Below are 139,950 nucleotides of genomic sequence, written 5' to 3' on the forward strand. Positions count from 1 at the left end.
CGTCGCGGCTGCGGCGCCCGGCGGGGTCGCCCGCGCGCGCCGCCTGCTGGCCGCACCTCCACGAGCCGGGCCAAACCTTCCACGTCCCTGGTGGCCCCGCAGCGGCAACCCACCCCGGGATACCACTGGGCCGCCAGGCGGAGCTGCTGTCAAACCACTGCAGGCCCGCCCTCCCGCTCCCATGGGCCAGCTGGGCAGAAACTCCTGAGGACAGGCGGAAATAACACCCTGGGGACGGCTGCCCTCAGGGGGCAGCCTGAGGTCCGCCGCCCACCCCCACCCGCCACCGAAACCTGCAGCTCCCAAGCGCGGTGTGAAGCAGGGGAATTTGGATTTTCTAACCCAGTGGTTGCATTTATCAAAACCGAGGATCTGTGATCAAATTCAAGAATTCTGTGGGGACAGCGGAAAGGATGACTTGAAATTGAGTCCTGCTTCAGAAACTCTCTGAGAGGTTGCCCTATCCTGAAGTAGACTTGGGAGGGCATGCAGTCATTTTGCAGATTAGAAAACAGGCCCAAAGACGTTAGGTGATGAGCGCATATCTCCTCACTGCCATCTCACTCCATAGGAGACTCACGTGGGCACAGGTGGCTCAACCCTTCCACTGCTCAGAGAAGAGCTGGGAGTAACAGGTCTTGGAGCAAGTCAGGTGACCTCTGGCTCCCTGCAGATTCCTGCAGTGTCCTGCTACACTGCTTACCACTTTGTGCCCAGCCCACCTTCTCTAGAAGCCCCCACGCCTCCCCCTGTCTCTCCTGACCAGGCTCAGAAGCCCCACACCACCTGGCCCTGAGAGGCCTTCTGTCAGGAAAGGTGCCGCTGAGCAGGGAAAGGGATCTCTAGCTGCGGCAGGTGGCCTTGTAGGGGTTCCTTTATTCAATGGGTGCTGGCAAGCTCAGAGACAATGTCTGGACCAGCCATGGTGAACTAGCCGCATGAGTGGCTCTTCTGCCAGTACCTACCCCATCCTGGAGCAGAATAAAGAAACCCTTATGGCAGAAAAGTGGTTTATTTATAAAAGAGACTATTAGAGCAGGAAGAGGGGAGGAGAGCGGAGGAGCACCCAGACATGTTGGGCCAGGTTCTGACGACAGTACATGTTTAAAAACTTGGGGAAAAGATCAATTGTACTGTTGGAATGGGGTCCTCAGGGGGGCATTCCTGTAAATTGCTCTCTGTGGCTCTACCCTCTCTAAGGCATTTGCTATCCCTTTGACAGTGGAGAGCTCAGAGGAGAGGAAGTTTTGGGGTGGTGGTGAGGGGTTTTAGGATGCCAGAATCTATCTGTGCTCCCACTTCATCCCTAAGCTCACAGCCCCCTACACACACACACACACACACACAATTTGTCTGCTCAAGCCTTTTGATTTTGTTCCTTATTTTGGAAGAAGAGGTGTCACTTTGCCGCAAAACAATAATAGATCTCCTAGCTCCCAACTTTTAGTCCCTACACAGTGCCTTGCATTTCTCTGGGCTGAGACATTCTGGACCTGGGAGTCCCTGAACCCACATGGGGTGACTGACCATGGCCACCTGGACCAAGGTTGGGAGGTAGAAATGGGGAGATGGCTGAGGAAGCCAGAAACAGGAAGTCTGGAGGTGAGGTATTAGGCCGAACCTCTGCTCAGCTAGACAGTGGCCAGAGCCCCTGGGCAGGAAGCCTAGAAGTTCTCATAATGGTGGGAGAAATGAGTCCTATCCTGCCTGTTGATAAGCTGACAAGCCTTTTCTACATTCTTGGTCATGCCAGGGGGGCCGCAGCTGAACACCCCAATCTTCCGGACCTGTTGGAGAAAGAAGTGAAGGCCAGCTCAGCATTTAGAGGGAGTGTCTAGCTCAGTGTCACTGTCCAGCTCAGTGTCTAACTCCATGCTCATGTGAAAGACCAGCAGGAGTCCTTGGTGAGGACTCATTCCATGATCCTGTGAAGGTTTACTCCATACTGTGCATGGTGAGGGCTGGCTCAGGGTTTATAAATCTCGCTGAGTTTTGGAAGGCTTATTCTCTGTGGGGCCAGCCTTGATTCTTTTCCAAGGCATTTGCTAGCTTCAAGTGTAAGCCCAGTGTTTGTCTGGATAGTATTAATGGTAAGGGTAGCTCTGAGTTTATGGTGAGGACCAGCTCCACCACTGAGCCTTTCCTTCGGGACAAGGCATCATGGCTTCAGAAGTAGCAAGTCCCTGCTGCCTGTTTCCTCCCTTGGCCCTTGAGTGACCCTCACCTCTCCTTTTCCATTCCATCACCCCACCAGACTCCTCAGGGATGGGTCCTCCTCCCTTTACGGAGCAGGTTTGGGAGCTTTGCTCAGGCCTCAAATGATAAAGGTGAAGAAAGCCTGAACGTGGGGTGGGCACTGACCTGTGGATGGACCTTCTGCAGAGAGTTGAAGAATGCCTCGAAGGGGGGGCGGCCAAAGTGGGTGATGGAGCGCAAGCCCGTGAACAGACTCCGGTTCAGCACCTTCTGGAAGTGCCGCTCGCAGATGTACTGGGGGAGGGAGCGGAGGAGGAAGGTCACGGCCAGCAGACTCAGGGTCAGCTCCTCATCCAGAGGCTGGTCCGCCCACCCTCCTTGGCCATCCTGGTTTGCCCTGCCCACCCACAGAGTCGCCCCCTGGCCGGCCCTGACGCACCAGCATGGTGGTCCTGAGGTCGAACTTCTCAGCCAGCTGGGTGATGTAGATGTGCACGGACACGAGGTCCTGGCGGTCATTCTCCTCCACCTCCCGGATGATGTCAGCCAGCCACTCAAACTGCCGCTGGGTCCGCGTCACCCAGATGAAGTAGATCTGGGGACACAGCTGGAGCTTGGGACCCAGCTTGTCTCAGGGTCCCTACCTCCCAGGAATCACCACTCCTTCTGGTCTCAGAGCAGCTTGTGCGGTCTCCCCAGACAGCCAGGGGAGGTGAGTGTATGGGGCCATGCTCTGAGGCCCCAGAGCCTGAAGTGGAAGTGAGCAATAGCCTGGGGCCGTGAGAAAGGACCCCTGTCAAGTGAGCTGAAGGTCTGGTGGGGTGGGAGGCAGCCTGCCCTTCCACTCAGTCCAGTGGGCCCTGTTCAAGCTACTAGGCTCCCAACTTACAGGCTGCCCGAGGGGAGCGGGACCAGATAAAGGGTGTGTCACACAATGGCCTCTGGAAAGACTGAGTTGGCTGCCTGGAGTGGATGGGTATGGGCTGGAAGAGAGACCAGGGAGGACTTCCTGGTGGTCCGATGGCTAAGACTCCATGCTCCTAATACAGGGGGCCTGGCTTGATCGCTGATCAGGGAACTGGCTCTCACATGCTGCAACTGAGTTCTCAAGCTGCAACTAAGACCTGGTGTAGCCAAATAAATAAATGGGTCCATGGGGGACCCATCTCCAGCTTCTGATGGGGAGAAATGGAGCTGTATGAGTTAAGGAGCAGAGACAGAGCTGGCACAAACAGGGGAGCCAGGTAGCTGTCTGTCACCCTCCGAGTCCTGACAGCATACGGGCTGGGCCTCTGCCCGTTGCATTCTTGCACCCCTGACTCACCTGCTGGGCTGAGAGAGACAAGCAGGGGCCCGCCACCAGTGCTAGGCTCAGGTGAAGGGGCCTGGTGTGGAGGGGCCTGAGGGCCTGGGCTGTGTTCCTGGAGCCGACCAGGCCCACCAGCCCTGCCTTGCAGCATCTCCTCCTCTTCCTCTTGAGAGCAGGGCCGGTTTTACCGGTGCCCCACCCCAAGTGCTCCCTTCCCTCTCCCCACCCAACAGTGTTTGAGGGGCGGGCCCCCTCTCCAACCCTGGTTGGAGGGACTCTCAGAAGCAGATTCTATGTGGGGCACCCCATAACTGAGGGAAGAGCCCGCAGGCATCAGCAAAACCACCCTGTCCTTTAGGGTCCAGGAATAGTCTGACTGTGCTGTGTGCTGTGGTCCATGGGGTCACAAAGAGTCGGACACGACTGAGCTACTGAACAACAAAAATATTCTGACTCCCTTGGTTCTGGCCAGCTCAGCCTTGCGTAGTACAGGGAGGCCAAGAACAGAGACAGGGGACAGGCGCAGATGGACACAGTGACAGGGGGCAGGGGACCACAGCTGGTGAGAGGAGGGGACACTCACCTTCTTACAGAACACTTGGCAGCTGACTGATGACTTGAAGACCAGGTCTTTGAGGATGGAGGCAAAGGGGGTGACCCCAATGCCCCCTCCCACCAGCACTGACACCTCAAACTTATGCCACTCTTGGTGGCCCTCTCCAAATGGCCCATCGAGGTACAGCTGCAGGAAAGGGAGTAGGTTAGGGTTGAGTTCAGCTACCACCACAGTTCTGAAGCCAGAAATGGGAGGCAAGGAAATGCAGGCAGGTTTATGGAGTGAGGGAGCAGTGGGAGCCTTGAAGCATCATCTGGGAGAATCAGTCTCTCAAGGAGGAACACAGTGGGGAGTCTGGAGCCACAGGACCAATGCCTGCTAAGGGGATGCAGGAGCGTGTGGTACGCCTAGCCTGGGTCTGGGCACCTTTGGATATTTGGCACAGCTGTCACCCGTTGGAGGTGAGTAGATCTCCCTGAGGCGGGTCGTCCAGGGCCCCGCTGCCCGGATATGCAGGCTAAGCGTCTCCTCGTGGGGTGCTGATGTCAGCGTGAAGGGGTGGTACTCGGTGGTCCCCAGAGCCAGGCAGGCGATCCGCACCCACTGTCCTGACTTGTACTCAAAGCCTTGGGGCCGCTGGAACTCCAGGTGGGTCACTCCTGAGGAGGGGAGGTGGGCAGTAGCCCACTGTTCTGAATCCGGCAACAGTGGGGCCCCCCGAGAGTTTCCCCACCTGCAACCTCAGCTCTGCTTTTAGAATATGACAAAGGAGGCATCCCCTCATCAGAAGTAACAACACCCCCAGGCCATGTCTACCCTGAGCAGGGTTTGGGCAGCACTGGGGCTGGTGGGCAGCAGGACAAGGAGTGGCCTGGCCCAGGCTCCTCCTCTCTCTGGTGTGAGAGCAGCTTAGGTCCCCTGGCAAAGAGCCTTTTGTACTCACTCCCTCATCCCTACCACCTCAAGGGCCCTGCTAACTCCACTGGGCCGGGCTTTGTTCTGCCCTGTCAGCATCCACAGAACCACCAGCCTGCTCCCCCGACAGCCTCTAGGCTGGTACCTGAAGGCAGCAGCTCCGCCTTCACCACGCTGATCTCCACCTTCTTCCGGCTCAAGCTCACCAGCTTGTCCCCCACATAGATAAGTGCTGGGACCAGGAAGAAGATGTGGAAACGGGGTAGCTGGATCAGGGCGAAGCTGCCATGGATGATGAGCTGGAGAGAGCAAAGAGTACAGCTGAGATCAAAGCCACACCCACAACAGGGTCTGACCCCGGCATCCTTCCTCAACTGGCCTATCCAATCCCCCCACCTCATCAAATGCAATGCTCCTTCCAGGCTCCAAAACCTAACCACTCCCAACCCATCCTCCATAGCATCCATCTGCATCTCCCTGATACCATCCTAGACTAAGCCACCTGCACTCATGCGGTAGCCTCCTAACTGTCTGCAGGCTGCCCTACTGTGATGTGTTCTTTCCAAGACAGTCAGTATGACTTTTTAAAGTTCCTTTTATCATGTCATCCCAGCTCAGAAAACCTTAGAGGATTTCCCACTTCACCACAAGGGCTTGTGATGCTCTGTTTTCTGCCTGGCAGCATTCCCCGCTCCCTGTTTTTCAAACACAAGTCCTTTCTATTTCTGGACTTTCCACCTGTTGCTCCCTCTGGTGGGAAGGCCTTTCCCCTAGTTCCTCCCACCACCTCATTTTTCAGGTCTCAGCAGAAAGGCCACCTCCTCAGGCCTTCTCCCTTCCCCCAGCACACTCTCTATCCCGTCTTCTTGTTAACTCCATTCACTGTCATCATCTGCGATATTTGTGTTCCTTCATCCATGGATATGTTTACTGTTGTTCTCCTCACTGGACTGGAGAAGTAGGGACTACATCCATTTTCCACAACACTCTCAGCTCCCAGCAGTTTCTGCCTGGCACATGGTAGGTACTCAATAACTAGTGAGTCAGTGGAAGGGGTTTCCCCAATTTACCCAATTCCTTTGGAGACTAAGACACCTAATCAGTCCTCTTTTTCCATGAAGTAACTAACAGGTATTGTCCAACTCTGATTCTTTCCCCAACCAGCTGGTCTAACATGGTCAGACACGACTTGCCCCATTTTCTCCCCTTGCTTGTTTGAGTCTAGTCAGTCTGGCTCCCGCCTCCACCTCTTCTCAGGACCTGTTCACAGCAGACTCACAGTGGGCAGTCCCCGAGGTCTCCCTTTAGATGGCATTCACTCCCACCCTCCACAGCCTATGTATGGCTCTAGTGAGCATCCCTGCCTTGCCTCTTTAGCAACAATGCCCTGCTGGTTTTCCCTCTTTCCCTCTCTGTCTGTTCACTTTCTATCTCCTGCACTGGCTCTGCTCCTCCTAACTCCTAATCCCGTGTGTTGCCCAAGCCCGATTTCTTCACTCTCTGCTCTCCTACAATCTCCCACACAGTGGGGCCTCTCAGCTGAGCCACAGCCCTTCAGCCTCGAATATTCTATTGTCATTCGCACCTCTCCACCAGTGCTCCAGCCTTTCTTCTTCTTTTTCTTTTCTTGATCAGGGATTGAACCCAGACCTCAGACCCTTGGCAGTGAAAGTGCAGAGTCCTAAGCCCTGGACTGCTAGGGCATTCCCTCATAGGTGCCCTTCCTTCCACCTAGAATGCTCAGTTCCCACTCTGCCCTGTTAAACCTTAGCTTATCTCTCCTTCAGGCTTAGCCCAAGTTCCGTCTTCTCTGTGAAATCTTTCCTAACCAGTTTGGCCCAAATGAGGCTCCCTTCAATGGGCTCTTGTAACTGACTGACTGGAACATTCAGCTCAGCAATTAATCCCATATTATCTGGTCATTATGATCACCGCACGTGCATGGCACTAATCTCTGAAGCTAATCCTCAGTTTCTGAGGGCAGAGCTTAGAGTCTCCTCTTCCTCTGCTGGGCCTGTGTGTATGTTAGTCACTCAGTCGAGTCTGACTCTTTCGACCCCGTGGACTGTAGCCCGCCAGGCTCCTCTGTCCATGGAATTCTCAAGGCAAGAATAACGAAGTGGGTTGCCATTTCCTTTTCCAGGGGATCTTCCTGACTCAGGGATCGAACCCAGGTCTTCTGCATTTCAGGCAGACTGTTTACAGAGCAAATATATACTAGGCCCTCAACAGATAACTGTTCAAATGAACTCAGTCCCTCATTCAGCTCTCCACTCCTCCAGCTGAGTGTTCCCCAATTCTTCAACCTCTCCCCACAGAGCTATCTTGAACCTTTTTGGGCTGTGAATTGGCTCCAGTTTTCCCAAGATCCTCTTTCATTACAAAGCCCACGCCCAACCTTGAGGCTTTCTGAGCATCTACCGGCTGAGAACAATGTCTGGATGACTTCATACTCCTCTGTTTATACACCTTGCTTGGTGTTGGCTCTACCTTGAAACCGCAAAGCTGCTGCAGAGTCATGGTTGATCAGCCATGGGGAACAGCCTGCCAGCTCAGCTTCTGCTGCACTAGCTCCAGCCTCTACAGCCTGAATAGGGAGCCTAAACACCTTTGCCCAGGGTCTGCTCCACACTGGAATCATTTACTTGTAACTTTCTGTCTGAGGGCAAGTGGCCACATCTGAGATAAATGGAAAGGCAGCTGGTGTTTTGTGCCTGCATGCTAAGTTGCTTCAGTTGCGTCCAACTCTTTGGACCCCATGGACCATAGCCCACCAGGCTTCTCTGTCCGTGGGATTCTCCAGGCAAGAATACTGGAGTGAGTTGCCATGCCCTCCTCCAGGGGATCTTCCATGACCCAGGGATCAAACCCAGGTCTCTTATGTCTCCTGAGTTGGCAGGCAGATTCTTTACCACTAGTGCCACCTGGGGAACCCCTTCGATGCTCCCAGGCTGCCAGTGCTAGGACTTCCCAGCTGAGGGTCCTGCACCTTGCTTAGCTGCTGACTTCCCTGTTGGCATCCCCAGTGATCCCCAGAACCCAGGGATAAATCAGAAACCAGTCTTGCTCTCAGAGAACAAGGCTGGCCACTCTTCTGGATCTAGTTTTTTAAAAAAGCTGCTTTATCAGCAGGAACAAAACTATCATCTTCACCCCTAACAGTAACAGTAACCCAGATTCTAGGGCTCTACCCATTATCAAGAAATTGGTGAGGGAGGCATACATTAGCAACAGCTTCCAAAGAAACAAACTCATGAGTTCCCGGAAACATCTAAGCTGAGGCTGGGTAGTTATCTCCAGAACCATGAAGTGCTGAGCCTCAGGCAAGATGGAACCAGACATTCTTACCTCCCAGTGAAGACAGAGCTGCACCTGGGAGGGGGCAGGGCGGACAACCAGTGCCATCCGGACCCAGGCAATGAAGACCTTTCTCCCTTTGTCTTAGGACAAAGAAGACCCCTGTGTGCAGTTGTATCTGGAACCAGGTGACCTACAGGGCAGCCGTGTGTAAGCTCTGCATGTCTTGAATCCTGGCAGCCAGGCTGTCACCAGTGGGGACGTCAGAGCTTTAGGACTTGGTTTACCTTCTCAGCAAGGCCCTCAGGGTGCCCTTTGGGGAAGTGCCTGTGTCTGTGAGGAAGGCAGGCCAAGCAGACCCATGCCACAGCAGTACAGATCAGAGTCATCTCTGGAAACAGCCACTGAAGTAACAGAGAGCAAACCCAGGGGAAGAGGGAAAGGGAACAGGAAGGAGAGAGGCAGGGAATCTGAAGGAAGGGAGGCAGGAGCCCAGGATAAGAAGGAAAGGGGAGAGGTGGAGTCTCAAAATCCATTTTATCAATAATCCAAAGAAGACACTTTGAGCAAGTTCATTGACATTACAAGTGGCACTTAGCTACCCTGGATGGGGTAGCTAACACCAGAAACAAAATGGCAGAACCTACTTAAAGGTGAGTTTCTCTTTAAAAAGATAATGCTCCCTTGAGTGAGTTCACCCAAGAGCCCAAACCACCACCCAAAGAGGGGAAAGACTGGCTGGGCAGAAGTGATGTGGGGGTGTCTGGAAGGAATGTAGATCAGCCTGGTAAGGCTGCTACTGCAAAACACATGCCAGGGAGTCAGCCTTCTGAGTGCTGCATGTTGGGTCAGTCTACCTGAGTGCCCCATACTATAATCTCCATCTTTTAAGGTGGATGTCTCGGCCATCGCTGCCTCCCTGGGAACATCCACCCAGACTCTGCTGGCCTGGTTCATATCCAAAACCCCTCACCAGCACATAGAGCAGGATGTAGAGGTGATGGGTCAGCCAGAAGCCTCGGAAGCTGCAGCGCCGGAAGTGGCGGGAGGCGAAGACGTACATGATGGCGAGAATCAGGAGCAGCATGACTCCCGTGAGACCTGCAAAATTAACATGGGGTGAGGGCAGGGGAGCAGGGCCTCACAGAACCAGCTGTTCTGAGGCTCCCAGGGTCCCCTCTCCACTCCACAGCTCTAGGCGATAGAAATCCACCATCCTTCCCTGTTCCTCTGCCTGACACCACTGATAACAGGCGCCTTTCACTTCACCCGACCCTGCTTGTCCTTCATAGACCCTGTCACGATTGTTATGTCTCAAGCACCCGTGTCATTATTTGTTTCATATCTGTCACTTTCTCGACTCTCAGGTCCACAAGAACAGGGCTAGGCTAGTTCACCGCTGCACTCGGGTGCCTAGTGTAAGGCCTGGCACACCATGGGCCTTAGGAAAATGTGTGCTGAGTTTATGAATGGACAGGGCAGCTACTCTGAGTCCTCTGAGTAGAACTCCGGGTGTTGTAGGCCCTACCCTTGGGGAGTCGAGGCTTGGTCAGGGTCCAGGTAGTACTCTACCTGGCAGCCACATCACAGAGCATGAACACTGACACAGTGAATGAGTGGGACCACACCATCACTGCTCATCACCAGAGCCCCCCTGAGTTCCACCCACCCAGACCTGGTGGGAGACCCCTCCTCTCACAGAGAATCCTAGGCAACACTAGAGCCATCCCAGAGAATGGTCCCTCAAGTGATCAAGGAGGAGGAGGCAGAAGCGAGGAAGATTAGAGCCCTGTAGTGTGGAAAAGCAGAGATTAAGAAGGGATCTAGCCAAAGCCTAAAAGTCCTGAATGGAGAGGAGAGCGTAAACACGGCTTGATCCACTAAACCCCAGTGTGCAGGATCAGCAAGCACTCTCTGAAGTTCAAAGCAGATCGTTTTAGGGTTTAAAGAAAAATAAAAAAAACAACATGCTGTGCTTTACAGAAAGGAATGTAGAAGATGTGTTACCCCAAGGAGGGAACAGACTTAAAATAAAAATAGCTTCAAGAAGCATTTGAATAGATTCACAGCTAATAGCTCTAAAATGGGTGATTATGGGGAGTGGGGAATATGCCCTAAACGGCTCTTGTCAAGACTACAGAACGGAGGGGGAAGGGTATTTGCCAGGAGGGGGAAGGGGTATTTGCCAGGCTCCATGAAGAGCCCAGCCCCTCCCCCACGTTGCTGGGGGACAGCATTCCTCAAAGTCACTGTCATGGTAGGCATGTGTGTTTGGGTGGAGGGGATACACTGCTGTTCCTCAGAGGGAGTAACTAGCTCAGAACTGGGGAGGAGCCCAGCAAAGCTCTTGAGAGAAGGCCTGGAATGCAGTCCCCTACAGCCCAGGAAAGCGCTCTGGGCAAGGGCAGAGCCTGGCTCACAGTCAAGGCCAGGAGCACCAAGCCAGAGTGATTGGGCTGCCTGTGGCAGGCAGAACCCAGAGCCTGGCAATCAGAGCCAGGCCCAGAAACACACGCAGCAGAGAGGGCTCTCACCTGGCACAGTCTGGAAGAACCACCAGTAATACTTCTGGGGGAACTCAGATCTGTGGGGAAGGGAAAGCAAGTGAGGGGATGTCTAGGACTTCCAGAAAGGACCCTCTAGAGGAGGCACCCCAAACCAGCCACCAGTCTCCCTTTCTGCAACTTGGGATTCGGGGCTCAGGATGATCATTGTGCTCTATCCTGGAGGGGGACCCACTCCTGAGCCAAAGAAAATTTCTTTTTTTTGAGCCAAGAGAATTTCTGCAAAGAATTTCACCCTCTTCACCCCCAGGCCAGGCCACACACACACACACACACACACACACACACACACTCTCTCTCTCTCTCTCTCTCTCTCTCTCTCTCTCTCTCACCCATTGTCATGGAAGAGGCCGGGAAAGAGGCAGGAGAGGACGCTGAGCGGGCTGATGGAGAAGAGGTACACGTTCACCACATGGCCTGCACTGTGTAATACTGAGGAAGACCAGATAGGGTAGGGATGAGCCTGGGGCCACCCACTGCGGGTGCTCAATGCATTCAACCCCAGCAGGAGGACTCCAGCCAGCCAGAGTTGGGAGCCTGAAGAAGCAGTCTGGGGATCTAGATTTCTGTTTTCTAATCAGCCTCCTGTTCCTCCCCTGCCTCACGTACACATTATCCGTGAAAACCCCACAGGTCTGAAATTATACTATTAGAAATTCATTCCTTTGGTTTCTCTCGCAGAATTATCTTTAAAACATAAAAGCTGGGGGAGATCACACACTATTATGTGCACTCATTTTGGGGTGTGAGTAATTTGTCATTGGGAAGGGTGAAGTGGACTTGACAGCCTGGGGCAGTGAGGGGCTCCTGGGCTTACTTCACACCACCACGGGAGCCACCGTCATCCTAAGAGAAGGACTTCTAAGACGGTCACATTGCACGCGGGTGGAGAAGAGAGGGGCTCTCAGAGGAGGGGGAGGCTGCAAGGGGCGAAGGAGGTGGAGAGGATCCCTGAGACTCCCAGGCCCTGCCTGTGAGGACGATGGCAGTAGAGGCAATGAGGCGATGGAAGTCCACGGCGGCGTCGAAGGGCACGTAGCGGTTGAGGAAGGTCTCTCTCAGGAAGGTGATGAGGTTGCGGCACATGGTGAGCAGGATGTAGGAGAACATGAAGGAGATGCTGGCCGCCGTGCCGCGCGACAGGATGATGCCCACACGAGTGGTGTCCGTGATGCCCTTGTGATGAGCCGCAAAGGCGTAGTCTGCAGAGGGACCCGGCGGGTGAGCTCAGCGCGGGCCACAGCAAGCCTCCCGCAAGCTCTAGTCAAGCGGGCACTTCGCTCCCCCGAGGCCCCGCCCCCAGGGCTGTCACTCATTGCCGCCCCGCCCCGGGGCTGTCCGTCACTCGCTTAGGCCGCACTCCCAGGGCAGTGGCTTATTGAAAGCCCCGTCCCTCCACGGCTGTCACTCACAGTAGGCTCTCTCCAGGAAGAGGCCCCCCGCAATCGCGTAGAACACCGCCAGGCAGCCGATGTGGCGCCGGTAGTTCTCAACGAAGCGCTTGAACTGCTGCACCGTCTGGTGACGACGGCTGCGCTGAAACTTCTCTCGGTGAGCCTCGGTGAACAGCAGGGGCTGGAACGATGTCACCCTGGAAGACAGGAAGTCTTGGTTTTCGGTTAAGGACCCGATGCTAATATGGACCCGTTCTCCAGAGGGGAGAAAGAAGCATCAAGTTATTTAAGACAAAGTAGGGTGTAGACCTCAGTTCAGTTCAGTCGCTCAGTCGTGTCGGACTGTTTGCGACCCCATGAATCGCAGCACGCCAGGCCTTCCTGTCCATCACCAACTCCCGGAGTTCACTTAGACTCACGTCCATCGAGTCAGTGATGCCATCCAGCCATCTCATCCTCGGTCGTCCCCTTCTCCTCCTGCCCCCAATCCCTTCCAGCATCAGAGTCTTTTCCAATGAGTCAGCTCTTCCCATGAGGTGGCCAAAGTACTGGAGTTTCAGCTTTAGCATCATTCCTTCCAAAGAAATCCCATGGCTGATCTTCAGAATGGACTGGTTGGATCTGTGTAGACCTCAAAGGCTCCTTAATACCACCCTTCTTAAGCGGGCTGTCAGTGAGGGGACGCCCTTGCAAATGGTCACTCGGTCACTCTTTTTCCAGTTCGTAGCTTTCAATTCCCACCAGCTCCATTCTCATCCTTTACTGGAGGCCCAATGGACTCTTCCTCCAGGAAGCCTTCCCTACCTCCCAGGCATAGGTGACTACTTCCTTGAGCTCTGAAGCCTCCTGTTCTTACCACTATTATAGCATTCATCAGTGGGACACTGTAACTATCACTGTACCAGACTATCTCAGCAGACTGTGACATTCTTGGGCAAGGACTGTTCATCTTGCCCATACCCCCAATGCCAGCACAGTGCCTGGTGTTAAATAATCAATGTGTGCATGCCACAGGGATGGGTGAACTGCTTGGGCTAAAGGGAAGGAGCAAGCGTACTTCTTGCCAAACCTCCGGCGAATCTCCTGGGGAGGGTCTGTGTCGCTGGGGCACTGCAGTCTCCGTGGTGTCAGCTCCACCTCGATGTCAGCATGCTTTCGGGAACAGCGAGCACTCACTCTGAGAGAGGGACTAGGACAGGAATGCAGATTAAGATGGGACCTTGGCCACCTTAGCCACCAGATTCTCTGTTGCCCCTCCCACAGGGTTTTCTCTGCCCTTTTCTAATTTGCATGAAAGCACTACTTGGGCTAGTGAAGGTCCTGATCCCAGACATTCTGGAGAAATAAGAATGGGGTCAGCACCTCCCTGACCCCAGCTCTCCCTCCAACATCCCCAGATGAGGGCTTACCAGAGCTTCTCCTGGCTGATGTAGGAGGCTCGCCGGCAGAGGTCCTTGATGACTTCAGGTACCTCCACCCCTGCAATGCAGAGCCAGGCTAGCTAGAAGCTCAGGGTCCAGGGCCCAGGAGGACCTATCTCAAATGCACACCACTCACCCATGTCCGGACACTGTAGAGGGACCCTGGCCAGTACACTGCCTTTGGGTGAGCCAGCCTCAGTCTGTGATCCCAGTGGTAGCTGGACTCAGCCATGAGGGGTTAAGGGAGAGGGTTTGAAACCAAGGTGGCCAGGCAGGCTCCCTTGAGTATGTGTCCAGTTTCAGTCCCACACCTGAGACTGGTATCAGGCTTGTGGGCTAGGGTTCAGGAACTGTACACAACCTGCCTGCTAAGACTACTTAGCCACAAAACCCTGCTAAAGACCCTCTGGCTTAAAAACTCCCTAGAGTTAAGTGTAGACTCTAGGTAGTACATGTATGGGAGATGACTATAAAATTCTTTCCTCTTTTCTGTGTTTGAAAGTGCTTGTAATAAAATGTTAGGGGTTGGGAGGAACCCTCCCAGAAGCCGCCAGCGCTAAGGGGCAGGGCAGCACTGAGCTGCAAATCCAGGTTCTCACAGGAGGCCTGGGAACATCCAGGTCACTTTCAAGTGCAAAACCAGCCTTGAAGATTACCCTGGTCTACAGCCCAGAGGCCAAAGTGACTAAACTGAATTTAATGAAATGAGTGTTTTAAAACAAAGTATAGATGTCTGTCCTCTCAAATGGTTCAGCAAACAACAGATGTGGGAAAATGGTAACAAATGGGGAATGTAGGTGAAGGGCAAAGGGATGCTCCTTGTACCATTCTTACCCCTTTCCTGCAGGTTCACTATGTTTCCAAGTGAAATACAGAGGAAACAGCAAAGCACAACAACAATTAAAAACCAAGCAGAATAGTGCTCAATGCTAACACTCGACTTAATCCTCAAGCCTGGTCCTGGATGTCCCCAGGATTCTGGTCTAGGCTCACTTCTTGGCACCTGTCCCTGCTTTCCCCTCAGGCCCAGGTGCCTGTCTGGGAAAGGTGGGAAATTGAAGAATCAGGAGTTCTGGGTCTGTGCTCTACCAACCCCCCTCTCACCCTGGGGACCAGAAGCCCTGACCAGAGGCCCAGCTGTGTCTTATACAATTCACCCCTCACCCCATCTGGGCTGCTCAGACCCCAAATTCTCATAATACTGGGAGGGACTGGGTTTGGTCTCAACATGTCCCAGTGAGAATTCCAGGCTATGAAGACTCTGTAACAGCCCAGAGGAGGCCACAGGCAGTCCCTCTGCCTGCTACCTGGCCCCTCCTCACCCTGACTCTAGCCCCTACTCACCTGAGTCAGACATAGGTGGGGCAGGTAGTCAGGGGGAGGGAAAAAAAATAGAATGGGACTCCATATACTCAGCAAACATTTAACGAGCACTCCTCCAAGGGGTAAGGTGGGAAACAAAACCAGCAGCCCACTGCCACCATCAGACACCCCAGCTGAGATGGGTATGGCCAGATACAAGGAGACACGTCTTCCCTCCTGAAGTGTGCACCAGGCACTGGGGCCTTTGACAGGAAAGCAGAATTCCAGCTGCAATCCCCCACCCTATCCTGACCCTGCCCACCCCACCAGCAGGGCTGCACTATGACTTTTCTGGGCCATGGGCACTACTGCCTTTCTGCATTAAAAAAATATATTTTAATAATTATGTTGGTATAAAGAAGAATATAATCCAGGCTGGATACATAACATATTTATCACCATTATTATATTAACTCTTCTGACTGTAAAAAATATATAAACATTTCCATGGCACCTCAAAGCATGTGGACCCTAGGCAGGTAAATGCTGTGCCTACTAACTGAGTCAGCCGTGCCCAGCCGGCTGCCCCACCTTTGACACAGAGCTGCGTGAAGCGGAGCTCGCTGTCGTGGTCCCGCAGCATGAAGTGGAAGTCCTCCCACGTTAGCTCCTGCTTGTCCTGGAAGCCTGACTCCCGGAACATGGACTCCACCACCTCGGCCAGCTGGGTTTTGGTCAGGCAGTTGTTGGAGATCTCGATGAAGGACCTGGGGCCAGGGGGAGGGAAGCCTTCAGGCCCCAATAAGCAGCCTGCAGCTTAGATGCAAGGCTATGCCAACAGGCCTTCAGAGCTGAGCCAGCATGGAAGGGTCCTGACTGACTAAACCCCAAGCCCCCTCCTAGCTACAGCAGTCTCTGGCTATATGGACTCTATATCTGCTGTTTACCTCCTGCTCCCTCCTTCATGGCCCCCCTCTCTTCCCCACAGTTCCTGCTCTGGCCCACTCTCCCAGCTCTCCTACAGCACCAACCTCAGCATTCTGATGAACTCATCCTTGGAAATGAGGCCATTCCCATCAGAGTCATACATGCGGAACATAAGGCGAGACTTCTCCTCGGGGGAGCCTGGGAGAAGAAGGACCCTGTGAGAGCCTCGGCCCACCTGCCTACACCCAAGGCTGGCCAGGAGGAGTGTCACACTGGATCGACCCGCTGCTGGACGCAGCCAGGGTTTGCTCTGCTTCCTGACCCCTACCGGGGCATTCCCAGGTGTCTGCCACGACTGGAGACCCGGCCCCAGTACTTTCCTGTGTCTTAACAGGTCAGCTGTACTCCAGCCTCAGTCTCCAGCTCTTCTCATCTCTTCCTGTCTAGGTAATCACTCCCTCCTCCCTCACCTTTCATGAAGACCACCAGGATATCGAGGAACTCCCGGAAGGACAGGTAGCCATTGCCGTCTTTGTCGGCCAGAGAAAACATGGACTCCACAAACATGTCCTGGGGCTTGAGGCCCAGGGACTCGGCAAACTCGGCCCGGCTCAGCTCACACGTCAGGGCCTCCTGCACCTTCTGCGATGAGTCCAGGGGCAGGGCCCCTGCATCTGCCTGGTCGATGTCCAGCACCTGTACTTGGGCAGCAGCAGAGGGGGGAGAGAAAAAGACAAGGCTTCCTTGACTTGAAGGCCAGTGCAGGCTTTTGGTGCCACCTTTTAAGGTGACTGCTCAGCAGCCCCACCGCTAAGCACTAGCCCATCAGCCCTGTGGGTGGTCCCTGGGCCTCTGTATTAGCTGATTGGACCAGGGATGCACACTTGACCCAAGAAGAAGGTCTGAAATTGAGACTGGGAGGTCCCAGGACAGTCTTGACCTGAGTGTAAGAAAACAACCACACTGCTCCTTCATGTGCTCAGAGACACAGAGACAGGAGGAAGTGGGGGACAGGGGGTTGGACTTGCATGGTGGTTCAGTGGCTAAGACTCTGTGCAGGGGGCCTGGGTTCGATCCCGGGTCAGGGAATTAGATCCCATATGCCACAAGTAAAGTTCTAGCATGCCTCAACTAAGACCTGGCACAGCCAAATAAATAAATAAAAGGAAGCAGGGGCATGGAGAAAATGGAGGCAGACTGAGACAAAAGAGGCCTTGTTTGATGACAGCTTTCCCTTTCCTGGTGCCTTTCTGGCCAGATCACAGTCTTCCCTTTGGACTTCCTGAGACACCACTATGTCCTCAGAGTCACTGACCCTTTGTCAGTGCTAGCTTGAGCAGGTGTCTCTTATCTCCAAAGGAGTTTTGACTGAGAACATCCTCAGCTGGGCTGAGAACACGTTGGGCTGGGGCAAGGGGAATTCTCATGGCAGGTCATCTTCAGCCCACCCGCCCAGGGGCTGCCCGATCATAAAGACAGACAGTGAGGGAAGCAGGCTACTGCACCTGTCCTCCCTGCCTGTCAACTGGGGGCCTCCAGGTCCAGGGCCGGCTGTGATTTCATGAGCTAAACCTCATTGCTTCAAGCAAGGTGCTGTGGTAGAAAGAGCCTGGGGCTGGAGGCAAGAGATCGGGGTTCATGTCCCAACTCTGCCACCCACTCACACTGCATGACCTCAGGTAAGTCTATTCAGCTGTCTGGCATTCATTTCCTCACCTGTCTTTCTTATATCACAGGGTTATTGTGAGAATCAATGAGAGGTTGTGTGGAAAATGTTTTGAAAGCACTGAGCAGATAGAAAGGGTTGGCTGCTACCCACAGAATACAGTAACACACCTTTGACAGTTCCCAGCACAGGGAGTTCCCAGAGCACTTTGGGTCCTAAGCTGAGAGGAGGTGCCCAGGTCCTGGCAATGAGTCACCCCAGTGGGGGTACCTCCACTCTCCTGCACACTCAGGTTCAGCTTGTTGGAGGAGTGAATGACATGGCATGTGCCTGGCATGTAATGAATGACCATTTAATAGTACCTTCCTTCATAAATCCTTTCCCCAGTCAGCCAGCCCTGCTCCTTCACCTCAAACATTCTTTTTTTTCCCCTCTACTAGGCATCTCTGCTCAGCCCTTCATGCTGCTTTCTTCTGAGACAAAATTTTTCCAACTTTTTTTGAGTGCTTACCAAATCTCACCTCCACCAAGACTACCTTACATAGGCCTGAAGCCTTGCTACCTTTTCTAAACTCTTAGACCACTTACTTCCTGGATCTCTTTTGTAGCTGTCATTCTTCCCAGTTATCTTTCTTCCTGTGCTCACACCATCTTCCTGGTGGGATGATAAACTCCACTGGTGAGGGCCCATGCTCTATTTATCCTTCATCTCCCAAGCTTCTCCTCTCCACTATTCTGCTCCCAGGCTGCCTGCATTTCCGTACCAGATAGGGACTCAAGTCCTTGCAATTCTCTTCCTATCTTGTTTACCCACATCCTCCCAATAGACTCAAAAATCTGCAAGGTGGACACTAATGTCCCATCGAGGCCTCTGACAGCTGTGCTTCCCCAAGGACACGTGGCCAAGGGCCCCCATACTGCTCATCTCATCCTTAAGTTCCTGCAGCCGTAGGGGCAGGATGAGCTGCATGAGGGCAGCAAAGTGGTTAGCTGTGAGGAGTGAAATAAGAAGTGACACATTCAGATAACCCTCTTCCTGGGCATTGCCTCCCTGGAGTCTTACAGATGAGGGTGGGCGTGGGAAGGGGGCAGGAACATCTCCTAAAGCAAGGTCAGGTAACTTGCCCAAAATCACAGCAGAGTTGATTGTTAACTAAGAACTCGGGGCTTCTAACCTTCCCTGGTGTCAGCCCCTGACCTCACACAGGTATACCACTACAGGCAGACCCATGTGGACAGAACCGATCCCACATACACACCTGGGAGAAAAGGTGCCTGAAAAAGGTCTCCAGGAGGTGGCTCCGCTGTTCCCGTGTCACTGCGCCCCTCATCAACTCCTGCTCTCGCAGCTCCCACTCCTGGAAGCTCAGCCCACTCTCCTTCAGAGCGCCCCGCAGGCTCTCCACCATCACCTGCCGTTCTTCCTCCAGGTCAAATAGCAGCACCTATGGAGAAGCCATCAGGAGAACAACCACGTGTCAAGGCCTTGTAAGGCCAGAAGGTTCACGTGAATCTTGTTTTTTTTTTTTTTTTTTTTTTTGGCGGGGCGGCGGGGGGGAGCGGGCAGGGGGCACTGGAAAAAGCACCCCGGCCAAAGAGATATTGTTACTTCTGGGCTCCATGGAGTTAGGTGGCTTGCTTGTAGGTGCAGAGGTAGCACACAAAGGCACGTGTGCAAAGCTATTCTTCCTCTCTACTCCATACTGGAGAAGGGAGGGGAAGGCGGGAAGGTCAGAGGATGGAGAGGCCCTGGAGGTCGACGGAGTCAGAGTCAAAGACCAGCATCTGACTGAGCTCCCCTCCAAATCTCTAATTCACCAGATCCTGCAGCCAGGGACAGGAAAGAGGGCCCAACTTCTTCTAAGGACACTCAACTTGGGCCTGCCACGGCATTCGTAGAAAGGAAGGGGGCAGACTGAGTCTGCAGGAGCAAAAGGGACAGTTGAGACTGTGGTATCCAGCAGACTCAGCAGCACAGACACATTCCAGTTTATCTCACTATCCAGCACTCCACCCAGGGACTAGGAGCCATAAACCCTGCCTGGCCCGGGGTCCCTCCCCTCCACCTGGCTGCCCCCACGGCTGTGGCTGCAGACAAAGAGCCAGGAGCTGGCTGGGCCATACCAGGTCATACTCCTTGGGGATCTTGAGCAGCAGGGCACGGCGTCCGTGGTTGCTGGACAGGATGAGGTTGACCTGCTGGGGGGGTCGCAGCTGGATGGTGCGGAGCACGGAGAGCCTGCCGTCCACCACGTGGATCTGCCCGGGCTGCAGGTGCACCAGCACAGGCCGGCAGGGCTCCTTGTGGCCCTGCCATTCTATTGCTGGAGAGAGATGAGGCTGGGTCAACTGGGGGTTTCCTCCTCACCCCCCACCTCTCCGCCACCTCCGGGAGGAAGAGGGCTGGCTCGGGGCTGGAGTTAGATCAAGGCCTCTGAGCTCCATGTCCTGTCCTGGGTACTGGCAGTCATACCCCGCCGACAGTCGCGCCTCTAGTCCATGAGCAGCATAACTACCATGTCCCAAGTATTGACTATGTGTCCAACACTGTACTGAGTGCTTTGCGTGAACTACTTTATTTAATCTTCACAAATCTATGAGGTTAGTGCTATTGCTATTATCATGTTACAGATGAGAAAAAAATAGGTTGAGACAGATTAAAATTTGCCTGAAGTCCAATAGCCCATAGGGGTGGAACCAAGATTCCAATCCTCAGTGAATGTGACTCTAGACCTTCTTTAATGACTTCCTGTTGCCTGAAATTTCAGTGTGAGACACTGCAAAGCAGCAGTTCTTGGGAATTGGTGCATCACAATGAGCCTGTGAAATGTAGGCAGGGTCCCATGACTCCTCCTTGTGAGTCTATCACATTCTGTTTTTTGGGGGGACCATCGGGAGGAGCTAAGGAGGATGGAGGACTCCTGGTCTGACTCCTCCTGATGCCCCAGTGACTCTTCCCGCCTGACCCAGCCTGTCCAGAGGCCTAGAAAAGGAAAGCCTTTGCTCTAGGCTGTTGAGGGATGCAGGGGCTGTAGCCTGGAGTCATGATCTCCCCTCCCCGACCCTGGCCAGCCCTGGGCCTACCTTTTATGCCCCCCACGAGCTTCTCACACATGATGCTCTGGCGGTTTTGGCCCTGGAGTCTCTTTAAATTTCTCCTCCGGAGCTGGGCAACGATCCAGGCACTGAGCAGGCTCACTGAGAGGCAGAGGCAGTAGGATGCTCAGAGGAAGGTAGAGGTCTGGGGAGATCAGTGGCTTCTTTCCTTGGGAAGAACCTCTGCTGTCCTCACCTCCTATTCAGTTGTCTCAAATTATGAAGTGCCCTGGGAGGGAGGTGCTCTGCATCCCACAGGAAGCTTTGTGGAGCATCTAAGGTGCCTGCCTACGCTTGTCTGCTTCTACCACTCGGGTCCCTTCCCAGCTAGAAACTGGTCTTTGTGCCAGAGACTGGACCCACTCTACCAGGCTGCTGATCGATCCACACACTTAGTCAAAGATAAGTCCCAAGCCATTGCCCCAGCAGCTACATCCCAGACCTGCTCCTCAGGCAGGCATTTGCTTCTGACAGTTTCCCATGCCCAGGCTCCTGCAAATTGCTGTGGATTGTGGGTTGCCCATGGCTCCTGAACCAATCTAGGCCCTGCAATGGACCCCAGAAGAACAGGAAGACAATTCCCCCTGGAGCTGACTTATGTGTAGCTTTAATACTTCTCACGTCCCGCCTGCTCTGATGTTTTCATCTCCTCGGAGGAACAGTACTCTGCATTGGTTGGTTGTCATAGATGCAGCTGACCCCACCCCCAGCTGACACCTCTCACCCAGCCCCACCCTGCCCATCACTTTTACCCAAGGGGAAGCAGCACAGAGTCCCGATGGTGACCCCGAAGCCAAATCCACTGCCTTCAAAATAGTCCCGCATGATGGGGGGAGCACAGGCTGGCAGGTCTTCAGTGCTGAGCTGTCCTGGCTGTGGGCAGGGGTCTCCTGGGGAGACAGACGAATGTACAGGCCTGGGGGTGCTGGGCCACAAGCTCAGGACAGGATCACTGAGGAGGTTAGGGTGGCAGAAAGAGTTTTGGGGAGCAGAGGAGAGGGGGCTTCTTACCCCTGCCATTGTACCAAGAATGTGGCATCTGCCTACTTGGGTAACATGTGGGATAAAAAATGAACCTCAACCTGTCTCTCCCCAACATGCACATAATACACACCCACACATACATAGAGCCCTTCCCTCATCACTGCAGTGGGATTAGGATATCCTTGGCCACCTGATGCGAAGAGCCAACTCATTGGAAAAGACCCTGATGCTGGGAAAGATTGAAGGCAAAAAGAGAAAGGGGTGGCAGAGGATGAGATGCTTGGATGGCATCACTGACTCAATGGACATGAATTTGAGCAAACTCCAGCAGGTAATGAAGGACAGAGGAGCCTGGTATGTTGTAGTCTCCATGGGGTTGCAAAGAGTTGGACACAACTTAGCAATGCAACAACAACAACAACAACAAAGGATAGCTTGGCCCCTACTATGCTATAACCATCCTGGCCAAATGTGAGCCTCCTCATCAGGTCTCTCTGCATCTCAGTACTACCCTCGCTTGGGTACCTGCTGGGGTTTTGCAGAAGGGACCCTACATGGCTGTATGTGGCCACCTGGGGCCCCAGAACCCAAGTCTTTGGGGGCAGAATCAGGGTCAGTCCCACACGAAGCCTACTACCCAGCCACCCTGAACCAAGTCCCCAGCTCGGGAGGGCTGAGGCACCAGATCCCAAACCCCACCAAGTGCCCCGGGCCACTCACCAGCATGCCAGAAGAAGACACTGGGCTGCAGGGCACCAGGGTCCACCTTGGTGACAGCTACTAGGACATCCCGTAGGGAAGTGTTTCTGATCTCTGCAATCTCTCTTTCAGAGAACAGCCTGGGAGTGGGAGAGGTGGAGAGCTGTTGAGATGGGTGAGAGAGGCAGGCCCCTAGGCCCAGGAACCCAGATGAAGGAAAAGACAACAGAATGTTGTGGTGGGAGTGGTGGGTTAGCTGGGAGTCAAGGGCCCATGAGGGCATTCATGGGCAGAGGGTCTGGGACCCAGGCTGAGGTAGAGTCTGAGGCAGGATCCAGGCAGGCCTTACCCATTCCTGCTGTTCTCAAACCAGTAGCGGTCACCATCCCGCAGTCTCACAAACTGATCAAGGACGATGGTGCTGAAGAGGGGTCCAGGGTCTCCGTGGCTCTCCAGGAGCCCCCCGGGGAGTAGCTCCAGCCGGGACAGGTCCTGGTTGTACAGGGCCGCCGTGGCCTCCAGCACCTGGAGCCAAGAAGGGAGAGGTGCTAAGATCGAGTACCTGCCCTCCAGCCAAGAGCTGGCTCCCAGAGATCAGCCCCAGGGATCACCATAAAAAGGTGACAGTGACAATAACTCACTCATTATGCCCTGGGCACTGCTCTGAATGCTTTCTATAAGTTGACTCATTTATGAGAATTCTCTCACAGACTCAGCTGCTTATTTTATCAAGTTAAAACAGGCAGGCAGTCCCCTAGGTGACTTGTTCTTGAAAAGGTATGACAGTTGAAGGGTCAAAATCAGCACAAAAGTTGAATGGTTGAATGATGAGTCAGAAAAAGGTTCTAATCTTTACAGGTTAAAAAAAGTTTGGAAAATCGAATCCCTTCATATCCATTGCCTTTTAGAGACAGTATACGAACAATGTCGTGCCCCCGACTTTTACTGTAGTTCTTTTCTCCACAATGTAAATAAGCACTGTGTGCTGTGCTGTTCTTAGTCTCTCAGTCGGGTCTGACCCTTTGAGACCCCATGGACTGTGACCCGCCAGGCTTCTCTGTCCATGGGATTCTCCAGGCAAGAATACTAAAGTGGGCTGCCATGCTCTCTTACAGGGGGGTCTTCCCAACCCTGGGATTGAACCCAGGTATCCTGCATTGCAAACAGATTCTTTACCATCTGAGCACTGGACCAGCTTAATTCCAATGAGGCACAACTCAAGTTAAGGATTTGCTGCCTTTGGCATAGCTGGTGATTCCTATCTACATGTTGATTTTATAAAGGTTTCAAGCTTCATGGACATATCACTTCTTTATAACCTTTCAATTCTCTACTTTCCAATAATTTTATAAACTAGTGAGGGCAAAAGCAATAAAATAATTATTTATTGCTAGCTTCCCCAGTGGCTCAGAGGTAAAGAATCCACTTCCAATGCAGGAGAGGCAGGAGATGAGGATTCAATCTCTGGGTCAGGAAGATCCCCTGGAAGAGATATGGAAACCCACTCCAGTATTCTTATTGGAAAAACCTCATGGACAGAGGAGCCTGACTGGCTACGGTCCATGGGGTTGCAGAGTCAGACACGACTGAAGTGACTGAGCACAACTGTAGAAGCAATGCTGTGCCCAAAAGGTAAGGCAGCCAGAACTGGTCTGCTGGCTGGCAGGCCACACTGTTTGCCCAGGTGATAGCTCAGAGTGTGATAGCTGACTCTCCAAAAGCAGCTTGAATATTGGCGTATGAAAGTACAGTTTGTTTCTGAATTAAGGACCTGCTAGGCAATGGCACCCCACTCCAGTACTCTTCCTGGAAAATCCCATGGACGGAGGAGCCTGGTAGGCTGTAGTCCATGGGGTCGCTAAGAGTCAGACACGACTGAGCAACTTCACTTTCACTTTTCACTTTCATGCACTGGAGAAGGAAATGGCAACCCACTCCAGTGTTCTTGCCTTGACAATCCCAGGGATGGGGGAGCCTGGTGGGCTGCCGTCTTTGGGGTCGCACAGAGTCAGACATGACTGAAGTGACTTAGCAGCAGCAGCAGCAGCAAGCTCATTCAGGGAGTTGTTGGGAAGAGTAAATGAGATTAACCCTATCAAGTGCAATAGATGTTCTCTAAACATTTGCTGGATCTGCACAATCACAGAGTCTAAACCTGATCCTGCTGGTCTGGTAACTTCCATCCTGGTGTGTGATCCTGGGAAAAGCGACCTGGGTGAGCTCTGCCCCTCTCACCAGGTGCTTGTCTCTGGTGCCTGTGTCTTGCTGTCTGTCTTCTGTATCTCAACTCAGTGTGCCCTGGACCTCCCCCCTGGCCCCACCACCAGGGGCCCAACCCCTCCTCACAGTGCCATCACTCCCGGAGAGGGCTGGGTTGATGTCCTGCCATCTGGTAACTGGAGGCAGGCCCAAGGTTGCCCTGGCCTTGGTGTAAGAGGGCAGGCCCAGATCTCGGCCCCGGAGCAGGCAACTGGCCAGGTGGTCTGTGCGGGAAAACTTCAGGGGCCCAGGCCAGAAATCTGGGGATGAGATACCGAAGAGTCTGAAGGAGCTCCTGGACCTCATGTCCAGGTTCCCACCAGCCCTGGGACCCCAGCCATACCCACACAGAGGGTGCTGTGGTCTGCAGGTCAGAAGTTCCGTCAGCAATGAGAGACTGCAGGTTTCCCACTCCTCGTCCCCCCGACCCGGCATGCCTCCCTGCCAGGTTCTGGAGGTCCCACTGAACTTCTTCCCAGGGGCCAGGGCTGCACAGCCTGCAGGGACAGCCTCAGCCTCACCTCGCACGTCCTCCACCACCACATGGTCCTCTCGCTCAGCAATCTGGGAGGCCATGCCCAGCAGTAGTGCATCCACATCTTCAGCTCTCTGTAGGCTGGGGTGCTTTAGGGGTGGGGAGAGGGGAGAGGTGTGGCTAAAGGAGCCAGATGTTGGGCAGTCAGGCTCCCTCAACCCCACGCTTTGGGTCCTGGGCCCACCCAGTCCTGCTGTTTGCTCCCAAACTGGAGGGTCATTCCTCCTCTACAGCTTGATCCCCTACTCAGGATGAACAACGTCCCCATCCATCCAGAGTGCATGCTGCTAGGACACAGGTCTCCACAAGCACAAGGGACCTAAAACATTACTTCTGTCTTAGGAAACGTGATGGTATGGTTGCCAAAGGCACTAGGTCAAGGTCTTGGTCCTTGCTCTGTTAGCAACCAGTTGTGTGACAGGACCTCTCTGAACTCAGCGTCCTGCCCTTAAGAAAAGGGCCTTATTAATAAAATAAAATAAGTAAAAGAATACAAAGATATTAGCAGGACACTGACGTCTCTTTGAGCCCAGATCTATGACTCTGCTTTCCTCTTCCCTCTTTCCTCTTACCTGCCCTCTATGAACATACTACATGGAGTATCTGATGTTGCTTTAAACAAATGGTTAATGCTCCTCTACGCTAGTGGCCTGGACAGATGATTCCTGTTAATCTCTCAGAATTCCTCCCTCCACCTTGCCCTCCTCACACATGCACATTCACACGCTGCTGCCCGGGTGTGTCTAACTGGGAAGTTTCCTTGGGGGAAGGGATGGCTGGAGTACTCCAGTGCCTACAGGGGGGGAGGAAAACCTAGGAAGAAGTGACGCATATAAAGCCACATCTGCACAGCCCCTCACACTGCCCTGAGGTGGGGGAGGAGGACTGAAGTTTGAGGTGCACAGCTACCTGGCCATCTCAGACATTGGTAGGGGAGAAGGCTGAGGTGCCCTGGGCTGCCTCCTCCACCTCGGCCCATCCCAGCTGGCTGCCTCAGTCCACTGCCCACCTTTACCACACACCCTCAGAAACACACACACACACACCCTCAATCCTGACCTCTCGGCTCCAGTAGCTGTTGCAGACCCGGAGAGCTCTGGGGACACTTGAGTTCCTATTGATGACCCCCTGGAAGTGGCAGCTGGCATTTCTGAAATGAAAGGAGCAGGTTAGTGGTGACTGAGGCTATGAAGTCCTAATGTTAGGCACGCATCAGCTCTGGTCTCCACAGCTAGAGCCAAGGACCCAGGTCATTGCTTCCCTAAGGTGGTGTGTGGTCAGGTCCTGAAAATCTGATTTTTGGAAGGTCCCTCTCTCCACATTAGACCAAATTTCTAAAACTGTATCCCATATTTTGCCATGTTTCATTGTCTCTCACTCTCTCTTGACAGATAAAGATATGGATATGGATATAGATATAGATACAGTTATAGATAAACTGTCAACAGAAAAAAAATGCACAACATAAGAGTTGTGAGTTCCAGTTTTATTCAGGGAACTTAATGAGGACTATAGTCCAGGAAAGAGTCTCTGAGTAGCTCTGAGAGGACTGCTCCTAAAAGGTTGGGAGAGAAGCTAGTGTATCTGTATGATCTTGGCTAGAGAATGGGTGCAAACACTCATCTCTGTAGAAGGTTACTGCTAGTCATGAGGATCAGTTATCTTGGTTAATGGTTTTTGTGTTTTGCTATGTATGGGGAGATAAAAGAATATGGGTTCATTAAAAACTTTTTTCTGAGATATCTCTATCTATCTAATGAGTCTGTTTTTCCAAAGCACAGAGTGCCTTATTCTTTTTTTTTTCTCCCAAATTCTTTTTCAGGGTATACTGTTGGAAGATAGCTGCAGTGGTCAATTCCACAAGCGGTTCCTTGTGGAACTGGATGGTGGGCAACATTCTTTATATATATATATGTATATTTATGTATGTAAATTAAAACATATAAAAGGGATTATTAATAATTTTTTTGAAAGTACTTGTCTATGGATAACTCAAGTACTACAATTTCTTAGCCACCATCAGCCATATCCAGAAATTGTTTTAGAGTAAAAAAATCTAATCCATGAATTGTTTTCAATTATAATGCAGCTGGAAAAAAAATAGACTGCCATGCTTTGTTTCATATATTTTTAACTTAAAATGTATGTTTTTAAAGTTTCCCTCTCGTTATTTTGGAGCCAACACTTTTCTTCAGCTCTCATACATTTTTATTGTAATGCCCTCCAAAGGCTTATAAGTCCCATGCTCTGTTCTTATAGCTAAAAATGCCCCCAGGGTAGTGTCAACACCTGAGGTGCAGACCTGAGGGCTTTGTGATTCACCCTCTGAACCTCAATTAACTGGTCTTTAATTGGGGGGATTAATATCTACACCGGTTGCAAAAAAGTGGACATTAAGGTGCTTAAAAACCGCTGAAGGGGACTTCCCTGGTGGTCCAGTGGCTAAGACTCTGCTCATAATGCAGGGGACTCGGGTTTGAGCTCTGGTCTGGGAACTAGATCCCACGTGCTGCAACTGAAATATCCTGTATGCTGCAATTACGACTGAAGATCCCACCTGCGCAACTAAGACCTGGGTCGGCCAAATAAATAAATGAATATTAAACACACACACGCACAGTGATGTATTTTTTAAAACAATTGTTGTCCTTCTTTCCTTCCCTAGTCACTGTTCTCTGGGGAATGGGCATACTTCAGACTGATAAGCCTGTCCTGAGGGCAGATTTTTCTCAATATATACCCCCAGCCCTCCACACACAAACACCTGAGCCCCTCTCTCACCTCATGTAGACGCCAGGGGGCACCATGGTGGAGAAGAACTGCTCAGAGGCAGCCAGGAATTCCGGAGAGATGCTGGGGTCCAGGAAAGGGCGGTATCCTGGCCAGAGCGAAGAGGAGATAGCATTGGTAAGATTTAGCCCTTAAATCACCCAACTTCCCCCGCCCCCACCAAAAAAAGTTCCAGCAAGCTCTCCCTTCCTTCCTCCCCATCCCCTCACCTGCATATTCAGGGGGCATTTTTCGCAGGAAGCTGGGCAGCCACTCATACATGGCGATGTTCTGAGGGTCAAGAGAGGGGAAAGGGGAGGCCAGCGCTGGAGCAGCCAGGCCACGGGAGATCTGAGTTCAAGGAAGGCTTAGGAGGGAGATGAGGACCAGGCAGGGGCAGTCACGGGAGAGACTCTCAGACAGGAGAGGTGCCGAGGTTCCGGTTCCCCACAGGCAACCAGGGCAGGTGGGTGGGGAGCGGGCTGAGAAATAATCATCAGAAAACCTCCTGCGTGAGTAGCGCTTTGCCTGCTTATCACCCTCAGGGGCTTGTCCTAGATGGCGGCTCTCTGGGGAGGGAGGTGGTGGTTTCTGGCGGGGTCGTCCAGGACCGAGGGCTCTGGAGCCTCCCGGGGACCGGGCCGTGGGGGACCCACCTGGTAGGTGGCGATGACCCTCTTGCGCGCGTGCTGGAACAGCTCCTCGTCCCCCCAGAGCGGGTACCGGCTGGCCAGCTTCTGCGCCCACAGGTTGTGATAGCGGAACCAGAGCAGACCCAGCGCCTGCAGGAAGGGCTCGCGGTTCCCTCGCTCGGCCCCGAAGGCTGCACGCGCCGCGGGAACGCAGGGAGGAGATGAGCGCGGGCTGGACCGCGGGGCGCCCCTCGCCGTCCCTCGACCGCGCCCCGCCCGGTCCCCGCCGCCTCACCGTATAGCCCCCGCGGCCCGCGGCGGCCAGTGGTGGGATCTGGCGGCGTCCACATGAGCAGCGGGGCCTGCGCGGCCCGAGGGAAAGCGGGGTCGGGCCCCGACGCCAGTTCCCCCCCGGAGAAGCTCCGCAGCTCGTCGCTCCAGGAGTGCGAGGAGCCATAGATGGCGCTGCCGTCCAGCCAGCCGGTCACCTCGTTGGTCTGCGGGGACGGCGGGAGGCTGAGCCGGGGATCGAGCCGCCAGGTGGGTCTGGGAGGGGTGAGGGCCCACGGGTGCGGTGGGTGCGGCGGGATGGGGTCCTCTCCGCGGTTGCCTCGGGTCCCGCCAACCCCCCACCCCCGCCTGCCGCGCTCACCAGGTCCCGGGGGTTGCTGGGGCTCTGTCCGGTCTCGGGGTCCCAGCGGCTCCTCTGGAAAGGCAAGACCACATGCCCGCTGTGGTCGCGATCGAACACCGGGTCTCCGGGCGGGATGTGGATGTTGAGGAACTCGGCTGGGCAGCCAGACTTTTCCACGCTGACGAGGTCCGACAGCACGTGGTAGCCTGCCAGCAATTGGGGAGGGCTTGGTAGGGCCAGCAGAGGGCCCCTCGGGCCTTGTATGTAGACCCCCATCTCCTTTCCTTCAAGCTTTAAAACACTCAGAAGCCATTACGGGCAAGTCTAAGCCTTGACCTCCCCACCCCTTACAAACCCTTTGTCCAAACTGTTTTCATTGTCAAGTTTGGGCTTCTCCTTGGTAACTGGGAGGTGCCCATGACTGTGCCTAGGCAGCAGGGTTGGCAGCACTGGCTGTGACATGCAGCTGGGAGCAGCCTGCCCAGAGGGCCTGCCAGCCTCAGTGGGATGCTGCACACTGGAAAGCAAGTATGGGCACCAGGGATGGCCAACAGGAGCTGAGCACTCCTGCTCAGAGCCAACAACCCCCAGTCAGTGGGGTCAGGCCCACCTAGCACCCTCATCCTCAGCCGTGGTACCAGAATCAGCACCCTGCCCTGAAGCTGTCCTAGGAGCCACAGGGGCAGAGTGAAACAGAGTCCCATCATGAGCCCTTCAGGATTATGCCCATGGTCCTCTCTTCCCACTCCCATCAATAGCTTAAAGTGGTGCAGATTTATGCCTCTCTCTTCTCCCCCTGCTCCCACGCCTACCCCACCACCCCATTGACTCCTCTTCTATCTCTCACACCCCTCTCTCAGACCTTCCGTCACTTCTCTCTGTCACTCCCTGATGACACAGAGGTGTCCAGCTGACCCCGCAGACCTCCCTTCCCCAGAGGTTGAGGCCCTCACCGAAGAAGACCCCCAACACTGTGCGGTTTTGCAGCGAGGCCAGCCCTGCAGGGCCCCTCATGGCGGTGTTGCTCAGGGCCCGGGGGTTAGGCAGGTGAGGCTCTCCCAGGGGCTGGTACACACCATCTGCATAGCTAGCTGGGACCAGACGCTGTAGCCGAGAGCCTAGTGGAGGAGAGGGAAGCACAAGGATGAATTCTCAGGGGGCTCCCAGACCCCTCTCCCAGGCTCCTCTCCAAACCACAGATTCTAAAACCTTAGGAATGAAGCTTTTCCAGGTACCAGCCAGCCCTTGCCCTTTAGTGGTGACTACTATCCTGACCCTGCAGCTCTGGTCTCCACTTGGCTCTCACCTACCTTTGCTGCCCCATCTGTGCTCCATGAGGTTGTTGTACCACCCATCGAATCGCTGCACCTCCCATGAAATGGAGTTCTGAGATGCTGTGTGAGAACAGAGGGAAGGGGCAGCTGAGCAAGTCAGTGCATGAGAGGACAGGCTGGGTATGGGTCCAGGGAGCCTGGCACTTGGAGCAGCAGAAAGTGGACACCAGTACAGTGCAGGAGGAAGGGTACAGAGGGAAATCACCCAGAGCAAAGTGATGTCCAAATTCAAGCCCAATCTTTAAGCTGCTCAGTGGGAAAATATGGCAGGGAGCACTAAAGTTGTGTAACTGGTGTCTACTGATAAATGGCCTCAGAGAGGAAGAGGAGGGTGGAGGACAGCAGTGGCGATGGGGCAAGGGAGGCAGGAATCTTCTACTGCCCTCGCACCTCAGCTCCCTGGGGACAGAAACTCTTCCCAGCCCTAAAACATCACACAGTGCAAGAGTCAGCCACTCTTCCACCCAGGGAAGAACGTCATTCTGTGACTCACCTGTGGACAGGGGCAGAATGAAGAGGGGCTTGGCCCTGTCCCGTTGGGCAGAGCTCAAAGCAAGGGTGTGAGCCATGGGGCTGTGGCTTTGGGGCCTGTTGCTACTCAGGTCTTTTCTCCAGTTTCTTGGGTGGGATCAGGGACTGACTGGTCGTGTGGATAACCTTGTTGCCTCCTCTTCTGGGGCATTATGTTCCCCACATAATTCCTCCTACTGATTCTATTTTATTCTCCAAAAACTAGGATCTAGGAGGAAGCACTCAGCTGTTGAGGGAAGAACTCAGGCAATGGGGGCAGAAGGAAGAGTGTAGATGTGGAGCAAGGATGCTTCTGGTCAGTAGATCAGATGACCAGCCAGATTCCTTTCCTTAGACTAGGAGGTTACAGGGTTTAGGCTCCCTCTCTGCTCACCTCAGAGAACAGAGTAAAGAAAAGGACTCTCATCATCCAGAGAGAATGTCATTCCACTCAGACCAAGGACAGGATCTCAGGGCTACCTTCCTGCCCCATGACTGCAGACACATAAACTCAGCAGGGGATCTGAGATGGAAGATGACTCAGGCTGTGATGTTTGAGCAAAGAATTCAACTAAGGATCCAGGACTTGGGGCAGGAATTAGGGCGGCCACACATATGTGATTTCTAAAATATGATGAGCCAATGGCAGAACAAGGGTAGGGCATGGGGGAGAATGCCTCTGGGAATAAGAGGCAAGAGCTGGGGGGAAAAATGGAAAATGCAAGGCCCAGGGAAGGAGAGGACTGGGAGGAATGGGACTGTGAGCAGCTTTGGCAAGGGAGAAGCTGCAGGGGCTGTCTCACCATCCTATGGCCTCCAGCCAAGACCCATCATTCCACAGACTTTCTCTTCTTGCATCTCCTACCCCTGATGATCAGGGACTTGCTCTTTTACACCTAATTTGTGGCACCTTAAGGCCACTTTTCTCTATGCAGAAACATAGACTACAGAGAATGGCCTCAGATTCTAGTAAGAGGCTGTCCAAAGCTGAAGTAACAAGATGAAATTCTCATGGAACTTATTGGGCTGGTGTTTTTTTCTGTTTTGTTTTGTCTTTTTTTTTTTTTTTTTTGGCTGCACACCAAAATTTGCAGGATCTCAATTTCCTGACCAGGGACTGAACCCAGGCCATGGCAGTGAAAGCCAGGAATCCTGACCACTAGGCCACCAAGGAATTCCCAGATCTTAATGGGTTTTGTTTTTTCATATTGTTTCAAGACACTGGTGACTTCGCTTCAGCTTTGGGTCCAATCTGAATCCAAGATTCTTTTTTGTTTTGTGCGTCTAATCAGCCATTTCCTCTATGAGGTGACTTTATGAAGAACAAGAGAAGATAGAGGAGAGAGAAAGGGCCCCCAGACTGTAAGGAATACAATAGGAAGTACTGACACAATTGAAGGCTCTCTAGTTCTGTGTGTTTGGGGAAATTTTTCATTCCATTACCATTCATCTAATCAAGAGGTTTGAAATGAGCACTCACCGTGTGCAGGGTGCTGTGTTAGCTAGGGACTAGGGATACAAAGTGACACAGCTTGAAAATGACACAGCTTCTGTCCTTGGAGGATCCTGGAGAATCCTGGGTTCCTCTGCTCCTAGCCAGGCTTCTCTAGTCTGTACTCACCCACGGGCATCCATGGTCCAACCAGGAGTGTCCATACAAAGTGGAAGCTCATGATGAAAATGTTAATAGGGCTCAGGTGTTAGAACACCCTAAAACAGAGACCCTAGAAAAAAGAGAAAGGATGGAGAAAATGAGCTCTAGCAGTTCAGGACAGTCGGGGTCTCTGGAAGCCCTTTGAAATCAAGGCATGGGAGTGGGCCAAGGCCAGGGTATATAGCAAATGGCAGGAGACTCACTCTCTCCCAAGAATCTTTCATTCATTCAGTGAACATGTTATAAGCACCCACTACATGGTGGGCACTGACTTAGGCACTGGAGATTAAGTGATATAGCAGACAGAAACCTCTGCCTTCCAGGACTTTAAAGTAAAATTAATTGGAAACCTTGCTTTTTTTTTTTTTTTTTTTTTTTGTCCATGCCACACAGCACTCGGAATTCTAGCTTCCTGACCAGGGATTGAACTGATGCCCCTTGCAGTGAAAGTACAGAGTCTTAACCACTGGACCACCTGGGAAGTCCTGGGAAACCTTGCTTTGACTCATCTTCCCACAGTATGTGTTCCCTGGACACAGTTTTGCTTGTCGGCCAGAACACTGGGTTGAGGCCAGGATGCTGTGCAGCAGTCAGTCCAGTAGTGTGATCTTAGACAGGTCACTTGTCTGCTCTGGACCTTGGTTTCCTCTTCTGGCTATGAGAATATACCAGCCTAAACTGTCTACCTCCTAGCCTGGTCACCAAAATCAAATGGGAGAATGAGGTTGAATTCAAGGCAAGAAAATTGACAAGTGTTATGTAAATATGATATAGAGAGGGTAGGCTGGAGCTTGACTTCTCTTGGCAGACTCAGAAGGGATGTAGCCCCAGGTGCTTATGTGTTTGGTGCTGCTGTCTCTCTCTCTCAGGCCAGCACATCACCCAGGAATGATGGGGAAACTGAGGCAGCAGGGGGACTCAGGCTGCTGAGTCTCTTGAGAAGTGCAAGGCCAGTGAAGACCTCCTAAAGGCAATCTGGAGATTAAACAAACAAACAAACAAAACCTAGGCCCAGTCATAATTCAAAAGCTCAGCATGCCACTCTCTCCACCCCCAGTGAAGGGCTTTGAATAGTTAAAGCTAAAAGGCTGGACCCGCTGAAGTGGCCGCAGTGCCCCTTCCCTGATCTAGGATGCCTTGTCCCTTTCCCTCAGTCACCAGTGTGCCACTCAACCAGTGAAAAAAAGCATGCAGTGAGCTTTCAGGCCAGGCGAGGGAAACACCTGAAGGGCAAAGTGGACATGCTTCATACCCACTCCTTCTGGGTGGGTAGCCGCAACCACTTACTTCCCAACAACCTTGAAAGGAAAGCAGAGCCTCATGACAGGGCAGTGAAGCCCCAGGCAGTGGTAGAGCCTGGAAAGAACGCAGGTGCCTAGTTCTTTCCCCACATGGCTGCTTTTCAGACCCAAAGTACCAGAGCGGTGAGTTCCCTGGGGTAGCGGAAAGATGAGTCAAAGCCATAGGTATTCCATCTTGGTCCCAAGGGTGAGCCAAAGGGGAAAGCCTGGCCTCTAAAAGCCCAAAGTTCCCTCCCTGACACGATGCAGTGGCAGCAAGGGGCGCTCCAAAGACAGCCCCTAAGTCCAAGCGAACTAGGCCACCCAACATTCCCATTTCCCGAAAAACCCGATCTTCCCAAGCCGTGGAGTATAGGTCTTCACAGGCTAATTTTAGCCTCGGGTTAAGAATGGAGGCGCAGCGGCCCCAAAGCTGGAATTCCCCTTCCCTCAGAAAAGCGTGGCGGTGTCACCGCAGTCACCTTCCCCTGAGCGCCCGTGCACGCGCGAGCCCTCCTGGGTCTGACCTGCGGCCGCGGCGTCTCTCGAGCGCTGAACTGCTGCCTGGCTCCCGCCGGGCTCGCTGCTGGGCTGGCGACGCCCGCTGAGTCCGGCGCCTTCTCCCTCTCTGCGCGGGGACGAGCAGGCTGGGGGGTGAAGAGGGGACTGCGCGTCCCAGTTCTAAGGCGGGGCGGGGCGGGGTGGAGTGCCAGGACCCGCCGAGGTGCTCCGCGGAGACCCGGGCGCGCAAGGTGAGACTGCAGGGGCTCGCCCAGCTCAGATGGAGTAGACGTCCGGTCAGTGGCGAAGCCACGTGAGCGGAGAAAAGAGCGAGTCGGCTTCTAAAAGGTCTGCTAGGGATGGGAGAGGGTCGAAGAGGGGACAGGGCGCAAAGGGACAGGGGAGACGCTGCCCAGTCCTCTCCACGCGGGCGGATATGTGCTCTAAGACCGAGAGGACCGGTGAACGCCCGCAGAACCAGGCTAGGCGTTCGAGCAAGGCATCCGTCCTAAGACCTTTTAAGAGTCCGTGGTAACATCCACCACCCGGACTTCGTCGTGAGATCTCGGGGGTCTCACTGCCGTCGAGCCCCGTCCGCGCCCCTCTGGACCCCGGATTGCGTCGCTAGGTTTGTGCTAGAACTGCCCGGGGTTGTGCGCCAGGGGCGAGGGGAAGGAGTCGTCGGAGGGCTGGCTGCGGAATGGACCGTTCTCGCGCACCCGTCCCTTTTCCGTCCCAGGCTGGGTGGGGGCGGGCGCAGCGCCGCAGAGACTTGGGTGCGGTCTGAGAAGATTGAGAGCTACTTGGAGCGGGGCGGCGGAGGGGCGGGAGGGCGGGACAGCATCCCAGACCTGGTTTGTCCGGTCATAGTCTACTTAAGTGCAGTAGGAGAAGAGTAGGGGTTGCAAGAGAGCCCCGCCAAGAGAAAGGGCGTGCGCTTTTGGTGACAGGGCGTCCGGACCTGATTTCTTCTTTATCCCATCCCTGGGAGCGCTTCGTGTGAGGTTCCATCACGAAGAGGCGAGCGGCGCCGGCTGCCAGGCACGCACTGTTTGGAAGAGGCAAAGGTAGGAAACAGCAGTCCGTGTTTAAGCGGCGGGTATACTGCTGCGGTCTGCGCAGTCCGGGTGGGTGTCAGAGGGCCTTGAAGTGCTGTCCCCGCCCCGGCCCCTAGAGGCGCACTTCCCACATCCGCCCAGGTTCAGATCAAGTGGGAGTTCAAAGTATTGTGAGAAACTGATAAGAGGCAAAGAACAAACAAAACAACAAAAACTTACTAAGGCCACGAGGTATACAGATGTAGAATCCTTACCTCGGCTTAACTGGAGTCTAGGTAATTCGGCTGGCAAGATTCAGCACCCCGAGGCTCCTTAACCACCTCAGCCCTTGTTAAGGATTCCTGCCCCAATCCACTTTTCAGATCTTGTTCTATTTCTCCACTTAATGGCCTTCTTTGGTGCAAAAGCACACGTACACGTGACCACACACCTTCTTGAAGAAAAGAGACCGGGACAGGAATTCTGGACAGGGTCCTTTTAGCCATCCAGAGCAGTGAACTTTGAGTGGGGTCCACCCCAAACAGAGAAATAAACCATCACATTCTAGCAACTAGTATCACTAGTCAGAGTTCTTGACAACTCCAGGCAAGTCACCCACACTCCCTTTGTAGAGAATTGGTCATCTTTGCCGGTTCCAGAAGAAGCAGGAGGCAATCAAAGACTTCAGGAAAAAATCCCTGAGAGGCCACGGAACATTAAGAATGTACAGAAGAATGCTGAATGCAGAAGTCTGGAGCTTGTGCTAGGCTGTATTTCCTTGAAGACTGCAGCTTTATTTCTTGGCCAACCCTAATACACACAAAAAGGAACCCCACTGTATCCTGTGGTAGGTAAGGAATGGGGGTAATCTGTATCTGAATTGCAACTGAGCATGAGAAATACTTTAGTATTTTAAGAGGAAAGGTGTCCCTTACCTCTCAGGCCATGTGGCAAAGGAGAAAAGGACGACCCCAGAATGTGGAAATTGGCCCACCCAGTGAGAAAACACCTCAGCTTTGTCACAGGGGCCTCTGATGCAGGATTTTTGTGTCTAGATGTTTGTGGTACTGAGAACTCCTTCCTTGTTTTGTCTATATTTCTATTTATATGAACCTGTACGTGTGTATATCTGACCATGCATGCATGCATGCTCAGTTGCTCAGTCAAGTCCGACTCTTTGTGACCCAGTGGACTGTAGCCCGCTAGGCTCCTCTGTCCATGAAATTTTCCAGGCAAGAATACTAGAGTGGGTTGTCATTTTCTCCTCCAGGGGATCTTCCCGATCCAGAGATGGAAACTGAGTCTCCCGTGTCTCTTGAGTTGGCAGGCAGATTCTTTACCACTGAGCCACGTGGAAAGCCTATATTTGACTGTATCTTTCTTGTGCTTGTTTATATTAATATATATTTATATCTGTATCTTTCTTATGCTTATTTATATTAATGTATATTTATATCAGTATAACAATCTGGTAGTCGGCTAAGGGAGAAGTGGTGGATTAAAGATTGACATGAGATTTTTCTAGAAAAAGTTCTACTGTCAGATCCTCCTTGGCAAGCCAGGAAGGAAGATGTCCCCAAAGGAAGCCACAAACTTCGTGGAAAAAGCAGGATTGTTGGGTGTGAGGACTTTTCATTTTCAGTCCAACTTTTTCATGCAGGAGGCCTATTAAGTTAATGATTAAAGCCAAATTAGGATCAGGGTTATCAAAAATTAACTTTAAATTGGGTGATGTAGATTAAAGAAGACCTATTCACTAAATTGAACTAGAAGGAACTAAACAAGGCAAGTTTTATTCACCAACTGTCTTTTTGTTTTAGTCATCTTTAATAAATATTTTGGAGAATTGGATATAAATTAGTGTTGTTCTTCTATACTTGACCCAGAAACCCTTTTGTTAGTGTTTTTTTGAAGCACAATGTTAATAGGGATGAGCCATTCTTATAAAATATTTTATAACCTCCCTTTGAAATAAATTGGAGAAGGAAATGGCAACCCACTCCAGGACTCTTGCCTGGAAAATCCCATGGATGGAGAAGCCTGTCTGGCTACAATCCATGGGGTCGCAAAGAGTCAGACACGACTGAGCAACTTCACTTTCACTTCACTTTGAAATAAATGCAGGAATAATGCTAATACATGACCCTAATCAAAATACATTGCATCATCATTATTTCTTTATACTGCAAATATTTGGTTTTGAAATTCCGGCATATAACATGTACTCTTATTTGACTACTATGTATTCAAACTTGGTTTATCTTCCTATCTTGTTAACCAAGATAGTCTACATTTTATACCATTTCCTTAAAAGTATAGTCTTCCATCAAAACTGTAACAGCTTCAGTCTAGGTGTCAATAAGTTAAAAAAGTCTTAGACCAATAAATATCTGTTATAAAATATAATAAAGTATCAGCATCACGTATTTTACAAAATAATTTAATCCTAAAACTCTTACTTATCTTTAGCTGGAGTTGAAATGTATGTTTCAGATTCAACTAGACATGAAAATTCATGCTTTGGAGACTCCAACTATTGGAAGAGGCTTTCTAAAAATTTTGTGAAGCACTAAAAATTGACAGCATGGGTCAAATCCATTTCTGTCCAATCTTTAGCCTCAGTGTAGGTGATACTGTTGACTGAGTACAGTAGAGGACAGTGAGGAAGCATAGCTCCCTCTTGTGTGTGAAACAGAAGATCCCACCTGCAGGGAGAGGATACATTCATACATTCATTCATTCCATCCACAGCCTGATTAGCAAGTACATGCTGCATTAGTAAGTTTATCCCTCGATGCAAAGATGGAAAGACAAAGCCCTTGCCCTTTAGGAGATTAGAAGCTAATGGGTTCTAGATGTTCAAACAGAGTGCAGTGTAATTACTGTGCTTGTGGAGGTATGTTCAAAATGCCATCAGAACATTAGGGGTGGGAACATCTACACTGGCCTGATGATGTCAGGAAACTTCACAGAGGAGGTAACACGAGCTGAGACTTGAAAAGTGAAGAAGAGTTTGCCAAGAGAGCAAGAGCATTCCAGACATAGGAAATAGTATATACAAAGGCATGAAGGCTTGAAAGAGCATGTCAGATTCAGAGAGATGCCAGTAGTTTACAATGGCTAGGGATTAGGCTGCGTAAAAGATGGAGAAGGAAGTATAGGTGGGACTGGATCAAAAAGGACTTTGCATATGATGGTGAGAAGATTAGATTTAACACAGAGCAAAGAAATAAAATGATTATACTTGCTTGTTAGAAAAATTGTCCTGGCACCAGGCCAGATAGGATGAGACGGAATTAGGGCAGAGGCAGTAGTAGAGAAGGAAATACATGGATGGTTTCAAGAAATAGTTAAGAGGTAAAATGGTCCAGGTCTCTGGCTTATTTGATTGATGAGATGGTGATGCCACTGAAGAGACAAAACAGAATAAAAAGCAGAGTGGAGACACTGAATTCAGTTTGGGACCTGTTAAATCTGAGGCATCCATGGAACAGCCAAGTGAAAACATACACAGGATAGCTGGCCCTTATGTGTTTCAAGCCCAAGTAGGAAGTCTGTGTGGAGACAGATCTGAGAAGCATCAGCCATGAAGGGATGAACTTGCCTAGAAAATCATGAAGAGTTACTAGAAGAAGAAAGCCAAGGCAGAATCCTGGGAAGCATGACTGTTTAAGAGGGGAGAAGGAACTAGCAAAGGGGCCACGAAAGGGATGGCCAGAGGCAGGAGACCTAGGAGAACATGGTGTCATGGAGGCCCAGGAAGGAAGTTAGAAGAAAGAGAAATTACCATGGGGAGGGCAAGAAGGATGAAAAGTGAAAGTTTCCCTTTAAATTTAGCACTTGGTGACCTAATGGGGAAGGATTCCCAGGTGGCTCAGTGGTAAAGAATACACCTGCCAGTGCAGGAGACACAGAAGACTTGGGTTCAGTCCCTGGGTAGGGAAGATCCCCTGGAGAAGGGGATGACAACCTGCTTCAGTATTCTTGCCTGGGAAATTCCATGGGCAGAGGAACCTGGTGGGCTACAGTCCATCGGGTCACAAAGAGTCAGACATGACTGAGTGTCTGAGCACACATGCACACAACCTAATGGAGAAGCTGGGGTTAGAGAGAAGCCAGATTCACTGGACTGAGGAGATAAGGTAGTGGACACACACGGAGACTGTTCTTCCCAAAAGCCTGGCTGTGAAAGGGAGAACATGGGACAAGGTAGCAGCTGGAAGGGACCCAAAAGTTCAACGGAAAGAGCTCCTTTTCTTTGTGTTCTTAAAATGGGAGAAATTAAAGCATGTTCTTGATAGAAAGAGCTAGCAGAGAAAGAGGAGCTGCAAAATCACCAAGAGAAAGGGGGATAACTGATGAGATAGGTGGTGGTGAAGGTGGGCAGGATTGGGGTCAGAGCCTAAGAAGAAAAGATTCCATTGCTCTAGGATGGGAGAGTTGAAGAGTTAAGAGAAAAGGCAAAACTTCATGTTAAAACTGAGGCAGAGGTTATTCGACTTGCCCCAAAGAGAGGACTGAATGTTTAAATTGTCTCTTTGCCTGATACCATGCTTCCTCCCATAGATAGCACCAGGAGGTGGCCAGCCTAGAAGGAGAGGGAGAGTCTGGGAGCCACAAAATTTAGAACTAGAATGGGTCATGGAGATCACCATACCCAATTGCAGATGAAGAAGCTAAGAAACAGAGGAGGTTTTCATTTGTCTGTCTAGTTATAAAATCAGTCAGTAAAGAACTGGAACTAGACCCAGAACTGATTCCAGCCCAGGGTTCCCTGTAAGGATTGTCAAAAGAGATAAATGGGGAGTAATGAAATGCCCCCCTCCTTCCCAATCTACTAGCTTCTATTTATTAGTATTATTCTGTTCCAGATACTATTCTTAACACTTTATAGACACAATCTAGTTTCATATTCACAATGACCCTATGAAGTTAACATTATCATCATCCCAATTTAAAAAATAACATCAAGTCTCTTTTGAGGTCAAGTAACTTGCAAGAGGCAAAGGCAGAATTAAAATACAGAACTTCTAAACTCCTAAACTTATCCTTCCATTGTATCACTTAACAAGACACTGCCTGGCCAAACTATAAATTATGGAGCTTCCTGGCTACCAAGGCCCCAGTACAAATCATAGACAGGGAAATGGGCAGAGCTGGGTTCCATGATCATAAGAGGAATTTTTTTTTTCACATTTTGACATGTCTAAAATTGAGATGTATCTTACCAACAATGGCTATTATAGTTTATTTGTTTGTTTGTTTTGCTGCACTGCATAGCATACAGGATCTTAGTTCCCCAACCAGGGACTGAACCTGTGCCCCCTGCAATGCAAGCACAGAGTCTTAACCACTTAACCAGGGATGTCCTGGCTGTCATGACTTAATTGGCAGGGATTTTTTTTCTCTTTCTTTCTTTGTGATACATAAAATAACAGCCTCCATTCCATCTGGATTTCACAAGACACTGTTGATTCAGGTACCATTTTCCCAGTATTTTGTCTGCAAATGGACAAACTAGAGCCAAATAGCTTTGAGATCAGGGAACAGAGAGGAGAGCTGAGCCAGGGCTTGAGCTGAAAGGAAGCCTGGGAATTTAAATCAAGGAGAAGAGCCGCTGTTGATGATGTGTGGGTGGAAGGACGTCTGGTCCCAGCACTGTTCCTAGTGAAGGGCGGGCTCCTTCAGTGCTCACTGAGGTGCGCTAGTTCAGCTCAGTTGTTCTCCAGTTACCAGCGCAGGAGCCAGGGTGCTCCAGAGAGCTGGTCAGACAGGAGGGGGAGGGTCTGGGAATCAGCCCTCTGGTGCTGTAGCTGGATTACGTACACTTAGCAGAGCTCTCTGGCCTTTGTTCCTTTGGGGACTGAGGAGGAAAGCCAACCTTTTTGTAATCTGTACCATCTTTCAGCCTTATGCCTTACCTTCACAGTAAATACAGCTCTTTTTATGTTCTGTGATCTGCTTGTGCTGGAGGCCTGAGGGAGATAAAAGAGAATTATATTTCCTAAGACAGTCCCAGAGGAAGCAGAGAAGCCTTGAGGGTAGCGGTAGCACTGATTTAGGGGACCTGGGGATTACGAAGGAAGCATGGGGTGACAGAGACTTATTGCCAAGACCTTTATTTTCTCACAGCTAAGGATGGCTGAAGGATAGTGGAATGGTGGTAATAGGCATTAGGCTGAAAGATGGTATAGATTACAAAAAGGTTGGCTTTCCTCCTCAGTCCCCAAAGGAACAAAGGCCAGAGAGCTCTGCTAAGTGTATGTAATCCAGCTACCTCACCAGAGGGCTGATTCCCAGATCTGGACTGGCCCTCCGGTCTGGTGAGCTCCAGAGAAGAGGGGTCTGGTGTACTCTCTGCTGCATCTCCAGCACCAGGAACAGTGCCTGGCACAGAGAGGGCACTCAGTGAACACCTATTATTGTTGCAGAGCCTCTGCCTCCCCTGAACAACCCAAAATGGCTGCTTTTGGACACACATTCCCCTTCTATGCTGGGCCCAAGCCGACCTTCCCAACGGACACCACATTGGCCGTCATCGTCGCCATCTTTCTGACTTCACTGGCCACCTTCATCATCATCCTGCCAGGCATTCGGGGCAAGATGGTGAGAAACAAAACAAACCCTGCAGACCCCAGCCCCAGAGAGACCTTGACCTTGGAAGGAGGGGTCCAGACTCTCTGGTTACAGTCAGATTCAGGAGAGAGAGTCTAGTCCTGAGAAAACATCAGCCACCCTCCCAGCAGAGAGCTCCCCACACCCTGACAGATAATTACTGAGTATCTGTTCTGGGCCAGGAACTTTGATCTCAGTTGACTGAGTGACCTCAGCTTTAGAGCAAACACCCTCCCCAAGTCTGGAAAGAGAAGGGGTGGATTTGGAAGGAGGGTGAGACATCGTGAGCCACCACTCCCACCCTGTGACACAGAGGCTGTTCTGGATGCTGCGGGTAGTGACCAGCTTATTCATTGGAGCTGTGATCCTCGGTGAGTGTGAAGGGCAGCTGACTTGGGCAGCTCCTCCATCCTGTCTCTCCCATCGGGGTGTCCCCACAGCAGCCTTTGCTTCAGGGTGGACTTCTAGACCTCCCTTCCCACATCTCCCTCACCCTGGACTTATTCCCTCATGTCTACCCTTTCCCTGAGAGGTGCAAGACTCCTCCATATATCTCTCCAACCTTCTGAACATTTTTATTCAGTGGAAAGCAGGTCAAATGAATGCCTGTGGGGAGAAGGTCTCTGGAGACTGGAGGGAAAGAATGGTGGAGGGCTGGCTTCGCTTTGGGGATTAGGCAATAGGAAACACAGAAAGTCTCTGTGTTGAAGCTCCCTGTGTTTGCCTAGAACCATTTATTATGTTAGTGTTTCCTCCCCCAGCTGGTTGAGTAGCGCTCCCTAAATGGGGGAAGAGAGGGGAGGGGTAAGAGGGGTATAACCAGGGGAGGGAGATATTGGATTCTGACCCATTTATTCATTTTTTAAAAATTTTATTTGGGGCTGTGTGGGTCTTCATTGCTGCACAGACTTTTGCTTTAGTTGCGGCGAGCAGGGGCTCCTCTCTAGTTGCAGTGCGTGGGCTTCTTACTGCAGCGGCTTCTTGTTGCGGAGCACAGGCTCTGTAGCATAGGCTCATAGTTGTGGCGCATGGGCTTAGCTGCTCTGAGGCACGTGGGATCTTCCTGGACCAGGGATTGAACTTGTATCTCCTGCATTGGCAGGAGCTTCTTTACCACTGTGCCACCAGAGAAATCCCACCCCACCCCCATTTATTCATCTCATACATGTCGCTGGCAAAATTACTATGACCCAGGCCTTATGCTGGTTAATGGATACACAATTATGAGCAAAACAGACATGGTTGGCCCCCTTGGTGCTTTCCCCCTGGCTCTAACCCAGCAATGCCCAGGCCTCCCTGAGTTCTTGTGTATCCAACTCCCCAACCCAGCTGTGAATTTCAGTTCTGAGTGGTCTGTGGGCCTGGTGAGCACCAACACGTCCTACAAGGCCTTCAGTTCCCAGTGGATCAGCGCCAACGTTGGGCTGCAGATTGGGCTGGGAGGCGTCAACATCACGCTCACAGGTGAGGGAGGGCTCTTACCTGTGAGGGAGGGCAAGGCGTGGCTCTGTGTCTTTGGGAGCTATGCTCAGAGTGGTCTAAAGAGCAGAATGTGGGGTGGTAGGAAGGGAAACTCTCAGACCTTGGAAATGGCCTTCTTTCACTGGAGACCAGAGCCTGGCCCTCTGTCCAGTGTGATAAAACGCTGCCCAGCTACATCTCCACTCTGGCCCTTGGGTCTCTGCTGAGCACAGCTGCCCTCTTCCCCAGGGACCCCAGTACAGCAGCTGAATGAGACCATTGATTACAACGAGGAGTTCACCTGGCATCTGGGGGAGAACTACGCGGAGGAGTATGCCAACGCACTGGAGAAGGGGCTGCCAGACCCCGTGCTCTACCTGGCCGAGAAGTTCACCCCACACAGCCCCTGTGGCCTGCATGGCCAGTACCGCCTAGCGGGACACTACACCTCGGCTATGCTGTGGTGAGCGTGGCCGGAGGCCCTGCTGGCCTAGACTCAGGAATGGGGCTTCCACCCATCTCTCCTACACTCATGTGGAGATCCCTAGTGAGACAGTCTGGTGCCGGTGACCACAGTACTTGGTTGGGAAGCCCACAGGCAGGAATCCCCACCTCACCTCTTTGGGGTGTCCTTGGGTCCCTGAGCCTCCACCTCAGCCCCTCCAGGTAGAATTTCGCCCCAAATGAGGCAGAGGTACCAGCCTTCACCAGGTCCTGGCTCTCCAGGGTGGCATTCCTCTGCTGGCTGCTGGCCAACGTGATGCTGTCCATGCCTGTGCTGGTCTACGGTGGCCACATGTTGCTGGCCACAGGTCTCTTCCAGCTGTTGGGACTGCTCTTCTTCTCCACGGCCACATCCCTCACCCCGCCCTGTCCCTTGCGCCTGGGTGCCGCCACGCTGCACACTCACCGTGGGCCTGCCTATTGGATCACATTGACCACAGGTGAGGCCCTGGGACAGGCAGTGGGGGGCTCAGGGCCAGGGCCCAGAAGGCCCATGGGGTTGAGGGCCTGCCTCTGGGGACCAAGGATGCCTTTCCCCTCTTTAGAGCCCCCTCCCTCTTAGATTCCTTATCCCCGGGCTTCACTTCCTTGTATTTGTATGTATCTGTCTTTGTCATATCCCTTATTCCCTAACTCTCTCTTCACCCAGCTCTTCCCAAAATCTTCTGACCTCATGACCCCTCCCTCTTCCCCAAAACACTTTCCCGTGTCCCCCATTCCTGGAACACTTCTCTGTCCTTGCCTCACAGAGTCTTAAATTGCCTGGCAGTTTTCTTCTTTTCTCCTGTCCTACTGTGTCTGCCCCCTTAAGCCATTTCCTGTGTCTCCTCCTGTGTGTCCTGCCCTCCTCCAAGTGCTTCTTGGTTTTCAGAGTTTTCTCTCTCTACCCTGGGATATAACTGAAGGAACACTGGGTTTAGAGTCCAAACACTCAGGACAACAGACCCATAACAGCCATACGACCTGATACTGATCATCTCTTGGAGCACAAGTTGCCCTGAAGCAGGGACACCAGGCCTCCCTCAGGAGGGGCCTAATGCTCTTAGGAAAAGGTGTCCTTGGGAGGGTGTTCCTATCACTGAGGTGGGATACTTGTTGCTCCATCCCCAGGACTGCTGTGTGTGCTGCTGGGTCTGGCGATGGTGGTGGCTCACAGGATGCAGCCCCACAGGCTGAAGGCTTTCTTCAGCCAGAGTGTGGGGGAGGACCCTGTGCTGGAGTTGAATCCCGAGGAAGGGGGACTCCTGAGCCCTCGCTATCGGTCCACCACTGAGAGTCCCGAGCCGCAGGACATCCCTCTGTCAGAGGCTTCCTCCGAGGCCCCCTGCGAGGAGCCTGACTGTGCCCTGTAACCGCTCCTTTCCCTGGTGGCACCTGGACTTCCAGAATGGCTCCAGACTTTTCTGGAACCCACCCCCTCAAACCACCAGAACTGCCAACAGGCTGGGTTGTATCAGTTTCCAGCACCAGTCTGAAAGTGGAATAGGGAAAGAGGCTCCATCTATTGGTGTTAAAAGTGGAACAAAACAAAAAGCTCTAAGGCAGACATCAAGGCTGCTCATAAACCAGACCAAGCAGAGATTACCTGTTTCTGCCTAGCAACCCTGCTCTCCCCTGGTGCTTTGCCTCAAGGTGGCATTTACTGAGACCCAGCTTCGCCCACATAATGACATATGTGTGTGCGGGGTTACAATGTGATTCTCCTATGGTCCCTCTCATTCTTCTGCATGTCTTTGATTTCCTTCTTCCTGGGTCCCTTTTGTTTTTCTTTTACTGCCCCAGCTGGTGTGTTTTCATTAATACAATGAAAGTACTGCAAGGGAGAAGAGACCAAACTTCTTGTCTTAGATCTAATATTAACTTAGTGTGCCACATTCTCTCTGAGCCTCTGTTCTAAACTTGCCAAATAAGATTGTAGGATTTGCCAAGGACCTTAAAAAATTCCCAGGGTTTACATATTTATGCCTTGCTGACATAGCTTGGCCCTCAGACACCACTCCTTTGATGAATAAACTAAAGTAGTGAATAAACTCCGAAATAATATTTCTTTCAAGCCCACTCAGCAGAGAGGGATCCCAGGGGGCCAGTGGCAGGGGTGGGGAGCTGGGAAGACCTGTCTGGTCACTGCTACCATGTCCTTGGGGCAGCTCAGGAGGATGCTGGCTTTGGTTGGTTCTTCCCTGGACTCACTAGAGGGCACCCTCTCCCGGGTTACTCTGCATTTTTCAGACAGACAGAACCCGGCGTGAGTGGCAACGCAAAGAGTGTACTAGACTATCTCCAACCTAGGGAAGTCTCGTATGCCCGGAAAGCCTTAAAAAGCCGGGGAAGACAATGGGGAGAGTTTCTAGAAAACAAAAGAGAAAGAATTTATTTCCAGCTCACCCTGGGAGACTCTTTCTCCGGAGCGGGGGTCACATCCGAGGCCACCGGCCTCTCCCACCGCGCTCCCGGAGCTCCTCCGCTCGGCGGGCACCGGCACCCCGGCCTGCGCGGGGACCAAGGCGGAGTAGGAGTCCGACGTTGAGTCCTTTCACAAGTTAGTACTGATGGTTAAGTCCGAGGCCCTGAACTGCTTATGCAGTGGGTTGCTGAGGACGAGAGGCGAGCTCCCCTTCGCTGGACTTTCGAGGTCCTTGACACTTCCTTCCAAGAAGAGGCGAAGAGCGCTGGGCCGAGCGTAGTGCAGACTCAACACCGCCGCTCCGAGCAGGAGGCACAGGACGCCTGCGATAGCGCAGTCGGGGCGGGGTTGGGGGTGGGTAAAGGAGGCTGTTAGGGCATCAGAGCCCGGCCTCCCCATCTCCATCTGTTAGAAGTATCTGCATTTCCTGCCCCCCCCCCCCCCCCCAACACCCGCAGAAAGATCTCTAGTTTGGAATACATGATACGCGGGTTCTCATGCTCAGTGGGGTAAGATACCGAAGGAACCCTTCCGAACTCCGTTCCCCTCCCTCATCTGCAAAGTAAGTGTAATAATGCCAGCGTCTACGAACTAGTGAGCGGGACAGATCAGATAATTTATGTGAACTCACTATGCAAACTGGAAAGCGCACACTGGTATAAATCCCGTCCCCTCTCCCAGCCACCGGGGGCGTGTTCCTCGGTCCTCACCAGTGGCCAGCGTGATCCAAAAGGCTGCGCCATAGTGAGTGGTGAGCTCGGAGGAGCCGAGGCGGAGCTGGCAGAGAGGCACGCTGGAGATAGAGGCGAAGGCGAACACCGAGAAGAGCGCGAAGGCGCCGGTGGTGAGGAGAGCCAGGCCTCCGTAGTGCGGAACCGGCATGGAGAGCAGCATGTTGGAGAGGAGCCAGAAGCAGAAGGCCACCCTGCGGGGAGGGGGCGGTGGCGCTGTGAGCCTGGTCCTCCAGCACGCCCGGCTTCCCACGGGCTTGCAGGCTCTACATCCCAACCCAGAATCAAAGTTCGGGGCTGGGATGGCAGAGGCGCAGGGAAACACCGGAGGGGAGTAGCCGGCGTTCAGCCGTTTCTGGTTCTCTTCGGATTCCGGCGGCCGGTACCGACCTCGTAACTATCTGCCCCCGGGGCTGCGATTCTCACCCCAAGCGCGTCAGGCTGCAGCGGGAACTCACATCTTCTAGCTCACGCGCCCCCACCCCACCTCCACCCCCACCTCCCCCCCCACCCCCACCTCTGCCACATACACACACACACGGACGCAGAGTGTCTTCTCACCATAGAGTGGCCGAGGCGTAGTGTCCCGCCAGGCGGTATTGGCGGTAAACCCCGCAGGGGCTGCTCGGAGTGAACTTCTCCGCCAGATAGAGAACCGGGTACGGCAGCCCCTTCTCCAGGGCCTCCGCGTACGCCCCGGCATAGTTTTGGCCCACCCGCCAGACGAACTGCTCGTTGTAGTCGATGGTCTCGTTCAGCTGCTGCACTGGGGTCCCTGCGGATGGCGGCGAGGTTACCAGGCTGCGTACAGCTAGGACCCGGCGACTAAGCGGATTCAGTTGGGAAAGTGAGACTCCGAGAAAAATGGGTTTGGCAGCGGTTGAGGAAAACACCGATCAGTGAGGGCCAGAAGTTATTTGAACTTGTGGGATCTGTCCTCACAGGTCCCACAGCTGTTCCTGCCATCCTCCCCCGACCCATGGTGTCTGTCTGCCAACCCCAGGAGCTCACATAGCCGCAGCCCCCTCACCTGTGAGTGTGATATTAACACCCTCCAGGCCCACATGCAGACCGACGTGGGCTCGGACGCGTTCCACGCTGAAGGCCTTGTAGGATGTTTTGGTGCTAACGCTGCCGACTGACCATTCTGCGCTGAAGTGCGCCGCTGTGGGGAGACGCACACGGTGGGGGCGGGGAAAGGTCAGGGAGAAGATTGGGGACATGGAATTGGGAGAGTGGTGATGGGAGGTGGGAACTGGCACAGAGTTGGCGGGCGGGGTGGGTGGGTGGGTAGGGGGGCGTCTAGAGCCCAATCCATATACACGGTAAGGGTGGAAGCCTGGGTACTAGAAAGAGAATGGGAAGAGGGATTGGGAACCCAACCGAAGTTCTCCACTTGCCCAAGTGTCCTCTGGCCACCCCCTTCCCCACCACAGGTCCTCTCCCCATCCACTGCATGACACACTCACCCACAATTTCTGCTCCTATGAACAGGCTGAGAAGAACTCTCACCAACCAGAACCATCGCTGCAGGAGCACATACTGGGTCAGGTCTGGGTACTGCCTGACCAGATTCCCGCAGACCTCCCTTGACCCCATGCTGCCCTGGCCTTGAATGACTCTGCAACTTCCCTCTCCTGCCCACCTTTCCCAGTTACATTCTTGACCTTTAAAGGCTGAAGTCAAGTCATGCAAGTACCTCTGAACCATTGGCATGTCTGATGTTTTCTGGCTGCGTGTTTCTACCTCCCTAGCCCCATTTCCCAGTCCACCCTGCCACTGGGCTGTCTCTACCTTATGCTCTCCCGCCACCCCCATCCCCCTTTTTCTCTGGCTATTGGTTCCTACTCCTGAAGCTGCTTCCTGCTCGGCTCACTGCCATGGTGAGGCTCAGTGAGTCCAGAAGTGCTAGGCAGGCAGGGGTCACCTCCCTCAGGAGAGGGAGGCCTCACGGTCTGGTCACCAGGTAGAGGAGGTGGGACACTACATCTCAGATATTACTAGGCATGCCAGTTTCCCAGAAAACCAACACAAGACCTGGGGAGCCTTGAGAAACAGACAACTTAGGTTCTGGGAGAGGGGGAAATCTAAGAAAAAGTGCCCAGTTTACCATAACTTTGAAGAAATTGCTTTAGGATGGGGGCACACGACAACAAAGTGCAGAGGCGAAACATAGCAGTCTGAATTGCTGTTTTCTGTCCTCTTAGCCAGAGGTCATCACCCGGAGGTCAGGAAGGGGGTGGAAAGGGAGTGGAGGTGCAGCCTGGGGAGAGGAGGGGGTCCCTGCAGCAGGTGAAGCCTTGAACTGACCCCAGGATTACCAGACTGGACACCCACTCTCTGCAGCAGCCTCCTGAATGTTCCAGCTTGGGGGTCCTCTCTGAATGTCCTGCAGAGGATTTCTCCCTATTCTTGGGAAGGGGTGCGTACTGGACCAGACTACTGGGGTGCTCCTCTTGTGTTGGCCTGGTTCAGTGTGCTTCAGCCTGACTCTTCATGAAAGACCCTGCTGCCCTCCTACCTGTCCTGAGTTCTCCAGAGACAAGCTGTCCAAGATGCCCTCCATCCCCCAGACCAGAGCTTCTACTACCCCCTTACCGAGTGGCCACGAATCCCGGGTAAGATGAGCAGGAAGCTGGCAGCCAAGACCAAGAACACGAGAATGACGATGAGTAGAGGGACACTGAGGCCGGCGGCATGCCGGGGCTGAGGGTAGAAGGGCAGCACACCATCCCACAGAGTCATGCTGCAGCCCGGCTGAGCTGGGTGTGTTCCAGCGGGGAGAGCAATCACTGGCCTTCGAGTCCAGGTCCCACTTCCCTTTACTCTGTCCCCTGGGTGCGAGCACTAGACCCAATGGAAAAGTCAAGTCTGAGCGTCTCCGCTCCCCTTTAAGGAAGCCAGTAGACAGCTGCTCTCAGGCGCTCTGGATTGGCCGATACCGAGTTAGGCAAGTGGGAGAGCGGGCTCTGAGGGTTCGCTCTGCGTTTGGAAGTCGCATGGGACCTGAAACCCCTTTTATAGCAGCGTGAGCCGAGCGCTGAGCGCTGTCGGGACTTTGCAGCTGGGTCCCGGAGGGAAAAGATCATGCAAATAAGAGGCGGAGGTCATTATGCAAATGAGGGGAGCCCCACCCGCCTAGCAAGAGGGAGCGGCCCGGTCCAGATGCTCACATCTGGCGCTGGTCTAGCCTAAGTGGAACACCTGCACAGCTGGCCTCAGAGGATCCAGAGAGGAGGGTGAGAGTGAAGCTGGGGGTGGCTGAGGATCTGCGGAGCTGGGGAGGGAGGAAGTGAGGAGAGGCAGGAAGCAGAGCAGAGAGGCAGAGATTCCAAGAAAAAGACTTCTGACCCGACGGGACCCCTAAGCCAGAGGTTGGACCGGTACTTGGGACTTGATCTTCCCATCCCTCAGTGTCCATGGACAGGTATTCACTGAGGGATATGAGAGGCTTGTGCCCTTAAAAAAGTGCCCTGTCGGTGTGGGTTGTTGGCGATACTTCTAAAAGCTTCGCTCCAGAAATGGGGGTGGACACAGCTCGCGCCAGCTGTCAGCTGTGGGAGAGGCTGGCTCTGTGTTCCTCATGTACCACCTCCCACCCCGCTGGTCGCAGGGTCAACATGCTCCGCGGAAGGCCAGAGGTACTTGTGCTCCTGGGAATTCTGCTGTCTCTGCTCCTGGATCCAACGGGTAAGTACCAGGCGCTAGTTCCCTTGGGAGTTGGGGAAGGGATTGGTGCAGGCAAGAGGCTTCCTGCGGCTGGAATATGGGGTGAGATCGCTGCGCGGCTCAGCGAGATGGAAAACTTCCCGGCGCAGCCTAGAGGCCGCGGGAGCATCTCCACTTGGGTCGGGTTGGGGGCCCTCGGCTGGTTGGAGACGCGGACCGAGGCCATCGGGTCCCGCAGGGGTTGCAGGAAATCTAGCAATGAGCGGACCACTCTCTGACCCACAGGTGGCCAGGACTCATTCTCACTGACCTGGGAAGTGCAGCGCTATGACGGCTGGTTCAACAACCTGAGGCACCACGAGCGTGGCGCTGCGGGTGCGTCCTGCGGCCTGGGGTGGGGAACGGCTAGTGGAAGGCAGGGGTGCGGGAGAACCGGCGCGGAGAAGCCGGCGGGGAGGGAGCGCGCCGGCCAGACGCCCCGCTGCCTGCGCGGCCAGTTCCTATAAACACCTGAGGACTGAAAAAGGGGTCTCGTCCGTGGGAGTGGGGGTTGGAGGGAGGCGTAGGGCGAGGTTCAAGGGCTTGTTGGGAACGGCGTGCTCTGACAGAGCCCGGCTCCCTGCTTCCCACAGGCTCCCGACTGCAGCGCCTTGCACCGGCCAACTATGCGGACGGCGTGTATCAGGCTCTCGAGGAGCCGCTGCTGCCCAACCCGCGCAGACTCAGCAACGCAGCCACGCGGGGCAGCTCCGGGAGGCCGTCCGGCCGCAATCGCACGGTCCTGGGGGTTTTCTTCGGTGAGGGCAAATGGGAGAACAGTTCCGGTGAGGGTTGACCTGGCGCTTAGCTCAGCGCCTAAGGAGAGGGGCCCTGAGGCCGCCCTGCAAGTCCACAGGACACAGATCCACGACTTCGACCCACGTCCTCACCGTCCCCCAATCCATCCCCTCAGGCTACACTTGGAGACTTTCTTCGTCTTGGACGGATTTGAGGGTGTTGACCAGCGGTATTTTGCTCTCCTAATCTTTCACTTACCCCTTACTCCAACCCAGGAGTGCCACTAGCCTTCCCTGTAGCTCCTTGGAGCTAGGTCCCCTGCCGCCCCTCTCCTCACATTGTGAGGATTAACTTCTTTACCCCCGGAGAGGGAGGGGGAGGCACGATCTGTTAGGAGATGGGGACTGGCTCCGGGGAGCCCTTATACTTATTGTATTATTTTGATTCTCACCACGACCGTGATGGGGGTGGGCGAGGAGGGTACTATAACCCCACTTTACAGATTAGAAGAAAGTTTTAGAGCTGGTGGAGCGGCGCTTGAATTGGAACATCTGTCTTTAGGCTCCCTGGCGGTGGGGAATAGCAATTCTTACCAGATTGAACCCCACGCCCGCAGGCTACCATGTGCTGTCGGACCTGGTCAGCGTGGAAAAGTCTGCCTGCCCAGCCGAGTTCCTCAACATCCACATCCCGCCCGGAGACCCCGTGTTCGACCGCGACCAGAGCGGGGACGTGGTCCTGCCCTTCCAGAGGAGTCGCTGGGACCCCGAGACCGGACAGAGCCCCAGCAACCCCCGGGACCTGGTGAGCGCGGCAGGCGGGGGTGGGGGGTTGGCGGGACCCGAGGCAACCGCGGAGAGGACCCCATCCCGCCGCACCCACCGCACCCGTGGGCCCTCACCCCTCCCAGACCCACCTGGCGGCTCGATCCCCGGCTCAGCCTCCCGCCGTCCCCGCAGACCAACGAGGTGACCGGCTGGCTGGACGGCAGCGCCATCTATGGCTCCTCGCACTCCTGGAGCGACGAGCTGCGGAGCTTCTCCGGGGGGGAACTGGCGTCGGGGCCCGACCCCGCTTTCCCTCGGGCCGCGCAGGCCCCGCTGCTCATGTGGACGCCGCCAGATCCCACCACTGGCCGCCGCGGGCCGCGGGGGCTATACGGTGAGGCGGCGGGGACCGGGCGGGGCGCGGTCGAGGGACGGCGAGGGGCGCCCCGCGGTCCAGCCCGCGCTCATCTCCTCCCTGCGTTCCCGCGGCGCGTGCAGCCTTCGGGGCCGAGCGAGGGAACCGCGAGCCCTTCCTGCAGGCGCTGGGTCTGCTCTGGTTCCGCTATCACAACCTGTGGGCGCAGAAGCTGGCCAGCCGGTACCCGCTCTGGGGGGACGAGGAGCTGTTCCAGCACGCGCGCAAGAGGGTCATCGCCACCTACCAGGTGGGTCCCCCACGGCCCGGTCCCCGGGAGGCTCCAGAGCCCTCGGTCCTGGACGACCCCGCCAGAAACCACCACCTCCCTCCCCAGAGAGCCGCCATCTAGGACAAGCCCCTGAGGGTGATAAGCAGGCAAAGCGCTACTCACGCAGGAGGTTTTCTGATGATTATTTCTCAGCCCGCTCCCCACCCACCTGCCCTGGTTGCCTGTGGGGAACAGGAACCTCGGCACCTCTCCTGTCTGAGAGTCTCTCCCGTGACTGCCCCTGCCTGGTGCTCATCTCCCACCTAAGGCTTCCTTGAGCTCAGATCCCCCGTGGCCTGGCTGCTCCAGTGCTGGCCTCCCCTTTCCCCTCTCTTGACCCTCAGAATATCGCCATGTATGAGTGGCTGCCCAGCTTCCTGCAGCAAACACCTCCAAATTACACAGGTGAGGAACACTTGGGTTGAGGGGGTTCGGGGAGGGGGGTGATTAAGATCCATAGGACAAAGAAGACTGGTGGGTTCTTGTGATGAGAGTATGTGAGGGTAAGGAGCCTGTTTTTCTTATTACCCCTGTGGACAGAGTATCGCCCTTTCCTGGACCCCAGCATCTCCCCGGAGTTCCTGGCTGCCTCTGAGCAGTTCTTCTCCACCATGGTGCCCCCTGGCGTCTACATGAGGTGAGGGAAGGTCTGGCTGAGCAGCACATTGGCAGAGGTGAAGTTTCAGTGGCCTTGGGGCCACTCATATACCTTTCATATACCCCACCCCCATAGTTTCATGGGGAAAGAGAAGCAGAATTTGGTCCCCTGAAACAGAACCCTTGGGTAGGAGTCCAGTCTTAACAGGGAGGTTTCTCCATTTCCTCCTAAGAGCTGAACTTCAGCTGCTGAGAGCAGGATTTGTCCCGCAGCTGTGTCACTCTTTTCCCTCCTTCCCTTCCTACCCTGCGTGGACAAAGAGCAACCTCTACCTCCAGTCTACACTGATTGCCAAATCCCTGCTGCAGTCAAGGAAGTTCAGAGGACACCCCTTAGTACTCACCAAAAGCCCTCTGAATGCCTCACCCCACATCGGCCCCACCCCAGCCTCTTCCTTGAATTCTTTTACCGCATCCTTGATTCCCCATTTCAGAAATGCCAGCTGTCATTTCCAGATGGTCCTGAACGAGGGTTTTGGCAGCTCCCCAGCTCTCAGAGTCTGCAACAGCTACTGGATTCGGGAGGTCAGCCTGGGTTCAGGGACAAGGGAAGGTGGGTCAAGGTCAGTCTCGTCACACAGGCTCGGAAAAGCAACAATTCTAGTTCATAGGTGTTGCTGCCTCAGGGTGGTGGGAGATGAAGATAGAATGATCAGAAAATTATCTGGGGACAGCAGCTCAACAGGGTCTAGGACTGGCCAAGGGCCCATTGTCCTGGGGTGCTGCAGTGGTCCGAGTGAGAGGGACCTCGCACTGAGGAGGAGCCTAAGGACCTACCTTGAGTGTGCTGTTTCTTTCCAGAATCCCAATCTGAACAGCTCTCAGGCAGTGAATCAGCTACTGCTGGGAATGGCCTCCCAGATCTCAGAGCTGGAGGACAGTACTGTGGTGGAAGATCTGAGGGGTAAGCACTGGAAGTAGAGGGGATGAGGGCCCAGAGGCCCGTGAGCCTGGGAACCCTTCTGGGTTAGTCACCAAGTAGGCCTAGAGTACCTACAATGTAAGAACACACACACACAGCAAACAGCCATTAGAAAAAATTAGAGGAAAATGACTGTATTCTAAATTACCTACATCTGAGTATGTAGGGGGTAGCACAATTTCTGGCACTTAGGTCTCTAAAGGTTTTTGTCCAGTACCATCTTGAGGTTAAGGAGGTGGGATGGGGAATTTGGTGACTAGAACCATCCTGAGTCTTAGGGGAAGAGTTTTGCCAGAAAAATTGCCCCTGGTCACAAATGGTGACATTGACATGTGCTGGATATGGGTAATGCCAACAGCCCAATTCAAGGCTGTTGGGTAAAGAAGGGTTAGTGGGACTGAGCCTAGAGCCAGGTCCTCTCTCCTCCTTAGATTACTGGCCTGGCCCTGGCAAGTTCTCTCGCACTGACTACGTGGCCAGCAGCATCCAACGTGGCCGAGACATGGGGCTGCCCAGCTATAGCCAAGCTCTGCAGGCCTTGGGGCTGATGATCCCGAGGAACTGGAGTGACCTCAACCCCAATGTGGACCCTCAGGTCAGAAATAGTGATGATAATAATGGCAACTAAAGCTTTCTTGAGGTGATACTAAGTCCTTTACATGTGTAACCCATTAAATCTGTGTGAAGAACATTATAGAGTAGGCACCATCATTGTCCCCATTTTACCGATGACATAATTGTTAAGTCCATGTCGGAGGCAGGATTCAAATTCAGGCATCTGATTCCAGACTATCCTCACCGCTACTCTGTACCATTTCTGCAGAGTGACCCCTGGCTGGGGAGCCATTGTCCTGTTCCTGCAGGGTCTTGCCCCATGGGATGGATGACCCTGAAGCTGCTGGTCACTGGAGACAGACAATCTGGGTGGTGACACACTGGTCCTCCCACCAGACTTGTCACCACCTGAGGGGGCTGCCTAGAAAGAGGAGACTCCCTCAGGGCTGAGCAGCAAGCCAGGCCACGGATGGGGTCCCATGTTTGAGGGATGGGGCAGTAGTGGCCGCCCTCCTAACACAAAACCACACACGTATGCTCACATACTCCTCACCTCCTGTGGTGCTCCAGGTGCTGGAGGCCACGGCGGCCCTGTACAACCAGGACCTGTCCCGGCTGGAGCTACTCCCTGGGGGGCTCCTGGAGAGCCACGGGGACCCTGGACCCCTCTTCAGCACCATTGTCCTTGATCAGTTTGTGCGACTGCGGGATGGCGACCGCTACTGGTTTGAGAACAGCAGGAATGGGTAAGGCCTGCCTGGCTCCCGCCTCAGACTTTGTCTTGGCCTGGACCCCAGACCCTCTGCCTGTGAATGGCCTCCGTGGGCCCTTGACTCTCAGATGGCCCACAACTCCCTCCCCAAATCCTCTGGGTCTATTTGTCTCATCTGGGTCCCCAGGCCCGAGTTTGCTGGAGACCTGTGATCCCTTCTCATCCCAAACAATTCCTGGCTTTCCCCAACTTAGGCTCTTCTCTCCAGAGGAAATTGCAGAAATTAGAAGCACCACTCTTCGGGATGTGCTGGTGGCTGTCACCAATGTGGACCCTGACACCCTGCAGCCCAATGTCTTTATTTGGCAGAATGGTGGGTGGCCTGGGAGAGCACAAGAAATGGTGGCAGAGAAGGGGCAGAGGTTGTGTGTGTGGGGTCACTTGGTGCTGTCTCAGGGGCTAGGTACCAGGCAGTTCCCTCTGTGTTGGTCTGGGAGGCCTGCATTAGGTGCCTCCCCCAGTAGAGACTAGACGGTTTGCAGGCTGCACCTTGTGGTCGGGTTGGGGTGATGCTGAGAGGTGGAATGTGGAAGAGGAACTTTTGAGGGGAACAAGTTCCAGGGAGGTGGGTCTGGGAGGGAGTGGCTACCTGGCCCTTTACAGGAGAAGAGGGGAAGGATGCCTGCGAAGGAGTGGGATGCTCAGGCCTTGAGACCTTCTGTGCCTTTCCCTCAGGTGCACCCTGCCCTCAGCCCCAACAGCTCACAACCGAAGACCTGCCCCCCTGTGTGCCCCTGACCGAGATTCATTACTTCGAGGGCAGTGGTCCTGGTTTTGGCATCACCATCGTGGCTTTGTGCTGTCTTCCACTAGGTAAGCCCTTCAGCCGCCTTGCCCATGTCTCTTCTCTCAGCTCCCCTCCTCTCCACGGACTGTCCCCACCCCTTGTTACTGACTGACCTGTAGGGTTCAGTCCTGAGTTCATTTGAAGCCAGCCTTAGGATGCCTTGGGAAGGGAGGGGGAGCAGCCAGGGCCTTGGCGAACCCACAGGTGAGGGGCGCCTCTCCCCACTGGCTCCTTCTGACCCCCTTCAGTGAGCCTACTTGTCTCTGGGGTGGTGGCCTATTTCCGGGGCCGAGAGCGCAAGAAGCTCCAAAGGAAAGGCAAAGAGAGTGTGAAGAAGGAAGCAGCCAGTGATGGAGTGTCAGGTGAGATGGGGCCAAGGGGAGGGAATGGGGAAGAGAACTGAAGGTGTGGGGTGCTGTGAAAGAACCAGCTTACAGATGTGGGGGGAAAGCCAGGCTTCGGGGTGCTGGGTCAGACTGGAACTGGCCTGAGGGCTGGAGCCTGGGAAGCTCTGCTGAAATGCTCTGCCCTGCCCGTTGTCCCTTCCCTAGCAATGGAGTGGCCGGGCCCCCGGGAGAGGGGCTATCCAGTCACCATCCAGCTGCTCCCAGACCGGCGGCTGCAGGTTGTGGACCGGCGGCTCTCTGTGCTCCGCACCATCCAGCTGCAGCCCCCACAACAGGTCAACCTCATCCTGTCCAGCAACCGCGGATGCCGCGCCCTGCTGCTCAAGATCCCCAAGGAGTATGATCTGGTATGGCCCAGCCAGCCTCCCCGGCCTGGGCTGCCCTCGCCCATTTCCCTTCTCACGGCGGGTCCTCTCAGGTCACCCTGTCCTCAGCTGCGGGGTTCGTCTGTGAGGGCTGACACTGGGAGGAGGCACTGCTTTCCGAGGTCCCCACCCAACTCTCCCTTTCACCCCCTTGGGCCACTCACTGGGCCCTAGCCGGGTTGGAATGGGGGCCTTTTAGTTTCCTTCCCCCAACCTAAGGACCTCTGAGGGGAGGCTGAGCCAGGAGCTTGAGCATTGGCATGGCCTTCCTTCTGCCAGGTGCTGCTGTTTAACTCCCAGGAAGAGCGGGGCGCCTTCGTGCAGCATCTGCGGGGCTTCTGTGAGAACTGGTCTCTGGGCCTGGAGGTGGCTCACATGAGCGAGTATGAGCTGTTCAGGAAAGCTGTGACCAAAGAGCAGCGGGAACGCATCCTGGAGGTTTTCTTCAGACACCTTTTTGCCCAGGTGCTGTGACCAGGCCTTTTGGAGGCAGAAAGGGCCCAGGGGTAGGAGGAAACCTGGACAGTACCCTGTCTAGGGTGCACTGAGCTTCTGTCCTGCAGGCTGGAAACAGACAGCCCCGCTGGAACCCAGGATTTGCTACTCACTAGGGCATCGCCTTAAGCAAATTACATTGCCTCTGCTCTGTTTTCAGTTTCCTTGTCTATAAAAAAGTGATTAAAATAGGATCCATCCCCTTGGGTTATGAGGATTCAGGAAGATAGTCTACGTTTGTGGTCTTCAAAGTGTGCTCCCTGGACCAACAGTAACAGCCTCATCTGGGAATTTGTTAGAAATTTAAGTCCTCAGGCCCTTCCCCCAGACCTAGGAAATCAGGAACTAAGAAGCTGGCACCCACAAGCCCTCCAGAGGATTCTGATTCACTCTAAAGTTTGATAAACACTGTTCTATGTACAATGTTTAGCCCAAGTGCTTGGTACATGATTGCATGTAATGCATGGAAGTTACATATATGGGCTTCCTTGGTGGTTCAACGGTAAAGAATCTACCTGCCAATGCAGGAGATGCAGGTTCAATCCCTGGGTCAGGCAAATCCCCTGGAGAAGGAAATGACAACCCACTCCAGTATTCTTGCCTGGGAAATCCCATGGACAGAGGAGCCTGGTGGGCTACAGTCCATGGGGTCACAACAGAGTTAGACATGACTTAGCCACTAAACCACAATAAGTTACATGTATGTGACTTTTAAAATCAGGCACATGGCAACCCTGTCTGAACTGACAAAAGAGCATATCTTTAGCCCCTTCCTGCCTTCCATTCATGGCTGCTGCAGTTTCTGTCACTGGTGTAGGCTCTTTCACTTGGCATTCCTAAACACTGTCCCTCCTTGCTCCCACCCCATCCCCTGCTACATTCGCCCCTCTGCAGGAGAGCAGAAGCCCAAGTCAGAAGTTTGTCTAATGACCATGAGCAACCACCAGGGCTCACCTTTCTGATCCAGACTTCGGGAGATGAGAAGGGTCACTGAACTGCTTCCAGCCCAGGCCTCAACTCTTCCTCTCCCTCCCTCTGCTGCTGTCCAAGTACAGGTGCTGGATATCAACCAGGTGGATGCAGGGACCCTGCTCCTGGACTCATCGCAAAAGGTGCGGGAGGCCCTGACGTGTGAGCTGAGCCGGGCCGAGTTTGCCGAGTCCCTGGGCCTCAAGCCCCAGGACATGTTTGTGGAGTCCATGTTTTCTCTGGCTGACAAGGATGGCAATGGCTACCTGTCCTTCCGGGAGTTCCTGGACGTCCTGGTGGTCTTCATGAAAGGTGAGGGGATGGGTGGACCATCCCAGGTGCCAAGTATCTTTTAGCAGAGAGGTGACAGGGATGCCCCTGTCTCTTCCCAGGCTCCCCGGAGGACAAGTCCCGCCTGATGTTCACCATGTATGACCTTGATGGGAATGGCTTCCTCTCCAAGGACGAGTTCTTCACCATGATGCGGTATGGGGTGGGCCCCTCCAGTTCTGAGATGTCTTGGTATTAAAAACAGGAAAACAGGTTAGGTCAGAGGAGGGTAGGTGAGGAGGTTATGTGGCCATCTGCACTGAGAGGCGGCCTAGACACTGCATCCTGGATGCCCAGAGCATCCAGCTTCAAAGTTTATCTGGCCAGGCCCCTGGGCCCAGAAGGGTCTGTTTCTTCAGTCAACACCAGCCAGAAAATTCTCCCAACTGAAAAAACACAAGCAACATCAAGATGACCAGTAACAAAGCCAACCAACCTCTTTTGGATGCTGTCAGGTCTTTGCTAACTCTTCTTTTTAAAAAAAATTTTTCTTATTTTGGTTGCGCTGGGTTTCGTTGCTATATGTGGGCTTTCTCTAGTTGCGGCGAGCAGGGGCTACACTCTTGTGGAGTGCAGGCTGTAGACAAGTGGGCTCAGTAGCTGTGGCACACTGGCTTTAGTTGCCCCAAGTCTTGTGGGGCATTCCTGGACCAGGGATTGAACCCGCGTCCCCTGCACTGGCAGGCGGATTCTTATCCACTGGATCACCAGGGAACTCAGGTCTTGGCTGATTCTTCTAAGGTTGTGCTTTACACAGTGAGAGCATGAATCCTGGAGGACAGATGCCCTTGGTCACTGCCGATCTTAATCACCAGGACAGGCAGGAGGAGAAAAACAGAATGTTGTTCTATATTTCAAACTTTCTCTCTTCCTGCTTCTTAAGCCATTTCTGGTTGTGGTGTGCCAATAAAGACCAGTTTTGGGCTCATAGACATCTAATTCCTGAAGACAGTGCTCCAGTAACCCAGGTTCCTGCAGCTCTACAAGGACAGGGTTCATATCTCATCCACTTCCTCCACACAGTGACTGGCACATAGCAGGCATTTGATGCATAGGCAACTGTATCAGATGAGACAAATGAGCAAATGAATCAACAGAATGCAGAAAACAGCTCAGATCTTTTTAACTTTTCTACCCCTGCAAACTTTACTCATTGCTTTCCATGATCTCCTTCACTGCGACTTCTTTTGCAGACCAGATACAACAGCTGGACATGGGCTTCTGAAAGGGCTCGGGTGAAGCGGATTGCAGTTGTCCCTTGCTGGGTGTGCTGCTGCAGGACCCTCTGGGAGAGGGTTTCTGCCCCTGGGGGCTAAGCTCCCACCTCCTCATCCTATACTCAGCGTGGCTCTGGCTCAGTCTCACCCTGAGCAAGTGGGATGATGTATTTTTAAAAAATGTGATGGCAGTTGTTTGCTGTGCCATGCAGGCAAAGCTTTTTTTTCTGTTGGGCTCAACACAAATGTGCGCGTGTGTTTGCGCGTGTCCCAAAGTGCACCGAAGAAAAAAGTATGGCCACTGTAGGTGCTGTCACGTTGGGTATAGAGACACTTCTGCCTGCGCCCCAGGGTGTTGGCACAAGGAAGCGGAAGCCATTGTGGCTACATCTCCTCCCTCAGCTCCCAACTGTCTGTGCCCCCACTCAACCATGAATGGGGTGCCCGGCATGGGTGTGGGAGGTATCAACACGAGACAGCCTGCCACTCGAGTGGGCCGTGGCACACCTGGACACGTCCCTACACACAGTGGACATTTATCCCAGCTGTAGATGCCCCCCGTTTGAGGGCTGCTTTCTCTAACTGGTCAAGGTCACTTTCAGTTTTGTTCTGCCTTTCGGGCCGTGGCCACCCCACCCAGCTTAGCGTCAGCAGCAGGCTGGATGAACACCTTCTCGGTGCCATTTCCTGGGTCACTGGCAACCACACTAGATAGTCTGGGACCCGCCCCACCCAGCACCTGCCTGCCTAAACCTGACCTGGCCGGGTGACAGGCTGCTTTCTTCTTGGGTTCCCCTCACCCCCCGACCCAGGTCCTTCATTGAGATCTCCAACAACTGCCTGACCAAGACCCAGCTGGCCGAGGTGGTGGAGTCCATGTTCCGGGAGTCAGGCTTCCAGGACAAGCAGGAGCTGACGTGGGAAGACTTCCACTTCATGCTGCGGGACCACGACAGTGAGCTCCGTCGAACGCAGCTCTGTGTCAGAGGTGGAGGAGGAGGTGTGTGAGTTTGGAAGGCGTCAGGGATGGGCGCATCTTCAAAATGTCAGTTCCTGGTGCACAGTACTCAGGTCTTCTCTTAGTCCTTGGTGCCTAGCACAGAGCCAGGCATATGTAACCAAGGGTGTCACCTACAGTTGTGCAATTTGTACACAAAGGTGCCCACGGAGGGGTCAGGGCAGGCAGAAATCTAGCCTACATGCTGCACACCAGCCACGCACATTGATCTGGGGTGAATCTGGCCAGAGGATGAGCCCCCATTTTCTGTATACAAAGAGTCTGCAGGGCTGCATCCACCTGGAGGGGGACCCTTTTCTTAATTGCACAAAGTTGCCACATTGTCTAGCAGTGGCCACCCTGTGTGGGTGCTCCGTGTGGGCAGTGAGGGGAGCAAGGCTGGAGAGGATATGGGGATGTGACCAAGTCACTGCCCTGCAGCCATCCTAGGACGGTCACCTCCCCACACTCTTGGGGAAGCCTGTCCAGCTTCTTGTTCTCCTCTCCAGGTGTTGGAGACATTTTTAAACCAAACATCAGCTCTCGAGTGTCATTCATCGCTCGGACTTCTGAGGAACGGTGAGCGGGAATGGGGCATGGGGAGGTGTCCTGACTGGGTCCCCTGCAGAGAAACAAAGCAAGTAGGGCTGGTGAGATCAGCTCCTGGGCCAGATATTTGCCCTCTGAAAGTAGCTCTTAACGCACGGTTGTTCTGAGTCTGTATTCCGGCTGCATAACACACATACCCACATACCCACTACTGTTCAGGAGCCTGGCTCTCTCTGCCCCTCCAGGATGCAATCATCACACAGAACAGATGACCTGACCATATCCATTCCTTCGGTCCTGCCTTCTATCAGACCCCTCTCTGATCAGTTTTATGGGCAGGTTCTGTGGACAGAAATGAATCCCAGGATCTACCCTCTCCCAGCCCACCCTCAATCCTGACATGGCAGTTCTTCTCCTGCCTGCAAAGACAAAGGGATCATGAGCCCCATTTTTCTTTCCTCAGTTCTTGCCCTCAGAGAGTGGGGCTCTCTGCCTCGAAAGCCCCGGAGTTGGGAGGCCCTGGGCTGAAGAAGAGGTTTGGCAAAAAGTGAGTGCTTTCTAGAACCTTGATCCACAAAGACACGGGGAGAAGTCTTGGAGTGCTGGTCTGCCCACCTCTACCCACAAGAGACCATCCTGAGACTCATTCCACATGTCCCTGACCTGGCTGGCAGGCTGTTGAGTCGAATGACTCTTCAACCTCTTCCAACTTCTGCACCCTACTCTTCAGGCCAGGGGCCTGGCACTCGATGCAACACCAAGATGGCAGGGAGGGGTCCCCTGGCTCCTGGCTGCTTTGGGCACAGCAGTGAGGCCTGGGTAGGGAGCAGGAAGAGGGATGGATAGGACAGATAGGGGAAAGTGGAGATGGAGTAGTGGGGAGATGGAAGAGTAGGTGGACAGGGCAAGTCAAGGTGAGTGGTAACAGCTTGGGAGAGTGGGAGTCACCCGCCAGAAGCTTTTTCTTTCATCTATTGTGGCCCATCCTGACCTCTGCCAGAGCACCAGGTCTCCTTTATAAGGTGGCACTTAGGGGAGGCCAGGATGCCCTGACCTCAGGCCACCTGCCTCCCACTGCTGCAGGGCAGGGGTGCCCCCTCCCCGGCTGTACACGGAGGCGCTGCAGGAGAAGATGCAGCGGGGCTTCCTGGCTCAGAAGCTGCAGCAGTACAAGCGCTTCGTGGAGAACTACCGGCGGCACATCGTGTGCGTGGCTGTCTTCTCGGCCATCTGTGCCGGACTGTTTGTGGAGCGTGCTTACTGTAAGAGTTTCAAGTTGCAGAAGGGGAGGTGTGAGAGCCTTCTGGTTGTTTTTCCCGAACCTCAGCATCTGGCCTGGGGGACGCAGGTGTTCTGACTCAGGCCTCTGTGCTGTGCTGATCCACCCCAACTCTACCCCCAGACTACGCCTTTGCCTCGCCACCCTCGGGCATTGCACAGACCACTTTTGTGGGCATCATCCTGTCGCGTGGCACAGCGGCCAGCGTCTCCTTCATGTTCTCCTACATCCTGCTCACCATGTGCCGCAACCTCATCACCTTCCTGAGAGAGACCTTCCTCAACCGCTACGTGCCCTTCGACGCCGCCGTGGACTTCCATCGCTGGATCGCCATGGCCGCTGTGGTCCTGGCCAGTATGTGGCACCTGGGCATGCTTGCCATGGCTTCAGGCCCCTGGGTCTAGCTGTGGGGGAGACAGTGGGGAGACTGGAGCTCCTTGTACTTCCTTTTCTCCTCCCTGTGCCTCCTGTCTCCTCGGGGCTGGAGTTAGGGTTGGCCCTGGGAGGCATCTCTAACAGGATCTGTCTCTTTCAGTTTTACACAGTGCTGGCCACGTGGTGAATGTCTACATCTTCTCAGTCAGCCCCCTCAGTCTGCTGGCCTGCATCTTTCCCAGCGTCTTTGTGAATGACGGGTCAGTTCTGGGGAGGGCCCCCCTTGGGAATTCTGGGGCAGGCCTAAGGGTACAACAGAAAAGAGGTCGATGGCCCTAGACTCTCCACTCTCTCACTGAGTGAGGGTGAGAAATTAGCATCCTGAGGAAGCTGAGAGATGACTTTTTTGCCCTCAGGAAGGAAGCTGGCCATAACTGGCCAGGAAAGGACTTTTGGAGATGAAGTTGGATACTCTTTCCCATGTGTACCTGACACACAGCTTGGTTTCTCAGCCTGCCGTCCATTCACTGGGCAAATATTTATGGAACATGTCTATGTGTCCATCCCGGAGCCAGAGAGTGAGAATGCCAAGATACATGCAGTCGTTCAACAAGTATTTCTTGAACACTGCGTCTGTGCCTGGCATTGTTTGAGCATAGTGATAGAGCATAGAGGTAAGCTCCCTGCCCTCATGGAGCTTACAGAATGTGAACCAGGCTTACAGAATATGAACTCAAGAAAGCAAAGGTTAGCTGCAGTAGCACAATTCAAGATTACACAGGAAGAAGAACTGCTTTGAGATCAGAGAGTAGAACACAGGAGGCTGGGGCCCATGTTCTTTGGAAGGATCCCTGGTCGTCTGGGTAGAAGCCCAGGAACCTCTGTATTCAAGGCCATTAGGAACAGAGTCACATTGCAACAGTGCTGGAGCTCTTCCTGCCCCAGCCTGAGGTTCTGGGTGTCTTTGCCCTACAGGTCCAAGCTTCCCCAGAAGTTCTACTGGTGGTTCTTCCAGACAGTCCCAGGTAAAGAGTAGATGGTATGTGGAGTCTGGGGGTTCTGTCTGAGGACTTCTGATTTTGTCTTCATCTTCCCATGAATACGCACTTGTCTATAGTGTTGACAGTTTCCCTTTGAAGGCTCCAGGACAAGCCTTAGTTCCAGCTTCTTTGGTTAAGCTGTTCTGGGAGCCAGGGAGGAATGAAGCAGGCCAAGGAAGGAGAGCAGAATGGGGACATGCTCTCTGCTACTCTCAGCCCAGGCTGAGGCCCTGAGACCAGGACTGTCTGACCCTGTCTCCGCCTCCCCCAGGTATGACAGGGGTGCTCCTGCTCCTGGTTCTTGCCATCATGTACGTCTTTGCTTCCCACCACTTCCGACGCCGCAGCTTCCGGGGCTTCTGGTTGACCCACCACCTCTACATCCTGCTCTATGTGCTGGTGAGGGACTTCTCTGGGCAGGGCCAGGCCACAGGGCAGAGATGAGCATCATGATGTGGGGAGGGAGCAGGCTGAATTGGACTCAAAAGCTTAGATTGAGGCCCTGAGATCTGAGGCCACAGTCTGTGGAGCAGTGCCAGCTCTGTGCCCTCAGCCCAGGCCCAGGGCCCGAGCAGGAAGTGTCTGGGTAAGGTGGGTACAGAAAGGGGGCTGGCCGGCTGCGCCTGTGCTGTACTAACTGGCTATGTCTTCAGCTCATCATCCACGGCAGCTTTGCCCTGATCCAGCTGCCCCGTTTCCACATCTACTTCCTGGTCCCAGCGCTTATCTACATGGGGGACAAGCTGGTGAGCTTGAGCCGGAAGAAGGTGGAGATTGGCGTGGTGAAGGCACAGCTGCTGCCTTCAGGTACCAAGCTGGCCTGACCTCGGGTGGGGAGCATGGGAGGTCAACTCATGGGATGTGGGGAGACCGCTTCCCAGGCCTCCTCACCCCATTGTTGTTTCTGAGACACTCTGGGGAGCCCTAAGGCTTTCTTGATGGAACTGCAGCCCCCAGAATGTCTGGACTTAGTTTCCAGGACTTGCACACAGTGAAAGGTGACTATGAGAAGAGCCAGCTGAAAGGTGTCCAGAGGGGTTTAAGGACGAGAAAGACCAGTACGTGCGTGGCCTGGGAGCAGGGCAGGGTACCGCACATCCCTCTCCCATTTCTTCACTCGGAAAAACCCCTCTTCAGAGACAGACAAATGGCCCAGACCACAAGGGTCTGTTGAGAGTCAGTGCTGGCCAGAGCAGGGATTCACATCACCATAGAGGGTGGTGGAAGATATTTAAGGGTTGTGGGGCTGGCTGACCCTCAGAACTCACATAGTAAGAAAGTTAACCTCATTCAACTTTATATCAATCAAGATTACTTAAGAGCAAAGTCTCAGCATGGTCTTAGCATGCCTTTTGCACCCGCCAGTACATGCAAATCTCCTTTTTCCACAATGAAAGAACAAGCCTGAGGCTCAGCTGTGGTCCAGCTAAAACAGGATCCAGCTAAAACAGGAGCCAGCTAAAACGTGATAAAATGTGGTACTTTCTATTTAGAGCACGTAACACTTAGGTGTGTAAGGTGGTGGTGAAGAGCTTGGCCTCTAGAGCTAGATGGAGCACATGACACTGGTTTTCCACCTGCCTCAGTGACCTAAATGTTCTTCTCAAGGTAAACTGAGTTGAAAAAATAAGTCAATTTAAAGAAAAACATCAGATCAATGATAATGCGGGAGGATAAGCACATAAATCCCACCACAAAGGTAACGTTCACATGCTGGAAATTTGGTAAACACTGAGGTGGTACTTGGGGAGCCTGAGGTCCCCTGACCTAGGACACTGGTATCCAGGACAGTGGTGTCAGCCTGGGCCCTTAGTGGGAGGAAGCAGCAAAGAGGAGGGGAGGGGCTAGAACAGGGAAGCAAAGAAGCCCAGCTCTTGCGTTACCCAAGAAATAGAGAAAAGGGTCCTCCAACCCCCAACCCAGAAGCCCTACTAGCTCAGATCACGTGGCTGCTCCCTGTGCCTGAGGTGTGTGGCGAGGACAGGGCACCTGCTGGTTCTCAGGTACCAGGAACAAGCCCTCTGATCCCTGCCCGTCCCTGCCCACGACCCTCAGGAGTGACCCACCTGGAGTTCCAGCGGCCCCAAGGCTTTGAGTACAAGTCAGGACAGTGGGTGCGGATCGCCTGCCTGGCTCTGGGGACCAATGAGTACCACCCCTTCACGCTGACATCAGCGCCCCATGAAGAGACGCTTAGCCTGCACATCCGGGCGGTGGGGCCGTGGACCACCCGCCTCAGGGAGACCTACTCACTTCCAACGGGTGACAGCTCTGCCAAATATCCAAAGGTGCCCATCATTGGGGCCACTTTTGGGGGCTCTAGCATTGACAGAAAGTCCCCAGCCTTCCTGACCCCAGGATAAGATGCTTTAGCTACCCCCAAGCCAGACTGGGAGAGGGCTGGGGTGCCTCAAAGAGACTGGTTCTCCCTGTCTCTCTTCCCCCACATATCTAATCTCAGAGCTGGGGAAGGGCCAGGCTCATCTCATCTTTTTCTTCTGTTGGCAGCTGTACCTCGATGGGCCATTTGGAGAGGGCCATCAGGAGTGGCATAAGTTTGAGGTGTCAGTGCTAGTGGGAGGGGGCATTGGGGTCACCCCCTTTGCCTCTATCCTCAAAGACCTGGTCTTCAAGTCATCCTTGGGGAGCCAAATGCTCTGTAAAAAGGTGAGTGTTTACTCTCGCCCATTCTTCAAAGAAATAGGGACAGACAGCCTGATTGTGTCCCCACATCACAGCAAAGCAGCATGATAAAAAGCCCGTGGCTCCTTGAGCTGAGCTGAGTCAAAGCCCTAGTCATGTGTCCCCAGATCTACTTCATCTGGGTGACGCGGACCCAGCGGCAGTTTGAGTGGCTGGCTGACATCATCCGGGAGGTGGAGGAGAATGACTGCCAGGACCTCGTGTCCGTGCACATCTACATCACCCAGCTGGCTGAGAAGTTCGACCTCAGGACCACCATGCTGGTGCGTCAGGGCCGGCCAGGGGGCGACTCTGTGGGTGTGTGGGTGGGCCGAGCAAGGCAGGATGGCCAAGGCGCTGGCCGTGACCTTCCTCCTCCGCTCCCTCCCCCAGTACATCTGCGAGCGGCACTTCCAGAAGGTGCTGAACCGGAGTCTGTTCACGGGCTTGCGCTCCATCACCCACTTTGGCCGCCCTCCCTTCGAGCGCTTTTTCTGTTCTCTGCAGGAGGTCCACCCGAAGGTCAGTCACACCCCAACCATCCTGCCCCTGCCAGGACTTCCTGGCCCTTGAAGAGCCTGCAGCCGTGTCCTGAGCAGAGGACCTCAGGATGGGGTCCAGGGTTGGAGGAAGGCTTTAAATCCCACCCCTGCCTCCCCAGTTCAAGCCTCCTCCTCCTCAGCGCCTGAGGTCAATGCCCTGGTCACTCCAGTCAGGCTTGGGAAGCTACTCCTGGGGAGTGAGCATCTCAAGGCCACAAGCCTCTCCTCTGCAACCACTGCCCCCTCCCCCCCAATACTTAATAGGTGCGGAAGATCGGGGTGTTCAGCTGTGGCCCTCCAGGAATGACCAAGAATGTAGAGAAGGCCTGTCAGCTCATCAACCAGCAGGACCAGGCCCACTTCGTGCACCACTATGAGAACTTCTGAGCCCACCTTCCCTGGTTCCCGGTCCCTCCATGGACAAGCCCTGCCAACAGTTTCTGTCAGAATTCACCTCAGGCCTCAGCCAGAGAGCTGAAAGGGCCTCGCCCTCATTGCTCCATCTGTCCCAGGCTCTGAGAAGTTAGCAGAGACACTTGCAGCTCACATCACAGCAGGCTGTGGCAGATAAAAGTGGGGAAGTCTATGCCTTGTGATAACTGAGGTGAAGATACGACCGCGTTTTTTCTGCTAGATCCCCACGTCTTTTTCCCTTCCACAAAATCAGTGTATAGTGTTGGTGTTTTCTTGACCTAGGCATTTGAGGGAGGATGGGGTGGGGGTACCTGGTGTGAAGAGAGGGAAAATCTCCTCAGAGCCCAGCTTAGAAGCTGCAGTGTTAAACCTGGCAGCCCAACTGTCTCAGTTCAGTCTCTGAGGGCTTTGCCCTCCAGCTCTACCCCAAAGCCCTTCCTGCTCCTAGGGGATCAGGAACGCTGAGGGACCACCAGTGACGCCCACTGCCCTCACCTCTTGGCAGACCCACCTCTTCCTGCTGGAGCAGCCCCTCAGCTCCAGTACCACGGGAGCCCAGCCTCTCTGCCCATCATCCAGAGTCCCCTCTTGGCTCCCCACCTTCACAGGAGTTGGATGACCAGCTGTCCCAGTTTGCCCAGGACTCTTCCAGTCTTAGCACTGAAAGTCTCTTGTCCTAGGAAACCCCTCAGTTCCAGGCAAATCAGGACAGTCGGTCACCTTCCACAGGAGCCAACCTGGGACATCCCCTCCATACTCTTTAAGACCCTTCCTTTTCCTTCTTCAAGTGGCTCCTTCCTCAAAAGCTAAGCTTTAATTAAAAAAAAAATTTTTAGCATAATTTACACATAGTAAAATGCACAAATCTTAAAGCTACCATACACAACACGTGTTACTACTACTATCCCGATGAAGATCTAGGACATCTGCATCACCCCAGAAACTTCCCTTGTACCCTTGTCAGTCCACTGCCCCCAACCCTTGGCAGCAACCACTGATGTGAATCATTTTATCACCCCAGATTCGTTTGTTCATATTGAATGTATTCTTTGGAAACTGGCTTCTTTCACTCAACACAATGTCTCTGTGATTCACCCATGTTATTGTGTTTCTCAGTAGTTTGTTCTTTTTTCATGCTGTGTCAAGCTCCATTGTAGAGATGTACCACAGTTTGTTTATGGAGTCTTTTGTTGATAGACATTTAGATTGTTTCTTGTTTCTGATAATTATGAATAAAACTACTATGAACTTTCTTACGACTTATTATTGTTTGGTGTACATACGGCACTCATTCCCAAGAGGGTATGTATCTTGGAATGGAATTGCTGGGTCATAGAGTCCACCAGCCAGCGGGACTTGTGGCAGGGAGAGTTTTAGGCCGTCTCCACTTTCCCGCCCCAGGCTTCTCTCTCCGTTGGTTCTATTCTACCTCTTCTGACAGGTCAAATGCCTTGAGCCCCCTACCCTCTGTACTGAAGGAATCTCTGAGAGAACTGGAAAGACACTAGATCAGGGGCCAAGAGACCTGGACACTACTGCTGACTCTGCTTATAAGTAGCTACAGAAGAAAATCCCGTAACTTCTCTGAGCTTGTTTACTCGTGTATTAAAATGTCTGTGTGGATATTAGGAAGACAGATAGTGATACTGCCCCAGAAAATTATACAGATGAGGAAATGTATGAGAATATATTGTACATTGCAGTGGATGATGATTATTAGCCTACCTATCTCCTAACAGCATCAGACCTATAGGCCTCCAGCCCTCCTGCCCCTCGCCGGGTAGACAACCAGTCATTCATTCCAAACTCCAGCCCCTTAAGTCTCAGCCTTAGCTGTATTCCCAAATGTGGCCCATCGGTGCCTTCCTTATTCCTTTCTAAAGACCATTCAAAATATCTGTCTGTCTCATCCGAACTCACCTATCCTTGCGAGGCTAGCACATGTTGTTGACATGGCTGTAATGATTCTCCATAATCTCTACTCAGCCTTATATTCCCTCATGCTTGGGCCTGACTGAAGTTCTCCTGAAGACTCTGTGATCACTCTTGCCCAGGATCCAGAGAAGGGCGACAGGGGGACATCTGTGCCACCAAGATCTTAGGTAGCCTCAGATGACACCCAGCCTGTCTAGCACTAGTCCTGACACCATACCCTAGCCAAGTTCCAGATGTCAGACTGAAGCATGTATTCATATGATCCGGCTACTGTCTAACCTTGCCCAGTTTCCAGAAAGCCACATGTTGCGTGAGAGAAGTCAAGGACTTGCAGAGAGGATAGAAGTGTTTTCAGCGTGGTTATTCACCAGAACTTCAACTGGCCCCACCCTTCCTGGAACTTCGAGGCCAAGTCTTGGGAAATGAATTGAAAGGCAGGATCAGGCAGCAAGCAGGCAATATACCTTTGGATTGAGATATGAGCTCACAGACTGCACAAATGGGACCATGAGTGCAGGGGAGAGGTTAGACACTGGAAAATATGTAAACATAGGAGGCCACCAAAACTTCCAGAGAAAGAGGACTAGGGAAAGATGACTCAGGAAAATTTAACAGACCTGTTTATATCTTATATCTGAGAAAGAAAGCAAATCTTTTCTACTCAGGTCACAGATATAGGTCTCAGGTCCTAGGACAGAGCCCAGCCCAAGCCCTGCCTTGGGCATGGGAATGGGGTTGGGAATGGAACAGGCGTAGAGAAGGAATAGGGTGGGATTGGAGGGAAGTGGGGCTGGAGATGGAGAGGATGAGGATGAGACTGGGTGAAAGGGCTTCAGGGTCAGGTGGCAAAGGAGTACATGAAGGTGTGGGGAGGTGCTGAGGCTGAGCTCTAGGAGAAAGACAAGAAGGCTAGCTCTTTGCCTTTCCCCCCAAATTTCCAGACCCAGCACCATTTGAGAGGGGAGAAAGTTGATAAGATGTGGTAAACTTCCCATCCACTTTCCATCCACTTACAAGTATTCCTGAGTGCCTGTGTGCATGCTAAGCTGCTTCAGTCGTGTCTGACTCTCTGTGACTGTATGGGCTGTAACCTGTCAGGCTCCTCTGTCCAAGAGATTCTCTAGGCAAGAATACTGGAGTGGGTTGTCAAGCCCTCCTCCAGGCGATCTTCCCAACCTAGTGATTGAACCCATGTCTCTTATGTCTCTTGCATTAATAGGCAGGTTCTTTACCACTAGCACCACCTGGGAAGCCCCAAGAATTTTTGAGTAAGAGGAGCCAATTTAGCATAGTTGTTAAGAGTGAGGGATTTTGAGTCAAACTGGGTCACCAGCTGGGTGACCTTGAGCAAACAAAGGAACTCTCAGTGCATTTTGCCTCTTCATAAAAGGGGGAAAATCCAATGATAAAATTCAATTCAATTAAACAAATATATGCTGAGCTTTTATTAGTCCCAGGCAAGATTCAGCTCCCACGGAACTTCTCTGTTAATGGGAGCAAATGGATAAGAAACAAGGAAAGAAAGAACAGAAAGATAATCCTAGATCATGATAAAGAGATTCAAAAATAATAAAACAATAATCTGAAAGTGAATCATTAAAGGGAGCCCTTTAGATAAGATGATTAAGGAAAGGCTCCTGAGGTGACTACGAGATTTTAACAATTAAATGACACAGAGCTTGCTGTGTGCCCAGTGCTATGACGAATGCTTTATACATATTAACTCACTTGATTTTTACCTGTATTGCCCTATATGTAAGTGAGAGATCTGGATTTGAGCACAGGAAGTTTTAACCAGAGACCAGGCCCTTAACTACCACTTTATTTTGCCTCTCAAAAGCAGGCTGCAAGCCTTCAGGCAAAGATAATGTATGATAGCCTTGAACTGTGCCTGGCACTTAATAATATTATTGTTGTTGTCACTGTTATTATTAAGGTTGAAGCTCTAGGAGTCAGAGCTCCATATTCTGAGGAGTTTGGAGTATGTGGGGCTTGAGTGATGCTAAGTGACTTGTCCTTTTTTAAAAAAAGATTTACTTATTTATTTTTGGCTGTGGGTCTTCCTTGCTGCACGTGGGCTTTCTCTAACTGCCGGGGTTACTCTCTAGGTACAGCGCAGGGGCTTCTCGTTATGCTGGCTTCTCTTGCTGCAGAGCACGGGCTCTAGAGCTCGGGTTCAGTAGTTGTGGCCCACAGGCTTAGTTGCCCTGTGGCATGTGGGATCTTTCTGGACCAGGGATCAAGATCAAACTTGTGCAGATTCCTAACCATTATGCCACCAGGGAAGTCCAAATGACTCGTTCTGAGTCCAGATCTGTCCCGTGCTGACTGCTCTCTCCCCTTCCCATCTCTCTAGGGATGGGGAGGAGGCCTGCCCTACCCTCTAGGGACATCAGGCCCTCAGGTCATGTGGAAGTCACCCCTTCCTGGTAATTCCTGGAATGTGACAAGGAGAGCTAACCTCCCTGCCCAGTCTCCAGGAAGTTGTAAAGGACTGGGAATCTCTCCAGCCATCTTCTCAGGAATTATTTTCCTTCCTGCAGAGACTTCAGATAAACTGTAATATGAAGACACTCCCTTTTCTGAGGGTGAGAGGCTGGCAATAAAATTATAAAGTTGTAGGAGAAGTTGCCCCAAGTGCACTGGATGCTGGGCCGGCACCTGGGTTCTGTTTCTAGCCCTACTACTAAACTCATTGTGTGACCTTAGGGACATCACCAGAGTCCTCTGGGCTTCAATTTCCTCACTGAGGAAACGAAGGGAGTAGACTAAGACCACTTCCAGATGTAAAAGTTTACCACTTCCCTCTGTGCTCATTATCCTAACTGAACAGAAGCCCTGTATTAGGAAATAGAAGCCCTTCTTTTACCTTCCATCCAAGGTTCAACTGGCCAGGAGAAGGAAACAAACATTTAAAGGTGTGTGTTCTAGACTCTATACCATATTTATACAAATTGCCTCATTTAATCTTCACATTAACTCTTTGAAGAAGGATTTTTTGCTCTCATTTTACAGAGAAGGCACCTGAGGCTCAGACAGTAATTGCCCACAAACATCCAAGAAGGAACAAGCAAAATCAGAATTTGAACCCAGGTCCCATGAAATCTCAAAATTTCTGCTCTTTTCCATCTGGGTGCGTCTAATGGTATAGAAAGAGAAGGCAATCAAGAAACAATCAGGGGCTTCCCTGGTAGCTCAGTGGTAAAGAATCAGCCTGTCAGTGCAGGAGACACAGATTTGATCCCTGGTCCAGGAAGATCTCACATGCTTCAAAGCAGCTAAGCCCATGCATCGCAACTGTTGAGCTTGTGCTCTAGAGCTTGGGTGCCACAACTACTGAGTCCACATGCTGCAGCTACTGAAGCCCACACACCCTAGAGCCTGCACTATGCAACAAGAAAAGCTACTACAACGAGAAACCTGCACACCGCAGCTAGAGAGAGTAGCCCCCACTTGCTGCATCTAGAGAGAAGCCTGTGCAGCAATGAAGACCCAGGACAGCCAAAAATATATAAAATTATTAAAAAAAAAAACCCAAACTACAGCATGGTGACTATAGTTAATGATACTGTATTGCATATTTGAAAGTTGCTTTAAGACAGTGGATTCTTAAAGTTCTCATTACACGAAAAAAATTCGTAATTATATACAGTGGCAGATGTTAATTAGACTTACTGTAGTTATCGTCTCACAATATGGATCACTATGTTATATACTTGAAATTAATATAAATATTAGTTTTCAGGTGGCACTAGTGGTAAAGAATCTGCCTGCCAATGAAGAAAACTCAAGAGACGCAGGTTCAACTCCATGGTTAGCAAGATCCCCTGGAGTTGAAAATGCCAACCCACTCCAGTATTCTTGCCTGGAAAACTCCATGGACAGACGAGCCTGGTGGGCTACAGTCCATGGGGTCGAAAAGAGTAAGACACGACTGAGCATATATACTTACATACCTAAATTAAGAAAAGAAACAGTTAAACATTTTCATAATCTGTTTCTCATTGTTAATTATTCAAATAGCATTTATTGACCAATTGCTGTGACAGGTCATGTTAGAGCCTACAGGACTCAAGAGGACTGCAAGACACATCCCAGCCCTCTGGGAGTGAAAAATCAGTCCAGCTTTGGGGAGAAAGTGCAGTAACTCATTACACTTGCAAGCACAGTGCTTGTTCAAGGTCCATCTTTCCTGTTATGCTGTGAACTCCTAGAAGGGAGGGCCTGAGCCCCTGCTGTTCACTGTCATTTCTCCACTGCCTAGCAAAGTGTTAGGCACAGAACAGATTCTCTCTGGCTATATGGTACATAGATTATATCACACAATAAATAATTGATTACACGCCAAGATAAGTGGTAGAACTGTGAGGGAATTTAGGAAAAGTCTCTGGAGGAGGGAACCAATCCTTGAAAAGGGTCAATTATACAAACTCATCTCTGGGCTGGAGTCCGCATTCTACTTGTCCAGACTTGAGCTGTGTGCCCCTTCCACAACCAGACCTCCCTAAAGATGGCATCTTTAGAAGGAAAGAACATCTGTGAATTCCTTTTACCTTTGGCTCTGTTGACATCAGTGTGACACGGCTACCTCATCAGTGCTAGTGACCCCAACGAAGGATCACTTTATAAGAAACAGGCCTCACCTGGCCTGGGTTCAGGTGCTGGGGAACAACTAAGCCCATGCGTCCCACTGCTAAAACCAGAGTGCCTAGGGCCTGTGCTCTGCAACAAGAGAAGCCACTGCAACGAGAAGCCTCAGTGCTGCATTAGAGAGTAGCCCACATTCTCTGTAGCTAGAGAAAGACTGCACAGCAATGAAGACCCAGCAAAGCCAAAAAAATTTAAGACTATATTAAAAAAGAAACAAACATGCTGATGTATGGCAAAAAACCCAACAAAATTCTGTAAAGCAATTATGTTTCAATTTAAAAAATGAATTAATTAAAGAGAAAACAAAACCAACAAACAGAACTCAGTGTCATGGAGTCCACAAAACATGGCTAAGTCCAAAAGATGCAGGCATGCAGAACTAGAGGGAAGACTTGCCAATTATTGCCCTTATAAGAGCGGTTACTCCCTTAGTCATCAGATAAAGGACATGATTTACTTAAGAAGACCAAGAGATAAAAACACAAGGGGGCAAACAGTTCACTTCTCAGACCTGTGGTTCCACCCTATGGTCCTGAGGTTTCACAAGTGACTCCTGGGCCCATGATGTAACACATCACCTTGCCCAGCCTGCCAGGGGTCTTCTAGGGGTCAGGGGTGGGGTTGTAACCAAGATTGGGTGGCTCCCTTCCTCTGTCTGATCCTCGGAACTGGCTGCAGCTGAAGGATTTCTAGGAATGGAGAGTGTCCTCTGCCTTGGGAGTTCATGATACGGCTCATGCACTTCTGCATTTGACTCTGAAAGCTACAGTGAATTGTGACATCCTTATTCACTTTTTAAAATGATACTGGTCAAACTTTTTTAACTAAGAGAGATATTTATACAGTTAAAAAAAAATGATGAAAGTCCTTCTGTTTCCCTCCCCTCAGACACCATGAAACCTCCTTCAAATCCTCTCCTCTGGGGTGAACTACCATTAACAGTTTGGTGTCTATCCTTCTAGACCATTTCCCCCCCCACACAGTCAAACAGATGTATGTATGCGGTCAGGGGAGGATCTGGGGCAATTATTTAATCTCTGTACCTGTTTTCTCAGGTTTAAAATGGAAGAAATACTACTCCCATAGGGTTGTTGTGAGGTTGAAATGAGTTAAGATACCTAGCATTCTCAGAAGAGAGTCTGGCCCAGGACTTCCCTGGTGGCGGAGTGGATAAGGAATCTGCCTGCCAATGCAGGTGACACTGGTTTGATCCCCAGTCTGGACAGATTCAACATGCCGCGGAGCAACTAAGCCCCTACGCCACAACTACTGAAGCCTGTGCATCATAGAGCGCATGCTCAGCAGTAAGAGAAGCCACCATATTGAGAAGCCTGTGCACCACAATGAAGAGTAGGGCCTGCTCACTGCAACTAGAGAAAGTCCACTAGCAGCAATGAAGACCCAGCATAGCCAGAAATAAAGAAAGAAACAAGTTAATTAAATAAAAAGAGTCTGGCCCATAGTAAGCCTTCAAGAGGTTGGCTGTTATAACTATCCCCTCATTCTTTTCCACAGCAGCTTAGTATCCTACTGTATAGATGACACTACTGAGGTTTTACTGCCCCTATGACAGATGCCCAGGAACACACAAATGAACTAAATGGATCTCCTAAACTTAGGGGGGAGGCCTGGATCTAGAACCCAGGATTCTGCCTGTGGCCCAGAGTTGTTCTTATCATACCACAGGGCCCCCACAAGCCCCCTTAAAACCAAAGAGGTCTGAAAGGGGCAGCTGGTCTCACTCTTTGTCCTTCAATGAGATCCTGCTCAGCTGCCCCATCTCATTTGGACCCCAGGATGTCTCTGATGGGTCTCCAGGGCAGGGGGCTTTAAATGCAGGTGAGCCCTCCTCTTGCTCTGGACATACCCCCCAGGTCCTTTCTCTGCTACCCAGTGAAACATGCTGAGAACTTCTAGCTGCTCTGGGGTCAGCTCAGGCAGACTGCTGAGAAGCAATGGCTCAGAGCTCAGAGTGAGATTAAGCTACTTATCAGGCTACAGACATTTCCAGAGCTCCCTCTGTGAGCACCAGGCACCGCACCAGCCATTGAGGGGTACCTCCATAATGTGGGTGAGAGGCACAGCCATGGCCTTGGGGAGACCCTAGCCAGTAGGGACCAATTACTTGCTTAGGGCTCCTGGGTGCAGGGTTCCTCTGGGTGGTCACAGGGGCAGAGCAGGGCAGGCAGATAATAGGAAGCTCCTGAATGCAGTTACCTGGTTCCTACTTCTGCTTGTCCTCCATGTCTAGGTGCCATCTCCTCCTCCCAGCCCTGACAGGTTTGTGGAAAAGCAGAGGACACTGGGTCAGCAGGCTGAGCCTTTCCTGTCACCCTGGGAACTTCTTTGAAGCACTTTTGCAGACTTGAGGCACAGAGCTGGAAAAGCCTTGGGGATCATCCACCCTGCCCATTCACCAGCTGAAGACAGGAAGTTTGGTGAGGAAGGGGCAGGGCCACACAGTCATGGAGCCATTCATTCTGCCCCTGCGACCACCCTGAGGTAGGTGTCATCTTTCCTACTTAAAGAATAAGGAACCCGAGGCTTTAAGAATTTGAGTTGCTCAAGGTCATAAGAAAATGGAGTAGCCTAACATGTACCTACCTACCTCTTTCTTTCTATGGGGACCCCAAGACATCTAAACACCCCACTGGCCTCTTCCTTTATCACCGCTTCCAAATGCAGGTGAGCTTCTCCTGTAGTTAGGCCAATGACAAGATGCATACTGAATGACAGAAAACTCTTCCTCAGCCAACCCCAGCAATATCTGTCTTTCCCCTGGAAGATTCACTCCCTTTGGAACCCTGTTCTGGAAGAGGCAGTATGGCTTTAGGGACCAGCCAAGTTCTAGTTTTGTTGGGTGTGCAGCAAGATGTGGGAATTTTGTATGTGGTAAGTGGCTCAGACGGTAAAGAATCTGTCTGCAATACAGGAGACCTGGATTCAATCCCTGGGTCAGGAAGATCCCCTGGGGGAGGGTATGGCAACCCACTCCAGTATTCTTGCCTGGAGAATCCCCATGAACAGAGGAGCCTGGCAGGCTACAGTCCATGGTGTTGCAAAGTCAGACACAATTGAGCGACTAATACTTTCACTATACTTTTCACCAGGGGAAGCCAAGTCTGGGGTGCCCAGGGGAGCTCTGGCTAGAACTCCTGTGATGTGTTGCAAGCCCGGCTGTTGTTCCCCAGAACAAGCAGCCCCAGTTTCCAAAGGTCACAGATGAGTCACTTTCTTCACCTTACCCTAGATTACTGGCTCCATTTCCTCTGAGCTTTTTCCTCATTCACTCCCTCTAAGCTCATATGTTTTCCTCTCTTCTGCTTACATAGCAGTTTTTCCAGAAGTTCCTTAGAATCATCAATCCTTGAGATTATCAGTGCTGGCAGTCCTATCTCATCCCATTTAGAGAGTGACAAGGGAAATGATTCACTTTAGGGTTTCTGAAAACACATGACACAAATATGCAAGCAAACTTGAAAATCTACATTGTTAAGCTATATATATAAATACAGCGTTAAATATATATGTGCTTAAAAAAGCAATGTGACAATTGTATTTTAATCACTTGCTCAGAAATTCCAAGAGTACTACAAACTGTCAGTCTGCAAGGTCTGAGAATCCAAGATTTGCATGTTACTAACCATTTGAATTCTTTCTATACCATGTTGATTTGCATACATAAGAGAGGTCAGGGCCCAAAAGGAACATTCTATACACACCATCCTCACTTCCTCCAAGTGACTTATTGAAGTGAATGGCTCTCAGAATGCCCTGGCATTGAAGTTTGGGGGAGTGGAGAGAGCCTTCTAGTATAAATTTATTTACAGGGGAGGGGTCCCCTGCTCCACAGCAATCCAGTCACAGCTCCACATGAATCCTACGCCAGCCCTTTACAGGGGCTGTTTGTTCTCATATCCTGCTAGAAGGGATACTGAGTTTACTAATAAGAAGATGAAGGCCTGCAGAAATGGTGTCCTGTTCAGGTTACAGATGGTAGAGGCCCAAGTCTCCAGCTTTCCCAGGGTTGGCCTGAAGCCAGAGAGCCAAGTGACTGCATGGTCCCATCTTTGAAAGCTCTCCTACTCTGCAGAGTGCTCCCACACTGTACGTATACTCAGGCACACCCAAACTCAGATTTTCTTAGGTGGTCTCAATATTCTGTTTTCTTTTCTAACCAAGTCACCTTTAAAAGGTGTAAACTCTTCAACTCAGCTATTGTCATTCTAAAATACAACTTCAGGAAAAGAGTAAGTTAGAAGTACGAAAATGTATGTACAAGGATAGTCATTGAAACTTTATCATAAGCTCAAAACCCTGCACAGTATCCAAATATCCAAACCACTGTGACTTGCTTTATAAATCATGGTACATCCATAGGATGGGATATGGTGATATAGAATGATGATGTGTGACACAGTGGAGGGAGTGGCCAAGACAGTGGAGTAGGAGGACCCTGAGCTCACTTTCTCCCACAGGCACACCAAAATTACAGCTATTTACAGAGCAAAGATCAACCCTGGGGTTTCTTTGGAAGGAATGATGCTAAAGCTGAAGCTCCAGTACTTTGGCCACCTCATGCGAAGAGTTGACTCATTGGACAAGACTCTGATGATGGGAGGGATTGTGGGCAGGAGGAGAAGGGGACGACAGAGGATGAGATGGCTGGATGGCATCATGGACTCGATGGACGTGAGTCTGAGTGAACTCCGGGAGATGGTGATGGACAGGGAGGCCTGGCGTGCTGCAATTCATGGGGTCACAAAGAGTCGGACACGACTGAGTGACTGAACTGAACTGAACTGACTGACAGAGCAAATTATTAATGAGAGAGACCTGAAAACTAGCGGAAAGGATCTACAACTAAAGATGTAAAAAGGAATCACAGGACTTCCGTGGTGGTCCAGTGGTTGGGGGTCTGCCTTCCAATTCAAGGGACATAGGTTTGGTTCATGGTCAGGGAACTAAGATTCCATGCGCCACAGGGCAGCTAGGCCTGTGCGCCACAGCTGGAAAGCCCAGGTACTCTAAAGCTCTCAGTCATCAGCTAGAGAAGCCTGCACATTGTAACGAGAAGTCCTTGCACCGCAACTGAAGAAGGCCCACATGCCAGCAATGAAGACCCAGCACAGCCCTAAAAGGAATAAAGGACTCACAACAAGACAAGTAGGAGGGGCAGGATAGTCAAGCCACACATCCCCCAGCGGATGACCCACACATGGGATAACTACAATGGCAGAGGCTCTCCCCATTAAGTAAGGGAACCAAGTCCCCCATCAGGCTCCCCCTCCTGGAGGTCCTACACAGAGAACCACAGCCAGGCTGCGCCTCTGCCCACACACAAGGAAGTCAATCATGGGGCCACACCTCCCCAAGCCCAGCTCTGGGCCTGCAACCTCCACCTCAGGATCACACCTGAGAGCCTGAGGCTAAGGAGTAGAATAAGGTGATGCCAAGAACTTGGGTGTTCCTACAGACAGCTCCTCTCTCCTCCCTCCAGCCACCCATTAACATACAGACAAGAGTGGAACTGAAACCCAAGAATTGCACTCACATCTAGAGCCTAAGTGAAGTCGCTCAGTCGTGTCCAACTCTTTGCGACCCCATGGACTGTAGTCTACCAGGCCCCTTAGTCCACGGAATTTTCCAGGCAAGAGTACTGGAGTGGGTTGCCATTTCCTTCTCCAGGGAATCTTCCCAACCAAGGGATCGAGCCCGGGTCTCCCTGTCTGCAGGCAGACACTTTACCGTCTGAGCCACCAGGGAAGCAAGGGACACCCCTAAAGGGGTCCTTACTCCACAGGGCCTCTGGATGATGGGAACCTTGTAAAATATCAGCACTCAAAGAGACCTTAAGATCATCCGGTGCAACCCTTCCATTAACAATGGAGGAAACCAAGGCCTGAATTAGGAAAGTGACTTGGGAAGCCACACACTGAGTTAGCTGCAGGCCTGGGATTAGATACAATCCAGGACTCCTGTACCAAGTCCTTCACAACAAGCTGCCTCTTGTAGGCCTGATGGGTGCAAGACCCTAGAGGACAGAGTCTTCTCTCCAACACATCACCTTCAAGAAGCTCCCGCTGATGATAAGATCCATTGAAAGATCTTTTGGCAGGAACATCTTGCATGAATCCTGTACCACTTCTAGGTGCCCAAGGAAAGAACTCAGGGTCTGACTCAGAAAAGCTTTAAGCAGAGAGGACAGTCAGGAGGGAGACAGGAAGGCCGTGGGAGTGTGGCTGTGCTGCTTCAGGATGGCAGTGGCTGCACCGGAGAGCCTCTGCTGCTGGCTGACAGACGCTCCCCTCGGGTGATGAGTTCCCAGCCAGGCCGCCTCACTGCTGCCCTCCCTGAGCCCTCAAGGACCTCGGTGACCTCGGTGTGTGGATGTGACAGTGAAGTTGGAGACCTGCCTGCTACCCAGGCATGTGGGTCCTGTATATTGGCTTTTGTACTCAAAGCCCAGACTGATATCGTGTGCAGAGGACAGTTCTGGGAAAAGGCAAATATCCAGTAAATTCTGTCTCTCCCTCCAGCTCTTAAACTCTGGTCCAACCAAGTTCCCATGAGACTCCTTTGCTCTCCCAATGGGAGCAAGATAGGAATCAGGAAGGAAGAGGCAGGACTGTGCTACACAGAAGTAAGACTGGGATGGCCTGACACCCAGGGACGGAGGATCCAGAAGTGACTTCTGACATCATCCACCGTAGCCAAATGTGGATGGCAAGAGGAAGTGGTTGGAGCTGTGTCCCCCTCTCCTTTGAGGTCCAGGGGGTAGCCTCCCCCTTGTACCCTTTAACCTGCTGGCAGGGTCCTTCTCAGCTCTCCACCCAAGTTGGGAGTGCCAGCTGGGTGGGGTCCTCAGTATTAACCAGTGCCACACATCAGTGACAGAGCACACAGAGGCGGGCAAGGCCACCCAAGTTTGGGGAGCTCGTGGGGAATTCATATTCTTGTTTCTGGAACTGATTCACTGAATCAATATTTATTGTATTTAGGGAAAGTGGCAGGAGAACTGAATTTCTGGGCTCCCTGCAACCCCTTCCAAACAGTGAAGGGAACATCTCAATAAGGATGCAAAGAAGAGGCCCAGCATCAGCTCAGTTCACTGACTTGGGTCCTCTCACCGCCTGGAGGACTCGCTGGCCCCTCATCCTATACCACTTCCTCTCCCACCAACCATGCTCTCTGCCCCTGCTAGGGAAGCTGTGAAACATCACAGTAGGTAGAGCTCTGGGGGGATTTGGAAACGGAAAGTGTTTCCTGAACTGTTTTCAGTCGGCCCATTCCCTCCTTGAAACTGCCCACATGGAGGTATCAGGAAGCCCAATTAACAGACCGGGGAGCAGCGGCTCCAAGACCTTAACACAGAAGATCTAGCCCCATCACCATTGTGAAGTGAGCCACATGTTTTTGTCCTTGGTGGTCCTACCTTCCCAGGAGTCCCCACTGCAACTCCTAAGTCCTTTTCAGGTTCAGTGGCTTCCTCCCTCCACCAAATCACAGTCAGAGGAAGAGTGGCTACTTGTGAATTTAACATAGTGAGTCCGCCTCCTTTAGGGGTATTTCTATTGGAAGACTTCCATCTAGAAAGGGAAGAGTCTTTCTTAGCCCACGTTCAAGAACGTTGGGCATCACTGAGCTGGAAAGAGTTTTAAGAGAAGGGAGCCAGCAAGTTTGGCCCTACCTAAACAGGACTCGGGGAAGGAAGTAGTGTGGCTCCTGAGCGTGTGCCTGTGCTATGTGTAAATGCAAGGTAACTCCAAAGATAACACAAGAAATGAAAAGTAGTGTGAGATCTCAAGCAAATTACTTGATTTCTCTATTTCCTTAGTTGTAAAATAATTATATTTGGCTTGCTGTGAGGATTAGACATCATTAAGGTTCCAACAGTCAAAGAAAATTGTACTTGATGCAGAAAATGAGTCACTTTCAAAAACCCCAGATGTTTCCTTTTGTGAAATGGGTAACCAAAGTCAATTTCTCCCCAAACAGGGCCACAAATTGGGGCAGCAGTCATGTACTACAAGCAGAATTTATTACCCAAATCAGTTTGAGGAACTCCAGGCACTGGTTACAGCCTTCCCTGGTCACAAGAAAACCAGAACCTCTTCAAACTCACCCGCCAACCCTAGCTGAACTGAGGGGTAGGACTGCAGCCCAAATCATGTCCCAGCTACTGTATCTTCATTCGTGACCAGTAACCTCAAAGTCACAAATGGCATGGTGTGATTTAGACACCAATCTTACCAAGGAAAATCCCATAATTAAAATAGACAAGGTTGGAGCTATCACTCAAACAGACGGAAAGGTACCAAGACCTTTAATTGGCTTTGAGGAGGGAAAAAGTTTCCTGCTCATAAAGACTGGAACTAATAATAAACTGTCTAATAATCATTAGTGAACTTTGAGCCTAGAAGGGCATGCTAATCCTGTGGGGTAAGACAGGTGTACTGCCCAAACTCTCCTGGGCTAGTCTGAACGGAATTTAAGGTCTCCCATGAGGACCCTTTGGTAGGCACCTCCTGGTTGCCTAGTAACAAAGGAGTCTGCAGTGGCTACCTCCAAATGTGCAAAAGGGTGCAGGTGGGGCACGTTGGGAAGGTGATTCTTCATCTTGCAAAATAAGTCACACAGAATTCTCAGGATCTGAAGAGCAGTGCTGCCAAGTTCCTGGTCTGTTTCTACATTTAAGGACTGCAAGCTGGTTTGATTTCACATGAGACTGCAATTTTATTTGTTTGATTTGTATATATCCTAGATCCAGGAAAGTGAATCCCTTAGTCTTCCTTTTGTCATAAAACCAAATAGCCCTCGTGTCGAGGGAGAGGCACTGTGTTCTGAAGTAGAACTGTTTACACCCTTTCACCCTCAACCCGGAGCTCAGATTTTTGTGAAAATCAGCTTCGGGGCCACTTCAGTCTTGATAAAGTTGTAAATGGTCTCTTCTTACCTGAGCTACCATCTCCCATCTGGCCACAGTCACACTAGAAGCAGGAATTCAATGGGCAGATTTCTTTCCTTATTCAACTTCCAGGCACTCCAGGAAGAAAGGGAGTTCCCAGCACCTGCCTGCCAAGCTCTGCTCTACTTGAACTTTGATCAGCATAAACAGGTCATCCTGACTACAAGTTCCCCCAAATTCTCCTTACTTGTGTTTTTAAGGTACAACTCCCCAGCATAAGGCTCTCTGTTTACAATGAATGATTTTAATTATTCTAACTACTCAAAAGAAACTTCCACCACTCCCAGTCAACCACTGAACCCCAACATGCTGAGAGTGGGGACAACGACAGAGCTCAATTCACATCATGGATTCTGGTCGCTGGGGTCACACTTGATCATGACTTTCAACCCCAAACCCTTTTTGGATGTTTCAAAGGCCTCCAGAGCTTTCTCCAGAGGAAACCGATGGGTGACCAAGGGCTTTACATTCACAGACTTGGATGCAAGCATTGAAATCGCCATTGGCCATCTGGAAAAGATCACAAGCATTACATTCAACCTTCAGGAGGAAAGAGGGAGGGCCCCAAAACTACCAAGCACAAGATCAGCTTGGCCACACTTAGTTTTTTGGGTCTTTTTTTTTTTTTTTTTTTGACATTTATTTGTAGCTTTGTGGTTCTGTAAGGTTGGTTGCACAGGCCAACAATGGGTGGAAATGATCTTATGACTCGTAATTCAGGAGAACAGTCTGTTCCCAAATGCAATGTCTGCCATGAAGGCCTAAGGCAAGTGTAAGCCTTAGAAAAAGTGAAAAGGCAGATAGCCTCAGGGCGGCAGCCCAGGATGATCTCATCACACCATGTAGCAGCTCATTTGGCAGAGTTTACTGGAAAAGACAGCACTCTGTTGAGGGGACGGGTTCAAATTCTAAAATGGGAGAAAAGGCCACTGGTGGGGAAGATGGTCCTGGACAGAGTTCCCCAGCGGGGAGAGGATCGAGCCACAAAACAAACGTTGGCATTTGTTAAGACCGTGTCACTTCCCAGGGGGGGACCACGGAACGAGTTCTTGTGGTTGCCCTCGTTTCTCTCCTTCTTCTCTTTAAGGAGGGAAGATGGAGATCTGGCCACTAAGAACCGGAAAAGAGAGCGCCTGGGCGACGAGGGACAGACATTCAAGAAGAGCATGCCTCATAATCTCCCTCCCGCACTCTCTCCCTACAGACCTGTCAGCTCTGCCCTCCCGTCTTTAACCACGAGTGAATGCTCTCTCTTTGGGGCCTTATCATATCACATGGCTCTCGAGGCCAGGGAGTGCCTCTCATGAATAAATAGGCAGAGCCTCTTGGTCCCAGAGGCCGTGGAGGGCCTCCCTTGGACTTGCTGGCCGCTCTCCACCCTGGTTCACCCACAACATACTCACGTATTGCAGTATCGAAACACGCCCTTGATGTCCACCTCCCTGGTGGCTGCGTGCACAAGGGGCACACTGGTCATCTCAGAGCCCAGCCCCACCAGTACCAGGGTCCCACCAGAATGAGTGGCCTAAAGAAGAAGTAAGGACAGAAAACTAATAAAATGAGAAAATACAGACTCTACTCACAGTAGCCCTGTTGCCTTGAGGATGCATGCATGCTAAGTCATTTCAGTCATGTCTGACTCTTTGCAACCCCATGGACTATATAGCCTGTCAGGCACCTCAGCCCACGGGATTCTCTAGGCAAGAGTACTGGGGTGGGTTGCCATGCCCTCCTCCAGGGAATCTTTCCAGTTCAGGAATCAAACCTGTGTCTCTTATGTCTCTTGCACTGGCAGGTGGGTTCTTTACCACTAGCACCACGTGGAAAGCCCATTGTTGCCATAAAAATAGGTAAATATCCAGAAATTTCAGAGACTTTGATTCTTTTTATACAGCTGAACCCTTTAGCATGTTAACCAAACTCAGCAGAGCAGCAGAGTGAACACGGTCTCCTTTAAAGGTCCTGAATGCACTTTACCAGTGGAGGCACAGGGGGAGCATCTCCTGCTGCCCACAGCACCCCAGGAAACAGCATAAGTTCTCCAGAGAGCAATGAGGATCTCCCCTGCAACCAAGGCTGACCCTTCAGCAGCCTCTGAATGTCTTTCAAAGCTTTACTTAGTACCACTTCCTCCTCCAGAGTGCTCACCCACAAGACAGAGGGTCAAATTTCTAAGGGACCACCAACTACGAAGCACTATACCAATGGAGAGGGCTATAGCAATTCTGTGGTTCAACAACTACCTTAGGGGCTTCCCTGGTGGTCAAATGGTTAAGACTCCCAGCTACCACTGCAGGGGGAACAGTTCAATCCCTGATGGGGGAACTAAAAAATCCCAAAAGCTGTGCGGCCAATAAATAATTAATTTAAATGCTTTAAAAAATAAAAACTGCCTTATACGTGAAGGCTGGCAATTAGAAATCTTTGTTCCAGGGACATTCACCTCAATGGTATAAGTCATAATGGAGTCATCAATTTCCTCTTTGGAGTGGTCAGGAGAGCAAAATTTCTGCTGACAACTTCCACATAACTTTACATGAGTGCTGAGCCTGCTCCAGAGATTTGGAGGGGGGATCATTGTGCTCAGTGTAGTGAGAGACAGAAAAATGGACAGTTTGCTCATGCTAAATTTTTATTATAGCTAACAGTAGAAAGCACTTACTGGGGGCCATTCTAAGTGCTAACCACAGAGATTTAAGACAGCACACATCACAGCTTTTCTCCGCGGGGAAGGATACATCCTGGAGAGAAGCCTGTAGTATAGGGGTGACTCCTGACATTTGTACTTTTGAGCTGTGGGCTCCGAGACGGTGCTGTCAGCCATGGTTGCCTCGTGTGTAAGAATAGGACGATGCCTTCCCATAGCAGGGCTGATGGGGTAACAGTCACAGAGGCCGGCACTAGAATGGGCTCAATGCTTAGCTCATTTGCAGTTTTGAGGAGCAGTCACTTACAGACCACCTGTGACATACAAACACTGTCAGCCAAGGAAAGGGCATCTCACAACGGGAAAATGTTGCTGTCCTCACTGGAGGAGAGGGGTTCAGATTTGTGAGTGAGCCATGGAATACACTGAGAAACTTCCCAGGAAACCTGCTGTCCACTCAGCATTTCCTCCCTACCTGGTTAGAAGGGAGAGAAGCACCACTCCACTGAACTGGTCATCACAAGCTGCCAGGAGGCCAGGAGCTTACTGACCACAGGCAAAGGAATGCTCAGGCCATTGCTTAGTGGGTATGACTTTCAAAAGGAGATGACAGCAATTCTACCACAAGCATTTGCTAGGTCTCCTTATGAATATCATCCAGACACAACACAACAGAAAACTGACTCTCAAAGGAGGGCCTTGCCCTATGAAGCCGTATCTTTTACTGCCTCTCTGTTGAGTTGGGGGTCATTGACCTGTCAACAACTCAAAAACAGCACACACACCTTACTGGTCAAGCTCTCAAGGCGTCTGGCACAAAACCAGGCATATGGCAGGAACCCAAAATATGCCATGGGTTGACATGGCCCCACCGGTAACACACAGGCTCAATGCCTGCTGGATTTTGGTTTCTCTTAGCTCCTTCCATCAGATGGTGATGCTGACCATCTCCAACAGTGGAGCCGAGAGCTGGTTGATTCTGGCTGGAACAGGTCAGGGCAAAGTGGCACCTGCTCCTCCCTCTCCTATTGCTTCCTTGACACCCTGGGGTCACAGGCATCTTGGTAGGAAGAGGGGAAGGCAGCTCCGCTTGGGTGCCAGGCTCGAGGGCCGTGCCACACAGCTTGAGGGATCAGCTTTTCCCAAATGTCTTGCATGGTGGAAAGTGCCCTTGTGTGTCCCTCAGTGTGACTCAGAAGGAAGGGCAGAGGCATGTGCTGTTGTGAGAAAGCAGGCTGGGGGACAGGGCAGGGGTGCCCGGGGGTGGCAGCTGCCGCCATTCTCCCCAGCCCAGCCCCTTCCACCCCAGAACTGGCTCCTGGCCTCTCAATCTCTTCCCCTCTGGGGCAGCCAGATGGAGCAAGGAAAGCCCAGGCATTGGAGTAGTGTGCTCCAGGCAAGTCCCTGGGCCTCTCTCATCATAAAATGTGTAAAATGAGAACTCACTGTCAGGGCTATTATGCAGATTAGGACCACGTCTATAAAGCACACAGCCAAGAACATGGCCCATGGTGGAGAGCAGAGCCGAGCTCTTATTCTTTCTTTTCCTCATACTTTGGTAGTGCTACTCCTCCCTGCCCCTCCCCTTCCAATATCTATAAATTACTGGTGGGTTGCTAAGGGGTGGGTCAGGTATTGGCAGCTTATTTGTTCCTAGTTCTGGGAAAGGACAGCAGAAGACAATTGTGACCGTAAAAACTCCCCTCACCTTTGTGACTAACTGAATTAGTGCCCGTCACCTTGTATCAATGACTCAAAGACTGCAGTTTTCCTCCATAAAGCAAGATAGGGATTTCCCACACTCATCTAAAGCATGGTTCCCTGTTCCTCCTATTGATTTTCTTTTCTTCTTTTTTCTTTTTTTTTTTTTTATTACCAAGAGCACTACTTGGTAAAATCCTATCCTAGAGGTATCAGTCACTTAACATCTTTGAAGGCCCATGTGTATCTGTGGTCTAGTTTGAACATCACAGTGACCCAATGAGGATGTTAGGGAAGTGTCATTACCTTCATAAGAGAGATAAGAAAGCAGATAACAAGGGATTATCTAATTTTGTTTTGTAGGGGGAGCGGGAGGGTGTGCCTTCTACTGGTTCACCACCCTGGGCTGCTTACTCGAAGCTGCCCACCAGCTTCAGTTACCCTTATTTCTACTGGGCCTGATGGCTCAAATGGTAAAGAAGCTGTCTGCAATGCGGCAGACCTGGATTCGATCCCTGGGTCAGGAAGAGTCCCTGGAGAAGGGGCTGGCAACCCACTCCAGTATTCTTGCCTGGGAAATCCCATGGACAGAGGAGTCTGGTGGGCTGCAGTCCACTGGGTTGCAAAGAGTCGGACATGACTGACTTAACACTTTCACTTTATCCCTACTCACATAGATGCCGGCCTGGATGGAGGTCTCCACCCCTGTGCACTCAATTGTGACTTCTGGCTTGCTGCCCAGCAGGCCTTCCACTTTCTTGGCTATTTCCTGAGGGCTCTCATTGGAGATCTGGAGGATGAAATCAGCCCCGACTTCCTTGGCTTTAGACAACCGAGAGGCTGACAGATCTACAGTTGAACAAAAGTTTCTTTCAAACTAAGAAACTGGACGGTGGATTAGGGAGCAAAAATGAAGATGCAGATTCTGATGGCAAGGAAGCTCTGTGTAGTGGTGTGGCTGAGCCCAACACATACATTCTCTGAACACACACACCCTCACACACAATCTCTCGATAACTTCTCAAATATGCACACCCTTCTATATCCCCATATACCCCCATACCTACCACATAGCTCTCCACAGCTACACATACACTCTCTTACCTCCTCACACAAAACACACAGTGACACCCTTCTGCACCCCATTCCCTTAAAATATCCACAACAACCCACACAGCACACAACTCTACACATTCACCCACACACTCTCAGATACGTTACACACATACATACACACCTCTCACAGATGCCTTCTCCACACACATACACACAGCTTCAGTTTACACCACACTGCTCCACACTCACACACACATATGTTGTCAGATAACCTCTCCTCACACATACACACTCATGTCTCTCGCTCACATCACATATCTCAAACATAAACATCTTCTTATAAACATATCACACACCCAACTAACTTCACATCACATACACACTCACACATCACACACACACACACACATACACACCCCCTCTGAGTTTGGTCAAACAAGGGCTGAGTCTCTTCTTAGGATCCAATGGGCAGTATAAGTATCTGAGGTTCACATATAAAGAGCCAGGTTCTTTTCTCTGCAGTAGCCACCCTCTCCCAGAAGCTTCAAAAGAGTCTCCTCCTGAGCCCTGACTTGGTCATCCCCCGGAACCCAGAAGAAAAGAGCAGGAGCCTCTCTAAAAACCCAGTACTCCAGGAAGGAAACAGGTTTCATGCCCCTGCCTCAAAACTGTAGGCCCAGCTGCTCCCACCTTAAGAAGATTTAGAAAGAAGAAAAGCTTATCAGTGGTTTTCTTAAGAAAAACTTACCAGTCACCACCACTTGAGCTGCACCCATTGCCTTGGCTGCAAGCAAATTAACCAGTCCAATTGGCCCTAAAAAAAAGAGCAAACAGACTTTTGAAATATCAAACACCACCTCTCCCCCTTGTCCAGGCCAGGGACAGGAACTGTATCTCTAGCATCTCTGCTCCAGTCCCTGATGTACAGTGAGACCTTAACAACTCCTTGTTGAGTGGATGAGTAAATGGACACATGAGTGCTTGTTCTCTACCTGGAACCTGCTCCCAGTGCTGGGCTCCTGTTCTCTTGCCCCCCCAGCCGCCTTTTCAGAACCCCTCATGTCTCCCCAGGGTGAGACGTACCCTTTAATGTGCCCACTGAGGAGCCCCTGTCAGGATGTCCTAGGTTGGCTTTCCCGTTTTGGTGTTCTAGGTTTAACACAAAAACCAGATCACAAATAAAGTTATGCAGAATACCTCTGAGGCTCTGCTTTTTGGACACTCCAAAAGTGAGTTAGTGAGTTTGCCCAGGAAGCAAAACACTGAGAAATAAGCAACAAACGGGTTAAGTAAACTACAGCAGGATACTATACAGTTATTAAAGAGAGGAATTCCCTGGAGGTCCAACTGTTAGGCCTCTGTGCTTTCTCTGCCAATGGCATGGGTCTGATCACTGGTCAACAACCTAAGATCCCACAAGCCATGTGGTGTGGCAAAAATACATATATATACATATATATATATATATATATGTATATATATGTCATCTAACTCTTATCTATTGACATAGAAAAATGTTCATAATATATTAATGTTTTTGTAGGTAAAATTAAGCATGATCATCTAGAATGATCTCATGAATAAAACAAAAAAAAACAAAACTGAAAGATTCTACATCAAATTCTTACCAATGGTCCTCTCAGGCTGATGACGCCATCAGTGAATTTTTGTGTGTGTTTGTTCACATGTGTGCAGGCATGGTATGGATAATTTAATTTCTTTTTCTAAGGCAAAAATGTATTACTTAAGCAGATTAAAAAGAAAAAATCTGTCGCCTGGATCCTACAGTCTGCTTGGCTCATTGAGGCACATCTGTTCGACACCCATCACCCCTCATAGGAAGCCCTGCAGTCACTTATTTGGCCCTGCCAAAGAAAACCAGTCACAAAGTGTCTAAGGATTAACTCAAAATGGATTAATGACTTGAACATAAGACCTGAAACCCTAAAACTCCTAAAAGAAAACATAGGTAGCAAGCATCTTGACATCAGTCTTGATGAGTTTTTGGATTTGACAGCAAAAACAATGGTAGTAAAAGCAAAAATAAACAAAGTGGGGAATTCCCTGGCAGTCCAGTGGTTAGGACTCCATGTTTTCACTGCCAAGGGCCCAGGTTCAGTCTTTGATCAGGGAACTAAGATACTGCAAGCTGCATGGTGTGGCAAAAAAAATGAAAATAAAAAATAAACAACTGGGACCATATCAAACTAAAAAACTTCTGCATAACAAAGGAAACATCAACAAAATGAAAAGAGCAACTTGTTGAGTAGGAGAAAAATATTGGCAAATCATATATTTGATACAGGTATTAATCTCCAAAAATATAAAGAACTTACCCAACTTAACAGCAGAAAAACAATCCAATTTAAAAATGGGCAGAGAATATGACTAGAATGTTTCCAAAGAATATATACAGATGGGCAACATAAATATGAAAAGATGCTCAACATCAAAAATCAGAGAAATTCAAATCAATATTACAAAGAGATATCCCTGCACATCTGTCAGCATAGCTTTTATCAAAAACACAACAAGTAACAGGTGTCAGGGGGAATATGGAGAAGAGGAAAACCTTATGCATTTGTTGGTTGGGAATGTAAACCAGTCCAAACACTATGGAAAAACAGTATGGAGATTAAATTAAAAATAGAACTTCCATGTGATCTGACAATTCTACTTCTGCTCAGAAGTGGAATTTTATCCAAAGAAAACAAAAGCACTAACTCAAAATGTATCTCTACTCCCATAACCACTGCAGTATTATTTATAACAGCCAAGACATGGAAACCATCTAAGTGTTCATCAGTGGATGAACAGACAGAGAAAATGTGGTGTACACACACACACACACACACACAATGGGACATTATTCAGCCATAAAAACCCTGAGCTCATAGTTATGGAGACTAGACTGGATGGCCAGAGGTAGTGGTGGCAGTGAAGAAATGGATGAAGAGGGTCAAAAGGTACAAACTTTCAGTTACAAAATAAATAAGTCCTGGTTATCGAATGTACAGCATGGTGACTATACTTAATAATACTGTATTGCATTATATGAAAGCTGTTAAAAGAACATATTTTAAAGTTCTCATCATGAGAAAAAATTTTATAACTATATGTGGTGATAGATGTTGACTAGACTTATTGTGGTGATCATTTTGCAATATACACAAATATTAAAACCATTATATTACACACCTGAGACTAATAAAATGTTATACATCAGTTAAACCTCAATAATTAAAAAAAAAAGTCTACACTAGATCACACTCACAAGGAGTGAAGAATGTTTTTGTAGGGTCACCTGAAGCAGTTAGAAGCCTAGATGATTCAATCTGAGGTTGCCAGGTTTGTTCAGCTGGGTGGAAGCCGAGGAGGAAGAAGGAGCTAGCTGTAAGCCTATGTGGACAGAGTGCTGGCTCCCCATGGGTTGGGACTCACTCCTGCTGGTCCTAAGTAGTAGCCATCTCATTCTTGAAAGACCAGGATACCAGTTCTCTGGGATGATCTGAAAGCTCCAAAAGATACCCTTCCCTTTAATCCCAAAAATATTTCCCTAGTTTCCTGTCAAGGGTTGAAAAATAATCCCAAATTGCACTCTTTGAAGGAATGGCATACTTTAATCCTCCCTAACCAGAGAGATTCAAGAATCTATTTCAGCCCTTGGAGTAGGGAGGAGATGGCAGAGGGGTCTCACATTCCCCTTTAATGAACTCATAACCACAGTGGTATCTGTTTCTTACCAGCTCCACACACAAGGACTTTGTTCCCCAGGGTGACTCCAGCTCGCCGGCAGGCATGGATCCCCACAGACAGTGGCTCAATCAGGGCCCCTTCCTCAAAGGTGACATTGTCAGGAAGCCTGAGGAGTCATTCAACATACTCAGTGCCTCTAGGTTAACAATAATAACAATAGCTAATATTTACTGAGCTTTTATTTATATGCTGAGCAAAAGTGCAAAGCAATTTACATATATTCACTCTTATAAACCTTCAGAACAGTTCTGTGTAGACATTATCACTCCCACTTTACAGACAAGGAAAGCAAGCTTTGGAGGAATGAATGACTTGCTCCAAAAGTTCAAAATCAGGGAGTACTGAGAATCTTAAAGGGTTTAAATTGGAAACCAGGTACATCTGATTCCAGAGCCCATATCATACTGCCTCCCTCTGAAAATGCCATCCAAGATAAGGTGCAGTGTGGCTGTCTTTAATAAACGAGTTCATTTCACAAGGGTTTAACTTAACCACATCCCAGCATTTCATCTGCTTCTCAAACTTATAGCCTTTCTGGTTTCATTTTAGCAAATAACCCAGACTATCAGCAGCTTTGCAAAACAGTGATTAGAAGCTGACGTCACTCTGTACATCGTCCCCCATATTACATGCTCCAAAAGAACCACATGTGCTAGCAGCAGCTGCCTGGCTGTCTCTGGACTGGTTAAGATGGGAAAGGGCCTGTCTCCACATAGCAGATTAAATGCTGTGTCACCTTCGTCACTGGGTTCTTGGCTTTCACTTCCCTGTCTACTGGCATCTTGACCCTTTTCACCATACCACTGATGAAGACAGCAAATATTTGCATAATGCTTTACAGATTAGAGAGCTTTCTCCTCCATTATCTCATTTAATCCTTAGCATGACCTTGTCAAGCAGGAAGGGCAGGCTTTGTTAGTTTTTTCTTTTTTTGGCAGCTTGCAGGATCTTGGTTCCCCATGCATTCTTAGTTGCTCAGTAGTGTCTGACTCTTTGTGACCCCATGGACTGTAGCCCACCAAGCTCCGCTGTCCATAAGATTTTTCAGGCAAGAATACTGGAGGGGTTGCCATCCTCCAGGGGATCTTCCAGACCCAGGGACTGAATCCGAGTCTCCTGTGTCTCCTCCATTGCAGGTGGATTCTTTACCCACTGAGCCACTGGCTGTGAACAGGCATTAAACCCAGGCCTTCAGCAGTGAAAGCCTAACCACTGGACTGCCAGGGAATTCCAGGGCAGGCTTTGTTTTTTATTCTACAGAAGCAGAACTGACTGAAGCCATGAAATTAAAAGACGCTTACTCCTTGGAAGAAAAGTTATGACCAACCTAGACAGCATATTAAAAAGCAGAGACATTACTTCGCCAACAAAGGTCCATCTAGTCAAAGTTATGATTTTCCAGTAGTCATGTATGGATGTGAGAGTTGGACCATAAAGAAAGCTGAGTGCCAAAGAACTGATGTTTTTGACCTGTGGTGTTGGAGAAGACTCTTGAGAGTCCCTTGGACTGCAAGGAGATCCAACCAGTCTATCCTAAAGGAAATCAGCCCTAAATATTCATTGGAAGGACTGATGTTGAAACTGAAACTCCAATGCTTTGGCCACCTGATGCGAAGAACTGACTCATTGGAAAAGATTGAAGGCAGGAGGAGAAGGGGACGACAGCAGATGAGATGACTGGATGGCATCACCAACTCAATGGACATGAGTTTGAAAAAACTCCGGGAGTTAGTGATGGACAGGGAGGTCTGGCGTGCTGCAGTCCCTGGGCTCCCGAAGAGTCGGACACTACTGAGCGACTGAATTGAACTGAGCAGAACTGAAGCCAGAAGACATTAAAAGACCTGCTCCAGATTACAAGCCTAGTGAGCAAGAAAGGAAGAACTTGAATCCAGATCTCCTGATTTCATATTCCCTGCCTGTCCCACAGCAGCTGCCTTTTGGCACAAGCAGTTTTGTAGTTAACTTTTGCTAGTTCCTCACTGCCCAGTACTTATTCAATGCTCCCAAAACCTCCACATGCAAGAACATGAAATCCCTCAAATTCCAAAAAGAAATAAGTGGAAGCCAAAGCATGGGCTCATCTCCATGATCCTTCTGTTCACAACCCTCCACAAGATAAATAACAAGGTCTACATTTGGCCTGACTGGTGCTCACAACCCCTTCTTTCTCCCCTCCCCTCTGCTTCTCTTACACCATTTCCCCCACCCCAATCCATTCTGCTCTGATTGTTGTCATCATCCCTCTACCCGCTGAATCTACCCCATCAATTCAATATTAAGGAAAAAACTCTGAAGAGAAATATTGACTTGCAAACTCTCTCAAAGACCCCAAGTCACACACACAACTCTCTCCAACAGTCCTGCCTCATCACATCTGGGCCTCGCTCAAAGCTGGTACTGGGACTAAAGTGAGCGTAGCCTGTGGTCAGGAACTGTGTGCTCTTCTCATCCTCACTCTAACTTCCCTGTGACATAAGAATACCAAGGGGAGGGGCTTCCCTGGTGGTCCAGTGGTTAAGAATCCGCCTTGCAATACAAGGGACACTGGTTCGATCCCTCGTCCAGGAAGATCTCACATCCCTCGGAGCGGCTAAGCCTGTGAACTACAACTACTGAGCCTGAGCTCTAGGGCCCATGATTCGCAAATATTGAGCCCACCAGGCCACAACTACTGTGCTCCACAACAAGAAAAGCCACTGCAACTAGAAGCCCACACCTGGAAACTGGCGAGTAGCTCCCACTTCCAACAACTAGACAAAGCCCATGCACAGTAACAAAGACTCAACGCAGCCAACTGAAAAAAAAAAAAAAAACCCATAGAGAAATGGGATTGGAGATGGAGATGAGAAAGGATTATCCTGTGGGAGATTATTCCACTGACAAGGGAGATGTTGCCTTATCACACACAGTCAGAGCCAGAGTCCTGGGAGCAGCCCTTTTCACAGACCTGGGAAGAGCAGCTGGTCCTCCTTCCCCAGCCTTATTCACTGAAAGCTGAGGGAAAGGGGATGAGTTCCTTCCCAACTCCAACTGTTCATGATTTTCTAAACACCAGAGGAGAGTGGAAAAGTTGGCTTAAAGCTCAACATTCAGAAAACGAAGATCATGGCATCTGGTCCCATCACTGCATGGGAAATAGATGGGGAAACAGTGGAAACAGTGTCAGACTTTATTTTGGGGGGCTCCAAAATCACTGCAGATGGTGACTGTAGCCATGAAATTAAAAGACGCTTACTCCTTGGAAGAAAAGTTATGACCAACCTAGACAGCATATTAAAAAGCAGAGACATTACTTTGCCGACTAAGGTCCGTCTAGTCAAAGTTATGATTTTCCAGTAGTCATGTATGGATGTGAGAGTTGGACCATAAAGAAAGCTGAGTGCCAAAGAACTGATGCTTTTGACCTGTGGTGTTGGAGAAGACTCTTGAGAGTCTCTTGGACTGCAAGAAGATCCAACCAGTCCATCCTAAAGAAAATCAGTCCTGAATATTCATTGGAAGGACTGATGTTGAAGCTGAAACTCCAATACTTTGGCTACCTGATGTGAAGAGCTGACTCATTTGAAAAGATCTTGATTCTGGGAAAGACTGAAGGTGGGAGGAGAAGGGGACGAAAGAGGATGAGTTGGTTGGATGGCATCACCGACTCAATGGACATGAGTTTTAAAATGTCTGGGAATTGTTGATGGACAGGGAAGCCTGGCGTGCTGCGGTCCCTGGGGTCGCAAAGAGCTAGACATGACTGAGCGAATGAACTGAACTGAAACACCAGAAAATGACAAGGCAACTTGGAGGTTTTCACAATGGGATTCAGGGAATAGGCAAAGGTTAAAGAATGATCAAAAAGCCAAGGGGGAAGCAGGAAGATAGAAAATAAGGTGGGTAGGAAAATAAAGAAGCTGTGGTGGTGTGCAAATCCGCACAAAGAGAAACAAGAGAAGAGGGTGTGGACCCAGGGCTAGGCTGGGGACACAGACGAAAAGTACCCTTGGAGAGGAAGAGACGTGGGGGTAGTGTGTCCCCTCAAGGCCCTCCACAGCCCTCCCATTGCCATTGCCAACCAGGACACTTTCTTCCCCACCTCTCCCTACAACGCCTGCTCCCCATTCCCAGTGCAAGTCTCCTTTTCAGGCCTATCCTGGTACCATCCCCCAGACATAAGGCCACAGCTATGACGCAGTCATGGCACTGTTTACTGAGCTCCTATTATGTGCCAGACCTCGTGTTGAGTACCTGATATGCTTTTCCCATTGAATTAATGCACTAAAATGTATTAATTCTATGCATTTCATCATATCGATGCTATTATTTCCATTTCACCATCTAGAAGATTGAGATTACAAAGTTTAACTTGCCCCAGGTCACACAGTTGGCAAATAGCAGAGATCAGTGGTTAGTCTCAAGCTTTATCACTATGCTCTTCTGCCTTCCACGAAAATCTTGTTGGGCACCTTGACTTGGAAAGGGCCCAGGAAAGGTGGGCTGGTTTAAGAACCACTTGCTCAAAGGCAGACTCTGCCCTTGTAATTTGTTCCCTCCTCGAGTGCCAACTTAAACTCATGAGGTCCCTGGCCTGTGACTCCTCTCAAGGCTTCCAGTAGGTACTAGAAAACTCAGATCTGTCAGACTGCCCCTGTGACGAGTGCCTGGGCTCCACTGGACAAGCCCCATCTTGGCCAAAAGAGCCACCGCTGGGGCCAGGCTGGGGTGCGGAGAACGCGCCTGGCCGGTTGAGAAGGAAAGCAGCACACCAGCATCCCAGAGCCCCATGGCCAGGCCCGTGCAGAGACATAGCACTCTGTTTCTGCCAGACATAAGTTCCCCAATCACTTTGAAAGCTGAACTAGGATAGTGAGGACAGGGCAAGAGCCTGAGAATCACAGCCACCCTGTCTGGACTTCTAGCTCTGTTCTGGGGCCAAGCTAATCAGCCTTCTCCCGCCTCTGCTAATTCTCACATAATCCTGGGGTCCACCTCACCATCACTCTTATGGAAGTCAAATAAGCCATGCAGAGAACTTCATAGCACAAGGCCAGGCAGGTAATAACGATCATTGTGTCTTTACACACATGGTTGTATTTAACCTCCGGGTGGTTAAAGAGACTGAAGTGAAGAAGGTTCATTTCCACAAAGTCACTCACTAGGAGTGAGTGGATCCAGGATCCCAAAGGTCATGCCCTGTGGCTCTATGCCACAGTAGTTGCTAAGGTTCCTACTGTTACAAGATATCTCTGTTATAGCTGCAGTGGAAACCAATAACAGAGGACAATCCCAATAAGTCACCTCCAAGATGGCTGGAGAGGAGTGACCGACTTCAGCAATAATTTTCTATTATTGCTCTACTTGAGGGAAAGTTAGACTGAACGACTAAATCTAAGCATTGAGGGTCAGTCCTAGCCCTAGTCAGGTGACCTGTCTTCAATGCATCCAAGAAAGGCAGGCCTGCCGAGAGAATGCTTAATGTCTGGAATTATGAGCGCAAAAGAAGGAACAAACCACTACGGGAAACTAGAAGAAAGAACACCAAAAAACAGCAGGGAAGAGGTCCCAGGTGCCGTGGCTGGGCCCTGGGCACTGACTTGTAGCAGAAGTTAGCATTGTGCTTGTAGAACCGGCAGAGGTTCCCATCATCGGGGGGCGTGGCACAGAAGAAGATGGTAGGTGACAGATTGTATCGGCCAATCTTGCAGAACTCATCGGTTTCTCGAGGAGCACCAGGCTCGATGGCAACACGATCACCTGGAGGAAAACAAACATACACACAAACAAACAGAGGGGCAGAGATGCTGTTAAGAGTCACGTGCTCACAGGTAGATGCCAGCAGGGGGATCTGGCCGAATGAGCCTCCCTCCCCACTGGGGACCCAGGGTAGTCCAGGAAAGCCCAGCCTGTTAGTGTCTCCAAAGCAAATACCAAAAGCAGCACACACACTCTGGAAGAAAATGAACAACAGTCCACTTCTCCACAGGATAGTTTGGCCTGCCTGCCCTTTTTTCAACTCTTGGGATAAGTCCTCCAGTTCCATAGCTACCTCCCAGCTTAGGAAACACAACTAGTCCCAAGAAGCCAGGTTTTGTTCCCATCTCAAACTGCTGCAAAAGAGGTAGCTAGCGTGTGGAATTTGCAGTTTTTTCTTCCCTGTTTTGATAACATGCTGACAGGAGCCATAGCGATGACACATCTTGTGTCCAGTCTCCTAGACAATAACTGATTCCTGCTTAGTAGAACCACTAAGGCAAATGACCCGTAGAGGCTCCAGACTCCACATCAGAGAAACGCTAAGGCTTGTGAACAGCCGGCTCTACTGTACTTCTACTCCCTGCCTCACTACGTCCACTTTGAAACCCAGCCTTAGACTGGCTCTTCTAACTTCTTAGTATGAAAAATTTCTAACATACAACAAAGTCATAGGACATACCCCATGAGTTGAAAAACATACAGCAAAGTTGAAAGAACTGTATGATGAACACCCAGATGTTCCCTACTTACTTCTTCAATTAACATTTAGCTACATTGATTTTATCACATATCCACCCCATCTCTCTCTCTCTCTTCCACCCATCAATCCACCTTCTTTTCTAATGCATTTCAAAGTAGGCTGCACATACAAGTACATATCACTCAGCTTGATATCATTAAACTGCAGCTTGCATATCATAACTACAGTTCAATACTTGTTTATGGTATCTTGTCAAGGTAAAATTTAGATGCTGACAAAATGCAGACACGTACGTACCTAGCTTCTTCAGAGCTAGTGGATCCCTTCTGGTGCAGCCAGGCTCAGACGGCCTGGTAACTAACACAGGATGACACCTCCTGAGAACTCTCTCCTTCCCAGAGAGAATCTGTTGTTTCCAGGCTATGAGGCGGTCCCACCAGGAAAAGAAGGTTAAAGCCACAGCTGGTTGTTCCAAGACAGCTTGGATTTAATTCACTGCATTTGGGAACATCACAATCTGCTGTAGCTGAGAATTCCTCCTGAATTAAGCAAATTCCCAGGTAGCTCAGTGATAAAGAATCTACCTGCCAAGTAGACTTGGACTCAATCCCTGGATCAGGAAGATCCTCTAAAGAAGGGAATGACAACCCACTCTAGCATTCTTGCCTGGAAAATCCCATGGACAGAGGAGCCTGGCAGGCTACAGTCCATGGAATCAAAGTCAGATACAACTTAGTGACTAAACTATAGCAACAAAAAAATACTGATGGTTTCCAAGCCATCCAATAAAATCAATTCTGCATGGAAGGCCCTGGTTCTCAGCATGTAGAGATATTCTGTGGTTCCTGTGGCTGCAACATCTTCCCCTCCTGGCTTATTTCTTACTTGTCTTCAGGTGTTGAATTAATTGTCTCTTCCTCCGATGAGCCCGGGTTCTGGAGAATAGTATACACTGATCACACCCTGTATTCTCTGCTGCCCTCAACACAATTTTGATTAATTAACTGTCTGTCCTAGTCGCCTTCCCCTGTGCAAGATCCAAGTATGTAGAGATTGAGACTGTCTCATTCACTGCTGTGTCCCCAGTGTTTACCAGAGGCCTGGCCCTGAAAAATCACACAGAAATATATGTGCTGAATGAATAAACAAATCCATTGGCAAAAGGGCTTTGCTGACCTGGTTGTAGGTGCCTGACCAATGATCCCACTTTTACAACTGTTCCTGAAGCTTCATGCCCCAGCACCATTGGCTTTTTCACAACAAAATCTCCAATTCGACCGTGCTGCCAGTAATGGACATCTGAGCCACAAATTCCAACAGAATGCATCTTCAGAAGCACCTCTGATAAGAGAAAGGAGAAGGAGAAAACAAGTGAGGAAGGGAAGGACCCCTCTATCTCTCTGAGGTGTTTTTCCTCTGGACAAATGAGAGGGTTTGTTTTCAAGGTCAGGTATAAAACAGATCACAGAGAAAAACAAGCTAAAAAGCAGCTTGACTAAGTCTTACAAGGCAAGAAAGCTTGGCAAGAAACCAAACAGCAAAATAACTGCATGTGAGGGCTAATTCTGTGCATCAGCTTGGCTTGGCTATGGTGCCCAGCTGTTTGGTCAAACGCTAGATGTTGCTGGGAAGTTACTTTTTAGATGTGATTAACATTTAAGCACATCCATGTTCACTGCAGTATTATTTACAATAGTCAAGTTATGGAAACAATCTAAGTGTCCATTGATGGAGGAATGGACAAAGAAAATGTGGCATTATATATACAATGGAATATTATTTGGCCATTAAAAAAGGAAATCTTGCCATCTGCAACAACATGAATGGACCTTGAGGGCATTATGCTAAGTGAAATAAGTCAGAGAAAGATAAATACCATATGATTTCACTTACATGCAGAATCTAAAACCAAAACAAAACTCTACGAAACTCACAGATACAGAAAATGGATTGGTGGTTGCCAGAGGCAAGGAGTGGAAGGTGGGTGAAATGGGCGAAGAGGGTCAAAGGGAACAAACTTCTCCTTATAAAATAAATATTAATAAGTCTGGGGAGGCCTGTACAGAACGGTGACTATATTTATAATACTGTGTTGCATATTTCAAAGTTGCTGAGAGAAAAGATCTTAAAACTGTACAATAGCTATTTGCGACGACAGATGTTAACTAGACATTGTGGTGTCACTCACAGTATATACAGATATCAAATCATCATGTTCACCTGAAGCTAATATAATGCTATGTGTAAATTATATAATACTTTAATAAAACAAACATTTAAACCAGTATATTTTGAGTAAAGCAGATTATGCTCTACAATGTGGATAAACCTTCTCCAATCAATTGAAGGCCTTAAAAAATTCTGAGGTTTCCTGAAGGAGATGGAATTCTCCTCAAGACTTACCTGAATTTTCAGCCTGCTGGTTATCCCTACCGATTTCAGACTAGGCAGCTCCTCTGTCTCTGTTTTTCTATGTATAATAAAGCTAATATAAATATAAATAATAATGTCTCTCAGTTCTATTTCCCTGGAGAACTCTAATACACCAAATAAAAGGTATTAGTAGGAAGAAGTGTGTCAACCATGTAAGAGGAAAAAAAACAAACTGTTTTTTTAGGAGATAACTGTTTCCAGACAATTAATATGCTATGCTTGATTCTTGAGTTTCCCAGGTGGTGCCTCAGTGATAAAGAACTCGCCTGCCAATTTGGAGATGCAGATGTGGGTTTGATCTCTGCGCTGGGAAGATCCCCTGGAATAGGAAATGGCAACCCACTCCAATATTCTTGCCTAGGAAATCCCATGGACAGAGGAGCCTGGTGGGCTACAGTCCATGGGGTTGCAAAGAGTCCAACACAACTTAGCGACTGAGCATGCCTGCCTGATTCTTATCTATCGTGAGAAGGAGGTTGGTACGATTCAGGCTTGGCAATACTTTGTGTGCTATCAGGCTGAGTTCTTCATGCTTGTTTTGCTCAAAAGTGCAGCTTTAATTTAAACCATCCAAAGATTTTAACTGGCATTTCTCCTTCACAGGTTTGAATATAGTGAGATTTGGTGATATTGTTGTTGTCAGTCTTCCAAGTTTAAAACGATTGAACTGTGCCCCTTTGCTGAAATAAATCCTAAAGGATTACTGGCCTAGTGTGACTGAGTTTACCACATTACAAAGTATCTCCCTGAGAAAAAGCTCTGCCCTAGAAAGACAAAGAAACCAGAGCTGTGCTCTGCACTCGGATGTCTTACACACTACCCTGTCACAAACCATGGGAGATCCACCAGGTGTGACTCTGTAGAAACTTCCTCATCCTTGGTGAACAGAGTAAGAAGTGGCAGGGCACATCCTGAGATCAAAGGTAGGGAAAAGTCATTTGAGTCATTAAAATTATCTTGGAGTTTCCTCTCTTGAAGTTACCAGTTTATAACATGAGATTACATTTGAGATGCTAGAACGCTAGCTGAAATTTACCATCATTTCCCTTTTCAACTCAAGGGTGGCAAGGGATAAGAAAGTGAGAGCAGAATGCTGCAGAGAGAAACTGAAAAGGATCCTTTGGGTCCAGAACAACCCTTTTCTTTCTTTTATTTTAGCCACCTCTGGAATCCACACCAACTTTTCAGAGCACAATGAACTGCCCTTTCACTTCTCTGAATATCATATCTCAGTAGATACACTTGAGCCTTAAATATACATTACTTAACATCGATAGAAACAGCTATTATTTGTCTTCTTATTGCTATAAATCAGTAACCCAATTGATGTTTGAGTAACAAAACTCCAGAGCCTCCAGGAAAGCTGCCTTCAGTCTGATGTTCACACAGAAGCTACAGTTCTGGGGTGAGGCAGGGAAGCATGCACCCAACTCATCAAGGACAGAAAGAGACCCGAGTGGCTGGGTATGGGATGAGTGATCTATAGACACTTTGCCCCTTGCCACCTGCCTCACTTCCTGCTGTGGGACCCCAGGGCTGAAAGGAATTGGGAAACTGTCAGTTGGAAGCTGCCACAGCTAGGAGGGTGGCATGACTTCCTCAGGTAGAGATATCACCCTGGGAAATGTGCGGGTCAGCTCGGCTGGGCAGGTTTGGCCAGAAGGAATGGAGCAAAGGTGGCAGGAACCCTGGCCCAGTGTGCTCAGCCACTTTCTGCTCCTGTTTGATTAGGGTAGTAGGGAAGGGCTCCGTGCAGCTCCTCCCACTCCCACTGGAGAGAACGGCCTGGTCTTTGGAGACTGTCCTGGACGTTCCCTTTTGTATTTACAAGATTACGATCTATAGACTCACGCCTTTCCAAAGTTTGGGTTAGCGTTAGGACATGATCTGGCCACCCAAATGGCAGTTTATAGAGGAGAGAGTAACCTAATTCAGTCATTAGTTCAAAAGAGGGACAATTCTACCTTTGTCCATAACCTGAAGAATTTTATGTCAAATTCTCTGGGACAAGTCAGCAGTTTGATATGGTAACTCCTCTATCACTGTTTCTTTTATTTCGTGTAGCAGCCAGATTGAATCTATCTAGTCATACTGTTGACAATAGAACTAGGTTGAAAGCCTAACAAAAGCATAGCTTTCTTTAAATTAATTACTTTAATTGGAGGATAATTACTTTACAATATTGTGATGGTTTTTGCCATACACTGACATGAGTCAGTCACCGGTGCCCATGTGTACCCCCATCCTGAATCCTCCTCTTGTCTCCCTCCCCAACCCATCCCTCTGGCTTTTAATGGAGGTTTTTAAGTAACAAACAGTAGGAAAAGAGGGAGAAAGGGGCAGCGAACGTGTTTCTCCAGGGTAAACAGCAGGAAACAATAAAAGACAAGTTGAATATTCCACGGACCTACCGTTTGGGCCTGGTTCAGGGATAGGATAGTTTTCCTAAAGGAAACAAAATAGAAAAATAATTTAGCATGTACAACAACTTTACCTTACGAACATTTCAAAGTTTCATTCAAATATTTCTTCTTATAATTAACACAGATTCAGACCATTCTGCTGCTGGGTAGATGTCGGAGGGGTTATCCTGAATCCTGCTGACTCCAGCTGCTGACCTCACCCAGCCCGCTGGTGAAATGTGCCATGGACCAAGAAAAAGTATACAGCTTGCACACCCTGGCAGAAAGGATACTTCTGGGTCTCTAATGTGGGATGTGGATAATACATTCTTACATAGTTTTATTTGGTCTGGCGAACTTGTACTGGGAAAGGATGAAGCGTTTCCAGCAGTTGCACAGGAAGGCTTTTGTCTCTGGACACGTTGGAAATGGTGTGTGCTCCGCTCACTCACATCAGTGCACAGACCAACGCTTGTTACTCTCTTTCAAAACCTCCCACATGGAGTTTTAGTTTTGGGGGACACAGAGGACCTGCATTTTGCACATGCTCACTGGGTTAAAAACCAATCTGATGTTCACAGCTATTTATGATGAGGATAATGATAATTTACCAGGCTTTTTTCCCACTGCCAACTAGCTAGGAAGTTCCTAATGACAAGGTGGAAGGACAGTGAGTGGCCAAATCCAAATGTTCATTTTATTAATTCTTTGAAGGCAGCCAAGCAAGAAGAGGGAGAAGGGATACAAATAAATCGTTCACTGGACATACCATGTACCAGACAGTCTACTGGGCTTTACGTACGTACATCATGGCACATGGCCCACCACTTGCAGACGGGAAACCTGACTAGCAAGTTAAAAAAAACCTGATCAAGGTCATAGGGCCAGAATGGACAAACCAGGTCTAATCCCAGGTGTGTCTGACTCCCAAGCCTGCCTCATGGCATCCATTCCACCCTCAAAGTGGAATTTGCCTTTTCTCCTCTAGGGGTGATGTAAGGAGCAATAAGATGATGAGAATTTTGGAACTGGGCCCAGTGGTGAGTGCTCTAGAAGGAAGCATGGCTCAAAGCTTGCCTCCTTCACAAAGCCTCCCCCAGATGCTTTTATGGGAGCAATAAATAATCCTAGCACTATTTTGCTAACATGATAAGAACCTTGTTGCCAAAGACTATGCCTTCAATCTCTGGCACCAGACACAGGGCTCTGCCCCAAACCTGGGAGGCTTGGTACCTGTTAAATATTCACTCTCCATAACAGTATTTCCACAGAAAGTCTGAGGTTCTTGCTCATCCAAGATTACCACCCTTTTCTGTTGTAACAGTTCAACGCTTATTTGAACTCCCTGTCTCCAGTGAATCAAAAGATCAAAGGGTTAATTCTTTTTTTTTTTCAAAGGGTTAATTCTCATGCTCATTAGTTAACACTGACCAACTTCTTTGTGTCAGGTGCTATGCTTAGTGCTGCTCATGCATCACCTCAGCTCATCCCAGGACAAGCCTGTGTAATGCCTTTATTATCATCCCGTTTTCGGTATGATGAGGTTGAGGAACAGGGAGATTTGGCCGTCTGTTCATAGTAACAATAAGGTAGTAAATGATGGGGCTGCACCCAAAGTAGCATGATGTGGGGACAGGAGGCAGTTTTTTCATCTTTTAATACATCTGGAAGGAAGAGAGGAAAGGAGAGGAGGAGAGAAGGGAGGGAGGGAAGAAAGCCATCTAGAAACAGGCAACTCCGGATAGCTGGCTGTCACCAAAATCTTCTCAAAGTTGCTGGTCCCACATCTGACATATAGCATCAGGGACTGCTGTGTAAGGTTATGTTTCTGTTATACGGAATGAAAATTTTAATTACATGCTAAAATGAAACTAAGACTAAGTAAGGCTTTTTATTTCAAACATGGAACTTCACTCTCCCCATTCCCACCCATCCCCTACCCCTACAACCCCCTAAAGGTGCTAGTAGCAACTTTCCAGGCACTGGGAATTTTGGATGGAAAGATGGTAAGATCCAACCTCAAAGCAACAGTTAGGAGCACCAAGTTGCCCTTGGGTCACCACAGATTACTATTGTAACTGGGAGTTAACAGAGCTCACCAACTTTGGTCTTACCACGTGGACAAAGCTGCAGTGTCTCTCCTGGACACTAGAGGGTGCTGTGCCAATAACCTGTTTTTTCCTTAGTAGCAGACCAGACATGGGGAACCTTAAATACCCGTCCCTGAAAACCATCTGTCTTTTTCTGTTCTCTTTCTTGCTGAGTCTAAAGACTCTTACAGCTCAGTTTGGCTCTCCTCTCTCTTCTCTGCAGGAGGCATGCCACCCGAGCACAATACCATGTTAAGATCAGGCCTTAAGATTGTAAATATTATCCTAAGCATGGCTGCAGGGCTCACAATGTTTTCAAAAGTTATTACAGCACGGTTATTAAAAAAAATCTTGCTTTTCATTTATGGTTGGTTCCTTGGTATGATGTTGGCTAAATCCTGTTTACTTAATCTCCTTTTCTGTCTCATATTACGGTGGTGATATTCGTTTATCCTATTTCTCATGTATCAAAATTTCTTAGCTCCTCTGAGACCTCATAATTTCACTTTTAACCCCCTGGCCCCTTTCTTCATTCCCCGCATATTCAAAGTCCCTTGAACAGGATTTCTTATCTTTCTGTGAGTGATAGTAACCAGGGGATAGAGAGGAGTTGAGGAACATTCTTTACTGAGTTATTTGTGTTTTACAGCATTTTCACTTTGAGTTCCTTCTATGCCCTTCAGGTCTTCCTCCTCCTCCACCACCACGAATAAATCATGTAAATACTTTGGGAAGAACCCTGTGGGAACACAGAATCATCTCAGGGGAATCTCACATCCTAAATGTTATCTTGCCTTTCCTAAATATATTTTCTCAAATTAGCTTAAATATATATTCCCTGAATATGCCCTATTGGCCTCCTTTCCTCAACTTCCAGTTGTCCATCTGAGTACGTCTTTCCTGGATGGTAGCAGTGGTCTCAAGATGAGGACAAATTAGGAGAAAATGCCCTCCCCCTCCTCCAGCCAACGTGACTCTGGAATCACCTGTCTGTGTTGAAGCACAGGTTCCCCTCCAGGAGCTGTGTGTCCTTGGGGCAGTTAGATAACGTTGTTGTACTTTCAATCTTCTTCCTCCGTCTAATGAAGATAATCATAAAAGAGCGAGCCCTTGGGAATTCCTCAGTAGTCCACTGGCTCCAAACTCTCTCTGCTAAGAGCCTGGGCTCAGTCCCTGGTTGGGGAACTAAGATCTCACTAGCTGTGCAGCTCAGCGAAAAAGAAATTAAAAAAAAAAAAAAAAAGAGTGCCTGACTGGTAGTATATGTTAGCTCTTATTACAAAAGAAATAAAATCAAAATCCTTTCTGTAAAATCAGCTCACAACATGGTTGAACCAGCTGTAGACAATTGTGTCCTTTTCCTTTTGAAAGGGCAACTTTTAAAACTATTTTGGGGAAAAGTTGTATTTCTCTTGTTTCTCATGTCAACATTCAGAATATGACTGCTTCTGAAAAGGCTGGAATTTAGGAGAAAAGTCAAGTAGGATTCCAGCATTTTTTAGGCTTGATTCTAACAGTTGAGTGTAAAGACCGTGCCCCCTGCCTCAGAGTAAGGGCAACAGGCATGGCTGGGAGAAAGTGGCCATTCTCACCCCAGGTCCTTGCAGCCCACCTCTGCCACCTGCTCTACCTGCCAGGCCTCCTATCAACCTGCTGGCTGGCTGCCCTGCACCCTTAAGGAGACCAGAGCAGACAATCTTATTTTTGCTTCCCTCACTCCTCAATTTTCCCCCTCCCCTGAGGGCTTGAAGGGTGTTTTGAGGGTATGAGGAAAATTCAAAGGTATTCCATTTGGCCACTTTATCCTAAGAGGCTTTGTTCTAGCTGGCACTGGTCCTGGCAAACTTGAGGTCAAAGTAGAAGGGTCAGACATTCTCACAAAGTTCACTGAGCCGGTCTCCAGCCTCCAGCCCAGGCTCTCTGGGCTCCAACCAGTCTTCTGCCGATAACAATCTTCCTAAATTGCAAATTCATTTAAAGTGCCCAGTGGCCCTGCAAAATCCTAAACCCCCTCATTTTGCAGGCTATTTACCTTCTTGCAAGCCTCCTGCAATTTCCAAACCACCCCACACTCACTCCCTCACCTCAAGGGGGCCATTTCTCCACTGGTCAATCCCCTTTCTCCTTCCTTGAGATCCCACAGGAGGTGAGAAGTGAGGGGAAGGGAGTCACCTGGAATGACTTCCTAATTCCTGTGGGAACTCAGGGAGATTTGAGGTTTGGATGTGTAGAGGTTACAGTGTCAGGGACATCGAGGTGGGGTTGTCCAGTAGATGGTTGTACCCCTGGGACTGGCACGGATGAATCATGAACATGGAGAGAAACAATCACCTCCTGCAAAAAAACCCTTCTCTATCCCCACCACCCTTCATCTCCTGAGCTTCCATAGCACCTACAATTGAATCCATACATGATGGTTAAAAGATTCTCAGCAGTGATAAACTAAAAAAATTCCTCCTGAGTCAAAACGAATGGACATAACTACACATGAACCTATTAGGTGGTTCTTTATTGACTGGTTAAATGCTCATTGTGTTCAGGTCTAGGTAACCGAACATTAACATTTCTAAAAAATTACTGAGCTGAATATCACTTCACAAAATCTGACCATATTTTCTCCAATAATTAATGTTCTTCATGTAAATCTGGTTTGGGGAAAACTGCCAGCTTCAACAGCCACACTAAAAGACTTATGAAGTGGACATCAATGTTCTATATGAGTATACATTTCTCCTTAATTTCTCCGTCATGCAATTTTGAAGAAATTTACCCCACACCCACCCATAATTCTAGTGTTCCTACCAGAACAGGGTTACTTTTACCAGGTCTCTTAGTAGTGCTAGGATTTATAACATAATGTGTTAAAGTCTGTTTGTGGTATCGTTTACTGCTCCTCCTGCTTTTAGGGGAAAATGTTGGCTTTGTACTTCCTGGCCTTCTGCATTTGGCCTTTGGCACTGCCCTTCCATGGGATCTGTTGGCACAGATGGCAGTATTTGCTGGATTTAGTCGCCTGTTCTTATCTGGTTTTGTTTTGTTTTATTGTTGGAACATAATTAAGATAAAAAAGAAATGAGTTATTTCTTTGGCCTATTTGCTACTACCCCATTTTCCTGTTTTCTGAAGGAGTTTTAGATTCAGCTTCATCTGCCTCTGATAAGTCTAGCTCAGGTATTAAAGGGTTAAGCACCCTCCACCCTCCGTTTCCTCACTCACAGTAATCTCCCAGTTTAGCCCAGCTGTTCCTTAAAGCCTTTGGGGGCCCTTTAATTTAATCCTATAGAAGCAGGCAGCTCAGCCTACTGGTAGCAAAATCAGGGAGAGAGACCTGACATTTAGAATTACCCCAGCTGCCGTGTGTTCATACTCCCCTCTTTCTACAATCCTCTCCTCCTTAACCAAAATCTTAACAGCAAAGTGTATATGCAAGAAAGGGACCCCTTGAATGTGTATTATAGACTCAGAATTCTCTTTTTAAAATATCATTATAGATTCAAAGGAATTCTTTGGACATCAGATATAATACATTTCCTCACAGAGCAAAAACTAAGAAATATCTTCATGGTACTCTGATTAATGTTTAAACTTGATGCCAATGCACTATTTTCTCTGCCCTTTAATATTAAACAACATCAACCCATCGCTCTGAAATGATTATTTTCCCTTAACTAGTTCTCACTTCATACAGCTAATCATAAAAAAAATCTGACTACATCCCCTCCACCAGGTGGGGGCTGTGCTGTTCTTGTTTTCCCTGTCCCCAGGCTCCTGCCTGAAATCTGAAAGAGGTGGTCGGCAAGAATAAGGGATATGCGTGTTCTCAGCATGGTCGATGGACTGCTGCTGATAGGTGATGCAATATGTACAGAAATTATTGGCAGGGGCATTTAGAAATGTTTACAGCATTTTGACATTGCTGCAACATCCAAATGCAGTGGTACAAACATATTGATCCATGACCAATTGGAAACAAAACTAAATTGGTCTTTTATCTCAGAAAGTTTGGGAAACACAAACTATTTAAATAACTTCCCTCAAATAGCTTCTTCGGGGAAAAATTAATTAGACTATTTCACATCCCAATTCCATGAAATAATAATTCAGAGAAAGAATTCTGTAAGGGAGCAGAATTCGCCATCCCAAAATATGTCTCTTGGGCATATTAGTTATTTTAAGCTGGTTATTTTTGAATAAGTTCTGAAAACCCAACTGACACATTTGTAAGGAAAATCTCCATTTATAAGGGTGTCTCCCTCAATGTACCAAATAGAGGAAGATGACCAAATCTCTCGAAACTCGTCAGTGGAGAAGGCAATGACTTAAATCTGTATAACAACCTTACCCTTGTTTTCTGAGCTTTCCCTGGCAACCTCCCATAAATGAGTCTCCCCACCCTCAACATCTTCTTTTCTCTTTAGTTGTAGATGGTATTCAAGGTGAGGGCTTTGACCATTTTGGCAAGTTTCTCAGTTGTCCTGGGTCTCTCTCATGTATGCATATTTAATAAAATTTTGTTTGGTTTTCTCCTATCTCATGTCAAGGTCCTATCTCAGACCAGCCAGAAGAACCTAGAAGGGTATAGGAAAATTTCTTGCTCTTCAATGCTATCTAATTCTCACATAGGTCAGAGGTGAGTACTACTATCATCCCCATTATAAAGACAGGAAATTGAAATGGAAAGTAATCTGGCAAGTCACACAACCAGAAGCAGTAGAGCTGCTGGCCACTCTGGCCCCTACTTGGCTTGTGATCTCATTACTGTCTTCATTTGAAGAGGACCTGAGTGGGCTGAGTGTTTGCTGATAAGCTGTGTGTCTCTGTGCATCAGCTTGGCCACCTCTTCCATTGTTTCTTTCAAGCCCACATGTTCTCTATTTAAAATGCTGGGGGTAAGGAAGAGTGAAGGAGTGAAAGTCCTAAGTCCTCATTATAAGGAATTATAAAGAAACCCACAATCTCTCAGTGTATATATGTGTACACATTCCCACTGTGATTTACCACCCAACTTACAAATGCCCCAGAGCCCAAACCACAGTGCAGGCCCAAGTCCCCAGGCCAAGGAGCACTGACTCCTCCCTTGCTGTGACTGTGGTGATCACTAGTTACCTAATAGTGAAAGAAAGTGAAGTCGCTCAATCCTGTCCAACTCTTTTTGAGACCCCATGGACTGTAGCCTACCAGGCTCCTCCCTCTGTGGGATTCTCCAGGCAAGAGTACTAGAGTGGGTTGCTATTTCTTTCTCCAGGGGATCTTCCCGACCCAGGGATAGAACCTGGGTCTCCCGCATTCCAGGCAGACGCTTTAACCTCTGAGCCACCAGGGAAGCCCAAAGAAAAGGGAATCCTGCCTTTTTCATAGGCAGGTTAGAGGAAGGCTGGGTATCAGGTTTCCTTCCTGGTAGGCAAGCCACAAGTTTCAAGTGGCCGCTGAGATGTCTACTCCCAACTCAACCCCAAACCACTTAGCCTATCTGCTTTAAGGAAGGGGGTGCAAGGGCAGAGATATCCCACCAGTTGGCTCCCTATGGAGGTGCTGGGGGACACGCATGCTCAGGAGGGAGTGGCAAGGGCCAGAAGGGTCTGTGTTAGGTTGCAAGTGTTTGGAGAAGGAAATGGCAACTCACTCCAGTATTCCTGCCTAGAGAATCCCAGAGGAAGCTGGGAGGTTCTCAGAGACACCAAAATGTCCTGCCCCCAGAGACATCTTAAATTCAAACCAAACTTATCATTTTAATCTACTGTCTTTTGTCCAGTAAATGAACCCCATCACCTCCAAGAGTTGGGGTCTTCCTGAATCCACCCTGAAGCCTTTCACCCTGTGAGTGTACCAACCCTACCACCACAGGCTACATTCTTTAGCCTATCACATTCTCATCTCTTTCAGATACATTCACCCCATTCCAGCCCCTAATTTGGGCAGTGGGTGGATTCTAAGGCACAGTTGATAAAAACATTTTAGGTGAGCCTCCCCACCCTCTTCTATGTTCAATACTTAGTTCTACAGAGCCACGTAAACAGTCTGGCTGAGCAGTGGGAGAGCCTGGGGTTGTAATTATAGTTCTGCTTATTATTAGGTACACTGAGTTTCCTTAAGGCAGGCCCTGGTCATTCAGTGCCTGTGTGATAAGCTGCGTCATTTGTGTCTGCCTCTCTGCAACCTTATGGACTATAGCCCACCAGGCTCCTCTGTCCATGGGGATTCTCCAAGCAAGAATACTGCAGTGGGTTGCCATGTTCTCCTCCAGGGAATCTTCCTGACCCAGGATTGAACCCATGTCTCTTATGTCTCCTGCCCTGGCAGGGGGGTTCTTTACCACTGGCGCCACCTGGGAAGCCCGAGCATTCGGTATATCACATATTTATAAGACCAGAAAAGAGGACACGCAATTTTGTACTGCCCTTAGTTTGTACTTGCTTTTCCACTTGCCTGAATGTCCCCTAGTTTCCATCCTCAAGTAGCATCCATCTCCTCTAGGGCCTCTTCCCTAGGCTAAAGGCCCCTGTGAGGCCTTTACTCCCTGTGGCCTCCAGCAAAGCCCTCACACTTGTACCGTTAGTGAGTGTCTAGAGCAGCTTGGGTTTCAGGGCTGTGTCCTCCTCCTCCTCTCTGAGCCCCCAGCCCAGTGTATGGCACACAGCAGGGTCCCTCTCATCCAGTAAATGTTTGTAGGATGCAGGGCTGAGTTTGAGATGACTCTGTAAGCTGTGTATAGCTATACCACTTTCCTTTTTTCATAATACCATCTGGTGTTTGCAGCAATAAAAACTAATAGTGTCACTTTAATTCAGGATCTTGGCTGGAGGCTCCAAGGGGAGTAGAAAGAGCACTGGAATAAGAGTCTGAAACTCTGGGTTTTTCTGGGCTCTGCTAACTAATGAAGCCTGTCACCTTGGGGATGGCACTTCCCTCAACTGAGTTGGCTCTGGGCAGGCATTCTGGGGTCCACAGACCTCTAGAGGAGCTATGGAGGGGCAGTAAAGGAAGTCCATGAACTCTGAAATTGCTGCCAAACTCAATCTGTTTGCATTCTATGGGGAGAGAAACCACAAATTATCAAATAGTCAAGAACTACTTGACTACTTGACTAAAGCTGGATAATTTTCCAAGTCTCTCCAATTTAGATCCTGGTGTATGTTCTCTTTGAGGGGGAAGGAAGTGCTAGGGAATAGGAGAGATGGCTGGCACAGGACCCGTCCCACATACCAATTGCCCAGGCCCATTTGAGACGGACTTTGTCAAAGGAGCCCTGGCACAACTACAGGGCTGACTCCGCAGCTCCAAGAACTTTGGTCCCATGAGCCAGGGAGCAGAGGCAGGGTCTGGGGTGGAGGAGACACATACATATTGCTCTTAAAGGGACCAGGGAGAAGGAATGCAAAGAAAAACGGCTGAAACATAAACCAACTGTGGACTAAGAGAGGTAAGGAGGAAAGGCGGTTTAGAGACATGAAGACTATCAAGATACAGAAACCTGGCACAGGCATGGCAAACACCAGGAGTCCTGGAGATGGAGATGTGCTGGCACTAAACGTGGAAGAAGCTGGCACTTTCGGAGTATCTATTAGGTGCTAGGAATTCTGCTGATCGTAATAATCCTGCAAAGGGTGTGTGATCAGCCCCAAGCAAGAAAGATTAAGAGAGTTCCACAGCTTTTAAATGTCTCTGACTCTCCTTTCTGCCTGCACTGTCTACCCAGAAAAGAAGCCCAGCACGTGTCCTAAATGAGGCAGACAGTCTGATATCACTTCTGCAAAATGCAATGACAAGGGGCAGGACTATGAATCCGAAGCTGGCAAAGGAGGGAGAGGGCTTCAATCATTTTGCAACCTTCCTGGGTTCTGGCCACGTGCCGGCCACGGGGCTAGGTTCCGGGAGGCACGTTACAAGAACCCTGCTCACAGCACCTTATAACGAACGGCCAACTGTCCCCCTCCCCCCAACATGGTAACCAGCTCGATCGCCCGGCCAGGACGCGCAGTGTGGGGCCCGCACCGCGCTGGAATTGGCAAGCGGAGACCGCGGATGGGCTTGGAGGCGAGTAGGGCAGGAACAGGCTAGTCTTCCCACTCCCGATCCAGTTTTACCAAGCGCAAGTCTCCGGGTCCGTGCACCACCAGGGAGAGGTTCTCGGGCTTGGCCGCCGCCATGTCTGTCGCTCTCTCCCTCTCGGGTCGGGGCCGCTGTCCGCTGCTTGTGAGGTGGTTTGGTTGGCGGCCCCTTGGAGGGTTGAGGGTGAGGGGCAGGAGGCTGGGCTTTGACTGGGAGCGCGTGCCCGGCCCGGGGCGGGGCCTCCTTGTCCCCGACAGCCAGGGCGGGGCTAGCGGAGAGGGGCGGGGCTAGCCTCCCCCAGGGCTAGCCGGGGGCGGGAGGGGGGAGGGGAGCGGGTGGGGGGAGGGTGTGAAGAAGGTTAGAGAGTGAAGGGAGGGGGTAGGGAAGGGATAGGGAGAGGTAGGAAGGGGGGTGGGGAGGGGTGAAGGAGACCAACCCAGCTCCACCTGCAGTGCACAGTTGGTCTGTCTCACATCCAAGGCGACCAGTCTGCCCTGAAAGTAGTCTGCAGAGGCAGTACCCCTCAGACCAGAGTTCTCAAGCTTTAGCTGCAGAGTAATGAGGATGGGCAGTGTGGGGCGGTTTCTCAGGACCAGCACAGGGATTTTGATACAGTAAGTCTAGTCTCAACTGAGGCCTTAGGGTCTGTATTATTAGCATTGAGAATGCTGAGGCTGCAGGTGGCCAATGGTCTACAGGTGGAGAACAGGTGCTGCCCTGATGCAGTGTCTATGTTGGTCGCATGTCCCCAGAATGCAGCAAAGTGCCTGGCACCAGAAGTGAGTGAATGAAATGGTGCATCCTCCTGTGGGCCTGATGCACCGGTGTAAAGAAGCCATGCAATGGAATCTGTGAGTCCCTTTCTCTTACCCAGCTCTGCTTTTTATATTAGAAGCAGGATTTCTCCCCAAATTCTTCCTTTAAGCCTCTCTCCCCTTCAAGAAACAGGGAAGTTTAACTCTAAGGGGAGAGAGTTGCCCTCTGGGAAGGCCTAAGTCTGCAAAGACCCCACCGTGCTTTGAAGACTTTGAAGACAGTGTATGGATTTCATTCCCTACACCCTTTCCTCCTCCAGACACTCTACCAGATCCTTTCACCTACTCCTGGACACTTTCCCCAGCACCTTATTTCTTGACGATGTCTCAGTGTGGCACCTACTCCGTGCCTCACATATGGGGCATGGCCTGTCTTTTCACTAGTAATCATCCCTTCCTCAGATGTACTGGAAACCCACTGGGGCTAAGGCCTCATTTCTTAAACACAACCTGGTAAACTGGTCTATACAATTAAGGAGCTCAAAAAAGAATATTTGATGATGAACATGGATCAGACTTTGGAATGCCAATAATGGCACAAGGGAAGTGTGTATGTTGGGGCGGGGGGGGGGGGGAAGTATTACAAAGTATAACAAGGCAATGGGATGGATTTTGTAGGGGACTTACAGAGTCAGTCATGTTTTTGCTTTGAGACGCCTCCCACAAGGTTTGGCTGTGCTTGGCTGGTTCCCCAGGCTGCTCCTGCACTCTGCTGAGCAGGCTGTAGAGAGATGACTAACTAGGGGTTGCTTGCCTTCACTCTGGCACCTGAATTTAAAACTCAGCTTCACCTGCTTGCCTTGTAGCATTTCATCACAGTCTCCCAGAAGGTTTTTCCAATGAGTAAAGCTGAAGATGGAGAAAGCCTCAGGAATGGCTTAAGAGCTGAAAGCTACTTGAAGTAGACACTTCTTGAGTTTTAAGAAAACAGAACATCAGAACCAAAAGTCACTAAAATAATGACACAACTGCCACACTTGGAGTGGTATTTGTTTTCTCCTGAGCAATAGTACTTTGAAACTCTCTTGAAGGTTGTTGGCTGAAGACCAAGAGATCTGGCAGGGCAGGAGAGATACTTTTTGTTTTTTGGCTGTGCTGGGTCTTCCTTGCTTTTGCGTTGGCTTTCTCTAGTTGTGGTGAGCAGGGACTACTCTCTAGCTGTGGTGAGTGGGCTTCTCATTGCAGTGGCTTCTTTTGTTGCAGAGCACAGGCTCTAGGGTGTGCAGGCTTCGGTGGTTTCAGCTCACAGGCTCAGTGTTGTGGCACAGGGGCTTAAGTGCTCGGAGGCATGTGGAATCTCCCCAGACCAGGGATAGAACCTGTGTCCCCTGCATTGGCAGGCAGATGCTTATCCACTGTGCCACCAGAGAAGTCCAAGAAATACATTTTAAAATATATTCTGTGACTAGGGCCCTTTATAGAAAAGTTAACATGGTGAGTTGATAAAGATTCTTAAGAAACGGACATTTTTAAGACAAAAAAAAAGCAAGTCTTTATTATAGTATTTAAACAACTAGTTGTCATCTTTCTATGTAATTTCCTAACAGAGACCAGCATTCACAGTGGTGAGGAACAGATTTTTTTTTTTAGGCATTTTACTGAATAAAGGATAAAATGCTGGCTTTGCCTTTGCTGCTGGCCTGCTTAGCACAGCTTCTCTGGGCCTCGGCCTAACTTTCCCAAACAACACAGCACTTTTAGGGACTCTTTCCACTGACTACAACTTCAACAACTTGTCAGTAGAATTCTGCCAGAAAAACTTAATTTGAAATTTAAAAATTAAATCACAGGATGCATATCTTCTTGGGTCACATATCCAGAGAAAGGGGGAACATCCTTCACTGATACTGGGTTACTACAGATCTGGAATTTTACACAGTGCATTAACAAGAAAAATCAGTGTGTCGCAAGGCCTTAGTTTTCCAAAGGTCAAAACAGTTATAAAATCTCTGATTTCCAGATTTCTCCATTTTGTCATCAAGTATTCAATTACTCAAACCTGGTTATTTACAACTAAGTAAATAAATAAAAACAACCACAAAAGCAACCATGAGATTTCCTGCAGATCTTAAAAATAAGGTTACTCAAGAGAGTTAAGCCAGTAAAATTCATATGCAGCACATGAGATTAATGGACTTCCTCCAAGGAACTGGTAATATATCTGCCATTAACAAATCTCAAGAAAGAAGGGTTAGAAAAAGAACTAAGAGAGCAGGGAATTTTAATCTAGAACCATCCAAGGGAGAGAGGCGCTTGGTAGTGGTAGCAGTGCAGCTGGGACAGAGAAGTGGAAGCAAGTGGACAGACAGGTAAGGTGACTGCCAAATGTCAGCTGAGGATGGTAACTTGGATTTAGACAAGTGGTGGGAGATGGAGTGAAGAGGACAGATCCAAGATTTTTATTTTTAATAATTTTATGTATTTATTATTTACTTTTGGCTGTGCTGGGTCTTCATTGCTGTGAGAACTGAAGCAATATGCTAACCGCTGGCTTTCAGATAGAGAAAGATGTCGACAAAGATGCAGCTCTGGACGCTAGAAAAGATGACTAATTAGATTCTCCCAAAGAGACTCAGGAGGAAGCAAACAGCTTGATTTTGGCCCAGAGAAACTGATTTCAGGCTACTGACCTCTAGAATTGTAAGAGAATAAATGTGTATTGGTGTGTTTTTCCAGCTTTGTTGAGATGTTATTTACATATAACATTGTGTAAGTTTAAGCTGTACAATGTGATGGTTTGACACGTTTATATCAGGAGATGTTTAAAACTACAGGGCTAGTTTATTAGCTTTAGCTTATCCTTTGGCTCATATAACTATTATTTTGTTGTCACTGTTTTGGTGAGAACGTTAAAGTTCCACTCTCAAGGCAACTTTCAAGAATACTTCAGGTTACTTGCTGTAGTCACTAACGTGTGTATTAAGATCTCCAAAATTTACTCATTTTGATTTCATTATGTTGAGCCATTCTTGCATCAGGGATTAAGCTCACTTGATAACTGTGAATGATCCTTTTAATATGCTGTTTAATTTGGTTTGCTAGTGTTTGGTTGAGAATTTTTGTATCTATATTCATCTGATCTTTGGAATATTAGTCTATATCCTGTAATGTCTTTTTTTTTTTTTTTTTCTTTAAATTTGGCTGCAGTGCTTGCGGGATCTTAGGTCCCTGACCAGGGATCGATTGGTCTATTAAGATTTTCTATTTCTTCATGATTCAGACTCAGTAGATCATATGGTTCTAGGAATTCATCCATTTCTTCTAAGTTATTCAACTTTTTAGAATATAATTTTATTTTTCTGTTACTAGTTAACATCCTTTCATTTCTGCTTGAAGAACTCCTTTCAGCATTTCTTATACATTAATGGTAATGAACTCCTTTTGGTAGCACCAGGACCGGGAGTCATGGTGACTCATTTCTCTCAGTCCGTCAGGGTCCCCAGCCCTTGACAAGTGATACTGGGAGTCCACAGAGACTGCAAGGGCTGTTGGAGTCCTCAGCAGTGTCTCCAGATCCAGCTGCTATGGACCAGGGCAAGGAGCAGTGGTGGCTGGAGCTATGCACACAGGCAGCTGTGGGGGCTGGCTGCTGGTGCCTGCAGCAGCAGGGGGTAACTGCAAACACACATGGAGTGGTGGGGACCAGGGCAGGCAGCAAGGGCCAGGGCCGACTGTGTATGCACTGGCACCTGCAGGGGCCCTAGCTGGCTGTATGCACCACATGGCTGCTGGGACTCACCACCAGCGTGTGGCAGTGGAGCCCACCTGGGACTGGGCTAAGGGCACACAGGCACACATTTGGAGGGGTTAGTGCAGGTGAGTGCCCTGGCACAGGCCAGTGACAAAAGACGGAGCCTGATCCAGGCCCTCAAGCAGCTGCAGGGTCCCAGGTCACGGGCATGCTCTGCCTTGGCTGCAGTCTCCCCACGGACATTCATATACAATAGTGGAGTCTAGTGACAGGTGTCAGGCCTGTGGCATGCAAGTACACAGCTAGAGAGGCTTTTGTCAAGTGCATGCACAGTGGCAGGGGTGAACTGCGGAGGTCTAGCTGGGCATCTTCAATTCATGCAGCTGCAGAGGCCTGGGCTGGCTGCCAGTGTGGTTCCTGGGCTCCAGTGGGCAAGGGGAGGGACTCAGGAGGTTGGCATTAGCAAATCAACTACCTTTGGACAAATGCCAGTGAAACCTGCAGAGCATCCCTAACAGCTGTGCAGGCTGTCAGTTTCTTCAGTGTTGAAATATTTGGGGCTCACCTGCAGAGCAGGTTGGAGAAGGCAATGGCACCCCACTCCAGTACTCTTGCCTGGAAAATCCCATGCATGGAGGAGCCTGGAAGGCTGCTGTCCATGGGGTCACTGAGGGTCGGACACGACTGAGCGACTTCACTTTCACTTTTCACTTTCATGCATTGCAGAAGGAAATGGTAACCCACTCCAGTGTTCTTGCCTGGAGAATCCCAGGGACGGCAGAGCCTGGTGGGCTGCCATCTATGGGATCACACAGAGTCAGACATGACTGAAGTGACTTAGCAGCAGCAGCAGAGCAGGTTACTGGGAACTGTGGTTGCTCTGATTGTGTGACTACCACTGGAATCACCCACTTTTCTTCCCCAAACCTAGCTATCTTCATACACCTCAGCTTTGCCAGTCTCTGAGTGTGGTGAACTGAAGCAGGTCCTTTCTGTGGGACCCCCAAAGGCAGGAGAAGCTGGTTGCTCACCCCATTCTTCCTTTCCTCAGTTCAGTTCAGTTCAGTTCAGTCGCTCAGTTGTGTCCAACTCTTTGCGACCCCATGAATTGCAGCACTCCAGGCCTCCCTGTCCATCACCAACTCCCGGAGTTCACTCAAACTCACGTCCATTGAGTCCATGATGCCATCCAGCCATCTCATCCTCAGTCATCCCCTTCTCCTCCTGCCCCCAATCCCTCCCAGCATCAGAGTCTTTTCCAATGTGTCAACTCTTCGCATGAGGTGGCCAAAGTACTGGAGTTTCAGCTTTGCATCATTCCTTCCAAAGAACACACAGGACTGATCTCCTTTAGAATGGACTGGTTGGATCTCCTTACAGTCCAAAGGACTTTCAAGAGTCTTCTCCAACACCACAGTTCAAAAGCATCAATTCTTCAGCGCTCAGCTTTCTTCTACACATGGACATCACCAGATGGTCAACACAAATCAGATTGATTATATTCTCTGCAGCAAAAGATGGAGAAGCTCTATACAGTCAACAAAAACAAGACTGGGAGCTGACTGTGGCTCAGCTCATGAACTCCTTATTACCAAATTCAGACTTAAATTGAAGAAAGTAGGGAAAACCACTAGACTATTCAGGTATGACCTAAATCAATTCCCTTATGATTATACAGTGGAAGTGAGAAATAGATTTAAGGGCCTAGATTTGATAGGTAGAGTGCCTGATGAACTATGGAATGAGGTTCATGACATTGCACAGGAGACAGGGATCAAGACCATCCCCATGGAAAAGAAATGTAAAAAAGCAAAATGGCTGTCTGAGGAAGCTTTACAAATAGCTGTGAAAAGAAGAGAAGCGAAAAGCCAAGGAGAAAAAGAAAGATATAAGCATCTGAATGCAGAGTTCCAACGAATAGCAAGAAGAGATAAGAAAGCCTTTTTTCAGCGATCAATGCAAAGAAATAGAGGAAAAGAACAGAATGGGAAAGACTAGAGATCTCTTCAAAAAAATTAGAGATACCAAGGGAACATTTCATGCAAAGATGGGCTCAATACAGGATAGAAATGGTATGGACCTAACAGAAACAGAAGATATTAAGAAGAGATGGCAAGAATACACAGAAGAACTGTAGAAAAAGGATCTTCACGACCCGGATAATCACGATGGTGTGATCACTCATCTAGAGCCAGACATCCTGGAGTGTGAAGTCAAGTGGGCCTTAGAAAGCATCACTATGAACAGAGCTAGTGGAGGTGATAGAATTCCGGTAGAGCCATTTCAAATCCTGAAAGATGATGCTGTGGAAGTGCTGCACTCAATATGCCAGCAAATTTGGAAAACTCAGCAGTGGCCACAGGACTGGAAAAGGTCAGTTTTCATTCCAATCCCAAAGAAAGGCAATGCCAAAGAATGCTTACACTACCACACAATTGTACTCATCTCACACGCTAGTAAAGTAATGCTCAAAATTCTCCAAGCCAGGCTTCAGCAATATGTGAACCGTGAAATTCCTGATGTTCAAGCTGGTTTTGGAAAAGGCAGAGAAACCAGAGATCAAATTGCCAACATCCGCTGGATCATGGAAAAAGCAAGAGAGTTCCAGAAAAACATCTATTTCTGCTTTATTGACTATGCTAAAGCCTTTGACTATGTGGATCACAAGAAACTGTGGAAAATTCTGAAAGAGACGGGAATACCAGACCACCTAACCTACCTCTTGAGAAATCTGTATGCAGGCCAGGAAGCAACAGTTAGAACTGGACATGGAACAACAGACTGGTTCCAAATAGGAAAAGGAGGATGTCAAGGCTGTATATTGTCACCCTGCTTATTTAACTTATATGCAGAGTACATCATGAGAAACGCTGGACTGGAAGAAACACAAGCTGGAATCAAGATTGCTGGGAGAAATATCAATAACCTCAGATATGCAGATGACACCACCCTTATGGCAGAAAGTGCAGAGGAACTAAAAAGCCTTGTGATGAAAGTGAAAGAGGAGAGTGAAAAAGTTGGCTTAAAGCTCAACATTCAGAAAACGAAGATCATGGCGTCTGGTCCCATCACTCCATGGGAAATAGATGGGGAAACAGTGGAAACAGTGTCAGACTTTATATTTTTGGGGCTCCAAAATCAGTGCAGATTGTGACTGCAGCCATGAAATTAAAAGACGCTTACTCCTTGGAAGAAAACTAGATAGCATATTCAAAAGCAGAGACATTACTTTGCCGACTAAGGTCCATCTAGTCAAGGCTATGGTTTTTCCAGTAGTCGTGTATGGATGTGAGAGTTGGACTATGAAGAAGGCTGAACACTGAAGAATTGATGCTTTTGAACTGTGGTGTTGGAGAAGACTCTTGACAGTCCCTTGGACTGCAAGGAGATCCAACCAGTTCATTCTGAAGGAGATCAACCCTGGGATTTCTTTGGAAGGAATGATGCTGAAGCTGAAACTCCAGTACTTTGGCCACCTCATGTGAAGAGTTGACTCACTGGAAAAGACTCTGATGCTGGGAGGGATTGGGGGCAGGAGGAGAAGGGGATGACTGAGGATGAGATGGCTGGATGGCATCAGTGACTCGATGGGCACGAGTCTGAGTGAACTCCGGAAGTTGGTGATGGACAGGGAGGCCTGGCGTGCTGTGATTCATGGGGTTGCAAAGAGTCGGACACGACTGAGTGACTAAACTGACTAACTGACTGACTGAACTGACAGCTTTCTTCACAGTCCAACTCTCACATCCATACATGACTACTGGAAAACCATAGCCTTGACTAGATGGACCTTTGTTGGCAAAGTAATGTCTTCCTTTCCTGGTGAGTTCTAATTGGAGAGGTCTGTCTTGGTGTTGAGCAATGCCAGCTTGTGGGATGGGTTGATGCAGACAAAATGAAGCTGACTTCCTTCCTTTTTGGTGTGGTTATTCTCAAGTTGTTCTTGTTATTTTCAAGTGTTGCTGAAATATCTTAGGTGAACTCCAGAGCTGGTTTTTAATCCTGAATAGCTATTTAATTGTTGATCTTTGTTGGGGATGGAAGCAGGAATCTCCTACTCCATCTTGGTGATATCACTCCCAAATTTGTATGAATTAAGAGAGTAAGTTTGTGGTAATTTATTAGAGCAACAAAGGTCTGTCTAGTCAAAGCTATGGTTTTTCCAATAGTCATGTATGGATGTGAGAGTTGGAATATAAAGAATTGCTGAGCGCCGAAGAATTGATGCTGTTGAATGTGGTGTTGGAGAAGACTCTTGAGAGTCCATTGGAATGCAAGGAGATCCAACCAATCCACCCTAAAGGAAATCAGTCCTGAATATTCATTGGAAGGACTAATGCCGAAACTGAAACGCCAATACTTTGATGACCACCTGATGTGAAGAACTGACTCATTGGAAAAGACCCTGACGCTGGGAAAGATTGAAGGCAGAGGGAAAAGGGGATAACAGAGGATTAGATGGCTGGATGGCATCACGGACTCAATGGACATGAGTTTAGGTAAGCTCCGGGACTTGGTGATGGACAGGGAGGCCTGGCGTGCTGCAGTCCATGGGGTCACAAAGAGTCGGACACAACTGAGCGACTGAACTGAACTGAACTGATTAGAGCAACCATAGTAAACTAATATAGCCAGGAAATATTCTAAAGGCTTCCCTTGTATTAATCCAATTCCTATGTTTTTCCATCTCTTCATTAATTAGGGAGAGGTATATTAGTAAATAGATACTAATTTAGCACCCTCCTCTGGTCTCACCAGCCTGTACCCACACACCATCAGGGAAAGGTATATTAGTAAATAGATACTAATTTACCACCCCTTCCCCTCTGCCTCTCCCCCACCCCACTCCACCCCCACTGCTGGTCCCACCACACTCACCCTGTACCCACATGCCACACACGCAGAATCTTCCTGACTGTTTTATTCTGGGACAGAGAAGAATCTGAAGAGACTTAAGCCTAGGGTTTTTCTTCAAGACACTCCTACACCAATCCCATAACCCAGGGTCCAGAATAAGATGGAAAGTAGTAGCAACAGGAAAAAAAAATTATATTTTTGTTGACTTTTTTTGTAAATCTGGACTTTTTTTTAAATATTAGGTTAAAATGATACCTCTGTGTCTACCATGTACCTTAAGGTAGATTATGGTACAAGATGGATCTGTCTTAGACTTTATGCATCAGACTTTATTCTAAGTAATATCCCTGATTTGAACCCACAGGACAGTCTCAAACACATGAGCAAACACATACTTATCAACCATGGGCGAGTTCTCCTGGGAAAACCTGTTCTTTATGCAGTTGTGGGGGGAACAAAGGGCAACAGTACTGCTGTCCTTTCTCAGACATCTCTCTGCCTTGTAATTTTGTTTCAAGAGAAATTCACTTAACATGCTTCTGGATGGTGATTTCTAATGACAGATTTGAGACTGCATGTTGGCTTTACCTTGGGTAAGCTCTCTGTTCCCTAAATTCTTCATCTGTAGAAAACAGGATGATATCTATTGTCAAGGTTATTATAAGGATTAACATGAGATGATATAAGTGAAAGTGTCTTGTTTATAGCAGTCACGGTAACTGGTATACTCACAGCCCTTGTTAAGAGAGAACTTGGGCAGCTTTGTTGGTCCACAGTTGATTGGACCATGTGTGGACACCCAATTCCCCCAAATTAGCCAGATCCACAGGCTGATCAGATACCAATGGGACAGCTCAGTGGAGAAGTTGTACCTAAAAAGTAAAGTAGCAGCAGGTTGCTCCCGAGAATCTGAAATGGGAAACAAGAAGAGAATCAGGAAATTAGGGGCAGAAGCCAAAGCTAAAAAGATGTAAGGAGGGAGGAAGTTGTGGGGCCAGATGCAAGTTGTATTTCTTGAGTAGGGCTAAGTTATGAGGAAACAGAGACTGAGTATACAGAAGTGAGAACATCCCTGATAGTAGATGAGTCATGTGACACAGAACAGTACACTGAAGATCCTTAGTTCCTGCCACCGAGATTCCTGGAGTCATCTTGCAGCCAGAAGAGTTCCTGTTCTTGGATTTCCATGGTTTGCCTATCTTCCATATTGACTTGCATGCTCAGTTGCCTCAATCATGACCGACTCTGCAACCCTACAGACTGTAGCCCACCAGGCTTCTCTGTCCATAGGATTTTCCAGGCAAGAATACTGGAGTGGGTTGCCACGCCCTCCTCCAAGGGATCTTCCCAACCCAGGGATCAAACCAGCATCTCCTGCTTCTCTTGCATTGCAGGTAGATTCTTTACCACTGAGCCACCAGGGAAGCCCCTTTATTGACTTGTGCCATCTTAAAATAAACTTCCATTACTTGAGCTGGACTATGAATCCTCATGTCTTGCAAAAGAGCTTAATTAAAACAAAAAGAATCCATGTGGTAGTTTCATTTTAAAAAATGGATCATGAAACAGTGGGGTATAAGGGAAACAGAAGAATATTCCTGGCAAAGGGAATATCAAGAGTCAAGTCTTAGAGTTCCCTGGTAGTCTAGTGGTGAAGAATCTGCCTGTCAATGGAGGGGACACAGGTTCAATCCCTGGCCCAGGAAGACTGCACATGCCACAGAGCAGCTAAGGCCACAGCTACCGAAGCCCATGTGCCCTGGGTCTCGTGCTGTGCAACAAGAGAAGCCACGGCAGTGAGAAGCACAGAGCAGCCAAAATAAGTAAATAAAATTTTGAAAATAAATAACCAAGATGGAGAAAAATTAAAAAAAAAAAAAGACTAAAGCTTGGAGACACCATTAAGGGTATTGGTGGGTGGGCAGAATCTGAAAGCATGAGTCAGAGGGTTGTGATCCAAACCAAAGCGTAAAAGCAGTAAGGCAGGGTAGGGCGGTTGGGAACCCAGACGCCCATGATGGGCAGATTTACTGTGTTATCAGAGGAAGCTCCTCCACTATGGGTTTGTTATTCTCACATCCTGCAGGGTTTTACTTTAGTAATTCAAGCAATCTTAAAGATCTTTAAAGATCAGTCAACAACCCCCACCTTGGGCAAGCAGTATATCAACCTAACTGATTAATGATCAAGAGCTGAGTTGTTATTATGGAAGACTCCACCAGACCAGCTCCTTATGTTTGACTGTCAGAAACTTCAAGGAAGCTGCTTGAAAGAAATACAGAAAACAAGCCAAGTCATGTTTGACCTTGTGACCTTAATCACAGGGAAATGCAGTAAGGAGAGAACCTCGTTTCCCATCTGTGGCCTAATTCTGACCCAGCCCAGACCCAGGTGATGACTGAAGTCCCTGGGGGTTTGGATCGAGTTATGTTCAGTTCAGTTGCTCAATTGTGTCCGACTCTTTGCGACCCCATGGACTGCAGCACATCAGGCTTCCCTGTCCATCACCAACTCCCGAAGCTTACTCAAACTCATGTCCATCGAGTCAGTGATGCCATCCAACCATTTCATCCTCTGTCTCCTCCTGCCTTCAATCTTTCCTTGCATCAGAGTCTTTTCTAGTGAGTCAGTTCTTTGCATCAGGTGGGCAAAGTATTGGAGTTTCAGCTTCAGCATCTGTCCTTCCAATGAATATTCAGGACCAATTTCCTTTAGGATAGACTGTTTCGATCTCCTTGCAGTCCAAAGGACTCTCAAGAATCTTCTCCAACAACACAGTTCAAAAGCATCAATTCTTCAGTGCTCAGGTTTCTTTATGGTCCAGCTCTCACATCCATACATGGCTACTGGAAAAATCATAGCTTTGACTAGACAGACCTTTGTTGGCAAAGTAATGTCTCTGCTTTTTAATATGCTGTCTAGGTTGGTCATAGCTTTTCTTCTAAGGAGCAAGCATCTTTTAATTTCATGGCTACAGTCACCATCTGCAGTGATTTTGGCACCCAAGAAAATAAAGTCTGTCACTGTTACCATTGTTTCCCCATATATTTGCCTTGAAGTGATGGAACCAGATGCCAAGATCTTAGTTTTCTGAATGTTGAGTTTTAAGCCAGCTTTTTCACTTTCCTCTTTCACTTTCATCAAGAGGTGCATCAGTTCCTCTGCACTTTCTGCCAAAAGGGTGGTGTCATCTGCATATCTGAGGTTATTAATATTTCTTCCGCCAATGTTAATTCCAGCTTGTGCTTCATCCAGCCTGGCATTTCACAGGATGCACTCTGCATATAAGTTAAATAAGTAGGGTGACAATATACAGCTTTATAACTTAGAGTTACCAAGAAGGAAAGGGTGTGGGGAGAAAATAGCTCATTCATATACACACTCCTAATTATAAAAAGATCCAGAAGGACCCACTGTATAGCATGCAGAACCCTATTCAGCACTCTGCAATAACCTATATGGGAAAAGCACCCTAAAGGAATATATAGATGTCTAGACATAAGTGAATAAGTGAGAGTCGCTCAGTTGTGTCCAACTCTTTGCAACCCCATGGATTGCAGCCTGCCAGGCTCCTCTGTCCATCTAATTTTCCAGGGAAGAATACTGGAGTAGGTTGCCATTTCCTTCTCCAATAAGTGAATAAAGTTCTTATCTCTTGGGGAAAAAAAATCCACAACATTGTAAATCACTTATATTCCCCAATTCAAATGATACAAAAAAAAAGAAAGAAATGGGAATGCTGACTCTAGGCCCCTCAGACATGGTGACCTAGGCTGGTGTCACATCCCTTGGACTTGGGTCTCAAGGCTGGAGTGTCTTAGATCTGAGTGGGCGAGGAAGATGTGCCTGGCAATGAGCCCTCCACCAAAGGACCTGGAGAATCTCCAGCTCTGCGGGGTGGAGGGAGGTCTTCCTGCAGCTAAACCAAGCCTACTGCACCCAAAGGATGTTGGAACTTCTGGGATGGAAGAGTTTCGAAAAGTCCCCTGGGCTCCAAGACTCCTGGTGGTGGGGATCCCAAGTCCAGAGGGAAGGGGGAAGAAATCAAGAGACACAATACGCCCTGGCTGTTTGTTACTTCTGTCACAGTTAGCTGAAGTGGACAATCCTGGAGCAAGGCTTTCCGTCAGGCTCTGGTTGCTTAAGCTACCAGAGTTGGGCAGGAAGAAATGCTGCCGCCTTGTGACCATCTCCCATAACAACAACTTTAAAACCGGTGCTAATGATCTCAGAATAAGGATGCACACAGGGTTGGAAAGGACACCTGCCCCCAAGTCCTTGGGGTAAATCACCAAAAAGAGTATTCAAAACAGGATTGATGTTCAAGAAGCCAATTTCAACAGGGAAACTATACTCACACTGTATAAGCTCATAAAGCACACAGAAACATACTCCTCATGATCAATTATCAAATCAAGGCAAATCAAAACAACACTGAGGAATCACCTCACCGTGGTCAGAATCTGGCCATCATCAGAAAGATCCACAAAGAATAAATGCTGCAGAGGTCGGAAACAAAAGGTAGTCTTCCAACACTCTTGGCGGGGGTGTAAATGGGTGCAGCCACTATGGAAAACAGCGTGGAGGTTCCTTTAAAAACTCACCACATAGGTACCATATGATCCAGCAATCCCACTCTTGGGCTCAGATATGGCAAAAAGTCATAATTTGAAATGACTCGTGCACCCCTACATCCAGAGCAGCACTATTTACTAGAGTCGAGATAGAGAATCAACCAACAAGGCCAAAGATTGAAAAATGAAGATGAAGTGAGACAGCTAGTTGCTGGAACACTCCTCACTCATAAAACAGAATTGTAAGGTGAGTGCAGAGAAAAAGAGAGTGAGCCGGGTAGTCAGGCAAGAAAAGGGAAATTAATTAGAGGGAAGCAAGAGGGTGACTGGCCCTTAAGGAGAACCAGTGTCCTCCCTTTCTGATGGGGTCTTTCTTATACCCCACCAATGAGAAATTCTCTGAACGGATGGTTAATTTTTAGCCTGTAGTTGAGTCCTGTGGTCATGTAGCCAGACGTCTGGAATCTGGTGGCCTTGTAGCTTTGAGAAGGTAGGCACCAGTAAGAAAAAGAAAACAGAATGTTGTTTGGGCAATTTTTGGTCAGTCTCGAGGGTCACTGTGATTTTATTCTTTGTTTGGGAGGTCAACATAACGAGCCATCTTAACAATGAGCCCCCACGTGGGATCTATCAGTCCTTTACCCTCAAAGACAAGAAATGTGAATCTGTATTAGATAATCCACAAGAAATATTATTTTCTCTCCTTCCATCCTCACTTCCTTGCACGGATACACAGAAATCTGTAACACTAAGAGGTAATCCACAGTAATTATCTCCTAAGGTTTTTCTTTGTATATACAGAAAAGTATAACTGAGATAGATAATTCAGAAGGACCTGATGTTCAGCACTCTTCTATGGCAAAAAAAAAAAAAAAAGAGAGAGAGAGAGAGATCTCACCCCATAAATATGTATGCCTGAGTCAGGAGGCTGTACGCTGACAACACTCACAAGACTGCAGATCCGGTGTACTGCACTGCAGCATCGACAGGATGGTAAGAAAAGGAGAGAAGAGCAGCGCCTATTTGCTTATCTCCTACCTCCCTGACTTGGGATGCTATCACGTCCCTGGAGCCTGGGCAGGCTTGGGTCCCACTGCTGAACTGGGGGTGGTTGACACAGCCTGGCAGGGTGCCTTTGGTTGACCCTTTTTAAGATCTACTCTCTCCTACATTCTGGCTGGGACCAGAGTCCTGTGTGGCATCAAGGCCTGAAGGGATTTGAAAGCAAGGTTCAGCTAGCCTTGACCTCTCCTGGTGCTGGGGATCCCAGCTCAAACCTTGCTCCTGAGAGTGCAGCCTCCTAGCACTAGCACCTAAGCACCCTCAGCAGTGCACTGCGGTCCTGGAAAGATTAGCCAGGGCAGGCTGTGTGATGCTTCAGGGGAAAGAAAACCGAGACTCAAGAGACTCAAGTCCTTTCGGGTTAGCTCAGGCGCCCTCCTCCCTATTTCACTGCCTAAGAAGCAAACTTTCCCTCAGGTTTTGGTTACCCCAGGAAGGAACCAAAGGCAGGCCTGAATAATGCTGCTGCCTTGCGGGCTTTTTCTGTAACCACATTTTCTAGGGTGTTCTCTGGCAACTCAAATCAGGAGGGCTGGAATTCTGTGAATGACAGAAATTAACATGCCCTAGGGCAGGTAATGGAGAAATAAATTCCAAAGACAGCCAACTTGTCAACCCAACTGTCAAAGGTAAATTCTCCTGACAACTTTTTAGGGGGGAAAAAAAAAAACAAAACAAAATCAAACCTCCACAACAGGACAAGATATTAAGGATCCCTAATTGCTGGAGGAGTGCCATTCAAAATGACAATGGGAAATCAAATCCCACCAGTCATAGCGGTCATCATCACCAATCTACAACCGATAAATGCAGGAGGGAGCCTGGAGGAAAAAGAATCCCCCTAAGCTCTCTCTGGGAATAAACACTGGCAACAGTCAGTATAATGGACAGTTTCTGAATGCCTGAAAAAAAGCTCTCAGAGAGATTAAAACTAGAATCTGACATCCCCACACTGTGGCCTATATCCAGAGAAAACCAGTGATCAAAAGGCATGGGCACTCCAACAAAGCTTCAGCACTGCTTCCGATAGCCTAGACACTATCAGCAAAATCTCCAAGAGGGCTTAAAGTTTAAACAAGGTGTGGTACATATATACAGTAGACTATTCTCACTCATAAAAAACCATCACTGAAATTAGGTAATTATGACAGTAATAGCCACAGCGATGGTCCTTGAAGGATCATACGCTAAGGGAAGTCTGTCAGGCAGAAGAAGACCGTGGTGTATGAGGTACCTTCCAGCCAAAATAAAAGCAGCCATGCTGCTACTACTGCTGCTAAGTCGCTTCAGTCGTGTCCGACTCTGCGACCCCATAGACGGCAGCCCACCAGGCTCCCCCGTCCCTGGGATTCTCCAGGCAAGAACACTGGAGTGGGTTGCCATTTCCTTCTCCAATGCATGAAAGTGAAGTCGCTCACTTGTGTCCCACTCTTAGCGACCTCATGGACTGCAGTCCACCAGGCTCCTCCGTCCATGGGATTTTCCAGGCAAGAGTACTGGAGTGGGGTGCCACTGCCAAGGCAACAAACTTACAACCCAAACTCAAAAGAGACTTTGAGAATTCAAAGTCAAACGAAGGGTTCCAGAGAAACATAGGTGACGGCCAGGGAATGAATTAGAATATCCGTGCCTACATACACAAGAAATCTGTATTATAATAGATAATCTACAGTGATTATCCCCTTCCTTCCTTTCTACGTTCCCTCCATATATAAATAGCAATATGCATCTCTAAAGACAGAAATCTCTAAGAGATTATGCACAAAAATTATCTCCTAGCTTCCTTCTTTATGTACACAGAAAAGTGTATCTGAAATAAAATAATTCACAAGGACCTGATACTTGGCACTCTTCTCAACTTTCTATGGTAAAAAGTTCAAAAATGCAATAGAGATACACCATGGATATGTTATAGCTGAAGCAGGTGGCTGCACAACACTGCAAACTGACTATACTCCAGCATAGCATCGGCATGGTGTTAAAGAAAAGAAAGAAAAGTGGTGCCTGCTTTATTCTCTCTGATCTTTATTCTCCTGACTTGGGATGTGATCCATCCTGGAGCCTGCGCAGGCTTGCGTCTCTGGACTAGACTGCTATGTTTTTGAGACAGCCTGGCAGGGTGTTCACTGAGCCCTTTTTAAGCCTATACAGTGGGCTGTGCTCTGGTTGGGACCAGACACCCGAATGGGATCAAGTCCTCGAAGACCTTGGGGGCAATGGTCACCTAACCTCCATGTCTCCTGGTGCTGGAGTTCCCAGCTCAAGCCTCCTCCCTGAGAGTGCAGACTCCTAGGCACTGAAGCACAGTCAGCAAGGTGCTGTGGCTCCCGTTGGGATTAGTCTGGAAGCCGTGTGTGTGTGTGTGTGTGTGTGTGTGTGATGCTTTAGGGGGAATAAGTAGTGAGACACAAGCCCTTAAATGTTCCCTCAGGTACATTCCACTCTCGTTTCACAACCCTGGAAGCCAACTTTCCCCTTATGCTCTATTTGCCCCAGGACCCAGAGAGATCATCAAAAAGTGCTGTCACCTTGTGGAAATTTTCTGTAACTACAACTTGACCGAAGGCGTTTACTGGCACCTCCAATTCACAAGAGGGCGGAGGAGGGGGGGCTGGGGCTGTGCTTGCCTCAAGAAAGGTCTTGGGGTAAATAGTAGAGAAATAAATTGCGAACACACCCAACTTGCAAGAAACCAATCGAAACGTAAATTTTCCACACATGCCTAAAAGAAAAAAAAAAAAAAAGAAAGAGAAAATACCCTAACCACCACAAGACAAGATGCTCAGCATCCCTAACTATTGCAGGAGGAATGCTAATCAAAACGACAACAAGAAATCAAATTCCACCAGTCAGAACGACCAATCTCAGAAGTCTACAAACTATATAAGTGGGAGAGAGCAGGGAGGAATGGGGAAACCCCCCACATGGTCGGCAGAAGGAACACTGGCAACAGCCACTAGAACTGACAGCCTCTGCATGGCAGGGAAAAAAATCAAGAGAGCTAACCCTTGGATCTCGGAGAAGGCAATGGCACCCCACTCCAGTACTCTTGCCTGGAAAATCCCATGGGTGGAGGAGCCTGGTAGGCTGCAGTCCATGGGGTCGCTAAGAGTGGGACACGAGTGAGCGACTTCACTTTCACTTTTCACTTTCATGCATTGGAGAAGGAAATGGCAACCCACTCCAGTGTTCTTGCCTGGAGAATCCCAGGGATGGAGGAGCCTGGTAGGCTGCTGTCTCTGGGGTCGCACAGAGTCGGACACGACTGAAGCGACTTAGCAGCAGCAGCAGCAACCCTAGGATCTGACATTCCCACATCTCAGCCTATATCCTGAGAAAACCATTATTCAAAGTCACATGCACCCCAACATCCACTTCAGCACTATTTACAAGAGCCAAGACACAGGCCCAGCAAGATGTCCGCTGATAGATTAAAGCTTAAAAAGACCTGGTACTTACAGACAATGGGCTATTATTCAGCAATGGAAAACTGGCGCTGCAATCATGAAGTCATTCCACTTGTAGCCAGAGAAATGGATGCTGGAGGATCACATACTGAGTGAAATCAGCCGGATAGAGGAAGACAAGAGTATACGATGTCCCTTCTAGGCAAAATTAAAAACAGATACAAAGGAATTAAATTACAACACAAAAATTGACTCAGAATTCAAACACAAGAATTTTAAAAAATATAAAAAAGGAAAGGCCAAGGAATTAATTAGGTTGGGAATAACACACACACACAGAAACTTGTATCTATACTAGATACTCCACAAGGACCTAATGGTCAGCACAGGGAACTCTGCTGACCTTCTGCAAAAACCTCTATGGCAAAAGAATACAAATAGAACAGATACGCTATGTGTATATGTCGTAAATGAATCAGAAAGCTGTACACTGACGACAAACAGAAAACTGCAAAATTAATATACTCCAACAGAGCACAGACGTGAAATTAAGGAAAATAAAAGCTTTTCCTTGTTTATTCCCTCCAACCTTCCTGACTTGCACTGCTATTCCATCCCTGGAGCCTGCGCAGGCTTGGGTCCCATCGCTGGATTGGGGTGGAGTCGAGACAGCCAAGCCAAGAGCCCTCTTCAATCTCTTCTGTCTGGTCTCCCTGACTGAGACCAAAGACCCTAGTGCTCCCAAAGGATGGGGACCCAACCCTCTATCTTCCAGGACCTTGGGAATGTTACCTAACCCCCAGGACCTCCGGTGCTGGGATCCCCAACTCAAACTTCCTTCTTAAGAGTACAGCCTCCTAGACCCCTCAGCAGGGTGCTGTGGCCTGGCTGGAATGAGTCTGGAGGGGAGGGGTGAGGTTTTAGGGGGAAGAAGTGAGACACAACCCCTTAAGTTGTTGCTCAGGCACGTTCCACTCCAATTCACAGCCCAGGAAGCCAAGTTACCCTAAGGCTCTGGTTGCCCAAGCAACCAGAGGTGGCCAGGGGGAAGTGCTGTCACCTTGTGGACACTTTCTGTAACTACAACTCCACCTCCCAGGCTTACTGGCCCCTCTTTTTCTCAAGCATTGGTGTCTGTTAATGATAGTTGTCCTCAGGACATGTCCTGGGGGCAGGAATTGCAGAAATAAATTCCAAACACAAGCAGCTTTCAGGAGGCCAACTGCCACAGGTAAATTTTCCTCACACCATTCATGGAAAAAAAAAAAAAAGACCCAAACCTCCACCACAGGACAAGATGCTCAGCATCCCTAATTACTGCAGGAATACCAATCAAAATGAAAACAAGAAATCAAGTCCCATCAGCCCCATCAGAGCATCCTCAGGAGGCCACAAACACTAAAGGCAGGAAAGCCTGAGGAAAGGGAGTGCCTACACAGTAGGTGGGATGGCACACTGACAACACCCAATGTAATAGACAGACTCTGAAAGCCTGAAAATACACTATCAAGAGAGGCTAAGTCAAAGATCTGACATTCCCATGTCTGGGCCTAGATCCCGAGAAAAGCATCATTCAAAAAGGCACAGGCACCCCAACTAGCACTGCAGTACTACTCACAATAGCCGACACAGAGAGACAGCAAAATCTTCACCAAGAGATTAAACTTAAACAAGATGTGCTACATATATACAATAGACTATTAGCCATACAAACCAAAACTGAAGTAAGGAAATTATGCCACTGGTAGCCACAGGGATAGATCTAGAAGGCTCATACCCTAAAGGACCCTAAAGGAACTCAGCCACACTGAAGAAAGCAATAACACAAGATGTCCCTTCTAGGCAAAATTTAAAAAGTGAAACAAAAGAAAGAATTTACAACCTGAAGACTGAGAATTCATATTCAAACCAAGAGTTCAAGAAAAAAGTGAAGGGCCTGGGATGAATCAGGTTGGTACTAATACAGACACAGAAATCTATAATAATCCACAAGGATTATCAGCTTCCTTCCTTTCTCCCTTCCACACACACAGAGAAATCTCTCTCACCTATGCACAGAAACATGCATCTCTAAGAGATACTCTGCATAGACTATTTTCATCCTTCCTTCCTCGTATACACAGAACACTGTACGTGAGATAGATACCCCACAAGGACCAAATGCTTAGCACGTTGCTCGACCTTATGCAATAAACTCCATGGCAAAAGAACCCAAAAAAGACCAGATATACTCCATGGATACGTTGTACCTGAATCAGCCAACTGTACACTGATAACAAGCACAGCGTGGCAGATTGACTGTACCCCTACATAGCATCGGCATGAAGTCAAAGGAAAGGAGAGAAAATTAACTTTATTCCTTCCTACCTCCCTCATTTGGGCTTCTATGGTATCCCAGGAGCCCAAGAAGGCTTGAGTCCCAAGGCTGGACTGGGGTAGGGTCCAGACAGCCTGGCAGGGTGTCCTTCATTAAGCCCCTTTTTAGTTATTATTTCTGAGCCCCTTTGAAAATCATGACTCTCTGCTTGTCTCAGCTGGGACCAGAGTCCTGAGTGGGATCAAAGCCTGGAGGATCGTGGAAGTAATAGTCACCTAGCCTGCACGTCTCCTGGTTGCTGGGGTTCTCAGCTCAAGCCTTCTTCCTGTTAAAATTAAACATTCCTGAGAGTGCAGCCTCCTAGCACCTTAAGTACCCTCAGCTGGGAGCTGTGGCCCCAGGTGGGATTAGTCTGGGGGTCGGGTGTGTGAAGCTTTAGGAGGAAGAAGCAGTGAGACACAAGGCTGCAGGCATTTTGCTCTGGCACATTCCACTCCAATCGACAGCCCAGGAAACCCACTTTCCCTAAGGCTCTGGTTGTCTGAGGAACCAGAGGCGGGCAGGGGAAAGTGCTGCCGCCACCTTGTGGAGACTTTCTGTAATGACAACCGCACTACCTGTGCTTACTGGCACTTCTCTCAAATGTCCTTGTTCAGTCACTCGGTCCTGTTCGACCCTTTGCGACCCCATGGACTGCAGCACGCCAGGCTTCCCTGTCCTTCACCATTTCCCGGAGCTTACTCAAACTCATGTCCATCGAGTCAGTGATGCCATCCAACCATCTCATCCTCAATCATCCCTTTCTCCTGCTGCCTTCAATCTTCCACAGCATCAGGGTCTTTTCCATTGAGTCAGTTCTTCACATCAGGTGGCCAAAGTATTGGTGCTTCAGCTTCAGCATCAGTCCTTCCAATGAATATTCAGGACTACTTTCCTTTAGGATGGATTGGTTGGATCTCCTTGCAGTCCAAGGGACTTTCAAGAGTCTTCTCCAACACCACAGTTCAAAAGCATCAATTCTTTGGCACTCGGCCTTCTTTATGGTCCAACTCTCACATCCATACATGACTACTGGAAAACCATAGTGTTGACTAGACGTGCCTCTGTTAGTAAAATAATGTCTCTGCTTTTTAGTATGCTGTCTAAGTTTGTCATAGCTTTTCTTGCAAGGAGCAAGTGTCTTTTAATTTCAAGGCTGCAGTCACCATCTACAGTGATTTTGAAGCCCAAGAAAATAAAGTCTGTCACTGTTTCCATTATTTCCCTATCTATTCACCAGGAAGTGATGGGTCTGGATGCCATGATCTTCATTTTTTGAAAGTAGTTTTAAGCTAACATTCAAATGTCTTGGAGGGTTGTTAATGACAGCTGCCCTCAGGCCATTTACTTGGGTGGGCTTTGCAGAAAGAAATTCCAAACACAATGGACTTTCAGGAAGCCAAGAAGAAAGGGAAATTTTCCACACACCCTTTAAGGAATAAAACAAAACAATACAAAACCCAAATCTCCACCCCATGCCAAGATGCTCTGCATCCCTAATTACTGCAGGATTGACATTTTTTGAATGTCAAACAACCAGAAATCATACCCCACCCTTCAGGTTGGGCGTCCTCACAAATCTACAAACAATAAATGCAGGAGAGAGCCTTGTGTAAAAAAACCCCTACACAGTAGGTGGGAAGGTAGTCTGGCAACACGAAGGATAATTGACAGTCTCCAAAAGCCTGAAAATAAACTATCAGAGAGAGGCTAAGCCTAGGATCTAATATTCCCCCATCTGGTCCTAGATCCCAAGAAACCCATCATTCAAAAGACACATGCACCCCAACGAGCACTGCAGCACAACCTACAAGAGGCAACACCCATAAACAGCAAAACCCTCCCCGACAGATTAAAGCTTCAGCATGTATGTGTGATGGACTCTCAGTCATATCCAAACACTAAACAAGGAGATTGTGCCCCTGGGAGCTCATCGGGCTCACATGGGGGCTCATGGTAGAAATGGCTCATTATGTTGACCTCACAAACAAAGAATAAAATCACAGTGACCCTTGAGACTGCCCAAACTGCCCAGACGACATTCTGTTTTCCCGAGGGTGCCTATGTTCTCAAGGCTATGAGACCACCTCATTCCAGGCCTCCAGCTACGTGACCCCAAGACTCAACTAATTAACCATCCCTTCAGAGAATTTTTCATTGGTGGGGTATACAAAAGACCCTGTCAGAAAGGGAGGACACTGGTTCTCCTTAAGGGCCAATCACCCTCCCGTTTCCCTCTAATAAATTTCCTTTCCTTGCCTGACTGCCCGGCTCCCTCATCGTCTTTTCTCTGCACTCGCCTTACATTCCGGTGCCAAAACCCGGGAGGGAAGATCCGCAGCAACCGGGTGGGCTCCTCCGGTGGTCCCCTCCCTTGGACCTTGCCGAGAACCTGAGATGAGCTCCGGGCGGGACTCTCCACTTGCCTTGCTGGACTGACATCCACACACTGGCCCACATTTCATCCATTGGTTACAAGGGCGAGCTAAATCGCATTCCCTGGATCCTCTTTCTCCCTCCTCTCGTTTCCAACTGCTAGCACGAGGCAGGAGGATGCCCACGGCCCTCCGGCCCTCAGCCTTGTGCCCCGCCTGACTGAAATAAGGGACGCCCATTTCAAAGCAGACCATCATTACTCTCTGAGAAGGTCCTGAAAACAGGGGTGCCTTTTCTCTCGGCCCTTTCTTCCTCGCTTTCCTTCGCCCTTGTCTGGTGCTTCAGTCACTAAGTTGTGTCCGACTCTTGTGACCCCATGGACTGTAGCCCACCAGGCTCCTCTATCCATGGGATTTCCCAAGCAAGAGTAGCGGAGTGGGTTGCCATTTCCTTCTCCAGGGGATCTTCCCAACCCAGGGATCCAACCCAGGTCTCCTGCATTGCAGGTGGATTCTTAACCAGCTGAGCTATGAGGGAAGCCACCCTTGTCTACACTTCCTATTCGGCCACAATGGGAAATTCTCAATCCCAGCCCTCAAAATCTACTCCTCTAGGATGCCTTCTCCAAAACCTCAAACCCTTGGGCTTCCAAGGAGACATAAAACCAAAAAGACTTTCTTACTATTCTAACACTGTCAGGCCACAATACAGACTTGATGATAGGTTCCAATGGCCAGAAAACAAAACTCTCGATTATAATACTCTATGGGACCTCGGGACCTTCTGCCGCCGCAACCGGAAGTGGTTAGAGATCCCTCATGTCCAGGCGTTCTTTGCTCTTTGCGCTCGATTCTCCCGCTGTGAAACCTGTTCTACTTCTCAAATACTCTTGGCCCACTCTGGGCCACATCCTCCTAACACAGTGTCTCCCGATTCCCGCTTGAGACTTTTCTTCTTCTTCCTTCACCCTTCCGACCACAGCCCACAGCCTCTCGCTCCCAACCCCCTTGCAGTCGCTCCAGACCCATTCCACAACCTCCACCTTACGGCCCCTCCTCCCTCCCTCCGTCTCCAGGGCAGGCCACCTCCGCGCCCAACCCCGCTCCGCTGCAAGCTCTGAGACCTCAGCCCCACCCTCCACCCCGGGGGCTCCAAGGCTCTACCCCGACCTCCCTAGATCCCCTCCCGAATAAGCGGTCGGGACACGGTTAAAGCCAGAAACTTCACCGCAGGACCTCGCTCTTTGCCTGCTGCCCCTCTCCCTTTAGGCAAGTGGCAGGAGCAGAAGGCGCTCTTCGGGTTCACGTCCATCCTCCCTCGCGATCTATCTCAAATTGAACCGCGTCTTGGCTCCTTCTCTTCAGACCCTGACAGTTATCTAAAAGAATTGAAATATCTTACCCAGTCTTACAACTTAACCTGGCATGATATTTACATCATACTTTCTCCACTCTTCTCCCAGAAGAGAAGGAAGGAGTATGGCAAGCCCCTCAGGCTCATGCTGATGAAATACACAGACTGACTAAGCCCGTAGGGGCAACAGCTGTCCCTGGAGAAGATCCCAACTGGGGTTATCAGGCAGGGAGACCTGGGAGAGCAGCCCGTAATCATATGGTTGCTTGCCTCATTGTGGGCCTTCAAAAGGCCTTCTCACGGTGGCAGGTAAGCCGATCCCTTTTCTCACCAACACTGGGGCCGCTTACTCTGCTGCGCCTGCCTAATCCGGAAAAACCGAGGTTTCTCAGATCTTTGTTACCGGGCGGGGGCGGGGGGGTGGGGTAGACTGTATAATATCTATGCCACGAATAACCAAGCCTCTACTTTGCACACTTCAACATACCCCATTTCCCCATTCTTTTCTCATACTCCCCAAATGCCCCACTCTTATTTTTGGAGAGACCTTCTCTCAAAATTCAAAGCCTCTATTACTATCCCAAGCCTATCTTCTGATCTAGCCTGGCTATTGCTCCTCAACCCCACCTCCTCTTCCACCGCCCTATTGCCTTCCTCATCCATAAATCCTATAGTCTGGGATACAGACAACCCATCTGTCACCTCTCACCATGTTCCAATTCATATCCGCCTCAAAGACCCCCCCCCCCAAACTCCCCAATCAACCACAACACCTAATCTCCCAAAAACATCAACAGGGTTAAAGCCTATCGTCACTAAACTGCTACATCAGGGCCTCTTGCGCCCAAGCCACTCTCCCTATAACACCCCTATCTTACCCCTCAAAAAGTC

The 139,950-nt window shown here is 49.7% G+C and overlaps 5 protein-coding genes across 11 annotated transcripts; 2 read left to right on the forward strand and 3 right to left on the reverse strand.

Moving 5' to 3' along the window:
- Positions 1-993: 993 nt before the first annotated feature.
- Positions 994-35,196, reverse strand: DUOX1 (dual oxidase 1). Of its 2 annotated transcripts, XM_027971859.3 has the most exons (34): positions 34,461-35,196; positions 32,621-32,723; positions 30,466-30,549; positions 30,109-30,273; positions 29,174-29,361; positions 28,817-29,018; positions 28,546-28,712; positions 28,120-28,180; positions 27,902-27,998; positions 26,180-26,270; positions 25,107-25,209; positions 24,673-24,845; positions 22,676-22,851; positions 22,348-22,466; positions 21,396-21,533; positions 20,632-20,745; positions 19,672-19,871; positions 18,807-18,992; positions 16,352-16,577; positions 15,986-16,079; positions 15,546-15,721; positions 13,641-13,710; positions 13,289-13,420; positions 12,250-12,428; positions 11,809-12,039; positions 11,170-11,269; positions 10,808-10,857; positions 9,247-9,374; positions 5,122-5,275; positions 4,488-4,720; positions 4,089-4,247; positions 2,636-2,791; positions 2,362-2,490; positions 994-1,787 (listed from the first exon to the last, which is right to left on the reverse strand). In XM_027971859.3, the coding sequence occupies exons 2-34, from the start codon at positions 32,670-32,672 to the stop codon at positions 1,665-1,667; spliced, it is 4,656 nt and encodes a 1,551-aa protein (XP_027827660.1). In that variant the 5' UTR covers positions 32,673-32,723; positions 34,461-35,196; the 3' UTR covers positions 994-1,664. The 2 variants fall into 2 exon arrangements, with proteins under 2 accessions (XP_027827660.1, XP_042108464.1); XM_042252530.2 differs by lacking the exons at positions 994-1,787; positions 2,362-2,490; positions 2,636-2,791; positions 4,488-4,720.
- Positions 35,197-35,311: 115 nt separating this feature from the next.
- On the forward strand, positions 35,312-46,081 carry DUOXA1 (dual oxidase maturation factor 1). 3 transcript variants are annotated; one of them, XM_012181654.5, is made up of 8 exons: positions 35,312-35,501; positions 36,104-36,322; positions 41,903-42,077; positions 42,400-42,457; positions 43,416-43,550; positions 43,797-44,010; positions 44,274-44,491; positions 45,162-46,081. In XM_012181654.5, exons 2-8 carry the CDS (start codon positions 36,213-36,215, stop codon positions 45,401-45,403), a joined length of 1,152 nt encoding a protein of 383 aa, XP_012037044.2. In that variant the 5' UTR covers positions 35,312-35,501; positions 36,104-36,212; the 3' UTR covers positions 45,404-46,081. The 3 variants fall into 3 exon arrangements, with proteins under 3 accessions (XP_012037044.2, XP_042108465.1, XP_014952558.2); XM_042252531.2 differs by having other exon boundaries at positions 36,104-36,318; XM_015097072.4 differs by lacking the exon at positions 36,104-36,322.
- A 314-nt stretch (positions 46,082-46,395) lies between these two features.
- DUOXA2 (dual oxidase maturation factor 2) lies at positions 46,396-50,176 on the reverse strand. Its single transcript, XM_027971861.3, has 6 exons — positions 49,785-50,176; positions 48,656-48,713; positions 48,217-48,351; positions 47,748-47,961; positions 47,166-47,380; positions 46,396-46,778 (listed from the first exon to the last, which is right to left on the reverse strand). The coding sequence occupies exons 1-6, from the start codon at positions 49,929-49,931 to the stop codon at positions 46,585-46,587; spliced, it is 963 nt and encodes a 320-aa protein (XP_027827662.1). The 5' UTR covers positions 49,932-50,176; the 3' UTR covers positions 46,396-46,584.
- Positions 50,177-50,357: 181 nt separating this feature from the next.
- Positions 50,358-69,691, forward strand: DUOX2 (dual oxidase 2). Of its 4 annotated transcripts, none has more exons than XM_012180586.3 (34): positions 50,358-50,613; positions 50,800-50,876; positions 51,141-51,230; positions 51,488-51,652; positions 52,249-52,436; positions 52,592-52,793; positions 52,898-53,064; positions 53,430-53,490; positions 53,626-53,722; positions 54,177-54,267; positions 54,544-54,646; positions 55,096-55,259; positions 55,790-55,965; positions 56,186-56,304; positions 56,667-56,804; positions 57,027-57,140; positions 57,330-57,532; positions 57,830-58,015; positions 59,101-59,326; positions 59,407-59,500; positions 61,374-61,561; positions 62,068-62,137; positions 62,571-62,654; positions 63,191-63,369; positions 63,510-63,740; positions 63,922-64,021; positions 64,737-64,786; positions 65,073-65,200; positions 65,455-65,608; positions 66,857-67,089; positions 67,310-67,468; positions 67,612-67,767; positions 67,877-68,005; positions 68,290-69,691. In XM_012180586.3, the coding sequence occupies exons 1-34, from the start codon at positions 50,606-50,608 to the stop codon at positions 68,410-68,412; spliced, it is 4,653 nt and encodes a 1,550-aa protein (XP_012035976.2). In that variant the 5' UTR covers positions 50,358-50,605; the 3' UTR covers positions 68,413-69,691.
- A 13,355-nt stretch (positions 69,692-83,046) lies between these two features.
- SORD (sorbitol dehydrogenase) lies at positions 83,047-114,747 on the reverse strand. Its single transcript, XM_004010651.6, has 9 exons — positions 114,604-114,747; positions 104,439-104,472; positions 100,771-100,935; positions 98,735-98,894; positions 93,140-93,258; positions 90,145-90,210; positions 89,014-89,189; positions 85,396-85,517; positions 83,047-84,502 (listed from the first exon to the last, which is right to left on the reverse strand). The coding sequence occupies exons 1-9, from the start codon at positions 114,664-114,666 to the stop codon at positions 84,337-84,339; spliced, it is 1,071 nt and encodes a 356-aa protein (XP_004010700.1). The 5' UTR covers positions 114,667-114,747; the 3' UTR covers positions 83,047-84,336.
- Positions 114,748-139,950: the final 25,203 nt, after the last annotated feature.

Source organism: Ovis aries, chromosome 7, assembly GCF_016772045.2.
Source record: "Ovis aries strain OAR_USU_Benz2616 breed Rambouillet chromosome 7, ARS-UI_Ramb_v3.0, whole genome shotgun sequence".
Classification (NCBI taxonomy): domain Eukaryota; kingdom Metazoa; phylum Chordata; class Mammalia; order Artiodactyla; family Bovidae; genus Ovis; species Ovis aries.

Bases quoted from the DNA above. Each gene is read 5' to 3' on its own strand.
- SORD (XM_004010651.6), bottom strand. From the start codon at position 114,666: ATGGCGGCGGCCAAGCCCGAGAACCTCTCCCTGGTGGTGCACGGACCC. The intron at 98,895-100,770 runs GTCAGCAAAGCC...GTTTTCCTCCAG, and splicing joins GGTCAGGCACCTACAACCAG to GTGATCGTGTTGCCATCGAG. The intron at 84,503-85,395 runs GTGAGTATGTTG...GATCTTTTCCAG, and splicing joins GTGTTTCGATACTGCAATAC to ATGGCCAATGGCGATTTCAA.
- DUOX1 (XM_027971859.3), bottom strand. From the start codon at position 32,672: ATGAGCTTCCACTTTGTATGGACACTCCTGGTTGGACCATGGATGCCC. The intron at 24,846-25,106 runs GTGAGGCTGAGG...TCTCATCCCCAG, and splicing joins GGTGGTGGAGGACGTGCGAG to ATTTCTGGCCTGGGCCCCTG. The intron at 4,248-4,487 runs GTGCCCAGACCC...CCTTTCCTGCAG, and splicing joins GCTGTGCCAAATATCCAAAG to CTGTACCTCGATGGGCCATT.
- DUOX2 (XM_012180586.3), top strand. The intron at 56,805-57,026 runs GTAAGCCCTTCA...GACCCCCTTCAG, and splicing joins TTTGTGCTGTCTTCCACTAG to TGAGCCTACTTGTCTCTGGG. The intron at 63,370-63,509 runs GTAAGAGTTTCA...CTCTACCCCCAG, and splicing joins GTTTGTGGAGCGTGCTTACT to ACTACGCCTTTGCCTCGCCA.
- DUOXA1 (XM_012181654.5), top strand. From the start codon at position 36,213: ATGCAGAAGTCTGGAGCTTGTGCTAGGCTGTATTTCCTTGAAGACTGC. The intron at 36,323-41,902 runs GTAAGGAATGGG...TTATTGTTGCAG, and splicing joins CCCACTGTATCCTGTGGTAG to AGCCTCTGCCTCCCCTGAAC. The intron at 42,458-43,415 runs GTGAGTGTGAAG...TCCCCAACCCAG, and splicing joins CATTGGAGCTGTGATCCTCG to CTGTGAATTTCAGTTCTGAG.
- DUOXA2 (XM_027971861.3), bottom strand. From the start codon at position 49,931: ATGACTCTGTGGGATGGTGTGCTGCCCTTCTACCCTCAGCCCCGGCAT. The intron at 48,714-49,784 runs GTAAGGGGGTAG...GTGCTCCTGCAG, and splicing joins CCGGGATTCGTGGCCACTCG to CGATGGTTCTGGTTGGTGAG. The intron at 47,962-48,216 runs GTGAGGGGGCTG...CGCCATCCGCAG, and splicing joins TGTTAATATCACACTCACAG to GGACCCCAGTGCAGCAGCTG.